The sequence below is a fragment of the Phyllobates terribilis genome, unplaced genomic scaffold (genome assembly GCF_046119375.1).
Source record: "Phyllobates terribilis strain yellow unplaced genomic scaffold, ASM4611937v1 Scaffold_33__1_contigs__length_13283291, whole genome shotgun sequence".
NCBI classification, from domain to species: Eukaryota; Metazoa; Chordata; class Amphibia; order Anura; family Dendrobatidae; genus Phyllobates; species Phyllobates terribilis.
This window is the reverse complement of record NW_027362793.1, coordinates 3,789,299-3,933,477: the sequence shown is the minus strand read 5'-3', so window position 1 is coordinate 3,933,477 and position 144,179 is coordinate 3,789,299.

The following is a 144,179-nucleotide window of genomic DNA, read 5'->3' as shown; positions in this document are numbered from 1 at the left end:
GCAAGAAGGCACTTATGTGTCTTGCGCATCTCTGAGCCCCAAAATTATTTTCCGGGCTAGATGCAGCTAAAAATTATTTTTAATTTTAAATCTGGTGGAGCTTATTATAGATGGCCTAATAGGATCAGTGCTGCACACTGCTACAAAGCCCAAATTATTTTCCAGTCAAGATACAGATAAACATGATTAGTAATTTGAAAGCTTAAAACGTTTGGTAGGGTGATTTTAAACAATCATCAAGCTTTTACTCTCCCCAGGATGACACAGGGGTAGAAAAGTCGTTTCGGATCCATGATTTGTTCATCTTTATGAACGTGAGTCTGTCTACATTATCAGTGGAGAGCCGCGTGCGCTTATCTGTCAGCACACCACCAGCAGCGCTGAACACACGTTCAGACAGAACGCTGGCTGCGGGGCATGACAAGATCTCCAAGGCGTAAGTGGCTAGCTCCGGCCATTTATCCAGATTGGAAGCCCAAAAAGAGCAAGGGTCCAGTGACACAGTCGTGGCTTCAATGTTTACTTGGAGATACTCCTGTACCATCGTCTCTAGGCGTTGACTATGTGTCAGACTTCTTGTCTCCTGTGGCCTTGCAAAGGATGGGCTAAAAAAGTGGTGAAATGATTCCGCAAAATTGATGTTACCACCAGATACTGTGGTTCTGTTACGGTTTGAGTGCTGAACACTTGACGGTCCCACGGTTGGCAAGTTGGAACTGTGAGATTCACTACGTGCACCACTGGAATTTTGTGGAAAAGCACATGTAAGATTCTGCAACAGTCTCTGCTGATACTCCTGCATGCGTGCATCCCTTTCTATGGCAGGAATAATTTCTGCAAATTTACTTTTGTACCGGGGATCTAACAGTGTGGCAACCCAGTAGTCAGGATTATTTCTAATTCTCACAATTCGAGGGTCATGTTGCAGGTAGTGCAGCAAGAAGGCACTCATGTGTGTTGCGCATCCAGGAGCACCAAGTCCCTGTTGTGTTGGTGGCGAGGTAACAATCATGCTTCCTTCCTCTGTCCTCTCCCCCCAACCTCGCACAACAGAAATGTGATCAAGGTCTCCCTCATCTGATGAGTCTTCCATCAGTTCGTCCTCCACTGCTTCCTGGGCTCCTGCACCTTCCTCACTAGTTTGGCTGCCCTTCCGCATACAACTCCTCCTCCTCTACTTCCTCCACCTCCTCTTGTGCCACCACCTGACTCCGAATTCTGTTTAACATGTGCTCCAGCATGTAAATCACCGGAATAGTCATGCTGATAATGGCATCGTCAGCACTAAACATCTTCGTCGCCATTTCAAAACTGTGCAGAAGGGTGCATAGGTCCCTGATCTGAGATCACTCCTCCAGCGTGATTTCCCCCACCTCTGAATCTCGTTGGCCCAGGCTATACGTCAGAACGTATTGCACCAGGGCATGTCGGTGCTGCCACAGTTGCTGCAACATGTGCAGAGTTGAATTCCACCGGGTAGGCACATCGCATTTTAGCCGGTGAAGTGGCAGGCCCAACGACTTCTGTAGAGATGTAAGTCGCTGAGCTGCGGGATGCGAACGGCGAAAGTGAGCACATAGCGACCGTGCCCTCTGCAGAAGGCCATCTAGTCTGGGATAGTGGGCTAAAAATTGCTGGACAACCAGGTTCAACACGTGAGCCATACAAGGCACGTGTGTGACATTGCCCCGGCGAAGGGCCGCACCCAGGTTTGCAGCATTGTCGCACACGGCCTTCCCTGGTTTCAGGTCCAGTGGAGACAACCATTCATGAAATTGGTTCTCCAGAGCTGACCACAACTCCTCAGCTGTGTAACTCACATTTCCCAGACATTTCAATGTAAAAACCGCCTGATGACGTTGAGCCCTACTGCCAGCATAGTAAGGAGGTGTGCAGGATCCCTTCTGCGCAGTTAGAAAGCTTGTGGCATGACCAGACAGGCTTTGGGTGCAGGTGGAAGACCGAGAGGAGGTTGAGGAGGCAGAAGCAGTGGAGGAACTTTGACATAAAGCGGATTGACGCACAACTCGTGGGGACGGCAAGACTTGGACAGCAGCCCCTTGTCCTGCTGTCACCATAGTTACCCAGTGCCCAGTCAGCGACATGTAACGCCCCTGTCCATGCCTACTCGTCCAAGTGTCTGTGGTGAAATGCACCCTGTCACACACAGAGTTTCTCAAAGAAGCGGTGATGTTGTGTGCGACATGCTGGTGGAGCGCAGGCACACCTTTCTTTGAGAAGTAGTGCCAACTGGGCATCTGGTACTGGGGCACTGCGACGGACATAAGGTCTCGAAAATCCTCTGTGTCCACCAGGCGGAAAGGCAGCATTTCTGTAGCCAAGAGCTTGCAGATGGTGAAATTCAACCTCTTAGCTTTCTCATGTCTAGGAGGAAATGGTCTTTTACTTGTCCACATCTGAGGTACCGAGGGCTGGCTATTGTGCTTAGACGGGGTTGATAAGGGTGTCCCCGGCAAACTGCCGGTCTGTGAGGAAGATGCAGGCGGACATGTTAGGTTGCCTTGATCCAAAGGTGGTGCTATCGATGTCGGACAGCGCTCAACACCAGCTGCTGTTACCACCTCCAAAGAAAATGATGACCTGCCAATCACGCTGGCTGTTGCGGGTAAAGAGGTGGCAGGTCTGCGCCCCAAAACAGGTGTGACTGCTGTCCCCCCAGTCACAGAGGATGAAGAGGCCGCGGATGCACAAGATATGGCAGACGGTGGTTGGCCCGGCCGGCTAGGCCGCATTGTAGCACACTGAGCTTCCCACTTCAACTTATGCTTCATGTCCATGTGCCGGTTCATGCATGAAGTACTCAAACTATGTATTTTTTGGCCTCTACTTAGCTTTTGCTGACAAATGTTACCCGTAACACGAGTTGGGTCATCTTTATCGATCTGAAAAAATGTCCAGGCTATGCAAGGCTTAGCACCCATGCGACCTGAAGAGCCACCACGACTTGTGGTGAGAGGCAGAGTTGTGTTTGAGGATGCAGTTGTTGACGTGCTTCCAGTACTACGTCTCTGTCCAGGAAGGCGCAACCTGACCTCGTAGTCACTAGCATCTTCCTCCACCTCCTCTGCTGACCTCATCTCTTGGCTGACTGTGGGTTGACAGTAAGTGGGATCTCCAACCTCATCATCATCACCCTGTGCGTTATCACACCCGTCGTCCTCAGAGCCAACCTGACAAAAAACTAAAGTTGTCGCTCCAATCAGGTATTTGAGTCTTATCATCGTCTTCCTCATTGTCTCCACCAACAGGAGTTACAGTTTGGGAATGAGGGTCTACATTATGGTCAAAACCTTCTGCGTCTGGTCCTGGATCCGACTCATAAAGATTCTGGGCATCAGTGCAGATCATTTCCTCGTCTGGATTCACAGAAGCGCTGGAGTCGACCTCTGATTCCCAGGCTATAGTATGAGTAAACAGCTCTGCAGACTCAACCATCTGTTCTACCTCATACTCAGACGGGCAGCTGGAGATTTGGGAGCTGTGAGGAAGCAAGTGCGATTTGGGTGACACCTTTGAGGACTGGAGTATTTGTGATGTTGAAGTTGATGTGGAGGAGAGCCCACTTAAAGGAGCACTTGATATCCGTTGAAGCACCTGCTGTTTTTGTGCTTCATCTGGAATTTGTAGCGATTGGCGTGGCCGTAAGAAAGGGATCTTATCACATTGTCCGCTAAAAGAAGTAGACATTTTAGTTTGGCTGGAAGATGGTCTTTCTTCTGCAGATGTTACTGTTGCTTTAACACCTACCCCACGGACACAAGCTTTTTTCCCCTTCCCAACACGCCTATTCCCCTTTCCACCAGCAGCAGGCCTTTTTCCACTCATTTTGGTGGTTAACTAATTCACAACTCTGGAGTTGTTTGCACAAAAAAACAATGGATGGTAACCGAGCAGAGCTGAGTGGCCAAACTGTGGTATTAGGCCAAAACTATTGGCTGGGTTAGATGCAGAAAAAAATATATTCAGTTTGCAACCTGATGGAGGTCAGTATAGATGGACTAATACAACAAGTCCCACACACAGGTAGAAGCCCAAATATTTTTTCAGAGGTAGATGCAGAAAAAAATATATTCAGTTTGCAACCTGATGGAGGTCAGTATAGATGGACTAATACAACAAGTCCCACACACAGCTAGAAGCCCAAATATTTTTTCAGAGGTACTGTAGATGCAGATACAAATTATTTTTAATTTGCAACCTGATGGAGGTCAGTATAGATGGACTAATACAACAAGTCCCACACACAGCTAGAAGCCCAAATATTTTTTCAGAGGTACTGTAGATGCAGATAAAAATTATTTTTAATTTGCAACCTGATGGAGGTCAGTATAGATGGACTAATAGAGAAAGTGCGACACACTGCTAGAAGGCCAAATATTTTTTCAGAGCTAGATGCAGAAAAAAATTATATTCAGTTTGCAACCTGATGGAGGTCAGTATAGATGGATTAATAGAACAAGACCCACACACAGCTAGAAGCCCAATATTTTTTCAGAGGTAGATGCAGAAAAAAATATATTCAGTTTGCAACCTGATGGAGGTCCGTATAGATGGACTAATACAACAAGTCCCACACACAGCTAGAAGCCCAAATATTTTTTCAGAGGTACTGTAGATGCAGATACAAATTATTTTTAATTTGCAACCTGATGGAGGTCAGTATAGATGGACTAATAGAGAAAGTCCGACACACTGCTAGAAGGCCAAATATTTTTTCAGAGCTAGATGCAGAAAAAAATTATATTCAGTGTAGTGCCGGCGTCCCTGCCCTCTGCTAGGCAGGGACGCTGTTCCCCTCACCTCTCTGCTCCGTGCCCGGCGTCCTCCTCCCGCTCTGCTGGCAGCGCGCACTCCTTCCCGGCCACTGTGCTTAGGGCGCGCGCGCTCTCCCTCCCTCTTAAAGGGGCCGCGCGCCGTCCTAAGGAGTCCCCGGCCAATGGCCGGAGGACTTCACCATATATAAGGCACCTCCTCCAAAATGGAGGTGCCCGAGCAATGTTGTTGCACTGTTCACTACTCTGCTTCAGCCCTCAGGTCCCGTTGCCAGTTACCTGCCAGATACCTGCCAGATTCCTGCCAGCTTGCTGTCTTATTCCTGCCTGATTATCTGCTACCTGCCTGCTAGTCTGAGGTCCGACGGTCTGCCTTACTACTCCTGTCAGTCTGTCTAAGGACCAGCCTGTCCGCTCACCTGGGAGCGCACTTCAGCCATCTGCCTGCTTGCCTGAGGTCCGACGGTCTGCCTTCCAACTCCTGTCAGTCTGTCTATGGACCAGCTTGCCTGCTCACCTGGGAGCACACATCTGCTACCTGCCTGCTAGCCTACCTGGAGGCTCTGCCGTCACGTGCTGTGACCACCTGCCTGTCCAGTGACTCCTGCCCGCTCACCTGGGAGCGCTCATCTGCTGCCTGTCTGCTAGCCTACCTGGAGGCTCTGCCGTCACGTGCTGTGACCACCCGCCTGTCCAGAGACTTCTGCCCGCTCACCTGGGAGCGCTCATCTGCCGCCTGTCTGTTGGTCTTCCTGGAGGCTCCGCCGTCACATGCTGTGACCACCCGTTCATCCAGAGACTCTCGCCTGCTCACCTGGGAGCTCACGTCTATCATCAGCCGCCACAGGTCGTACCAACCTTTTACCCAGAGACTGCCCTGGTCACTTGCCGTGACCATCTGCCCGTTCATCCAGAGACTGCCCCGGTCACTTGCCGTGACCATCTGCCCGTTCATTCAGAGACTGCCCCGGTCACTTGCCGTGACCATCTGCCCGTTCATTCAGAGACTGCCCCGGTCACTTGCCGTGACCATCTGCCCGTTCATCCAGAGACTGCCCCGGTCACTTGCCGTGACCTCCAGCCCGTTCACTCAGAGACTGTCCCGGTCACCTGCTGTGACTCCCTGCCCGTCTTCCCTGGTCGCCACCCGCTCCCTTACAAGGACAGCCCCCTTGTATAGTAGCTCAGAGGTTCCACCTCCCAGACCCGTTACAGTTTGCTCGGGCCATGGAACCCGGTGGCACCCAAGCTGTCTCGCTTTCGGACCTACGTCATGAACTGTCCCGTCAGAGGTCCCAACAGGAGTCCATCCTGAGTCATCTGCGGAATGTCAACTCTTTCCTGGACACTCTGACTGCTCTACCAGCAACCACCACTAGTGTCATGACTCGCAGCCCGGCAGCGCCGCTGCCCACCGATACCATGGCATCCTGTCCCGGACCCCGGCTTTCTACACCTCCACGCTTCGGAGGCGACCCCGCTCAAGCTAGGGGCTTCATAAACCAGTGCACCCTGCACTTCGAACTATTGTCCCACCAGTTTAACTCCGACCGGGCCAAAATTGCCTTCATCAGGTCCCATCTCACCGGGGAGGCCCTGGCCTGGCTAAATCCTCTATGGGAGAGAGGAGACCCCCTGGTGTCCGACTTGCCTGCCTTTCTCACGGCTTTCCGGAAAGTCTTCGACGAACCCGGACGGAAGGCCTCATCCGCATCATCTCTGCTGCGCCTCCGTCAGGGAAATCTCACCGTGGGCCAATATGCCATATGGTTCCGTACCCTTGCCTCGGAGCTGGCCTGGGATAATGACGCTCTGGTATCCGTCTTCTGGGAGGGTCTGTCCGGCTGTATTAAAGATGAACTTGCCGGTCGGGACATTCCTACCACTCTCGATGACCTAATAACTCTTGCCACCCGGATTGACCTACGGTTCCAGGAGCGTTCCAAAGAGGTCACCCGTGACAGGAGGTTTCCACGTCTAGCTCCTACTCTTCAGAAACCCGTCACTCCCTCCGTCTCTCCCCAGGTACACTCTCCTGAGCCTACGCAGGTCGACCAGACCAAGATGGTCAAAACCCGTCAGGACTTACGCCGTGCCGAGGGGAGCTGCTTCTACTGTGGCAGTAAAGAGCACCGGATCCGTACCTGTCCGGAGAGGTCGGGAAATGCCTGTGTCTAGGTTCGCTCAGAGAGGTCGACCTAGACAAGAATAAATCCTCTCCGTCTCTGCTGTTGTCAGTCTCAATTATCTGCGGGGAGAATCGTTATTTCGAACTAGCCCAACTTGACTCTGGAGCGGCCGGGAATCTTATTTCACAGGCCCTGGTAGAAAAATACCGCATTCCCACCAAACCTCTGGCTATACCATTATCTGTCGCTGCTGTGGATGGGGGCCTCTTACCACGTCCCATCCAACTCATCACCGAATCCGTAACTCTGCAGGTGGGAATGCTGCATTCTGAGAGCATCTCTTTTCATGTTCTGCCTGGACTCTCTCACGCCCTCTTACTAGGTCTACCTTGGCTCCAGAGACATGCACCCGTGCTTGACTGGCAGACCGGAGAAGTCCTTCGCTGGGGACAGGACTGTCATAAGACTTGTTTGGTTCCTGTTCATCCCGCCCGTCCTTCTCCTACCCCAGCTAATCTACCTGGACTTCCGATTCCTTATTGGTCTTATGCTGATGTCTTTAATAAAAAGGAAGCAGAGACACTACCTCCTCATAGACCATACGACTGCCCTATCGACCTGTTACCTGGTACTACTCCTCCCCGTGGGCGTATTTATCCATTATCCGCTGCTGAGACCCGGTCGATGTCCGAATATATTGAGGAGAATCTGGCCAGGGGATTCATCCGGAAATCTACCTCCCCGGCGGGAGCAGGCTTCTTTTTCGTCAAAAAGAAGGACGGCTCTCTCCGTCCCTGTATAGACTATAGAGGCCTTAACCAGATCACGGTGAAGAATAAGTACCCCCTTCCGCTCATTTCGGAGTTATTTGATCGTCTGAGGGGGGCTAGAATCTTCACCAAACTGGACCTTCGTGGGGCGTACAACCTGGTTCGTATCCGTCAGGGGGATGAATGGAAGACGGCATTCAACACCCGGGACGGCCACTATGAATATCTGGTAATGCCCTTTGGTCTCTGTAACGCTCCTGCCGTCTTTCAAGAATTGGTCAATGACATCTTCCGGGACCTTCTCTACTCCTGCGTAGTGGTGTACCTGGACGACATCTTGGTCTTCTCTCCGGATCTCCAGACTCACCGGAGGGACGTTCGTCAGGTCCTGCTCAGGCTTAGGCAGAATCACCTCTTCGCTAAATACGAGAAGTGCCTCTTTGAGCAGACCTCGCTTCCGTTTTTGGGCTACATTATTTCTCAGACCGGCCTACGAATGGATCCAGAGAAACTGTCTGCCATCGAGAAATGGCCTCGACCGGAGGGGTTGAAGGCCATTCAGCGATTCCTGGTCTTCGCTAACTACTACCGCCTCTTCATACCACACTTCTCTTCCCGGACTGCCCCAATTTCCGCGCTCACCCGTAAGGGTACTAATCCCAAAGAGTGGCCGCCCGAAGCAGAGGAGGCCTTTCTTTCCCTAAAACAGGCCTTCTCTTCCGCCCCGGTGCTGCACCGCGCGGACGGCAACAAGCAGTTCTTCCTGGAAGTTGACGCCTCCTCCTCTGGAGCCGGAGCGGTACTTACTCAAAAATCATCTTCCGGGAGAATGGTAACTTGTGGCTTCTTCTCCAAACTCTTCTCCTCTTCTGAGCGCAACTATTCCATAGGAGACCGAGAGTTATTGGCCATCAAGCTGGCGTTGGAGGAGTGGCGTTACCTACTCGAGGGGGCTCTTCACCCGGTAATAATTTACACTGACCACAAGAACTTGGCTTACCTCCAGCATGCCCAGAGACTTAACCCGCGCCAAGCCCGGTGGTCCTTGTTTTTTGCTCGCTTTGATTTTGTTCTTCATTTTCGCCCGGCTGACAAAAACGTCAAAGCAGACGCCTTGTCCCCATCCTTTCTGGTGTCCGATCTCGAGGAAGAACCTAAACATATCATCGATCCCGCCAGAGTAATGCAGGTGGCTCCCGTGAGTCTAAATCGTCTCCCTCCCGGTAAGACGTTTGTTTCAGTACCTGATCGGAAGAAGATCCTACACTGGGGCCATTCGTCTAAACTAGCTGGCCACGCCGGTCAGAAAAAGACCCTCCAGCTTATTGCCCGGCACTACTGGTGGCCTACCCTGCACAAGGACGTAATAGACTTTGTTTCTGCCTGTGTGTCCTGCGCCCGCAACAAAGTCCCGAGACACCTGCCAGCCGGTCGCCTCCTTCCGCTTCCTGTGCCTGCTGCCCCCTGGCAGCATATTGCTATGGACTTCATAACTGATCTCCCCGTCTCCGCCGGTTGTACGGTCATTTGGGTGGTCGCGGATCACTTTTCCAAGATGGCTCACTTTATTCCCCTGCCAGCCCTCCCGTCGGCACCCGAGCTGGCTAAAGACTTTATCCGCCACATCTTCCGTCTTCATGGCCTGCCCCTCCACATCGTGTCGGATCGTGGGGTACAGTTCACCTCACGTTTCTGGAGAGCCACTTGTAAACTGCTAGACGTCACCCTGGACTTCTCTTCCGCTTACCACCCACAGTCCAATGGTCAAGTGGAGCGGATCAATCAGAACCTGACCAGTTACCTCCGGCACTTCGTTAATGCCCATCATTCAGACTGGGTGGATCTCCTACCATGGGCCGAGTTCTCTTATAACAATCACGAGAGCGAATCCTCCTACAAATCCCCGTTTTTTGTAGTCTTCGGTCAGCATCCTCGGATTCCTTTTCCTGTCTCCACCTCTGTGGACAACCCGGCTGCGGAATCTCTCGTTAGCAAATTTTCCTCCATTTGGGAGAGTACCCGATCCGCACTCCTTCAGTCGTCCGAACGGATGAAAAGACACGCTGACAAAAAACGCCTGGATCCTCCACAATTTCGTCCTGGAGATAAAGTCTGGCTCTCATCTAAATATGTCCGACTCAAGATACCTTCTTACAAGTTAGGGCCTCGGTTCATCGGTCCTCTGGAGGTCATCAGTCAGATCAACCCGGTGGCCTATAAATTGAAACTCCCGGCCAACTTACGGATCCCTAACTCCTTCCATGTATCTCTCCTCAAACCTGTGGTACTTAACTCTTTTTCCAAGCCTACAGGTACGCCTCCTGCTCCGGTTTCTGCTGAGGACGAGTTTGAGGTAGAGAACATTCTTGCCACCAAAAGGGTAAGAGGAAAGACCTTTTTTCTAGTAGATTGGAAGGGGTTTGGTCCTGAGGAGAGAACGTGGGAGCCCCGGGAGAACATCCATGCCCCTCTTATCCTAGCTAAATTTCTGTCTGGCCTAAAAAAGGGGGGGCCTAAAGGGGGGGGTACTGTAGCGCCGGCGACCCTGCCCTCTGCTAGGCAGGGACGCTGTTCCCCTCACCTCTCTGCTCCGTGCCCGGCGTCCTCCTCCTGCTCTGCTGGCAGCGCGCGCTCCTTCCCGGCCAGTGTGCTTAGGGCGCGCGTGCTCTCCCTCCCTCTTAAAGGGGCCGCGCGCCGTCCTAAGGAGTCCCCGGCCAATGGCCGGAGGACTTCACCATATATAAGGCACCTCCTCCAAAATGGAGGTGCCCGAGCAATGTTGTTGCACTGTTCACTACTCTGCTTCAGCCCTCAGGTCCCGTTGCCAGTTACCTGCCAGATACCTGCCAGATTCCTGCCAGCTTGCTGTCTTATTCCTGCCTGATTATCTGCTACCTGCCTGCTAGTCTGAGGTCCGACGGTCTGCCTTACTACTCCTGTCAGTCTGTCTAAGGACCAGCCTGTCCGCTCACCTGGGAGCGCACTTCAGCCATCTGCCTGCTTGCCTGAGGTCCGACGGTCTGCCTTCCAACTCCTGTCAGTCTGTCTATGGACCAGCTTGCCTGCTCACCTGGGAGCACACATCTGCTACCTGCCTGCTAGCCTACCTGGAGGCTCCGCCGTCACGTGCTGTGACCACCTGCCTGTCCAGTGACTCCTGCCCGCTCACCTGGGAGCGCTCATCTGCTGCCTGTCTGCTAGCCTACCTGGAGGCTCTGCCGTCATGTGCTGTGACCACCCGCCTGTCCAGAGACTTCTGCCCGCTCACCTGGGAGCGCTCATCTGCCGCCTGTCTGTTGGTCTTCCTGGAGGCTCCGCCGTCACATGCTGTGACCACCCGTTCATCCAGAGACTCTCGCCTGCTCACCTGGGAGCTCACGTCTATCATCAGCCGCCACAGGTTGTACCAACCCTTTACCCAGAGACTGCCCCGGTCACTTGCCGTGACCATCTGCCCGTTCATCCAGAGACTGCCCCGGTCACTTGCCGTGACCATCTGCCCGTTCATTCAGAGACTGCCCCGGTCAATTGCCGTGACCATCTGCCCGTTCATTCAGAGACTGCCCCGGTCACTTGCCGTGACCATCTGCCCGTTCATCCAGAGACTGCCCCGGTCACTTGCCGTGACCTCCAGCCCGTTCACTCAGAGACTGTCCCGGTCACCTGCTGTGACTCCCTGCCCGTCTTCCCTGGTCGCCACCCGCTCCCTTACAAGGACAGCCCCCTTGTATAGTAGCTCAGAGGTTCCGCCTCCCAGACCCGTTACATTCAGTTTGCAACCTGATGGAGGTCAGTATAGATGGATTAATAGAACAAGACCCACACACAGCTAGAAGCCCAAATATTTTTTCAGAGGTAGATGCAGAAAAAAATATATTCAGTTTGCAACCTGATGGAGGTCAGTATAGGTGGACTAATACATCAAGTCCCACACACAGCTAGAAGCCCAAATATTTTTTCAGAGGTAGATGCAGACAAAAATTAGTTTTAATTTGCAACCTGATGAAGGTCAGTATAGATGGACTAATAGAATGATGCTATGCCCAAAAGATTTTACTTCACTAGGTGCAGTAAAAAAATTGGTATTCTATACACAGGTGGTATATCTTGCAGCACAGATAGGCTACTCCACTGACTAACACACTCTGCAATAGGCCAAAAAGGATTAGCTTTGCTAGATTCAGCCAAATGCTGTGAAAAAAACTTGCACAGCACTGGCACAGACCTGCCTGGCAAAAACTGATAGGAACTGATGTAACCTAGTCCTGAAAAGGACTCCAATTACAATTAGTCTTTACTCCCACAACCTATCTATTTAAGAGCACAGACCTCCCTGATAAAAGTCGTAGGAAATGCTGTAACCTAGTCCTTAAAAGGACTGCAATCACAACTATTCCCTACTCCCAAGCTATCTGTATATTTGTGCGAAAATTGGCTTGAAATTAACAAGGTATAGTGCACACAGCAACAGCGGTGCCGTCTAACACGCAGCTGCAGCAGTGAGAAAATGGTGGCGACGGGGAAAATGGCTTGGTCTTATAGGGCAAGGACATGTGACATACACTGCCAATGACACATGCCCTTGCTTGTGTGAAAAAAAGCACTTCGCTACGTGTGTGCGCTGCTGATAGGCTGACAGATTGCACCTCCCCACTGCAAATGCGGGAAAGAGAAAAAAAAATGGAGATCTTCATTGTTCCTGCAGAGATCCATCCCCTGCCCCTCCCCCCGCCCCGCTGTACACTCAAACTGCGTATTAACATTAATTTTCATCATTACTGAGAAAAAATCCAGTTATGATTTTGGTGCACGAACAGTTATCGAACATAACCTCGAACAGCCGAATTTTTATCAAATTGTTCGTGTTCGTCGAACAGCTCGAACACCGCCCAAAACAGCTCGAATTTGAGATTGGCGAACAGTTTGAGTAGAACAACGCTCATCTCTAATCAACACGGCAGAAAATTCCATATGGAGATATAATTATAACTTCACACACAAATTCAACCCTTTGCTCACTAGTAAATTGAAAAGTCTAAAAATCTTAAGATTTTATTTGATTATCACAGCTTTTAAAATACTTTTACTATTTTGTTTTATATAATTTTATTACAGAGACTTGAAACAGTATGACTTTTTGATAAAGTTATATTTTAGCTGATAAAAAAGAATGTGAATGATCTGTTACAGAAAGTTCAGCCTTTATCAAAAGTATTGATTTGTGTCTGGTAAAGAATGAGAAGGAAGCATCACGATCCGCTGCCCCTACAATCAGCTGATTCATAAGGTTATTTTGAGCTGGATCCCATCAGCCTGATACTATAATGCCCTATACATTAATCTATAGTCACCTCTGACATGAAAAAATAATTTCTACATATCTTAGAGGTTATCAAATGTTTTAAAAAAGTTATCAGTTTTAGGCTGCAATCTTCATGCATTCATTTATTTTTTTTTGCCTCTGATGTGAAGCTTGCAACCTCATCCTAGTTTCACACTCTTGTGGATGTGACCCTTCCACTAATACACGCTGGGTGTGATGTCTCTGTGTCCAGGATTCTCCTATCTTCCCTAGCTCTAAACACCTTTATTTCTGGAACATTTTTTCATCTGCAGCTCATTTGGGTTCTCTCTTCTCTGTAAGCTCATAAACAGACTGTGTGATTCTCCCTCTTCCCCTTCAACATGTTTGTCTACAGCTTATTATATCTGCCCTCCTTAAAAAAACCTCTGATCTGCCATGTACATCTTCCTGATATTTCTGACAATGACGTAAGAGAGTAGAAGAGCAAAGAGATACAGCTGTGTGCTATCAAATCTACATGAGAAGCAACAGCACAGCCAGCTATGTGAAGGAGTTACACTGTCTCTCATGCAGTGAAACAACAGCACATTTATAATTAAGTCTATTTTATCTTTATGTGAATTCCAGTAACTAACAATAATATAAACATGTTTCCCACATCATCTCATTAATTTCTACCACTTTGCCAAATGTGTTTCTGTCACTATCAGATACCACAACACAAGTGAGAAGACTGCCTAATCCTGTTCAGTCTGAATGCTTAACCAGTAATTAAGAAAAGCATAGACTCTTCCACAATCTTCTAACTGCAGTACTGATACATTTCTATATTTTTTATCTGATCAAAAAATCGAACAAAATATGAGTATGATAGTACAAATTTTAAAAGGTTATGTTATTCACTCTCTAGAGAAGCGTTCAGGATTGTTTTAGTTACGTAAATGTGTTGGGGACATGATTTTTTTTACACTCAATAATTCATAAGTATTACAGGTTATCCTCTCTCCTCACAAACTGCACAGATCTCCTGTTCTTGAAATGTCTAGTGATGTAGAACCATGTAATCAGCCCAGTCCACCAAGCTCCTCCAACTGAGAAACACTGCACCTATTAAAACAGTTCTTCAAGTGGAGAAGACTGATGGAAAGGTCCGGTCTTAGGCTTATTCATCAACAGCCATTTTGATTACAGGAGAGCTGTGCAAAATGATTAATCTATAAATGGCAGAGGGAAATTGCATGAATGGATTTTTTCTATACATTAAACCAATAATAAGGTAACACAAATGTAACGTTTATGTACTTTTTGATCAAAATAGAACTTCAAAAATCTCATATCGCAAAAAACAAGACCTCATAAAATGTATGGTTGTTTCAATTATAATAAATGGGCAAAATACAATTGGTCGATCATCTTAACAAGTGATTCATGGAAATGTAATTTTGTATCTTCATGTGTCATGTGTATGCGCAGATGGTATATACGCTTGTGTGCATGTTTGTACTATGTATATGCATGTGTAATGTTTAATGTGTGCCAAATGCAAACAATGTCCCCAACACAGGAATTACATTTTTGCTTTCGTACAAAGATTATCCAACCAAAGTGCATTTGCTCTGATAAAACAGCTTGCCAAAAAAATAAAGTCGTCAATGACTGTAACTAGATGACTGGATCAGAAGGAGTAACTAAGGATTACTTGAGAGGACCACATGATTGCCTATTTTTTGTTTTTCTCATTTCTGAATATTTGATTTTTTATCATGTAGAAATAAAAAATGCATTTAGTCAAACTTGAATTTTTGCTCAACATAAGGCTGGATAGTTGGGGTCATACTGTGAGACACTTTTTTATTGGTGTGAATCAGTTTTTAGGTGCAAAATATTTGTCGGAAAAAGTAAGTTAACAGTAGATATAAAAGAATAAAAGGAATCTAACTCCTATCAAGATGCCAAATCTATCACCCAGTGTGCGCCACTGTAATAAATGTGGAGTTGGGGTTGTCTTAATATTAGATGGCAAAGTAAAGATAGGTCTTTGTGTTTTGTTCTAGAAAGATTAAAAAATACTAATGAAGAATGAGACTTCTATTAGATATTTTTACATTTTACCATTTTCTGGAGAAATAAGGAATAAACCATTAATTTCCACGTTCTTTTTCTTGGTATATTTGGTTGAAGTTCTCATCAATTTCTCCGTTATCACAGTCATATGTCTGGAAGTTCAATTACATAAACCAATGTATCTCTTTATCAGTAATTTATCCATTGTAGACATATTTTTTACATCGGTCACGGTTCCTAAATTACTGCACATGTTATTGTCCGGGAATCACATTGTTTCAGTCTCATAATGTTACGCTCAGTTCTACTTTTTTTCAGCTGTGGGGACAGCAGAGGAAATTCTCCTCTTCATTATGGCTTATGACCGATATGTTGCTATCTGCCTCCCCTTACATTATCATCAAATCTTAAGTCAGAGAAATTGCCTCCTGATAACTATTGGGATTTGGGCAGGCGCCTTCATAAACTCTTTGATGTTTTTAATATCAGCTATGAACATGTCCTCCTGTCACTCCAACGTCATCCACCAGTTCTTCTGTGATGTTAAGTCTCTAACAAAGACCACCTGTACAGGCACATTAATGTTTTTTGTAGTAACCGGTATTGAAATTTTGATCTTTGCATTTATTCCTTTTCTGTGTACTATTATTTCTTATCTTAATATTTTCTCTGTCATCTTCAAGATGACATCAAAAGACAAAAGGATAAAAGCCTTCTCCACCTGCTCATCCCACATTGCTGTCGTCTCCATTTACTATGGGGCAGTCTTAATAGGGTATCTGATACCACCTTACTCTGATGTTTTAGATTCTGTCTTCAGTATATTATATACAAATATTGTCCCCACGATAAATCCCATCATATACAGTCTACAGAATTCCAATATTCAATTGGCATTCCTGAGGTTAGTGAGGGGAATATGTTTCTTTAAGAGAAATTAAAAACATCCATGAAAACTGGTAACTGAGGTGGAATTGAAACACAAACACAAAAATCGACAAAATAAAACAGATGGGAAGAAGTATTTTGACAATTATTATTATTATTTATTGATATAGCAGCATTAACTACATGACAATTAGATAATACTACTCTGTACGGTTGACTTTCAATTTTCTTTTATTCCTTAACCTCTTCATGACCTAGTTGGGAATGACTTTCTGACCTTGGACATATGGATACGTCATGGAGACTTTGCGCTCATCAGAACTGGGTGTTCGGCTGATATGACAACTGACACCCGACTCTCCCCACCAGTAGTGGTGCCCGCACTTCTCCCGGAAGTTTAACCCCTTAAATGCTGAGATTGATCTCTATTGAAGTGTTTAAAGGGAAAGGAGAGGGCTCCCTGTCCCCTCCGATCAGAGCCCCAGCGATGTCATCGCAGGACCCTATCATTGCTGTTGTGACCTGAGGTCAGCATGATGACATCCTGGACATCAGGCTAGCAAGCTTGTTAGACCATGCTCAGTGCATGATCTAACAAGCTTGTGTGTCAGTGCAGCATGGACAGTTTACAAAGCATTGTCAAGCTTGTGCATTGCAATGCATAATAACAGTAATCAGGTTGATAAAAGTGAAAGTCCCATGAAGAGACTAAGTAAATATTAAAAAATATTTTAAAAAATCACAAAATAATAAAACTATATACACTGCTCAAAAAAATAAAGGGAACACTTAAACAACAGAATATAGCTCCAAGTAAATCAAATTTCTGTGAAATCAAACTGTCCAATTAGGAAGCAACACTGATTGACAATCAATTTCACATGCTGTTGTGGAAATGGAATAGACAATAGATGGAAATTATTGATAATTATCAAGACACCCTCAATAAAAGAGTGGTTCTGCAGGTGGAGACCACAGACCACATCTCAGTACCATTGCTTTCTGGATGATGTTCGGGTCACTTTTGAATGTTGGTTGTGCTTTCACACTCGTGGTAGCATGAGACCGACTCTGCAATGCACAGAAGTTGCTCACGTAGTGCAGCTCATCCAGGATGGCATATCAATGCGAGCTGTGGCAAGAAGGTTTGCTGTGTCTGTCAACGTAGTGTCCAGAAGCTGGAGGCGCTACCAGGAGATGGGTCAGTACACCAGGAGACGTGGGGGGGCCATAGGAGGAAACAACCCAGCAGCAGGACAGCTACCTCTGCAATTGTGCAAGGAGGAACAGGAGGAGCACTACCAGAACCCAGCAAAATGACCTCCAGCAGACCACAAATGTGCATGTGTCTGCACAACCGGTTTGAAACCGACTCCATGAGGGTTGTATGAGGGCCCAACGTCCACAGATGGGGGTTGTGCTCACAGCCCAACACCGTGCATGACGCTGGGCATTTGCCACAGAACACCAGGATTGGCAAAGTCACCACTAGTGCCCTGTACTCTTCACAGATGAAATCAGGTTCACACTGAGCACATGTAGAGTCACCGGTGTCAGCCACAGATCTGCCTGCTCTTTTAGAGCTGTCCACAACTCTTCAGTGTTGTGCGGTTTGTCACCTAAGCATCTTAGCTTCAGCACAACCTGTTGCCACTTGGCCGAGGCAGTGCTGCAATGCTTCCAGCTTGTGACTGATGTGGTCATTTCAGAGATGGAGGCTGAAGAGGAGGAGGAGATGCGGGAGCTGTAGAATGTGGGGGCAACCCTGGTTGACCCAGGGCCCACAAACCTTGGCTTCAGGAGGACGCGTTCGGTCCCAAGGTCCGACTGAGTCCCGGCTTCCACTATGTTAACCCAGTGTGCCGTCAGCGAGCTGTACCTTTCCTGCCCACAAGCACTTGTCAACCTGTCCTTGGTTAGGTGGACTTTCCCAGTAACTGCGTTGTTGATAGCATGGCTAATGTTGTGGGACGTGCTCGTGTAATGTGGGGACAGCATACCGGGATAAATAGTGGCGGCTGGGGACCGAGTACAGAGGGAAAGCCGCAGCCATCAGGTTGCGGAAAGCTTCTTTCTCCACCAGCCTAAAACGCAACATTTCGAGCGCAAGCATTCGCGAATTGTGTGAATTTAGTAGTGTGGCCTGTAGGGTGTTGGCTGCGTATTTGCGCTTGCATTCCAAGGACTGGGGTATGGACAACTGAACTCTGCGCTGGGACAAGGACGTGGACATGCTTGCTGATGGTGCTAGTTGAGAGTGTGCAATGACATGTGCAGGACAGGAGGCATCTTGGCATGCGACATGGACAGGGGATTGGCATGCATGAACAACAGTGGAAGAAGCAGTGGTGTCACCCACAGACACTGTTTCTGGACCCTGGGATTCGGCCCACTTGATCGGGTGCTTTGCTGCCATGTGCCTGATCATGCTGGTGGTGGTCAGGCAGCTAGTTTTGCTACCCCTGCTGATGTGGGCCTGGCAGTAGGTGCAAATGGCCTTTTTGGGGTTATCTATAGAGTCTTTAAAAAATAACCCGAATCGAGAAGACCTAACAGTTGTACTGGCAACTTCCGTTGTGTTGGCGTTACGAGGAATGCTTTCCCGCCTTTTGTCTGCGGCCACAACACTGCTTCTTCCTGCATTTTGTGGTGCTACACCTCCCTCCCCTTGTGTGCTGCTGTCCTCGCTCTGCGTGTCCCCCTGCCAAGTTGGGTCAGTTACTATATCATCCACCATCTCGTCTTCCACTTCCGCACCCTGGTCATCCTCCAGTCATTCTGGCAATTGTGTCACATGATCATCATCATCCACCTCTTGCGACAGTAATTGCACTTTCCCACCGTTGCCTTTGAGTGACCATGGCTGCTCCAATATTTGGTCATCGCTGCACTCATTCTCCTCTTGACTCGCTTGAAGCTGGCCGGGTGAGAGGCCTGAATCTACAAATGGAAAAGTGAACAACTTTTTTGAGTGTCAAAGTGTGGGATCAGTTGTCTCCGGGCACTCGGCGTGGTGGGAGAAAGGAGGATCAGGGTGAGGAATATGTGGTACAGACTCACGGCTACTGAGACTTGACCGTGTGGAAAACAGGGTGGTGGTGGAGGCAAAGTCCCTAGAAGCATTATCTGCTATCCAACCAACAAGCTTTTGACACTGCTCTGGGTTCAACAGTGGAGTATTGCGCTCCCCTAGTAATCCGGACAAGAAGGTCGAGCGACAAGATGTGGGTGTTTGTTGTACCACAATTTCATCTTGCCCACTGCCACATCCTTGGCCTCTGCATGCACCATCACCATAACGTCCACTTCCCCGTTCCTTGCCACACACCTTGCCCATTTTAAATGGAGGACAATATTTTTCACGTTCGCGAGAAATGGCTCATTTTGGAACACAGTTATATGTGATACGTCTGACAGAGGACCACAATTTTTAATTGCAGGCCTATAATTTACTAATATTATTCTACACAGAGACCTAGCGTGAATAGCTTGACCGACACACTGCAACAAAATGAAAATGGAAGAAATGGCTGATTTTGGAACACTTATAGGTGATATGTTTGACAGAGAACCATGGTTTTAAATAGCAGGCCTTTAATTTACTAATTCACAGACACCTAGTGTGAATAGCTTGACTGACAGCTATATATGGGAGTGGAGTGGGAATCCTCAATCACCCCCTCACATGCCACCCAACTAGAGGTTGGCGTCCTCGACACAACTTCCCAGCTGAAATCGTCCTGCACATAATGTTGTGGGGGTATGCCTGCGGTAACCCGAGTGGTTCTTCACAGGACTGAAGTTGTTGACTCTTCCGGTGCACTCTCACTGGAGACAGCCACAGGTTGGACTGGGGCAGTCATCTCTCCCTGTATATCGTCTCTGGAGAAACCACAGGTTGTGAAATTGTCTGCCTGGGGGAAATTATTTCAACAGATGGGCCCTCATTCTGTAGGAGAGCAGGTACATCCCACCAATCATTATCTATGGGCTGGTCCGCTCTCCCTGATTCAGGTTCAGTTGCCGACCCAATGATCGTGGGTTCTTCAAACTTACATCGTCAAAGCATGTTGCGATGGAGATTCCTATTTGGCCTCTCAGCCCCCACCGGTTCTACCTCATACTCGAGGATATCGGGGTCCACCCTCCTTTTCACCACATACTTTACTGCCTGCCACTGGTCATCTAACTTCCCAGACCGCTTATTGACCCAGACTAGCACTCTTTCCCCTAGAGCAAACACTTCCCTCTGCACCGGTCTCTGGTCATGATGTGTCAGCTGTCTCAAACAATCACCCACCACTCTGTGCACCATTCTCAAATGCCACCGATGCTCATGGGCCCACGCGGTAGTGGCCCAAGGAGGATCAGCCATTGGATCAGGCATGTGTAGGTCTTCAATTTCCCTACCTTTCCTCCTGAACATCAGCATGTGGGGCGAGTACCCAGTCATGCTGTGCACCTGATTATTGGAGGTCCACATCAGTTCAGGCAGGTACTCTGGCCAGCGCGCTTTTTGATCATTCTCCAGAGTTCGCAGCATTTGCAGGAAGGTGCGGTTGAAACGTTCACACGCACCATTGCCTTGCGGATGATAGGGCGTCATCCTAGACTGCTCAATACCATACAGGTGATAAAGTTCCTTCATTATTGCACCCTGGAAGCACACTCCCTGATCGGAATGAATCCGCCGTGGACACCCAAACACTTTAATGAAGTGACGACATACCGCCGCAGCGGCTGATTCTGCGGTCTGGTCTCTGGTAGGTAACGCCACTGCATATTTAGTGAAATTATCAGTCATCACCAAACAATACAAGTGTCCCGAACTGGAGTACCCTATTTGCACATAGTCTATCATGAGCATCTCCAGCGGAGCAGATATCCGGATGGTCTGAACAGAAGCTCGCTGTTCCAGACTCTGGCTCAATCAACATGCTCGGCATTTTTGGCACTCTTCAATTACCATCTTTTCCACATCTGGGCAGTAAATTATTCTCCGCAACCACTGATAAGTCTTTTCGCTCCCGGAATGAGTCCCTCTCTCATGGGCCTCACGAGCAGCTAATGACATGGGAATCACAACTTGATGGCGGTGCTGCAACTCCGACGGTAAGTAAATCTCACGACACAAAAGGCCCTGAATCACACTGTGTTTATCCCATTGAAGGAACAGTTTTTCCCCCTCTGAGATCGGCTGTGCCCGCTCCTCTGGCCGAGGCCAAATATTGGCCTGGACCCGGTGTTTTACCCGCTGTACATCTGTGTTGTCTTTCAGGGCCCGTTCCCAATCCTCAGGAGCTTTTCCAAGCACTGTGGGCATCCCAGAGGCCACGCCACTTGAATGCACCATGCTCTGGAAGACAGGCAGCTGAGCTAGGTCGGGGGTCTCAACGTCCTCAAGTTCCTCATTGATACACCTAGCCGGCGGTCCCATCGGAACCTGGGATAATGCGTCTGCGTTTTCATTTTCCCTTCCTGACTTGAACTTGATACTGTAGTTAAACAGAGACAGCGCTCCATCCACCTCTGTTCTAGTGCTACTAGTTTGGCATTTTTCAAGTGGGCCAATGGATTATTGTAAGACACTTCAGCCTCTGTAAGGTACTCTGCAAATTGGACGGTAATAGCCCAACCCAAAGCCAGTAGCTCTAGCCTGAATGAACTTTAGTTGCGGGATTACGCTCTGTTTCTCTTAGGGAACGGCTTCCATAGGTGACCACTCTCTCTCAGCCATCCTGCACCTGCTCCTAGACCATACAGGCTTCCGTATGTGTAGAGCAGGAACAGAATATCAAACCGGGTGTAAGCCAGAATTTGAGAGCTGGTTAGGGAAGCTTTCACTTCCTCAAAGGCCTTCTGCTGTTGAAGAACCCACTGAATGGGACAATTCTTGAGTCCTTGAGATGTGCCTCTCAGCAGCTCATTCAATGGACCAACCAGGTGGGCGAACTTTGGAACAAACCGCCAGTCCCAAAAAGGCTATCATCTCTCATAACATTCTCGGCTGAGGCTACTTCCCGATGACCTCCACCTTATTGGCAGCTGGCTGCACTCCTTCGGGAGTGACCACATGACTCAGGTATTCTATACGGTCTTGGAACAATTGGAATTTCTTAGGCTTGATCTTCACTCCATGGTCTCGAAGTCGCTGAAGAACTTGTTGCAATTTCTGCAGATGATCCTCAAATGATATCCCGAACACCACCACATCATCTAGGTAGATCAACATGGACTCGAAGTTCAGGTCACCCAGGCAATGTTCCATTAGCCGCTGAAATGTACCAGGTGCATTTGAACGACCAAACAGCATTCTATTGAACTCATAGAGTCCCATCGGGAGGATGAATGCCGTCTTCGCCTTGTCCTTCTCTGCTACTGGAACTTTCCAGTATCCACTGGCCAAATCCAGGGTGGAGAAGTACTTAGCCCAACCCAGAGCAGGCAGTGATTCTTCGATCCGGGGGAGAGGATAGGCGTCCCGTGTGTGAGCATTTAATTTTCTGTAATCGACACAGAAGTGGAGGGACCCATCCTTCTTACGTATCAATACCACTGGTGCCGTCCAAGGTCTCTCTCGTATGACTTGGTTGTCCAACATGCTGACCACCATTTCCTTTATTTCTTGGCACACTTTTGGAGGAATCTGACAGTAGCATTCCCAGATTGGAGGAGTATTCTCTGTTGGAATCCCATGCTAGATAATAGAGGAGCATCCAAAATCTTCCCCATGATGAGAGAAGGCCTCCTGAAATTCCCATAGGGTATCTTCCAGAAGCCTCTGCTGAACAGGGGTCAGTATCTTCCGATCCACCCCCATCCGATCCATTATGATTTGGCCATTCCACTCAGCAGTCTGGTTTTCTTTCCTGGCCACTTCAACAGCATAATAGGTCCAGGCTGAATTCTGATTTGGCTGGAGGTTGAATCCTATTCTTCAAAGTATCTTTCCATTAGGCACATAGACTTCAGCCAGCAGCGTACCCCCGGGTACAGTGACTTCGCTATCCAGCACGTTAATGCAATGGATGGGCACACAGCCATCTTTCACAGTTGCTAACACACGAGCTACTAAAGGTCTTGTCAGGGACTCTTCCTCATATACCGGCTCAATCAGCACCTTCATTCCATTCAGCCTCCGATATTCTCCCACAGGTAACATCAGCAGTTGTTCTCTCTGTGGTGTGATCTCCACTGGAATTCAAGAGGGTACTCTGACCAAACCCATGGGACAACCGAATGAGGTACACTTCTGAAAGCTACAACTTCTCACCACCTGCTGCAGGACCTTCTGGGTTGGCCGGTGGGTTGTCGTGCATTGCCAGTATCGCGGACCTTTCTTAGCGAACAGACTGTGATCCAGATCCCGTAATATGTTCATTCCCAAGGTAGTGTCCATTCCCCTCCTTGGGGGGTGATCCACGAGAACCACGCCTTTTGTGCTGATGTCTTGACCACATAGCTTCACTGTCATCCAAATGATTCCCTTCACAAGCAGCTGGCCATTGTTTGCTGCTGCAAGACGAATAATGCTCCTATCTTTGAGTTCCATCATATGACCGAAAAAACTCTTGAAGACATCTAGGGGCATAATGGTGCATTCAGACCTGGTGTCCACCAAACATCTCACTTTCTGTCCTTCAAAATCAGCCTCTAGCACTGGACTGCATGAATACAAATCATGTTCTCCCCATTGTGAGCTTTGCAAATCGGAGGCCGCTGCAGGGCACCCAGCTACTGTAGCGGTTGGTAGTTTAAAGCTGGTGCCGTCATCTTGAGGCCAATCCCGACATCGCAGTCCCTTGCAAGGTGGCCAAATCATCGACAATTTCTGCAGAAGGGCCTCCTGAGTCTCTGAGCACCAGACGTGTTTCCTCCGTTTGGCCTCTGCACCCAAGCTGGGACAGATGGAGGAGCTCGGGGAGCTGCAGGTGTCTCCAGAAGTTGGGCCGACCTCAATGGCATCTGGATACTTGTAGCCAAAGATCTTTTATTTCTGCCTGCAGAGCTTGAACCACATCCTTCAGAGTCTTCAGAGTTCGTCCAGATGCCCATCACTTGAGCGCTTCTCACTACTCTCTTGACCACAGGCGCGGACTCCTTCTCCCTCTCTATTGCGGCAAGGTAAACATTGTAAAACATCAGATCAGCCAACATTCGGGTCATCTTTTGCAACTTATCCCTTAGGAATTTATTGGCTAACCCAACAATGAACTGATCCTGCAACATTCTATCCACCTTTTGGAAAGCTCCCATAGTCTTGGGAATCCGCCGCTGTACCAACGTTTCTTGCAAGGCATTCAAATCAGCCTTCACCTCTGTTAAACAGGCCTACTTCACAACCCTCATATCTTCCTTATCCTACAACCTCAAACAATTATTCAACACTTTTAACTCTCTCCTCCACCCTCCACTCCCCCCTCTGACCTCCGCCATCTCTGCTGAGGAGTTTGCCACACACTTCAAAAACAAGATTGACCAAACAAGGCAAAGTCTTTACTGTCCAACCACTACAACCCTTTTGTTTCCCAGACCATAGCTCTTCCCCCATAACCTCCCTTTCCAACATCATGGAAGGAGATCTTACTCATCTCCTCTCCAAATCACACCTCACCACTTGTGCACTTGACCCCATCCCATCCCACCTCCTCCCCAAACTCATCCCCACACTCATCCCATCCCTAACCCATCTCTTCAACCTATCACTAACTTCTGTTACCTTCCCCGCTGCCTTCAAACATGCCACAATCAAATCATCATCATGCCCATCCTCAAAAAGCCATCCCTCGACCCAATCGCCTTGTCCAGCTACCGCCCCATATCGCTGCTCCCATTTGCCTCCAAACTCCATGAGCAACACGTTCACACTGAACTTTCCTCTCACTTCTCATCTAACTCTCTCTTAGGCAACTGATAATCTGGCTTCTGTCCCCACCATTCCACCGAATCTGCCCTTACCAAAATTACTAATGACTTACTTACAGCCAAAGCTAACAGACAATAATCTGTACTCCTTCTTCTTCACCTGTCCTCTGCATTTGACAGAGTTGACCACTGCCTCCTACGACAGATCATCTCTTCCTTTGGCATCAAAGACCTTGCCCTATCTTGGATCTCCTCATACCTTTCTAACTGCACATTTAGCGTTTCCCACTCCCACACTACCTCCTCATCCTGTCCCCTCTCTGTTGGAGTCCCTCAAGGCTCTGTCCTAGGACCCCTACTCTTCTCAATCTATACCTTTGGCCTGGGACAGATCATAAAATCACATGGCTTCCAGTACCATCTGTACGCTGATGACACCCAGATCTACCTCTCTCGCCCAGATGTCACCTCTCTGCTGTCCAGAATCCCAGCATGTCTATCAGCCATATCCTCCTTCTTCTCCTCTCGCTTCCTCAAGGTCAATGTGGACAAAACTGAACTCATCATCTTTCCCCTATCTCGCATATCTTCTCCACCTGATATATCCATCACAATAAATGACATCACACTTTCCGCTGTGCGGGAAATCCGCTGCCTCGGAGTAACCCTTGACTATGCCCTGTCCTTCAGACCCCACACCCAAGCTCTCGCCACCTCCTGTCGCCTCCAGATTCCGTCCTTTCCTCAACCCTCAACCCTTTCCTCAACCCTCAATCTACTAAACTGCTTGTGCATGCCCTCATCATCTCCCACCTTGACTACTGCAACATCCTCCTCTGTAGCCTACTTGCAAACAATCTCGCACCCTTCCAGTCCATCCTTAACTCTGCTGCATGACTAGTTCATCTCTCGCCTTGCTACTTCACTGCTACCCACCTTTGCAAATGCCTTCACTGGCTCACAATTGCCCAGCGTATCTAGTTAAAACTACTAACACTGACCTACAAGCCATCCATAACCTTTCTCCTCCATACATCTCTGAACTAATCTCCCAATATATTACCTTACATAAGCTTAGGTCCTCCCAAGACCTCCTTCACTCCTCCACACTTATTTGTTCCTCACCCAATCGCCTCCAAGGTTTCTCCCGAATATTCCCCATCCTATGGAATTCTGTGCCTAAATTCATCCGAATAGCTTCCACATTTGGATCTTTCAGACGGAAGGTGGCAGTAGTATGAATGTGCAAACCGCTGACATCTAAAGGCCAAAACCCAAATAAAATCTCATATGTTTATACATGTAATACATATCTGCTAAATACCAATAACATCTTTTATGTTTACACAGGTAATCATATTTACTAAAACAGCTTTAGATAGGAGTGGAGTGGGAATCTTCAATCACCCCCTCACATGATCATGCAGCCCTCACTTCAAATTTTTTGAGGGTCATCATGCGGCCCTCGCTTCAAATTTATTTGAGGGTTATCAGGTGGCCCTCGCTCAGGATCTTTAGAACAGGGGCCCCCAACCTGTAGCTCGAGAACCACATGTGGTTCGCAGGCCGGTGATGTGTAGCTCAAGACTGTCTGACAGCTTGGAGCATTAGCACAAGGTGTAGCAAACAGCTATAAAGAGTATATCTCTAGATGGTGACTTTTGTGTTTAGCCATGCACAGAAGAGGAGATCTGAATGGGGGTAGGATACGAAACCCTGGAGCTTGGCATACTGCCTTGGCATGGTTTCAGTGGAAAAGCTTTGGCTGCCATAAAAGTAATGTAAACTCTGGGTGTCACTACTGTGAGTGGGGCAGGAGCTGGATGTGGATCTTGACACTCCCCTCAGAGATGAATGTGGCTCTCAAGGTCAGAAAGGTTGGGAACCTCTGCTAAAGAAGGACTGTAATAAACCCTGCCTTATGCCTTTAATCCAAAACTATCACTCTTTCGCCAGGTGTCCCTCCTCCCAATGCAGGTAACAGTGGTTTTACTACAGAAATCCATAAGGACTGTAGTTTTAATATTAAACCGAGTCCAATCATATTGATTTTAGTTCCAAACTTTTGAAAAGTTTTTTTCACTTCAACAAACTGTGATAATTAATTATATACACACCTTTTGGCTATTAGTATAATGCACCCTTGTGTTGGTTAGAATTTTCAGCTACAGTCTCATGTAATTGGGGTGTGGCATTTACAATTCAATATCACTGTTCAACTTAGTCATGAAAATATGGACAAAAAATATTTATTGTACAAACTATTGCTGTATTTCAGCTCAATTCAACAAGCAAGTTGTAATACTTAAGAGAGAGTAGGGGCAATTCAGCCGGACCACTGAGCACAATACAACCATCGCACTCATCCAAAACTCCCCTTGTCCTTCTGGGCAATAGATGCCAACAAGGCTTTGTAGAATGTGGGGCTGAAAGATGGACCATTCAGTTAGGGAGAAATGTGTGCGAGCAAGGCAAGTGTCAAGAGAAGAACATAAGAGAAAAGATGTGTGTAACAACAGTCTGCTTAGTTACAGGTGGAGCAGCGTAAGAAGAGAAATGTGTGTGAGAGCAGACAAGGTACTGAGAGGAGGAACAGTATAAGAAGGGAGAAGTGTGTGAGAAAAGACAAGGTACTGAGAGGAGGAACAGTATAAGAAGGGAGAAGCGTGTGAGAGAAGACAAGGTACTGAGCTGAGAGGAGGAACAGTATAAGAAGGGAGAAGTGTGTGAGAGAAGACAAGGTACTGAGAGGAGGAACAGTATAAGAAGGGAGAAGTGTGTGAGAGCAGACAAGGTACTGAGAGGAGGAACAGTATAAGAAGGGAGAAGTGTGTGAGAGAAGACAAGGTACTGAGAGGAGGAACAGTATAAGAAGGGAGAAGTGTGTGAGAGAAGACAAGGTACTGAGAGGAGGATCAGTATAAGAAGGGAGAAGTGTATGCAAGCAGTATACTTGATCATAGGAGAAGCGGTATAAAAACATATAAAAGACTAGAAAATCAGCCTAAGAAAATGTGTCTGACCGCATAAGGCCATGTTCACACATTCAGTATTTGCTCAGTATTTTACATCTGTATTTGGAATCCAATACCAGGAAAGGAACAATCAGAGGAAAAGTATAATAGAAACACGTCACCACATCTGTATTTATCAACCACTCCTGGTTTTGGCTTACAAATACTGATGTAAAATACTTACCAGACACTGAACGTGTGAACGTGGCCTAAGAGATAGTGACAAGAGGAAGAGCAAAAGTGTGTGTGACCGTAGCTGGAATGGCAACTCACTTGGACTTCTTGATAGTCGCAAGTATTTTAGGACCTTGCTCCAAGTCAGCACAGCAGATAAACCAGTCTTTGACCAGTGTTTCAGAGCTGATTAACCATGCCCTTTTGTATAAGCCCTACCCCTCAGAAGACCTCTGACTACAACTCTCAAATTAAAACGTTACCCAATGGAAGATCTCTCAGGTTGACATCTCTGTCTTCTTATGCTTTTAATTTCATACAGATGTATAAAAAGGTTTTAAATGTATTAAAAAGTAATCTAGCAAAAAAGCAAAAACAATCTCCTGTGTTCATAGAAGATTCTTTTCTTTGCGATCCCTGAGACCCAAAACTAAAAGTCAATTTCAAATATTTTATTTCTAGAATGTAAAATAATATTGTAGAAAATACAGTAGATCTTAGTAAAATATTATGTCAGGACCCAAGAGACACAGTGATGTGATCCTTAATATCTTTTATACTCTTTAGTAATTATGAATTCATGATTATTAGTGTTGAGCGAGCACTAAAATGCTTGGGTGCTCGACGCTCTGGCCGAGTTCACCGTGATACTCGGGTGCTCGACCCGAGCAACGAGCCCAATGTTAGTCTATGGGAGACCCGAGCATTTTTCAGGCGGCTCACCCCGGCAGTCTGTAGAAAGCCTAAAAAGTGCCCAAAACGATAGTGACAGTGCTCAAATGACATGGGGAAAGCATGGGGATTGCCCCAGGAAGCATTTATGACCCCCAGGTCACTGCTGTCAACAATGTGGTCAGAGGTATTAAGCCACTTTTATGGGCTCACAATAAAATGTTCAAAAATGAAACTGAAACGGTTTTCCTGTGAAATATGTTAAGGAACTTCCTTTCCAGGGTAACGACTTGTGTATAAGATAAAATAAATAAGCAAAAACAAAAATACTACTTCAGATCTTGGGCTATGTTCACATGTAGCATTTGTTATGCATTTTTGCACTTTTGTATTGCTTTCAACCGTGACAAATGCATTCACTGGGAAATGTCATTTTAACATTTTACAACCTTATCTGGCCATTTGCTGTGTGACACATGCATACAGTGCTGAAAAGACATGGGAACAGCATGGGGAAGACCATTGGAAGCATCTCTGACACCCAGGTCACTGCCTAAAAGTGTGCCCATCAGAAGTGATCCTTGCCGCAACAGAAGATGCAGACTTGCAACTATCTCCGTGCAAGTCCTTGTCCCAGGGCAGTGTTCAATTGTACCTCTCCTATTCCTTGCAATGCAAGCGCAAGTATGCAGCCTGCCACCCACCCACCCCCAGGCTGCAATACCATACTGCTTGCTTACTTTCACTTGAAATTGGGCCTTTTAGGCTTGTGGAGTCGGTTATGGCCGCCACGTCATGGCTGCGTTGGCGGCCTGGTATCCATACTCGGTCCCCAGCATCCCCATGGCCGGGTGCCCACACATGGTCCCCAGCTGCCTGGGGGTGGCCGGGTGTCCATAAACGGTCCCCAGCCGCCCCTATTTGTCCCGGTGCACCTTATACACAAGCATGCATACCAAAACATTACCTGCTCCCTCCCCAGTGCATTTAGTGGGATGGACAGCCGAACCACAAACATGTGGACAAGTGAATGTGGCCTGGGATGGTCCATCTCACTGATGCCTTCACACTGGGTTAATATTGTGTAAGCCGGGACACAGTTGGACACTGGGATGCAACACGTCCTCCAGACATAGAGGATTGCGGGTCCTGTGTCAATCAGGCTTCAACACAAAGTTCAAAAGGTGGACAGCAGCAGTGGTCGGCCTCCTACACAATGAGTAAATTATTCATGATCATGAGGCCATCCATCTCCTTAGCTTTCTGTTTCTTGGAATGCAAGAGCATGTATGTAGTAGAGGCTAGGCCTAAGGTGGTCAGCGTTTTGGCGCATATCCTACTTCCTCCGAGAATTGCTGGATGTTTTCCTGCTACTTTCCCAGTTCTATGACTCCCGTTAAAACAAAGCTTCAGGTGAAGAATGATGGATGAGGTGGTGGCAAAGGAGAAAGAGCAGGAGGAACAGGGAACATTCACATCAATATCAGGCCAGTCAACCACACATGTCTTGTAGGATATGTTTCTGTACCAAAAGGAGCAGTTTGGCTACACAGTTATAGGGTATGCAGTGAGTGCAATGCCTACCAAATATTTCGAGGCACTCCAATGCCCCTTGGAAGTGACATGGAGGTCAGAGGGCCTTAACTAAACCATTTTTTCCATTTATAGCAACTGGGTCTCCTGTACACTGTTGGCCTAAGCAGTGAATGGAAGGCTTTCCAAAAATTATGAGGAACTGCAATGTCCCTTGAAACAGACGTCGATTACAGCGTACTAAAAACCTTCTACCCATTATTGGGGAGTGGGTCTCACTTAGTGTTCGCCTATGCATTGAAAAGCAATAGCTGACTAAAATTAGGAGGAAATGCAATGCCTGTTGGAAGAGTCATGGAGGTTAGCGGTAATCAAAAACAACATTTCAATGCCCCTTGGAAGAGCTGTGGAGTTCAGAGTGGTTTAACAAGACGGTTTTTATGTCCCTCGGAAGAGACGTGGAGTTCAGAGTGGTTTAACAAGACGTGTTTAAATGCCCCTTGGAAGAGACGTGGAGTTAAGAATGGTTTAACAAGATGGATTTAATACCCCTTGGAAGAGACGTGGAGGTCAGAGTGGTTTAACAAGAGGGTTTTAATGCCCCTTGGAAGAGACGTGGAGGTCACAGTAGCTTAACAAGACGGCTTTATTGCCACTTGGAAGAGACATGGAGTTCAGAGTGGTTTAAGAAGATGGCTTTAATGCCCCTTGGAAGAGACGTGGAGGTCACAGTAGCTTAACAAGACGGTTTTAATGCCCCTTGGAAGAGACGTGGAGTTCAGTGTGGTTTAACAAGATGGTTTTAATGCCCATTGGAAGAGACGTGGAGTTCAGTGTGGTTTAACAAGAAGGTTTTAATGCCCATTGGAAGAGACGTGGTGGTCACAGTATCTTAACAAGACATTTTTAATGCCCCTTGGAAGAGACGTGGAGTTCAGAGTGGTTTAACAAGATGGTTTTAATGCCCCTTGTAAGAGACGTGGAGTTCACAGTGGTTTAACAAGAGAGTTTTAATGCCCCTTGGAAGAGACTTGGAGGTCACAGTAGCTTAACAAGACGGTTTTAATACCCCTTGGAAGAGACGTGGAGATCAGAGTAGTTTAACAAGACGGTTTTAAAGCCCCTTGGAAGAGATGTGGAGGTCACAGCAGCTTAACAAGACAGTTTAATGCCCCTTGGAAGATGTTAGAACTAGAGATGAGCGTTGTTCTACTCGAACTGTTCGCCAATCTCAAATTCGAGCTGTTTTGGGCGGTGTTCGAGCCGTTCGGCGAACACGAACAATTTGAGAAAAATTCGGCTGTTCGAGGTTATGTTCGATAACTGTTCGTGCACCAAAATCATAACTGGATTTTTTCTCAGTAATGATGAAAATTAATGTTAATACGCAGTTTGAGTGTACAGCGGGGTGGGGGGAGGGGCAGGGGATGGATCTCTGCAGGAACAATGAAGATCTCCATTTTTTTTTCTCTTTCCCGCATTTACAGTGGGGAGGTGCAATCTGTCAGCCTATCAGCAGCGCACACACGGAGCGAAGTGCTTTTTTTCACACAAGCAAGGGCATGTGTCATTGGCAGTGTATGTCACATGTCCTTGCCCTATAAGACCAAGCCATTTTCCCCGTCGCCACCATTTTCTCACTGCTGCAGCTGCGTGTTAGACGGCACCGCTGCTGCTGTGTGCGCTATACCTTGTTAATTTCAAGCCAATTTTCGCACAAAATATACAGATAGCTTGGGAGTAGGGTATAGTTGTGATTGCAGTCCTTTTAAGGACTAGGTTACAGCATTTCCTACGACTTTTATCAGGCAGGTCTGTGCTCTTAAATAGATAGGTTGTGGGAGTAAAGACTAATTGTAATTGGAGTCCTTTTCAGGACTAGGTTACATCAGTTCCTATCAGTTTTTGCCAGGCAGGTCTGTGCCAGTGCTGTGCAAGTTTTTTTCACAGCATTTGGCTGAATCTAGCAAAGCTAATCCTTTTTGGCCTATTGCAGAGTGTGTTAGTCAGTGGAGTAGCCTATCTGTGTTGCAAGATATACCACCTGTGTATAGAATACCAATTTTTTTACTGCACCTAGTGAAGTAAAATCTTTTGGGCATAGCATCATTCTATTAGTCCATCTATACTGACCTCCATCAGGTTGCAAACTGAATCTAATTTTTTTCTGCATCTAGCTCTGAAAAAATATTTGGCCTTCTAGCAGTGTGTCGGACTTTCTCTATTAGTCCATCTATACTGACCTCCATCAGGTTGCAAATTCAAAATAATTTTTATCTGCATCTACAGTACCTCTGAAAAAATATTTGGGCTTCTAGCTGTGTGTGGGACTTGTTGTATTAGTCCATCTATACTGACCTCCATCAGGTTGCAAACTGAATATATTTTTTTCTGCATCTACCTCTGAAAAAATATTGGGCTTCTAGCTGTGTGTGGGACTTGTTGTATTAGTCCATCTATACTGACCTCCATCAGGTTGCAAACTGAATATAATTTTTTCTGCATCTAGCTCTGAAAAAATATTTGGCCTTCTAGTAGTGTGTCGGACTTTCTCTATTAGTCCATCTATACTGACCTCCATCAGGTTGCAAATTAAAAATAATTTTTATCTGCATCTACAGTACCTCTGAAAAAATATTTGGCCTTCTAGCAGTGTGTCGGACTTTCTCTATTAGTCCATCTATACTGACCTCCATCAGGTTGCAAATTCAAAATAATTTTTATCTGCATCTACAGTACCTCTGAAAAAATATTTGGGCTTCTAGCTGTGTGTGGGACTTGTTGTATTAGTCCATCTATACTGACCTTCATCAGGATGCAAACTGAATATATTTTTTTCTGCATCTACCTCTGAAAAAATATTGGGCTTCTAGCTGTGTGTGGGACTTGTTGTATTAGTCCATCTATACTGACCTCCATCAGGTTGCAAGCTGAATATATTTTTTTCTGCATCTACCTCTGAAAAAATATTGGGCTTCTAGCTGTGTGTGGGACTTGTTGTATTAGTCCATCTATACTGACCTCCATCAGGTTGCAAACTGAATATATTTTTTTCTGCATCTACCTCTGAAAAAATATTGGGCTTCTAGCTGTGTGTGGGTCTTGTTCTATTAATCCATCTATACAGACCTCCATCAGGTTGCAAACTGAATCTAATTTTTTTCTGCATCTAGCTCTGAAAAAATATTTGGCCTTCTAGCAGTGTGTCGGACTTTCTCTATTAGTCCATCTATACTGACCTCCATCAGGTTGCAAATTAAAAATAATTTTTATCTGCATCTACAGTACCTCTGAAAAAATATTTGGGCTTCTAGCTGTGTGTGGGACTTGTTGTATTAGTCCATCTATACTGACCTCCATCAGGTTGCAAACTGAATATATTTTTTTCTGCATCTACCTCTGAAAAAATATTGGGCTTCTAGCTGTGTGTGGGACTTGTTGTATTAGTCCATCTATACTGACCTCCATCAGGTTGCAAATTGAATATAATTTTTTTCTGCATCTAACCCAGCCAATAGTTTTGGCCTAATACCACAGTTTGGCCACTCAGCTCTGCTCGGTTACCATCCATTGTTTTTTTGTGCAAACAACTCCAGAGTTGTGAATTAGTTAATAGTGTTGAGCCACCCCCGTAGTGTTCGAGTTCGGTTCGGTTCGTCGAACACCCGTGTGTTCGCCGAACTGTTCGTCGAACTGTTCGTCGAACACCTTCGAACACCGTTAAAACCAATGGCAGGCAAACAAAAACACATAGAAACACATAGAAAACACCTTCAAAGGTGTCCAAAAGCTGACAAACTGCTCAGAAGACACAACTAACACATGGAAAAGTGACAAGTACATATAGTCATGCGAAAAGAAAAGAGGTGGAGGAGTAAAAGGAGGGGGAGACACAGATATAGGCATGTCATGCCCTTCTAAAATCCAAAAAGTGAGAAGCCGAGACGGCCAGTCCGCTCCTGCCCGTGCCACCTCCGTGTCGCCGGGTTTGTGCCAGAGCCGCGGTGAACCCTGACGGCCAGCCCCCCTCTCCCAATACTGGTGCCTGTCCGCTGGTGGGTCGAGAGAGCCCCCCTGTGGTGGAGGCAGCTCTAAGCTTTTTAATTTAAATTGTCCCTCTAATTTGAATGAATACACTTTAAATCCATTTACAAGGATCTATTGGAGGGCAAGTCTCATGCCAGCAGCCGCGTAATTCCAGCTCCAGTAGCGTCCACTAAAGCTGCTGCAGTTAAAAAGCTTTTATAGGGATCGAGCTCGGCTGTCCACCGCAAGGCATCCTAGTGCCAGTCCCAGCCCCTATGCCTTGGGGTGCCTCCTGATGCTCTTCACTAAGTATCCCGTGGTCCCGAAGCATTTCCTTTGAAAAAATTAAGTGTCCAAACTACAGGTGGTGTAGCTTGCTTAACAGCCGGGATAATCCGCTGACTAGCAGACACTGCTACTAGGCACAAAGTATTTCCTGGGCTAGATGCAGTTAAAAATTTGTAAGTAGATACTCTCGTTGGATGCTGAGAAAGCATTCCATAGAGTCTCCTGGCACGCCATATATGTGTTATGTTCTGCTACCAAAGCTAAGGAAAGAGAGGAGATCTGTCCCTACGATAGAACTCAGCTGAATCCCTACGATGTAACAGGGAACCTGATCCTGCGATCAGACCTGCTAAAGTCCTAAGCTAGTCTGTACGAAGACCTATAGATGTGGGGGAGGAATCCCTACAAGTACTAAGGACTGGGAGGAATATGGGACACCTCCTAACAGAAATAGTAGCAGACAGACGAACAAACAAAATATAAAGAACATAGAGGTCAGTAAACCAAGCAAACTAACAGAGCAAGACACAGAGCACAGGCTAGCTAGAAAGTAGATATACAATGAAGTCCAGCAAAGCCAGAAGGGCGGAGCAGGATTAAATAGGCCAACAAGGTCATGTGACCAGCAAAGGTAAAAAAACCTAACAGCAAGGTTCTAACAGTACCCCCCCTTCTAAGAGGATCCTCCGGATCCCCTAGGACCAGGCTTATCAGGAAATCTCCTGTGAAACGCTCTGATAAGTCTGGACGCGGAAACATCATCTGACCTCACCCAAGAGTTACCCTCGGGTCCGAAACCTTTCCAGGCCACAAGATACTGCAAACTACCTCTATACCGTCTAGAGTCAAGGATGCGAGAAATTTCATATTCCCCGTCCTCCACCACCGGAGGAACAGAGGCAGAGGCGTCACCATCCGACACAACAGCTTTTTTTAACAGAGAGACATGAAAGACCGGATTAATTCTCCAGGAGGTAGGAACCTCCAACCTAACAGCAGATTGGTTGACAACCTGAAGCACCTTAAAGGGCCCTACAAACTTGGGACCCAATTTCTTAGAAGGAATCCTCAACCGCAGATTCCTAGAGGACAACCAAACCATGTCACCAACAGCGAACAAAACCTCCTGTCGTTTCCTATCAAAGTAGTCTTTAGATTTTCTGTTGGCCTCCTGAAGATTACCACGCACATCCGTCCAAACTCTTTCCAAATCACCGGAAAAATTCTCCTCCTCAGGCACGGCAGATCCCAACTTGGAGAACGACCCAAACGACGGATGTCTCCCAGAACAACAAAAAAAAGGCGAACAACCAGCAGAAGCAGATGTATGATTGTTCAGAGCAAATTCGGCAAGTGGCAGAAACTCAGACCACCCCTCTTGATTGTCTGCCACAAAACAACGCAAGAACTGCTCAACATCCTGGTTTTTCCTTTCTGTCTGGCCATTAGATTCAGGATGATATCCGGACGAAAACGACAAATGAATTCCCAACCTGTCACAAAAGGCACGCCAAAAACGAGCCACGAACTGAGGACCCCTATCAGAAACAATGTCAGTAGGAACGCCATGAAGTCTGACAATTTCCTTGACAAAGGCCTTAGCGAGAGTTTTAGCGCAGGGCAGTTTGATGAAGGGAACCAAGTGACACATCTTACTAAAACGGTCCACGACCACCCAGATGACAGTAAAACCCTCAGAGGGGGGAAGGTCAGTTATAAAGTCCATAGCCAAATGTGTCCAAGGAGCACTGGGGACCTCCAAAGGACAAAGCAACCCCGCAGCAGGAGTATGTGAGGACTTAGATCTAGCACATACAGTACATTGGCGTACCCACTTAATGACTTCCTTCTGCCATCCAGGCCACCAAAAACTGCGACCCACCAGTCTCTTGGTCTCAGAGATTCCGGGATGACCTGCCAACCGAGATTCGTGACACTCAACAAACAAATCTCTCCTAAAGGTCCCAGGCACAAACAACCTCCCATGAGGAGTGTTAGATGGGGCATTCTCCTGAGCTTTAAGAATCTCATCTTCCAAAACGGAGTCTAAAGCAGCTATCACAACACCTTCTTGTAAAATGTTTTCCTCTTTCTCAGCACCGACTATGGGAGAAAAACTGCGAGACAAGGCATCCGCCTTAACATTCTTAGTACCAGGGATGTAAGTAATGGAGAAATTAAACCGCGAGAAAAACAGTGCCCACCTAGCCTGACGGGCATTCAGGCGCTTGGCAGCGTCAAGATATATCAGATTTTTAGGATCCGTAAGAACCTGAACGGGAAATTCCGCACCTTCCAAGAAGTGGCGCCAGTGTTCAAATGCGAGTTTAATAGCCAATAATTCCCGATTACCAATATCGTAATTCAATTCAGTCTCAGCTGATGCGACACGGTCAGGATCATCATATAATAGTCCTAAAGCAGAAAAAAAACTATCCACTGATCTGAAGCATGTATCACTAGGTTGCAAAGAAAAGGCCCACTCCTGAGGCTCTTTGCGCAAAAGTGACATTATGAACCCTACGCGCTGGGATTCATCCCCAGAGGACTTGGGTCTCAAACGAAAATACAATAAGCAAGCATTTTTAAATGAAAAAAATTCTCGATGTTCACCAAAAAATAAATCCGGCAAACATACCTTAGGCTCCAAGAAATGTGCTCCAGAACAGTTACTCACGTGCTGACGGAGCTCGGCCACTTCCAGAGAGAGTCCCTGCAGGCGATGAGCCAAATCCTGAACCGACATCATGATGGAACAGAAAAATCTTTCCTTAGAGAATTTGCTGGCTGGACTTACTGTTATGTTCTGCTACCAAAGCTAAGGAAAGAGAGGAGATCTGTCCCTACGATAGAACTCAGCTGAATCCCTACGATGTAACAGGGAACCTGATCCTGCGATCAGACCTGCTAAAGTCCTAAGCTAGTCTGTACGAAGACCTATAGATGTGGGGGAGGAATCCCTACAAGTACTAAGGACTGGGAGGAATATGGGACACCTCCTAACAGAAATAGTAGCAGACAGACGAACAAACAAAATATAAAGAACATAGAGGTCAGTAAACCAAGCAAACTAACAGAGCAAGACACAGAGCACAGGCTAGCTAGAAAGTAGATATACAATGAAGTCCAGCAAAGCCAGAAGGGCGGAGCAGGATTAAATAGGCCAACAAGGTCATGTGACCAGCAAAGGAAAAAAAACCTAACAGCAAGGTTCTAACAATATAATTCTCTTAAAAAGCTTGGGGTAGGGGTCTAGGGGACCCTTTTATAGCCAAAATCACGGCCCTGTATCACAATACGTCACCTAGGCTGAAGATAAATGGAACTGTAGCACCGAGGGCTCGGTTGCTACAGACGTATTGCACCTCACCCAGAGGTGTGATATCTCACTCTCAGATAAGGATGGAGTGTGGATCAGGACCCGACACCTGCATGCATTACACCACATTGCCGTGGGGCAGGGCGACCAATATGCCCCTGAGATGGGCACGACAGTCCCTGTCCCTGGCTGGAGTGGGGGGAGGGAACACTGAGGAAGGGGAACCCTGCAGTGCAGGAGCAGGGAGGAAGCAGTTCCTGGGTGCATTGAGAAGGGAGTATAAAAGGTGGGCACCATCTTAGTTCAGTGCAGAGAAGTCTGAGCAGAAGTGGCAGGGAGCAGGGGCTCTGCATGAGCTCTGCTCCGGAGGCGGGCCTAGTAACAGAGGCCCAGGCCTGCAAGAGGGAGAAGGAAGGAAGAGGAGCGGAGAAGGCTCCAGGAACGAGGAATGAAGGGATCCCAGGGGTGCGGACGGGCGAGTCGCCACCGCACGCCCGAATCCACCTGCGTGGAGGGGTCAGGCCAAAGGGGGAGACCGGTCCCCGAACTAGTGGAGGCAGGAAACGACCCTCAGCTAGAAACCGGAGGCTCTGACATTTTATGTGGCGCAGCCCCTTGCTCCACCCGCTAGGAAGGCACCACATAGGGTCAGGGAAACTGGCGCCAAGTTTACCAAGAGGAGGCCCGAGGCAGCCGGACAGAAGTGTTGGTAAGAAAGGCCAGACAAAGGACACACAAAGGGGGTCCTGTGAAGCGCTCCAAAGTTATCTGGGAGTTGTCTGAGCCCCTCACCTGGTGAGCACAGTACGACGTGGGCAGCCGTTTCCTGCAGACGTGGTCTGGATAATAAGAACTGTGAGTAAAGGCCCTGAACTGCATCACTGACTCCGTGTCGTTACTGCTGCTGCCCTGCACCATCACCCCCATCCTCCGCATACACTGCCCTGAGGCTATACTCCTCCCGTGGGGAGTTATGCTACGCTCTGCTGCACCCACAACACCAGCCTTAGCGGTCTGCCCTGTAGCGGCGGTTCACTCTGACCGCAATCCACGGGTGGCGTAGTCGGACATTTAAACATCAAAACCACATAAATAGTTCCGCCACTGGTTTGACCGCCCTGAGCCACGGAACCGGATCGCCGCCACGAAGACTACAACCACCAGCATCCACCAAAAAGGGTCCGGCTCCGGGTGTCCCAAGGCCCAGGGGGTGCGTCAGAACATTTTCATCACCTTTCACAATCACCAATGGGACAAGGCAGGGATGTCCTCTGTCCCCTCTCTTATACATCCTAGTGACGGAGCACCTGCTCTCATCAATTCGCCATAACCCCAATATTAGGTGGATTGAGGTGGGAGGCACCGAGTACAAGTGCTCTCTATTTGCTGATGATGTCCTAGTATATATCACTCAATCACATATATCCATCCCTGCTGTTATGGCTGAAATAGATCACTTTGTTACATGGTAAAATTTTAAAATCAATGCAGCGAAGTCTGAGGCCCTCGATGTCTCCCTCCCTAAATCCATATAGGATTCCATCCAGTCCAACTTTCCCTTTGCCTGGCCCTCACAGGGTATCAAATACTTAGGAATTCCTATTCATAGAGACCTCTCCCATCTATGTTATCTTAATTTTGGGCCCTTTATTGAACAATTCCATACAGACCACGGTTGGCAAGTTAGAACTGTAAGATTCACTACGTAAACCACTGGTGTTTTGTGGAAAAGCACATGTACACCGCGTTCCAAATTATTATGCAAAAAGTGTTTAGGAGTGATAAGGGAAGAATTTGTTTGTTTGTCAGTTAAACTCATTGATGGTGATGTGTGTCAGGGCTCTTTATATCACTGTAAGCAATTGCAGACACCTGTGCTAATTAGTTTGGCAGGTGTGTCCAATGAAAGGCAAGACTACTTAAGAAGGCTCTCTCACATTATTAAGCAGCCTACATTTTCTGCCAAAATGGGAAAGAAAAAGGATGTGTCGGCTGCTGAGAAGCAACAAATTGTGGAGTGTTTAGGTCAAGGCATGACTACAATCAACATTGTGCGATGATCAGGATGAAGTGTCTTGGCAATCAAGAAGTATGTAGCTGATTCACAGTACACACGTGTGCGTGCTGATAAGGTCAAATTGAGGACTCTTTCCTACAGGCAATTACGTCAGGTTGAAAGAGCAGCGGCAAAAAAGCCTTGTCATAGCAGCAGACAAGTTTTTGAAGCTGCTTGTGCCTCCAACGTCCCCCGAACAACAAGATGCAGGGTCCTTCAGAGGTTTGCAGCTGTGCATACGCCATCCTGTCGACCTCCTCTATCCACTTCACACAAGCAGAAACGGCTCCAGTGGGCCAAACATTACATGAAGACTGATTTCAAAACTGTTTTGTTCACGGATGAGTGCCGTGCAGCGCTCGATGGTCCAGATGAATGGAGTGGAGGATGGCTGGTTGATGGACACCCCACGCAAACACGGCTACAGCGCCAACAAGGAGGAGGTGGAGTAATGTTTTGGGCTGGAATCATGGGGAGAGAGATTGTCGGCCCCTTTAGGATCCCTGAAGGCGCTAAAGATGAACTCCATAATGTATGTGGATTTTCTCAAACAGCACTTCCTGCCATGGTTCAAGAAGAAGAACCGTGTATTTCACAGCAAGATCATTTTTCTGCATGATAATGCACCATCTCATGCTGCACATAAAACATCTGCATCTCTGGCTGATATGGGCATAAAAGGGGACAAACTTATGGTGTGACCCCCATGCTCCCCTGACCTCTACCCCATTCAGAACCTTTGGAGCATCATTAAAAGGAGTGTCTATGATGGCGGGAGGCAGTTCACATCTAAGCAACAGCTCTGGAAGGGTATTCTGTCCTCATGCAAAACAATTGAAGCAGAAACCATCCAAAACCTGACAAATTCAATGGACGAGAGAGTTCAGAAGCTCCTTTCGAACAAGGGGTCCTATGTGAAAATGTAACATCACCTAGAATAAAGTTTTGAGTTGAAAACTGTTTGATTTCAGTTTCTAACAACCTGCTAATGCTTATAATTTCAAAAATGACCATTTTTTTGGTCTTTATTAAAATGAAAAGGTTGATCGAAAAGTTTGGGGGATCTAAGAGTGTGGCAACCCAGTAGTCATGATTACTTCGAATTCTGACAATATGAGGGTCATGCTGCAGGTAGTGCAGCAAGAAGGCACTTATGTGTCTTGCGCATCTCGGAGCCCCAAAATTATTTTCCGGGCTAGATGCAGCTAAAAATTATTTTTAATTTTAAATCTGGTGAAGCTTATTATAGATGGCCTAATAGGATCAGTGCTGCACACTGCTACAAAGCCCAAATTATTTTCCAGTCAAGATACAGATAAACATGATTAGTAATTTGAAAGCTTAAAACGGTTGGTAGGGTGATTTTAACCAATCATCAAGCTTTTACTCTCCCCAGGATGACACAGGGGTAGAAAAGTCGTTTCGGATCCATGATTTGTTCATCTTTATGAACGTGAGTCTGTCTACATTATCAGTGGAGAGCCGCGTGCGCTTATCTGTCAGCACACCACCAGCAGCGCTGAACACACGTTCAGACAGAACGCTGGCTGCGGGGCATGACAAGATCTCCAAGGCGTAAGTGGCTAGCTCCGGCCATTTATCCAGATTGGAAGCCCAAAAAGAGCAAGGGTCCAGTGACACAGTCGTGGCTTCAATGTTTACTTGGAGATACTCCTGTACCATCGTCTCTAGGCGTTGACTATGTGTCAGACTTCTTGTCTCCTGTGGCCTTGCAAAGGATGGGCTAAAAAAGTGGTGAAATGATTCCGCAAAATTGATGTTACCAGCAGATACTGTGGTTCTGTTACGGTTTGAGTGCTGAACACTTGACGGTCCCACGGTTGGCAAGTTGGAACTGTGAGATTCACTACGTGCACCACTGGTATTTTGTGGAAAAGCACATGTAAGATTCTGCAACAGTCTCTGCTGATACTCCTGCATGCGTGCATCCCTTTCTATGGCAGGAATAATTTCTGCAAATTTACTTTTGTACCGGGGATCTAACAGTGTGGCAACCCAGTAGTCAGGATTATTTCTAATTCTCACAATTCGAGGGTCATGTTGCAGGTAGTGCAGCAAGAAGGCACTCATGTGTGTTGCGCATCCAGGAGCACCAAGTCCCTGTTGTGTTGGTGGCGAGGTAACAATTAGAGATGAGCGGTGTTCGACTAGAACTGTTCGCCAATCTCAAATTCGAGCTGTTTTGGGCGGTGTTCGAGTTGTTCCACGAACCCGAACGATTTGCAAAAAATTCGGCTGTTCGAGGTTATGTTCGATAACTGTTCGTGCACCAAAAGCGTGTCCTGCATGTCTGGCGCTATTTAAAGCACCAATCATGCAGGGATTGTCTGCCACTCACTGTAATGCCACAGCCATGGTGGTTGTGGCATTACAGTGGTTGCCAAATCGATGGGAACAGTGCCAACAGTGAAACATGAAAAGCCGGCAATTCAGCAGCGGCATACACCTGTACCCGACAATTTAGAACCGAAAGAATAGGGCATCACACATAGATTAGATAGATAGAAACATGTCAGCCACATATATACGAAGTACAGTGAAAGTGTTGCTTACTGTACTTGTCATTTAGCGTAAAGGATTTATCAAAAAAAATAATAGTGTTTTCATGCACCGTCTCTTTAAAAAAGCCGGCCGGCAATTCAGCAGCGGTACCCGACAATTTATAACAGACAGAATAGAGCTTCACACATAGATTAGATAGATAGAAACATGTCAGTCACATATATATGAAGTACAGTGATAGTGTTGGTTACTGTACTTGTCATTTAGTATTAAAATAAAGGATTTATTATTAAAAAAATTGGCGTGGGGTTCCCCTTAATTTTAGGCTCTAGCGGAGGTTAAGCAGACGGCTGGGGCAGATGTTTGAAGCCTGGGAAGGGGGTAATACCCACGGAGCTTCCCAGGCTACTAATATCAGCCCCCAGCTGAATACATAGCCTTTACTAGCTATTAAAATGGGGGACACCCCAAAAAAAATGACGTGGGGTCCCCCGTAATTTAATAGCTAGCAAAGGCTAGGCAGACAGCTGGGGGCTGATATTAATAGCCCAGGAAGGGAGCCATGAATATTGGCCCCCTCCCAGGCTAGAAACACCAGCCGTCAGCCGCCCCAGAAATGGCGCATTCATAGGATGCGCCAATTCTGGCACTTAGCCTCGCTCTTCCACGCTGCCCTGGTGCGGTGGCAGGGGGTAATAGGGTTGGGGTTGATGTCAGCTTATAATGCCAGCTGACATCAAGCCCAGGTTAGTAATGGAGAGGCGTCTATAAGACACCCCCATTACTAACCCCATAGTCAAAGTTAAAAAAAACACAAACACCCAGAATAAAGTCCTTTAATTGAAATAAAGACACAATCCTTTATTGTTCTAAATTAAACCATACTTACTGTCACGCCCATTCCAGCTGAAGCCAACGATCTCCTGCAATAAAAGAAAAATAATAAAGCAACCTCATCCTTACCTTTCCATGGTTCCCACGACAGCTTCAGCTCTGCTACATCGAGATGACAGGCTGGACCGCAGCAGAACGCTGCCATCCAGCCTCTCATCCCGCAGACATTGAGAAGCGCAGGCATGCTTGCGCTGCTCAGCGTCTCTCTGAGACGACATCCAGATGAGCCGAGTTCATGTCCAATGAACTCGGCTCACCTCATGCACGTCACTGACAGCGTGGGAACATTCTCACGCTGAAGCGGTGAGTGCAGGAGAATTCTCCCACGCTGTCAGTGACGTGCATAAGGTGAGCTCATGTCCAATGAACTCAGCTCACCTCCTGCACTTCACTGACAGCGTGGGAGAATTCTCCTGCACTCAGCGCTTCAGCGTGAGAATTCTCCCACGCTGAAGCGCTGAGTGCAGGAGAATTTTCCCACGCTGTCAGTGACGTGCATAAGGTGAGCTCATGTCCAATGAACTCAGCTCACCTCCTGCACGTCACTGACAGCGTGGGAGAATTCTCCTGCACTCAGCGCTTCAGTGTGAGAATTCTCCCACGCTGAAGCGCTGAGTGCAGGAGAATTTTCCCACGCTGTCAGTGACGTGCATGAGGTGAGCCGAGTTCATTGGACATTAACTCGGCTCATCTGGATGCCCTCACAGAGAGACACTGTGGAGCGCAAGCAAGCCTGCGCTTCTCAGTGTCTGCGGGATGAGAGGCTGGATGGCAGCGTTCTGCTGCGGTCCAGCCTGTCATCTCGATGTAGCAGAGCTGAAGCTGTCATGGGAACCATGGAAAGGTAAGGATGATGTTGCTTTATTATTTTTCTTTTATTTCAGGAGATCGTTGGCTTCAGCTGGAATGGGCGTGATGGTAAGTATGGTTTAATTTAGAACAATAAAGAATTGTGTGTTTATTTCAATTAAAGGACTTTATTCTGGGTGTTGTGTTTTTTTTTAAATACTTTACTAGAAATTCATGGTGGTCATGTCTAATATTGGCGTGACCCCATGAATTTCGGGCTTAGGGCCAGCTGATAATGCCAAGCTGGCCCTAACCCCTTTATTACCCAGTGAGCCACCGCACCAGGGCCCTGGATGAGTTGGGTACAGCGCCAGAAGATGGCGCTTCTATGAACGCGCCATTTTCCGGGGTGGCTGCGGACTGCAATTTGTAGCGGGGGGGGGCCCAGAAAGCTTGGGCCTCCCTGCGCTGCAGATTCCAGCCCCCAGCTGCCTAGTTGTACCTGGCTGGACACAAAAATAGGGCGAAGCCCCACGTACTTTTTTTTTAATTATTTCATGAATTTCATGAAATAATTAAGAAAAAAAGTCCTTCCCTATATTGTTGTGTCCGGCCAGGTACAAATAGGCAGCTGGTGGTTGGGGGCAGCCCGTTCCTGCCTGCTGTACCTGGCTGGACACAAATATAGTGCGAAGCCCCACGTCAATTTTTTTTAAATTATTTCATGAATTTCCTGAAATAATTAAAAAAAATTGAAGTGGGGCTTCGCACTATATTTGTGTCCAGCCAGGTACAGCAGGCAGGAACGGGCTGCCCCCATCCACCAGCTGCCTATTTGTACCTGGCCGGACACAACAATATAGGGAAGCCCTTTTTTTCTTAATTATTTCATGAATTTCATGAAATAATTAAAAAAAATTGAAGTGGGGCTTCGCACTATATTTGTGTCCAGCCAGGTACAGCAGGCAGGAACGGGCTGCCCCCAACCACCAGCTGCCTATTTGTACCTGGCCGGACACAACAATATAGGGAAGGCCTTTTTTTCTTAATTATTTCATGAAATTCATGAAATAATTAAAAAAAAAGTACGTGGGGCTTCGCCCTATTTTTGTGTCCAGCCAGGTACAACTAGGCAGCTGGGGGCTGGAATCTGCAGCGCAGGGAGGCCCAAGCTTTCTGGGCCCCCCCCCCGCTACAAATTGCAGTCCGCAGCCACCCCGGAAAATGGCGCGTTCATAGAAGTGCCATCTTCTGGCGCTGTACCCAACTCATCCAGGGCCCTGGTGCGGTGGCTCACTGGGTAATAAAGGGGTTAGGGCCAGCTTGGTATTATCAGCTGGCCCCAAGCCCAAAATTCATGGGGTCACGCCAGTATTAGACATGACCGCCATGAATTTCTAGTAAAGTATTTAAAAAAAACACAACACCCAGAATAAAGTCCTTTAATTGAAATAAAGACACAATTCTTTATTGTTCTAAATTAAACCATACTTACCATCACACCCATTCCAGCTGAAGCCAACGATCTCCTGCAATAAAAGAAAAATAATAAACCAACCTCATCCTTACCTTTCCATGGTTCCCACGACAGCTTCAGCTCTGCTACATCGAGATGACTGGCTGGACCGCAGCAGAACGCTGCCATCCAGTCTGTCATCCCGCAGACACTGAGAAGCGCAGGCATGCTTGCGCTCCTCACTGTCTCGCTGTGACGGCATCCAGATGAGCCGAGGTCATGTCCAATGAACTCGGCTCACCTCATGCACGTCACTGACAGCGTGGGAAAATTCTCACGCTGAAGTGCTGAGTGCAGGAGAATTCTCCCACGCTGTCAGTGATGTGCATGAGGTGAGCTCATGTCCAATGAACTCAGCTCACCTCCTGCACGTCACTGACAGCGTGGGAAAATTCTCCTGCAATCAGCGCTTCAGCGTGAGAATTTTCCCACGCTGTCAGTGACGTGCATGAGGTGAGCCGAGTTCATTGGACATGAACTCGGCTCATCTGGATGTCGTCACAGAGAGACGCTGAGCAGCGCAAGCAAGCCTGCGCTTCTCAGTGTCTGCGGGATGACAGGCTGGATGGCAGCGTTCTGCTGCGGTCCAGCCTGTCATCTCGATGTAGCAGAGCTGAAGCTGTAGTGGGAACCATGGAAAGGTAAGGATGAGGTTGCTTTATTATTTTTCTTTTATTGCAGGAGATCGTTGGCTTCAGCTGGAATGGGCGTGATGGTAGGTATGGTTTAATTTAGAACAATAAAGGATTGTGTCTTTATTTCAATTAAAGGACTTTATTCTGGGTGTTTGTGTTTTTTTTAACTTTGACTATGGGGTTAGTAATGGGGGTGTCTTATAGACGCCTCTCCATTACTAACCTGGGCTTGATGTCAGCTGGCATTATAAGCTGACATCAACCCCAACCCTATTACCCCCTGCCACCGCACCAGGGCAGCGTGGAAGAGCGAGGCTAAGTGCCAGAATTGGCGCATCCTATGAATGCGCCATTTCTGGGGCGGCTGACGGCTGGTGTTTCTAGCCTGGGAGGGGGCCAATATTCATGGCTCCCTTCCTGGGCTATTAATATCAGCCCTCAGCTGTCTGCCTAGCCTTTGCTAGCTATTAAATTAGGGGGGACCCCACGTCATTTTTTTTGGGGGGTTCCCCCATTTTAATAGCTAGTAAAGGCTAGGTATTCAGCTGGGGGCTGATATTAGTAGCCTGGGAAGCTCCGTGGGTATTACCCCCTTCCCAGGCTTCAAACATCTGCCCCAGCCGTCTGCTTAACCTCCGCTAGAGCCTAAAATTAAGGGGAACCCCACGCCAATTTTTTTAATAATAAATCCTTTATTTTAATACTAAATGACAAGTACAGTAACCAACACTATCACTGTACTTCATATATATGTGACTGACATGTTTCTATCTATCTAATCTATGTGTGATGCTCTATCTTTCTGTTCTAAATTGTCGGGTACCGCTGCTGAATTGCCGGCCGGCTTTTTTAAAGAGACAGTGCATGAAAACACTATTATTTTTTTAAATAAATCCTTTACACTAAATGACAAGTACAGTAAGCAACACTATCACTGTACTTATTATATATGTGACTGACATGTTTCTATCTATCTAATCTATGTGTGAAGCTCTATTCTTTCTGTTCTAAATTGTCGGGTACAGATGCTGAATTGCCGGCCGGCTTTTTTAAAGAGACGGTGCATGAAAACACTAATATTTTTTTTAATAAATCCTTTACACTAAATGACAAATGCAGTAACCAACACTGTCACTGTGCTTCTTATATGTGTGACTGACATGTTTCTATCTATCTAATCTATGTGTGATGCTCTATTCCTTCTTGTCTAAATTGTCGGGTACCGGTGTATGCCGCTGCTGAATTTGCCGGCCGGCTTTTTTAAACAGAGTGTCTTCTGAGCAGTTTGTCAGCTCTTGGACACCTTTGCAGGTGTTTTCTATGTGTTTCTATGTGTTTTTGTTTGCCTGCCATTGGTTTTAACGGTGTTCGACGGTGTTCTAAGGTGTTCGACGAACAGTTCGACGAACAGTTCCTCGAACATCCCGGTGTTCGACGAACCGAACCGAACCCGAACACTACGGGGGTGGCTCAACACTAGTAACAATCATGCTTCCTTCCTCTGTCCTCTCCCTCCAACCTCGCACAACAGAAATGTGATCAAGGTCTCCCTCATCTGATGAGTCTTCCATCAGTTCGTCCTCCACTTCTTCCTGGGCTCCTGCACCTTCCTCACTAGTTTGGCTGCTACCATGCGCCCTGGTAAAATCATCTCCCCCACCCTCACATGCCTGCCGCCCTGGTGCTGCCGACCGTCTGGACCTTGCAGATGTTAGCCCTTCCGCATACAACTCCTCCTCCTCTACTTCCTCCACCTCCTCTTGTGCCACCACCTGACTCCGAATTCTGTTTAACATGTGCTCCAGCATGTAAATCACCGGAATAGTCATGCTGATAATGGCATCGTCAGCACTAAACATCTTCGTCGCCATTTCAAAACTGTGCAGAAGGGTGCATAGGTCCCTGATCTGAGACCACTCCTCCAGCGTGATTTGCCCCACCTCTGAATCTCGTTGGCCCAGGCTATACGTCAGAACGTATTGCACCAGGGCTTGTCGGTGCTGCCACAGTCGCTGCAACATGTGCAGAGTTGAATTCCACCGGGTAGGCACATCGCATTTTAGCCGGTGAAGTGGCAGGCCCAACGACTTCTGTAGAGATGTAAGTCGCTGAGCTGCGGGATGCGAACGGCGGAAGTGAGCACACAGCGACCGTGCCCTCTGCAGAAGGCCATCTAGTCTGGGATAGTGGGCTAAAAATTGCTGGACAACCAGGTTCAACACGTGAGCCATACAAGGCACGTGTGTGACATTGCCCCGGCGAAGGGCCGCACCCAGGTTTGCAGCATTGTCGCACACGGCCTTCCCTGGTTTCAGGTCCAGTGGAGACAACCATTCATGAAATTGGTTCTCCAGAGCTGACCACAACTCCTCAGCTGTGTGACTCACATTTCCCAGACATTTCAATGTAAAAACCGCCTGATGACGTTGAGCCCTACTGCCAGCATAGTAAGGAGGTGTGCAGGATCCCTTCTGCGCAGTTAGAAAGCTTGTGGCATGACCAGACAGGCTTTGGGTGCAGGTGGAAGACCGAGAGGAGGTTGAGGAGGCAGAAGCAGTGGAGGAAAAATGACATAAAGAGGATTGACGCACAACTCGTGGGGACGGCAAGACTTGGACAGCAGCCACTTGTCCTGCTGTCACCATAGTTACCCAGTGCCCAGTCAGCGACATGTAACGCCCCTGTCCATGCCTACTCGTCCAAGTGTCTGTGGTGAAATGCACCCTGTCACACACAGAGTTTCTCAAAGAAGCGGTGATGTTGTGTGCGACATGCTGGTGGAGCGCAGGCACACCTTTCTTTGAGAAGTAGTGCCGACTGGGCATCTGGTACTGGGGCACTGCGACGGACATAAGGTCTCGAAAATCCTCTGTGTCCACCAGGCGGAAAGGCAGCATTTCTGTAGCCAAGAGCTTGCAGATGGTGAAATTCAACCTCTTAGCTTTCTCATGGCTAGGAGGAAATGGTCTTTTACTTGTCCACATCTGAGGGACCGAGGGCTGGCTATTGTGCTTAGACGGGGTTGATAAGGGTGTCCCCGGCAAACTGCCGGTCTGTGAGGAAGATGCAGGCGGACATGTTAGGTTGCCTTGATCCAAAGGTGGTGCTATCGATGTCGGACAGCGCTCAAGACCAGCTGGTGTTACCACCTCCAAAGAAAATGATGACCTGCCAATCACGCTGGCTGTTGCGGGTAAAGAGGTGGCAGGTCTGCGCCCCAAAACAGGTGTGACTGCTGTCCCCCCAGTCACAGAGGATGAAGAGGCCGCGGATGCACAAGATATGGCAGACGGTGGTTGGCCCGGCCGGCTAGACCGCATTGTAGCACACTGAGCTTCCCACTGCAACTTATGCTTCATGTCCATGTGCCGGTTCATGCATGAAGTACTCAAACTATGTATTTTTTGGCCTCTACTTAGCTTTTGCTGACAAATGTTACAGATAACACGAGTTGGGTCATCTTTATCGATCTGAAAAAATGCCCAGGCTATGCAAGGCTTAGCACCCATGCGACCTGAAGAGCCACCACGACTTGTGGTGAGAGGCAGAGTTGTGTTTGAGGATGCAGTTGTTGACGTGCTTCCAGTACTACGTCTCTGTCCAGGAAGGCGCAACCTGACCTCGTCGTCACTAGCATCTTCCTCCACCTCCTCTGCTGACCTCATCTCTTGGCTGACTGTGGGTTGACAGTAAGTGGGATCTCCGACCTCATCATCATCACCCTGTGCGTTATCACACCCGTTGTCCTCAGAGCCAACCTGTTCCTGCCCTGACAAAAAACTAAAGTTGTCGCTCCAATCAGGTATTTGAGTCTTATCATCGTCTTCCTCATTGTCTCCACCAACAGGAGTTACAGTTTGGGAATGAGGGTCTACATTATGGTCAGAACCTTCTGCGTCTGGTCCTGGATCCGACTCATAAAGATTCTGGGCATCAGTGCAGATCATTTCCTCGTCTGGATTCACAGAAGCGCTGGAGTCGACCTCTGATTCCCAGGCTATAGTATGAGTAAACAGCTCTGCAGACTCAACCATCTGTTCTACCTCATACTCAGACGGGCAGCTGGAGATTTGGGAGCTGTGAGGAAGCAAGTGCGATTTGGGTGACACCTTTGAGGACTGGAGTATTTGTGATGTTGAAGTTGATGTGGAGGAGAGCCCACTTAAAGGAGCACTTGATATCCGTTGAAGCACCTGCTGTTTTTGTGCCTCATCTGGAATTTGTAGCGATTGGCGTGGCCGTAAGAAAGGGATCTTATCACATTGTCCGCTAAAAGAAGTAGACATTTTAGTTTGGCTGGAAGATGGTCTTTCTTCTGCACCTACCCCACGGACACAACCTTTTTTCCCCTTCCCAACACGCCTATTCCCCTTTCCACCAGCAGCAGGCCTTTTTCCACTCATTTTGGTGGTTAACTAATTCACAACTCTGGAGTTGTTTGCACAAAAAAACAATGGATGGTAACCGAGCAGAGCTGAGTGGCCAAACTGTGGTATTAGGCCAAAACTATTGGCTGGGTTAGATGCAGAAAAAAATTATTTTTAATTTGCAACCTGATGGAGGTCAGTATAGATGGACTAATAGACCAAGTCCCACACACTGCTAGAAGCCCAAATATTTTTTCAGAGCTAGATGCAGAAAAAAATTATTTTTAATTTGCAACCTGATGGAGGTCAGTACAGATGGACTAATAGACCAAGTCCCACACACTGCTAGAAGCCCAAATATTTTTTCAGAGCTAGATGCAGAAAAAATTTTTTTTAATTTGCAACCTGATGGAGGTCAGTATAGATGGACTAATAGAACAAGTCCCACACGCTGCTAGAAGCCCAAATATTTTTTCAGAGATAAATGAAGAAAAAAAATATTTTTAATTTGCAACCTGATGGAGGTCAGTATAGATGGACTAATAGACCAAGTCCCACACACTGCTAGAAGCCCAAATATTTTTTCAGAGCTAGATGCGGAAAAAAATTATTTTTAATTTGCAACCTGATGGAGGTCAGTATAGATGGACTAATAGACCAAGTCCCACACACCGCTAGAAGCCCAAATATTTTTTCAGAGCTAGAAGCAGAAAAAAATTATATTCAATTTGCAACCTGCTGGAGGTCAGTATAGAAGGACTAATAGAACAAGTCCCACACACTGCTAGAAGCCCAAATATTTTTTCAGAGCTAAATGAAGAAAAAAATTATTTTTAATTTGCAACCTGATGGAGGTCAGTATAGATGGACTAATAGACCAAGTCCCACACACTGCTAGAAGCCCAAATATTTTTTCAGAGCTAGATGCAGAAAAAAATTATATTCAGTTTGCAACCTGATGGAGGTCAGTATAGATGGACTAATAGAATGATGCTATGCCCAAAAGATTTTACTTCACTAGGTGCAGTAAAAAAATTGGTATTCTATACACAGGTGGTATATCTTGCAACACAGATAGGCTACTCCACTGACTAACACACTCTGCAATAGGCCAAAAAGGATTAGCTTTGCTAGATTCAGCCAAATGCTGTGAAAAAAACTTGCACAGCACTGGCACAGACCTGCCTGGCAAAAACTGATAGGAACTGATGTAACCTAGTCCTGAAAAGGACTCCAATTAAAATTAGTCTTTACTCCCACAATCTATCTATTTAAGAGCACAGACCTGCCTGATAAAAGTCGTAGGAAATGCTGTAACCTAGTCCTTAAAAGGACTGCAATCACAACTATTCCCTACTCCCAAGCTATCTGTATATTTGTGCGAAAATTGGCTTGAAATTAACAAGGTATAGCGCACACAGCAACAGCGGTGCCGTCTAACACGCAGCTGCAGCAGTGAGAAAATGGTGGCGACGGGGAAAATGGCTTGGTCTTATAGGGCAAGGACATGTGACATACACTGCCAATCACACATGCCCTTGCTTGTGTGAAAAAAAGCACTTCGCTCCGTGTGTGCGCTGCTGATAGGCTGACAGATTGCACCTCCCCACTGCAAATGCGGGAAAGAGAAAAAAAAATGGAGATCTTCATTGTTCCTGCAGAGATCCATCCCCTGCCCCTCCCCCCGCCCCGCTGTACACTCAAACTGCGTATTAACATTAATTTTCATCATTACTGAGAAAAAATCCAGTTATGATTTTGGTGCACGAACAGATATCGAACATAACCTCGAACAGCCGAATTTTTCTCAAATTGTTCGTGTTCGCCGACCGGCTCGAACACCGCCCAAAACAGCTCGAATTTGAGATTGGCGAACAGTTCGAGTAGAACAACGCTCATCTCTATTAGTTAACCACCAAAATGAGTGGAAAAAGGCCTGCTGCTGGTGGAAAGGGGAATAGGCGTGTTGGGAAGGGGAAAAAAGGTTGTGTCCGTGGGGTAGGTGTTAAAGCAACAGTAACATCTGCAGAAGAAAGACCATCTTCCAGCCAAACTAAAATGTCTACTTCTTTTAGCGGACAATGTGATAAGATCCCTTTCTTACGGCCACGCCAATCGCTACAAATTCCAGATGAGGCACAAAAACAGCAGGTGCTTCAACGGATATCAAGTGCTCCTTTAAGTGGGCTCTCCTCCACATCAACTTCAACATCACAAATACTCCAGTCCTCAAAGGTGTCACCCAAATCGCACTTGCTTCCTCACAGCTCCCAAATCTCCAGCTGCCCGTCTGAGTATGAGGTAGAACAGATGGTTGAGTCTGCAGAGCTGTTTACTCATACTATAGCCTGGGAATCAGAGGTCGACTCCAGCGCTTCTGTGAATCCAGACGAGGAAATGATCTGCACTGATGCCCAGAATCTTTATGAGTCGGATCCAGGACCAGACGCAGAAGGTTCTGACCATAATGTAGACCCTCATTCCCAAACTGTAACTCCTGTTGGTGGAGACAATGAGGAAGACGATGATAAGACTCAAATACCTGATTGGAGCGACAACTTTAGTTTTTTGTCAGGGCAGGAACAGGTTGGCTCTGAGGACAACGGGTGTGATAACGCACAGGGTGATGATGATGAGGTCGGAGATCCCACTTACTGTCAACCCACAGTCAGCCAAGAGATGAGGTCAGCAGAGGAGGTGGAGGAAGATGCTAGTGACGACGAGGTCAGGTTGCGCCTTCCTGGACAGAGACGTAGTACTGGAAGCACGTCAACAACTGCATCCTCAAACACAACTCTGCCTCTCACCACAAGTCGTGGTGGCTCTTCAGGTCGCATGGGTGCTAAGCCTTGCATAGCCTGGGCATTTTTTCAGATCGATAAAGATGACCCAACTCGTGTTATCTGTAACATTTGTCAGCAAAAGCTAAGTAGAGGCCATAAAATACATAGTTTGAGTACTTCATGCATGAACCGGCACATGGACATGAAGCATAAGTTGCAGTGGGAAGCTCAGTGTGCTACAATGCAGCCTAGCCGGCCGGGCCAACCACCGTCTGCCATATCTTGTGCATCCGCGGCCTCTTCATCCTCTGTGACTGGGGGGACAGCAGTCACACCTGTTTTGGGGCACAGACCTGCCACCTCTTTACCCGCAACAGCCAGCGTGATTGGCAGGTCATCATTTTCTTTGGAGGTGGTAACACCAGCTGGTGTTGAGCGCTGTCCGACATCGATAGCACCACCTTTGGATCAAGGCAACCTAACATGTCCGCCTGCATCTTCCTCACAGACCGGCAGTTTGCCGGGGACACCCTTATCAACCCCGTCTAAGCACAATAGCCAGCCCTCGGTCCCTCAGATGTGGACAAGTAAAAGACCATTTCCTCCTAGCCATGAGAAAGCTAAGAGGTTGAATTTCACCATCTGCAAGCTCTTGGCTACAGAAATGCTGCCTTTCCGCCTGGTGGACACAGAGGATTTTCGAGACCTTATGTTCGTCGCAGTGCCCCAGTACCAGATGCCCAGTCGGCACTACTTCTCAAAGAAAGGTGTGCCTGCGCTCCACCAGCATGTCGCACACAACATCACCGCTTCTTTGAGAAACTCTGTGTGTGACAGGGTGCATTTCACCACAGACACTTGGACGAGTAGGCATGGACAGGGGCGTTACATGTCGCTGACTGGGCACTGGGTAACTATGGTGACAGCAGGACAAGGGGCTGCTGTCCAAGTCTTGCCGTCCCCACGAGTTGTGCGTCAATCCTCTTTATGTCAAAGTTCCTCCACTGCTTCTGCCTCCTCAACCTCCTCTCGGTCTTCCACCTGCACCCAGAGCCTGTCTGGTCATGCCACAAGCTTTCTAACTGCGCAGAAGGGATCCTGCACACCTCCTTACTATGCTGGCAGTAGGGCTCAACGTCATCAGGCGGTTTTTACTTTGAAATGTCTGGGAAATGTGAGTCACACAGCTGAGGAGTTGTGGTCAGCTCTGGAGAACCAATTTCATGAATGGTTGTCTCCACTGGAACCAGGGAATTCCGTGTGCGACAATGCTGCAAACCTGGGTGCGGCCCTTCGCCGGGGCAATGTCACACACGTGCCTTGTATGGCTCACGTGTTGAACCTGATTGTCCAGCAATTTTTAGCCCACTATCCCAGACTAGATGGCCTTCTGCAGAGGGCACGGTCGCTGTGTGCTCACTTCCGCCGTTCGCATCCCGCAGCTCAGCGACTTACATCTCTACAGAAGTCGTTGGGCCTGCCACTTCACCGGCTAAAATGCGATGTGCCTACCCGGTAGAATTCAACTCTGCACATGTTGCAGCGACTGTGGCAGCACCGACAAGCCCTGGTGCAATACGTTCTGACGTATAGCCTGGGCCAACGAGATTCAGAGGTGGGGCAAATCACGCTGGAGGAGTGGTCTCAGATCAGGGACCTATGCACCCTTCTGCACAGTTTTGAAATGGCGACGAAGATGTTTAGTGCTGACGATGCCATTATCAGCATGACTATTCCGGTGATTTACATGCTGGAGCACATGTTAAACAGAATTCGGAGTCAGGTGGTGGCACAAGAGGAGGTGGAGGAAGTAGAGGAGGAGGAGTTGTATGCGGAAGGGCTAACATCTGCAAGGTCCAGACGGTCGGCAGCACCAAGGCGGCAGGCATGTGAGGGTGGGGGAGATGGTTTTACCAGGGCGCATGGTAGCAGCCAAACTAGTGAGGAAGGTGCAGGAGCCCAGGAAGAAGTGGAGGACGAACTGATGGAAGACTCATCAGATGAGGGAGACCTTGATCACATTTCTGTTGTGCGAGGTTGGGGGGAGAGGACAGAGGAAGGAAGCATGATTGTTACCTCGCCACCAACACAACAGGGACTTGGTGCTCTTGGATGCGCAACACACATGAGTGCCTTCTTGCTGCACTACCTGCAACATGACCCTCGAATTGTGAGAATTAGAAATAATCCTGACTACTGGGTTGCCACACTGTTAGATCCCCGATACAAAAGTAAATTTGCAGAAATTATTCCTGCCATAGAAAGGGATGCACGCATGCAGGAGTATCAGCAGAGACTGTTGCAGAATCTTACATGTGCTTTTCCACAAAATACCAGTGGTGCACATAGTGAATCTCACAGTTCCAACTTGCCAACCGTGGGACCGTCAAGTGTTCAGCACTCAAACCGTAGCAGAACCACAGTATCTGCTGGTAACATCAATTTTGCGGAATCATTTCACCACTTTTTTAGCCCATCCTTTGCAAGGCCACAGGAGACAAGAAGTCTGACACATAGTCAACGCCTAGAGACGATGGTACAGGAGTATCTCCAAGTAAACATTGAAGCCACGACTGTGTCACTGGACCCTTGCTCTTTTTGGGCTTCCAATCTGGATAAATGGCCGGAGCTAGCCACTTACGCCTTGGAGATCTTGTCATGCCCCGCAGCCAGCGTTCTGTCTGAACGTGTGTTCAGCGCTGCTGGTGGTGTGCTGACAGATAAGCGCACGCGGCTCTCCACTGATAATGTAGACAGACTCACGTTCATAAAGATGAACAAATCATGGATCCGAAACGACTTTTCTACCCCTGTGTCATCCTGGGGAGAGTAAAAGCTTGATGATTGTTTAAAATCACCCAACCAACCGTTTTAAGCTTTCAAATTACTAATCATGTTTATCTGTATCTTGACTGGAAAATAATTTGGGCTTTGTAGCAGTGTGCAGCACTGATCCTATTAGGCCATCTATAATAAGCTCCACCAGATTTAAAATTAAAAATAATTTTTAGCTGCATCTAGCCCGGAAAATAATTTTGGGGCTCCGAGATGCGCAAGACACATAAGTGCCTTCTTGCTGCACTACCTGCAGCATGACCCTCATATTGTCAGAATTCGAAGTAATCATGACTACTGGGTTGCCACACTCTTAGATCCCCCAAACTTTTCGATCAACCTTTTCATTTTAATAAAGAACAAAAAAATGGTCATTTTTGAAATTATAAGCATTAGCAGGTTGTTAGAAACTGAAATCAAACAGTTTTCAACTCAAAACTTTATTCTAGGTGATGTTACATTTTCACATAGGACCCCTTGTTCGAAAGGAGCTTCTGAACTCTCTCGTCCATTGAATTTGTCAGGTTTTGGATGGTTTCTGCTTCAATTGTTTTGCATGAGGACAGAATACCCTCCCAGAGCTGTTGCTTAGATGTGAACTGCCTCCCGCCATCATAGACACTCCTTTTAATGATGCTCCAAAGGTTCTGAATGGGGTAGAGGTCAGGGGAGCATGGGGGTCACACCATAAGTTTGTCCCCTTTTATGCCCATATCAGCCAGAGATGCAGATGTTTTATGTGCAGCATGAGATGGTGCATTATCATGCAGAAAAATGATCTTGCTGTGAAATACACGGTTCTTCATCTTGAACCATGGCAGGAAGTGCTGTTTGAGAAAATCCACATACATTATGGAGTTCATCTTTAGCGCCTTCAGGGATCCTAAAGGGGCAGACAATCTCTCTCCCCATGATTCCAGCCCAAAACATTACTCCACCTCCTCCTTGTTGGCGCTGTAGCCATGTTTGCGTGGGGTGTCCATCAACCAGCCATCCTCCACTCCATCCATCTGGACCATCGAGCGCTGCACGGCACTCATCCGTGAACAAAACAGTTTTGAAATCAGTCTTCATGTAATGTTTGGCCCACTGGAGCCGTTTCTGCTTGTGTGAAGTGGATAGAGGAGGTCGACAGGATGGCGTATGCACAGTTGCAAACCTCTGAAGGACCCTGCATCTTGTTGTTCGGGGGACGTTGGAGGCACCAGCAGCTTCAAAAACTTGTCTGCTGCTATGACAAGGCTTTCTTGCCGCTGCTCTTTTAACCTGACGTAATTGCCTGTAGGAAAGAGTCCTCAATTTGCCCTTATCAGCACGCACACGTGTGTACTGTGAATCAGCTACATACTTCTTGATTGCCAAGACACTTCATCCTGATCATCGCACAATGTTGATTGTAGTCATGCCTTGACCTAAACACTCCACAATTTGTTGCTTCTCAGCAGCCGACACATCCTTTTTCTTTCCCATTTTGGCAGAAAATGTAGGCTGCTTAATAATGTGAGATATCCTTCTTAAGTAGTCTTGCCTTTCATTGGACACACCTGCCAAACTAATTAGCACAGGTGTCTGCAATTGCTTACAGTGATATAAAGAGCCCTGACACACATCACCATCAATGAGTTTAACTGACAAACAAACAAATTCTTCCCTTATCACTCCTAAACACTTTTTGCATAATAATTTGGAACGCAGTGTACATGTGCTTTTCCACAAAACACCAGTGGTTCACGTAGTGAATCTTACAGTTCTAACTTGCCAACCGTGGTCTGTATGTAATTGTTCAATAAAGGGCCCAAAATTAAGATAACATAGATGGGAGAGGTCTCTATGAATAGGAATTCCTAAGTATTTGATACCCTGTGAGGGCCAGGCAAAGGGAAAGTTGGACTGGATGGAATCCTATATGGATTTGGGGAGGGAGACATCGAGGGCCTCAGACTTCGCTGCATTGATTTTAAAATTTTACCATGTAACAAAGTGATCTATTTCAGCCATAACAGCAGGGATGGATATATGTGATTGAGTGATATATACTAGGACATCATCAGCAAATAGAGAGCACTTGTACTCGGTGCCTCCCACCTCAATCCACCTAATATTGGGGTTATGGCGAATTGATGAGAGCAGGTGCTCCGTCACTAGGATGTATAAGAGAGGGGACAGAGGACATCCCTGCCTTGTCCCATTGGTGATTGTGAAAGGTGATGAAAATGTTCTGACGCACCCCCTGGGCCTTGGGACACCCGGAGCCGGACCCTTTTTGGTGGATGCTGGTGGTTGTAGTCTTCGTGGCGGCGACCCGGTTCCGTGGCTCAGGGCGGTCAAACCAGTGGCGGAACTATTTATGTGGTTTTGATGTTTAAATGTCCGACTACGCCACCTGTGTATTGCGGTCAGAGTGAACCGCCGCTACAGGGCAGACCGCTGAGGCTGGTGTTGTGGGTGCAGCAGAGCGTAGCATAACTCCCCACGGGAGGAGTATAGCCTCAGGGCAGTGTATGCGGAGGATGGGGGTGATGGTGCAGGGCAGCAGCAGTAACGACACGGAGTCAGTGATGCAGTCCAGGGCCTTTACTCACAGTTCTTATTATCCAGACCACGTCTGCAGGTAACGGCTGCCCACGTCGTACTGTGCTCACCAGGTGAGGGGCTCAGACAACTCCCAGATAACTTTGGAGCACTTCACAGGACCCCCTTTGTGTGTCCTTTGTCTGGCCTTTCTTACCAACACTTCTGTCCGGCTGCCTCGGGCCTCCTCTTGGTAAACTTGGCGCCAGTTTCCCTGACCCTATGTGGTGCCTTCCTAGCGGGTGTAGCGAGGGGCTGCGCCACATAAAATTTCAGAGCCTCCGGTTTCTAGCTGAGGGTCGTTTCCTGCCTCCACTAGTTCGGGGACCGGTCTCCCCCTTTGGCCTGACCCCTCCACGCAGGTGGATTCGGGCGTGCGGTGGCGACTCGCCCGTCCGCACCCCTGGGATCCCTTCATTCATCGTTCCTGGAGCCTTCTCCGCTCCTCTTCCTTCCTTCTCCCTCTTCCAGGCCTGGGCCTCTGTTACTAGGCCCGCCTCCGGAGCAGAGCTCATGCAGAGCCCCTGCTCCCTGCCACTTCTGCTCAGACTTCTCTGCACTGAACTAAGATGGTGCCCACCTTTTATACTCCCTTCTCAATGCACCCAGGAACTGCTTCCTCCCTGCTCCTGCACTACAGGGTTCCCCTTCCTCAGTGTTCCCTCCCCCCACTCCAGCCAGGGACAGGGACTGTCGTGCCCATCTCAGGGGCATATTGGTAGCCCTGCCCCACGGCAATGTGGTGTAATGCATGCAGGTGTCGGGTCCTGATCCACACTCCATCCTTACCTGAGAGTGAGATATCACACCTCTGGGTGAGGTGCAATACGTCTGTAGCAACCAAGCCCTCAGGGTGCTACAGTTCCATTTATCTTCAGCCTAGGTGACGTATTGCGATACAGGGCTGTGATTTTGGCTATAAAAGGGTCCCCTAGACCCCTACCCCAAGCTTTTTAAGAGAATCATATATGGCGTGCCAGGAGACTCTATGGAATGCTTTCTCAGCATCCAACGAGAGTATCTAATTACAAATTTTTAACTGCATCTAGCCCAGGAAATACTTTGTGCCTAGTAGCAGTGTCTGCTAGTCAGCGGATTATCCCGGCTGTTAAGCAAGCTACACCACCTGTAGTTTAGACACTTAATTTTTTCAAAGGAAATGCTTCGGGACCATGGGATACTTAGTGAAGAGCATCAGGAGGCACCCCAAGGCATAGGGGCTGGGACTGGCACTAGGATGCCTTGCGGTGGACAGCCGAGCTCGATCCTTATAAAAGCTTTTTAACTGCAGCAGCTTTAGTGTACGCTACTGGAGCTGGAATTACCGCGGCTGCTGGCATGAGACTTGCCCTCCAATAGATCCTTGTAAATGGATTTAAAGTGTATTCATTCAAATTAGAGAGACAATTTAAATTAAAAAGCTTAGAGCTGCCTCCACCACAGGGGGGCTCGCTCGACCCACCAGCGGACAGGCACCAGTATTGGGAGAGGGGGGCTGGCCGTCAGGGTTCACCGCGGCTCTGGCACAAACCCGGCGACACGGAGGTGGCACGGGCAGGAGCGGACTGGCCGTGTCGGCTTCTCACTTTTTGGATTTTAGAAGGGCATGACATGCCTATATCTGTGTCTCCCCCTCCTTTTACTCCTCCACCTCTTTTATTTTCGCATGACTATATGTACTTGTCACTTTTCCATGTGTTAGTTATGTCTTCTGAGCAGTTTGTCAGCTTTTGGACACCTTTGAAGGTGTTTTCTATGTGTTTCTATGTGTTTTTGTTTGCCTGCCATTGGTTTTAACGGTGTTCGAAGGTGTTCGACGAACAGTTCGACGAACAGTTCGGCGAACACACGGGTGTTCGACGAACCGAACTCGAACACTACGGGGGTGACTCAACACTAGTTAGAACCCTTCTGTTTGTTTTTTCCATCTTGTGTTTTGCGGTCACGTGACCATCTGCCTATATATTCCAGCTCCCCCCTTGTTTCTGTGCTGGACTTCAGCGTTTGACTGATTCTCTAGCCTGGTGCTTTGGTGCCTTTCTCTGTCAAGTTTGCTTGGTCCTCTGGGACCTCTAGTACGTTTTTGTCAGTTTGTCTTTTTGTGTTCTGCAACAACTTCTCTGTTTAGGAGGTGTCTCATTTTTTTCCCAGTCCTTATTTCTCTTAAGGACTCCTTCCATTATGCTATAGGTCTTCGTTCAGACTAGCCGAGGACTAAGGCGGGTCTGTTCACTAGGAACAGGCAGCCTGCTACATCGTAGGGATTCAGCTTAGTCTTACTATAGGGACAGCTTTCCCCTATCTTTCCTTAGTACTAGTTTTGAGCCACCCCCGTAGTGTTCAAGTTCGGTTCGGTTCGTCGAACACCCGTATGTTCGCCGAACTGTTCGTCGAACACCTTCGAACACCTTTAAAACCAATGGCAGTCAAACAAAAACACATAGAAACTGACAAACTGCTCAGAAGACACAACTAACACATGGAAAAGTGGAAAAGTGACAAGTACATATAGTCATGCGAAAAGAAAAGAGGTGGAGGAGTAAAAGGAGGGGGAGACACAGATATAGGCATGTCATGCCCTTCTAAAATCAAGAAACGCTGGAGTAAAAATGTAAAATCAGCCTACCAACACCCTGACGTCGTGACAAGAAAATTAAAAAAAGAAATATCTTTAGGTAGAATGGCGGTTCCATTCAGATCACTTTCCTTACAAGTCATAGTGGTATCCCCATTGTGAGTTGTGCCAAAAACGGAACTCAGTACATTCGGACTAATCCACCATTTGTCATATCCAAGGGGCAGGTCAGTAAACGACAACATCGACGCGGAACCAAGTACAGTAGTATATACTCTACATCCTTTGACAAGGCAATCAGGCGGATCAAGAATTTGGGAAGGGTCACCCTAATGGCCAAAACAGACATTGATGCGGCGTTCCGGTTACTTACTACCTGTGCCTCTGAATAGTGTCCACCTATAGGGCTGTGTCTGGGTAGAAGCATACTATATAGATCGCTGTTTGCCCATGGGGTGCTCCAGATCCTGCTCACTATTTGAGGTGTTTAGTTGCTTCCTCGAATGGGTTGTAATGGACGTTTCTAAGGGGGCACATATTATCTATTACCTCCACAACTTCTTATGCCTGGGCCCAAAAGATTCGCCACAGTGTGAATACACACGGTAGTCCACCTGTGAGAAGGAGAGAGCAGGAGGGAGAGCGGACACCACAGAGCCGAGGGGTTAGATGGAGAACGGAAGAAGGAAAGAGGGCGAGGGAGGTAAGGGAGTACAGTGGAAGGCGGACCTGAGCTCCTCCACATTCCTGCTGGGTGGGAAACAGCCCTGGGAAGAAAAGCCGCTTGCGCATCCCTTCGAGGTTACGGGCGCGAGCGGGCAGGGGTACTACGCTGGAGTGCGAAGCCGACACGGCCAGTCTGTTCCTGCCCGTGCGACCTCCGTGTCGCCGGGTTTGTGCCAGAGCCGCGGTGGACCTTGACGGTCAGCCCCCCTCTCCCAATACTGCTGCCTGTCCGCTGGTGGGTCGAGCCCCCCCCGCGGTGGGGGGGAGTAATATCTGCAGAATAAAGACCATCTTCCAACCAAACTAAGATGTCTACTTCTTTTCGTGGAAAATGTGATACGATCCCATTCTTACAGACACGCCCATTGCTACAAATTCTTGATGAGGCACAAAAACAGCAGGTTCTTCAACGGATATTAAGTGCTCCTTCAAGTGGGCTCTCCTCCACCTCAACTTCAGCATCACAAATACTCCAGTCCTCAGAGGTGTCACCCCAATCGCACTTGCATCCTCACAGCTCCCAAGTCTCCAGCTGCCCGTCTGAGTATGGGGTAACACAGATGGTTGAGTCTGCACAGCTGTTTACTCATACTATAGCCTGGGAAACGGAGGTCTGCTCCAGAGCTTCTGTTAATCCAGACGAGGAAATGATCTGCACTGATGCCCAGAATCTTTATGAGTCGGATCCAGGACCAGATAAAGAAGGTTCTGAGCATAATGTAGACCCTCATTCCCAAACTGTAACTCCTGTTGGTGGAGACAATGATGAAGACGATGATGAGACTCAAATACATGATTGAAGCGACATCTTGACTTTTCGGTCAGGGCAGGAAGAGGTTGGCTCTGAGGACGACGAGTGTGAGAACACACAGGGTGATGATGATGATGTTGGAGATCCCACTTACTGTCAACCCACAGTCAGCCAGTCAATGAGGTCAGCAGAGGAGGTGGAGGAGGATGTGACTAGTCCAGGGGATGGGGATAACTCGGTACCCGGGCCTTTTCCCTGCCTTTGGGATGTCGCGGTGGTCGGCTCCCAGGCCTATACCCTGGGGTCACTTTTTAAAAGGGTGGAAAATTATTAATTTTATAAGAGTTCGTGACGCCACCTGTGGTATCTGGTGAGAAGCACCAGCGCTGCAGCAGTCCACTGAGGCTGGTGATAAGGCAGCTCGATGGTATAGCTCCCCACAGGTGGAGCTAGGCCTCAGAAAATCATATTCAGCGGGATTGCAGGACAGGCGAGACCCAGCTGGGTCAGAGCAAGAATGGGAACGGACACGGTAGTCACTTCAGTACCTTTTACTGGTGGAAATTCAGGCACATCCCGGAGCACTGTAGAGTGAAGGGTTCATATCAGGGTCCTCCCCAATGAGCGGGTGTAGAGCCTCCTGTTTCTTGCCTCTGCGTAGTAAGTTTCTGACCTGCCAGGAGCTAGGCCTAACTTTGTCTCTGTAATGCGCTGGCTGACCTTGTGTTAGGGCCTTGCCTTGGAGTTCACACTCCCAGTATGTGGGGCCTAAGTGTCTCCTGGCTCTGTTACGTATCAGCACCTTAGCGATCCTGGGACTTGTAGTTCTCCAGGGATTCCGGTTATGCCTTACTGGGTCATAGAGATCCCAGTAAGCTCAGATCTGGTGTCCGGGGTGAGCTGGTTAAGCTCCTCTGCCCCCTATGTACTAACTCTCCACTCGCCTTTGGCCTACTCGGGCCCTCACTAGGCTATACACACTAACGGCAGCTTGCCGCGCCTCACCGATCTTATGGCGCCGGCACACCTTAAGCTTTAACTGGGCTCCCTGAATCTAGGTAGCAGGAGCCTCGTGCTCCACTGATGAACTATTAACTGAGTTCTCTAGACTAGATTGAGCTCCACTGCATACTGACCTCTCTTAGGCTTCTCTACTGCAGGAACTCTTCAGAGGAACTGAACTGCCTAGCTCCACCTTCCCTATTTATATCCCTAACGGGCTCCATCTGCTGGTCTGAGGTGGAAGGTGGAGATATGTGAATGTTTTTGGGGGCCTCTTGTGGAGGATTCCATCAATGCACTCTTCTAGGATCTGTGATACCAAGCGCAGTGGGGCGTCACAGATGCTATTGACGACGAGGTTAGGTTGCGCCTTCCATGACAGAGACGGAGTACTGGAAGCACATCAGCAACTGCATCAACAACTACAACTCTTCTTCTGACCACAAGTCGTGGTGGCTCTTCAGGTTGCATGGGCTCTAAGCCTTGCATAGCCTGGGATTCTTTATCAGATCGATAAGGATGACCCAACTTGTGTTATCTGTAATATTCGTCACCAAAAGCGATGTAGAGGCCAAAAAATCCATAGTTTGAGTACTTCATGCATGAATCGTCACATGGATATGAAGCATAAGTTGCAGTGGGAAGCTCACTGTGCTACAATGCGGCCTAGCGGGCTGGGCCAACCACCGTCTGCCCCATCTTGTGCATCCGCGGCCTCTTCATCCTCTGTGACTGGGGGGGACAGCAGTCACACATGTTTTTGGACGCAGACCTGCCAGCTCTTTACGCGCAACAGCCAGTGTGATTGGTAGGTCATCATTTCATTTGGAAGTGGAAACACCAGCTGGTGTTGAGCCCTCTCCGACATCGAGAGCACCACCTTTGGATCAAGGCAACCTAACTTTTCCGCATGCATCTTCCTCACAAACCGGCAGTTTGCCGGTAACATGATATTCAATCCCGTATAAGCACAACAGCCAGCCCTCGGTCCCTCAGATGTGGACAAGTAAAAGACCATTTCCTCCTAGCCATGACAAAGCTAAGAGGTTGAATTTCACCATCTGCAAGCTGTTGGCTACAGATATGCTGCCTTTCCGCCACGAGACCTTATGTTCGTCGCAGTGCCCCAGTACCAGATGCCCAGTCGGCACTACATCTCAAAGAAAGGTGTGCCTGCGCTCATCCAGCATGTCGCACACAACATCACCGCTTCTTTGAGAAACTCTGTGTGTGACAGGGTGCATTTCACCACAGACACTTGGACGAGTAGGCATGGACAGGGGCGTTACATGTCGCTGACTGGGCACTGGGTAACTATGGTGACAGCAGGACAAGGGGCTGCTGTCCAAGTCTTGACGTCCCCACGAGTTGTGCGTCAGTCCTCTTTATCTAGAAGTTCCTCCACTGCTTCTGCCTCCTCAACCTCCTATCTGTCCTCCGCCTGCACCCAAAGCCTGTCTGGTAATGCCACCCACTTTCTAACTGCGCAGAAGGAATCCTGCACACCTCCTTACTATGCTGGCTGCAGGGCTCAATGGCATCAGGCTGTGTTTACTTTGCAATGTCTGGGAAATGTGAGTCACCCAGCTGAGGAGTTGTGGTCAGCTCTGGAGACCAAGTTTCATGAATGGTTGTCTCCACTGGACCTGCAACCAGAGAAGGCCGTGTGCGAAAATGCTGCAAACCTGGGTGCGGCCCTTCACCAGGGCAATGTTACACAAGGGCCTTGTATGGCTCACGTGTTGAACCTGGTTGTTCAGCAATTTTTAGCCCACTATCCCGGACTAGATGGCCTTCTGCAGAGGGCACATTCGCTGTGTGCTCACTTCCGCGTTCGCATCCCGCAGCTCAACGACTTACATCTCTACAGAAGTCGTTGGGCCTGCCAGTTCACCGGCTGAAATGCGATGTGCCGACATGGTGGAATTCAACTCTGCACATTTTGCAGCGACTGTGGCAGCACCGACAAGCCCTGGTGCCATACATTCTGATGCATAGCCAGGGCCAACGAGATCCAGAGGTGGGGCAAATCACGTTGCAGGAGTGTTCTCAGATCAGGGACCTATGAAGTTGACGCGCCCCCTGGGCGTGGGGTACCCGGAGCCGGGCCGGTAGACGCTTGGGGTTGTAGTCACTGTGGCGGTGACCCGGTTCGTGACCCAGGGCGGTCAATCCAAGGGTAATTTGTATATATGAGTTTTATAATGTCCGACTACGCCACCTGTGGAGTGCGGCCAAAGGGACCGCCGCTGCGGAACAGTCCTCTGAAGCTGGTGGTTTTTCAGCAATGATATTATTACTCCCCACAGGAAGATTGTAGCTTCAGGGCAGTCTGGGTGGATGATGGTGGTTGTAGTGCAGGGAGTCAGTAATGAACACAGAGTCCGTGTGATGCAGTCCCAAGATCTTTACTCACAGTTGTTGCAGTCCAAATTACAGGTACCAGAGCAATCTCCCCCGTCGTGCTTTGCGTACTCAGTGAGGGGCTCAGTCCACCCCCAGATAGCTCCGGAGTACTTAGCAGGACCCCCTTCTGTGTGTCCTTTCTCTGGCCTTCTCCCTGCACCTCACACCCAGTGACACTTCTATCCGGTATCCTCGGGCCTTGGCGGGCGAGGTGTGTTCCGTCCCCTGGATCCTATGTGGCTACCTTCTTAGTGAGACTGGTGTGGACTTTGGCCTGCAGTACATGAAATGCTGCAGCCTCCGGTTTCTAGTTGAGTCTTGCTGTTTCTCCGCTAGTTGAGGGACCGGTTCCCCTTATCTGGCCTGACCCCTCTACCTCCTGGTAGCAGCGGGCGTACGGGTGGCATTCTGCACGGCCCGTACCCCTAGGGTCCCTTCGGATCCTGGAGCCTTCCTGCTACCACTCCTCTCTTCTCTCCTTCAGTCCTGTGCCTAGGCCCACCTCCAGAGCAGAGCTCATGCAGAGCCTCTACTCCTGTCACTTCTCCTCCTCTGACTGGCTTGCTCTTTCTAAGATGGCTTCCTATTTATACTCTCCCTGTCATGTGCTCCCCTAAGCTGCTTTCTCCACCCACACCCACTACATAGGACCCCCCCGCCAGCTAGGGACCTGGGACTGTGCTCTTCCTTAGGAGCAATCTCGCCCTACCCCCACTGCGGGTATGTGTTGGATGCAGGTGTTAGGGTCCCGAGCCATACTCCTTACTTACCTGAGGGTGAGATACCACACCTCTGGGTGAGATGCAGTACCTCTGTGGTGACTGAACCCTCATGGGTGCTACACACCCTTCTGCACAGTTTTGAAATGGCGACAAAGATGTTTAGTGCTGACGATGCCATTATCAGCATGACTATTCCGGTGATTTACATGCTGGAGCACACGTTAAACAGAATTCAGAGTCAGGTGGTGGGACAAGAGGAGGTGGAGGAAGTAGAGCAGGAGTCGTATGCGGAAGGGATAACATCTCCAAGGTCCAGACAGTCGGCAGCACCAAGGCGGCAAGCATGGGAGGGTGGGGGAGAGGGATTAACCCAGGCGCATGGTAGCAGTCAAACTGTTGAGGAAGGTGCAGGAGCCGAGGAAGAAGTGGAGGACGAACTGGCGATGGGCTTGTAAGACTCATCAGATGAGGGAGACCTTGATCACATTTCTGTTGTGTAAGGTTGGGGGGAGCGGGCAGAGGAAGGAAGCATGATTCTTACCTCGCTACCAACACAAGGACTTGGTCCTCCTGGATGCGCAAGACACATGAGTGCCTTCTTGCTGCACTACCTGCAACATGACCCTTGGATTGTCAGAATTCGAAGTAATCCTGACTACTGGGTTGCCACACTCTTAGATCCCCGATACAAAAGTAAATTTGCCGAAATAATTCCTGCCATAAAAAGGGATTCACGCATGCAGGAGTATCAGCAGAGGCTGTTGCAGAATCTGACATGTGCTTTTCCACAAAACACCAGTGGTGCACGTAGTGAATCTCACAGTTCTAACTTGCAAACCATGGGACTGTCGAGTGTTCAGCACTCAAACCGTAACAGTAACACAGTATCTGCTGGTAACAGCAATTTTGTGGAATCGTTTCACCACTTTTTTAGACCATCCTTTGCAAGGCCACAGGAGACAAGAAGTCTGACACATAGTCAACTCCTAGAGAGGATGGTACAGGAGTATCACCAAGTGAACATCGAAGCAATGACTGTGTCACTGGACCCTTGCTCATTTTGGGATTCCAATCTGGAAAAATGTCCGGAGCTCACCACTCATGCCTTGGAGATCTTGTCATGCCCTGCAGCCAGCGTTCTCTCTGAATGTGTGTTCAGCGCTGCTGGTGGTGTGTTGACAGATAAGCGCACTCGGCTGTCCACTAAGAATGTAGACAGACTCACGTTCATAAAAATAAACAAATAATGGATCCGCAAGGACTTTTCTACCACTGTGTCATCCTGGGGAGACTGAAAGCTTGAGGATTTGGTAAAATCACCTCACCAACCGTTTTAAGCAACTCTGGGGCAATTGATGCCACTTAAGTGGTGTCTGTGCCTCAATTTTTGGAAAAAATGGAGACTCTTTTTGGAGTCCCCTTGCTGTGTTTTACGTGATGTTGGCATCGTCAATTCCAGGTGTGTTGGGTCACCCCCCCCCTTTTAACTGTAAGAAATTACGTACACTATGGCTTGGGGTAACACAGATGGTTGAGTCTGAAGAGCTGTTTACTCAGAGGTCTGCTCCAAAGCTTCAGTGTCTGCTAGTCAGCGCAGAATTTTTAACTGCATTAAGCCTAGGCAATACTTTGGGCGTAGTAGCCCAGCTGCGATGCAAGCTGCACCACCTGTGTATCTAATAAGAATTTTTAAATTCATCTAGCCTAGGCAGACTGTGGGGACCCCCAACCAAACCGAGACTATCAGCCCCCCTACCGCCCCCCTTTCCTGGACAATACAATAATGTAACTCTTACAACTGGATGGGTGAGGATCGGTCACAGCTTTATTAACTCTTTATACTCATTCCATTAGAAAGGCATTTTATTTCTAAAAAATTCAGCTTGTTGCAGCATGCCCTGGGTCTCCACACCGGCAAGTTGGCCAACAAGTGTTACTCTCCAACATGTCCTTTCTATTTCCAGGCCACGGAGGATCCTGCGTACTCGTATGCAGGACTCTGACCCCCATCCATCACTCTTAACGCTTGTTGCACTCCGTCGTGGAGTCCTGGCAGGAATATGTCCAGTCCAATATCCAGTAAGTGAACACCGTCGGGCCGTATGAGGCCTGCTTTATCTCCTTCCAGTTGTCGGTGTTGTATCACTACACCGCCTCTCTCTCTTCTAAATTTTGCCATCCGTATATTTATTACCCGCCTTGTCCGTTCGATGACCGTGATGTCTCGCGCACCTTGCCATACCGCTCTCGGCACAATCTCTGACCATACTATAGTTAGTTTTGTGAAAAATTCTCTGAAGCGCTCAGTGTCTAGTTTCATTATTGCCATTAGTTATGCGCTCTTGTGATGACCTAGGTCATTTCCCCCGGCCTGTATAACTAAGATGACAAGACCTCTTGCCTCTCTCCCTACCTTGATTACCTCCATTAGTACCTGTGGCCATAGCAGGCCTCTAATACCTCTCCAGTTGAAATATGTGTTATGAAACTTTCATTTCCTCCCACCTGGGCGGACTATCGCCCTTTTTTCTGCCCAATATATATACGAGTGGCCTATCACCCACACTGTTGGCTTAGCGTCACCTGTAAAAGAAACAAACCATGTTAGGATAACAAGTCCAGTCTTATGTATCTCGCCAAACACGTGGATCGCCATCTCCCTATCCTCTGAACTTCCGTTTCTGACAGTCCTGCTCTTGCTGCTTCCGTGGCCGCGCCTATGCGGAATGAGTGTGTCCCATAATCTTTGGGGTCGTTCCCTGCCGATGTTGTGCATTTATTAAATATAGCTTGGATCTGGTATCTTGATAATGGCATTCCATCAATGTGTGATAGGAAGAAATTACTTTGTGATCTGATGGTCATATATGTTTTTACTATTGTTACCCAACTCAGTGTACCGTTTGTGGGTTGTAGAAGTACCCAAGTGACCCTGCCCACTGGAAACGTTTTCGATTGGCGTATGCGTACACGTATTGCATTTTTGGCTATGACTACGTCCTGGTGAAATAAGCCTCCACTGGTAGTAATTTTGGATTGAGGGGCTAATTCGCTTATGCATAGCGCCCCGAAGAAGGCAATCGCAAATGCAGTAGACAGTAGTGTTGCTTCAAATTGTGAGTGTCATGTTAATGGTGTTAGGGATATGATGTGAGAAATCAGATTTAGTGACATGGGACGGCACGTCTACACTCCTGACTTGGCTGACCCTTTTTCCACCCTTTTATGGATTGTCTGATGATGAATCTCTTTGTCACATCTCCCCAATTCAGTAGTTGGAAGTGAAATGCTACTCCAGTCAGACACAGTTGCGCTGACGCCCCTGATTTGCCCACCATCATTAGCTGGTGGGGAAATTCTATGGTGACTTGTAATCTGGCTTGTTCACATTGGTCAACCCGTCTGCCTGTTACTATTCGTGTCCACTCTTCCCATGCCTTACCGTATGCTTGCCATGTCGACGGGGCAACTGAGGCTCTGATTAATGGCATCAACTATTCGCCACTAGATCCCATAGGGATGGGTGGGCGTTGGGGAGGAGCTCTGCTACCACTATTGGGAAGAAAAATTATTTTCCGGGCTAGATGCAGCTAAAAATTATTATTAATTTCAAAGCTGGTGGAGCTTGGTATATATGGCCTAATACGATGAGTACCACACACTACTACTATGCCCAAAATTATTTTCCAGGCAAGATGCAGCTAAAAATTATTATTAATTTCCAAACTGGTAGAGCTTGGTATAGATGGCCTATTACAATGAGTACCATACATTGCTACTATGCCCAAAATTATTTTCCAGGCAATATGCAGCTAAAAATTATTAGTAATTTGAAAGCTGGTGGAGCTTAGTATAGATGTCCTAATAGAATGAGTACCACACACTGCTACTATGCCCAAAATTATTTTCCGAGCTAGATGAAGATAAAAATTATTAGTAATTTGCAAGCTGGTGGAGCTTAGTATAGCAGGACTATTAGAATGAGTACCACACACTGCTACAAGCCCAAAATTATTTTTCGAGCTAGATGCAGATAAAAATTATTAGTAATTTCAAAGCTGGTGGAGCTTGGTATAGATGGCCTAATACAATGAGTACCACACATTGCTACTATGCCCAAAATTATTTTCCAGGCAAGATGCAGCTAAAAATTATTAGGCATTTGAAAGCTGGTGGAGCTTAGTATAGATGGCCTAATAGAATGAGTACCACACACTGCTAATATGTCCAAAATTATTTTACAGGCAAGATGCAGCATAAAATTATTATTAATTTCAAAGCTGGTGGAGCTTGGTATAGATGGCCTAATACAATGAGTACCACACACTAAGAATATGCCCAAAATTACTTTCCAGGCAAGATGCACCTAAAAATTATTAGTAATTTGAAAGCTGGTGGAGCTTGGTATAGATAGCCTAATACAATGAGTACCACACACTGCTACTATGCCCAAAATTATTTTCCAGGCAAGATGCAACTAAAAATTATTAGTAATTTGAAAGCTGGTGGAGCTTAGTACAGATGGCCTAATAGAATGAGTACCACACACTGCTAATATGCCCAAAATTATTTTACAGGCAAGATGCAGCTAAAAATTATTATTAATTTCAAAACTGGTGGAGCTTGGTATAGATAGCCTAATAGAATGAGTACCACACACTACTACTATGCCCAAAATTATTTTCCAGTCAAGATGCAGCTAAAAATTATTAGGCATTTGAAAACTGGTGGAGCTTGGTATAGATGGCCTAATACAATGAGTACCACACACTGCTACTATGCCCAAAATTAGTTTCCAGGCAAGATGCAGCTAAAAATTATTAGTAATTTGAAAGCGGGTGGAGCTTAGTATAGATGTCCTAATAGAATGAGTACCACACACTGCTACTATGCCCAAAATTATTTTCTGAGCTAGATGAAGATAAAAATTATTAGTAATTTGCAAGCTGGTGGAGCTTAGTATAGCAGGACTATTAGAATGAGTACCACACACTGCTACAAGCCCAAAATTATTTTCCGAGCTAGATGCAGATAAAAATTATTAGTAATTTCAAAGCTGGTGGAGCTTGGTATAGATGGCCTAATACAATGAGTACCACACATTGCTACTATGCCCAAAATTATTTTCCAGGCAAGATGCAGCTAAAAATTATTAGGCATTTGATAGCTGGTGGAGCTTAGTATAGATGGCCTAATAGAATGATGCTATGCCCGAAAGATTTTACTTGGCTAGGTGCAGTAAAAAAAATTGTATTCTATACACAGGTGGTGTAGCTTGCAACACAGATACGCTACTCCACTGACTAACATACACTGCAAGAGGCCAAAAAGGATTTGCTTAGCTAGATTTAGCCAATTGCGGTGAAAAACACTTGCACAGCACTAAAACAGACCTGCCTGGCAAAAAGTCCTAGGAAATGTTGTAACAAAAGGACTGCAATCACAACTATTCCCTACTCCAAAGCAATCTGTATATTTCTGAGAAAATTTGCTTGAATTTAACACTGAAAGTATAGCGCACACAGCAACAGCGGTGCCGTCTAACACGCAGCTGCAGCATTGAGAAAATGGTGGCGACGGGGAAAATGGCTGGGTCTTATAGGGCAAGGATATATGACATACACAGGCAATGACACATGCCCTTGCTTGTGTAAAAAAAGCACTTCACTCCGTGTGTGCGCTGCTGATAGGCTGACAGATTGCACCTCCCCACTGTAAATGCGGGAAAGAGAAAAAAAAATGGAGATCTTCATTATTTATGCAGAGATCCATCCCCTGCCCCTCCCCCCACCCCGCTGTAAACTCAAACTGTGTATTAACATTGATTATCAGCACTACTGTGAAAATATCCAGTTATGATTTTGGTGCACGAACAGTTATCGAACATAACCTCGAACAGCCGGATTTTTTTCAAATCGTTCGTGTTCGCCGAACGTCTCGAACACCGCCCAAAACAGCTCGAATTTGAGATTGGTGTACAGTTGGAGTCGAACACCGCTCATCTCTACTTAGTACATGTTGCAGGTCATAACAGTAAGTCCAGCCCAAAAAACTAAAAGGAAAGAAATTTGGAGATCAGTATGGTTTCCGTCCAGGATTTGGCTCAACGCCTGCAGGGATTGTCTCTGGAGGTGGCCGAGCTTCAGCAACACGTGAGTAGCTGTTTTGGAGCGCATTTTGTCGCACCCAAGGTATGACTGCCTGATGTTTTTTATGGTAAACAGCAAGATTTTTTTTCCTTTAAAAATGCTTGTTTGTTATATTTTCGTTTGAGACCAAGGTCCTCTGGGAATGAATCACAGCGCATTGGTTTTATTATATCACTTTTGCAAAATGAACCACAGGGGTGGGCCTTTTCTCTCCAGCCTAATGATCCATGTTTAAGGTATGTTGAACAATTGTTTTCTGCTATGGGGCTATTATATGACGATCCTGATTGAAATTCTCTGCTGAATCAGAACTGAAACGTTTGAATCAGGGGTCAGATGAAGTTGAAAATTATTGCACATTCTTCAGGAGATGGGCTTCAACAGTTAAGTGGAATGATCCTGCGCTGAGATGTTTATTTCTTGCTGGTCTGAGTGAAAGGGTTAAGGATTTGCTAATGGCATTCCCTGCACCTAAGACTCTGCAGGATGCTACACAGTTAGCCGATCGTATAGACAGGAGACTGAGGTGCAGGCTTAATGAGGTAAAGACTCCTGTAATTTCAGGTTCTAGTCCCCAGAAAATCTGCTCTGATGGCGGAGTACCGATGGAGGTTGGGGGGATGTCACTCCACTCTCAGGAAAGAGACCGGAGGTTTATCGAGGGATTGTGTCTTTATTGTGGTAAAGCTGACCATTTGATTAAGTATTGTGAGCGTCATTTAAGTAAGGAAAAAAAAAAGTCAGTTACGACCGTATAGCTTGTTTATGCTCTGCAGCGTAATCTCTGCAGATTGAATTTCAGGTATTTGCGGATTTTGGTTCAACACTTAATGTGATTGATAAAGGGTTTTTGGAAAACCTTAAATTGAAATCAAAACCTTTGTCATCACCTATTTCTGTGATTGCAATTGATAACTCTCCTTTGAAATGTATTACTCACAAGACTGCTGCATTTCCCCTCACTATCAATGGAGTTCACCAAGAAATTTTGGTCTTGGTAGTTTTAGATAATTTACCCTCTCCAGTTGTTCTAGGATTGTCTTGGTTAAAACTGCACAATCCTTTATTGGACTGGTCTACTAATGTGATTAAGTCTTGGAGTCCGAATTGCTATGATAAATGTTGTAATTGTTGCATTGCGGCTGTGGAAAAAGGGGAATTACCGGTACCTATTCAAGATTTTTGGGGGGTTTTTTCGGAGGAGGAGTCACAAGTTTTACCTCCTCATAGGGATAATGATTGTGCCATTGAGCTTGTTCTGGGTGCTACTCTTCCCAAAAGTCGCTTGTTAAATCTGACTATCCCTGAAAGAAAGGCCTTGGAGGAGTACATACAGACTAGCCTGGCAGCTGGTCACATTAGACCTTCTAAGTCGCCTGTGGCAGTTGGATTCTACTTTGTTAAAAAAAAGGATGGCGGTTTACATCCATGTCTGGATTTTCGTGAAATTAATAAGATTACCGTATGCAATTCCTACCTATTGCCGTTAATTCCTGACTTGTTTAACCAGTTAGTGGGAGCCAAGTGGTTCTCCAAAACTGATCTCCGGGGGGCATGCAATTTGTTACGAGTGAAAGAGGGTGATGAATGGAAAACTGATTTTAACACTCCGGTAGGTCATTTTGAGAATCTGGTGATGCCTTTTGGTCTTACCAATGCACCTGCATTTTTTCAGTACCTTATTAATGACATCCTGAGGCCTTTGATTGGTAAGAATGTGGTTGTGTATGTGGATGACATTTTGATTTATTCACCAGATCTAGAGTCCCATTGGCAGAGTGTACGTGAAGCTTTGCAGTTATTGAGTGATAATTTACTCTTTGCTAAGCTGGAGAAATGTGAGTTCGCTGTGCAGAAAATTTGTTTTTTGGGCTACATTGTCTCCAGCGAGGGATTTGAGATGGACCATGTGAAGGTTCAGGCTGTGCAGGAATGGACTAGGCCAGAGATTTTTGGGTTTTGCCAATTATTACAGGAAATTCATTAAGAATTTTTCTGTAACTGTTAAACCTCTAACCGATCTCACCAGGAAAGGTGTGAATACGGCCCAGTGAACTACTGAGGCCATTGAAGCGTTTGAGTATCTCAAAGAGAGGTTCAGTTCTGCCCCTATCCTTATGCAGCCTGATGAGACCAAGCCTTTTTTGGTCGAAGTCGATGCTTCATCGGTGGGGGTCGGAGCAGTTTTGTCTCAGGAGAACAAGGGTGGAGTACATCCTTGTGCCTTCTTTTTGAAAAAATTTTCGGAACCCGAACTGAATTATGATGTTGGAAATTGGGAGTTGCTGGCTATTAAACTTGCGTTTGAACATTGGCGTCATTTTTTGGAAGGCGCTAGATTTCCTATTCAGGTTTTCACAGATCATAGGAATTTGATCTATTTGGATGCTGCCAAGCGCTTGAATGCCCGTCAAGCTGGATGGGCATTTTTTTTTTTCTCGGTTTCATTTTTCTGTTACCTATATCCCTGGTACTAAGAATGTTAAAGCCGATGCTTTATCTCACAGCTTCTCTCCTACGGTCGATGCCGAGGAGGAGGAGAGCATTTTGCAGAAAGGAGTTGTAGTGGCGGCTTTGCACTCCATTTTGGAGAATGGGATTCTGAATGCTCAAGATGATGCTCCATCTAACACTCCCCATGGGAAGTTGTTCGTGCCTAGAGCCTTTAGGAGAGATTTGTTTGTGGAGTGTCATGAGTCTCGGTTGGCAGGTCATCCAGGAGTTAGTTGCAGATTTTGGTGGCCTGGATGGCAGAAGGAAGTCATCAAGTGGGTGCGTCAGTGTACTGTGTGTGCTAGGTCAAAGGCTTCACATACTCCTGCTGCGGGGTTGCTTTACCCTCTGGAGGTTCCTAGTGCGCCTTGGATGCATCTCACTATGGATTTTATTACTGATCTTCCTGTGTCCGAGGGTTTTACTGTTATCTGGGTGGTCGTGGACCGTTTTAGTAAGATGTGTCATTTGGTTCCATTCATTAAGTTGCCATGCGCCAAGTCGCTCGCTAAGGCGCTTGTAAAGGAGATTTTCAAGCCCCATGGCGTTCCCACGGATATTGTTTCTGATAGAGGACCTCAGTTTGTGGCTCGCTTTTGGCGTGCTTTTTGTGACATGTTTGTCCATTTGTCATTTTCGTCTGGTTATCATCCGGAGTCGAATGGACAGACTGAACGAAAGAACCAGAATGTTGAGCAGTTTTTGCGTTGTTTAGTGGTGGACAATCAAGAGGTGTGGTCTGAGTTTCTGCCTGTCGCAGAATTTGCTCTTAACAATCATACATCCTCCTCTGCTTGGTGTTCTCCTTTTTTTTTTTGTACTGGGAGACATCCGTCTTTTCGTTCGTTCTCCAAATTGGGGTCGGTGGTGCCGGAGGAGGAGAATTTTTCTGCTGATTTGGAGAGAGTTTGGACTAATGTACATTGCAACCTTCAAGAAGCTAACAAGAAGTCCAAGAAGTATTTTGACAGGAAACGTAAGGAGGTTTTGTTTACTGTGGGTGACATGGTTTGGTCGTCCTCGAAGGACCTGCGGTTGAGCATTCCCTCTAAAAAACTTGGTCCTAAGTTTGTGGGTCCATTTAAAGTGCTTCAGGTTGTTAACCTGTCTGCTGTTAGGTTGGATGTCCCTACTTCCTGGAAGATTAATCCTGTGTTTCATGTTTCCTTGTTTAAAAAGGCTGATGTATCTGATAGGGATGCCGCTGACACAGTTCCTTCTGTGGTGGAAGACGGTGAATATGAAATTTCTCGTGTCTTGAATTCTTGATGGCATAGAGGGAGATTACAGTATCTTTTCTCCTGGAAAGGTTTCGGTCCCGAAGACAACTCCTGGGTAAGGACGGATGAAGTCCCAGCTCCTTGGCTGGATAAAGCATTCCACAGGAGATTTCCGGATAGGCCTGGGCCTGGAGGATCCTGAGGATCCTCAAAAAAGAGGAAGTACTGTTAGAACCCTCCTGTTTGTTCTTTCCATCTTGTGTTTTGCGGTCACGTGACCATCTGCCTTTATATTTCAGCTCCTCCCTTGTGGATGTGCTGGACTTCAATGTTTGACTGTTTCTCTAGCCTGGTGCTTCGGTGCCTTTCTCTGTCAAGTTTACTTGGTCCTCTGGGACCTCTAGTACATTTTTGTCAGTTTGACTTTTTGTGCTCTGCAACAACTTCTCTGTTTAGGAGGTATCCCATTTTTGTCCCAGTCCTTAGTTCATTTAGGGACCCCTCCCTTAAATCTATAGGTCTTCTTTCATACTAGCCGAGGACTAAGGCGAGTCTGTTCACTAGGAATAGGCAGCCTGCTACATCGTAGGGATTCAGCTTAGTCTTACTGTAGGGACAGCTTTCCCCTATCTTTCCTTAGCACATGTTGCAGATCATAACAGAAGAGACGTGGAGTTCAGAGTGGATTAACAAGACCGTTTTAATGGCCCTTGGAATAGACGTGGAGGTCACAATAGCTTAACAAGACGGTTTTAATGCACTTTGGAAGAGACGTGGAGTTCAGAGTGGTTTAACAAGATGGTTTTAATGCCCCTTGGAAGAGACGTGGAGGTCCCAGTGGAAAAAAAAGACAATATCAATGACTCTTGGAAGAGACGTGGAGGTCACAGTACCTTAACAAGACGGTTTTAATGCCCCTAGGAAGAGATGTGGAGGTCACAGTGGAATAAAAATACATTATCAATCCCCCTTGGAAGAGACGTGGAGGTCACAGTAGCTTAACAAGACGATTTTAATGCCCCTTACAAGAGCCATGCAGTACAGCACATTAAAAAAATTATTCCCATTTTTGAGGAGTGAGTCTCCCATAGTATTTGCCTATGCCTTCAAAGCAAAAGCTGCCAAAAATTAGGACGGAGGAACTTGCAATTAGTGTTGAGCCACACCCGTAGTGTTCAAGTTCGGTTCAGTTCATCGAACACCCGTATGTTTGCCGAACTGTTCATCGAACTGTTCGTCGAACACCTTCGAACACCATTAAAACCAATGGCAGGCAAACAAAAACAAAGAGAAACACATAGAAAATACATAGAAAACACTTCAAAGGTGTCCAAAAGCTGACAAACTGCTCAGAAGACACAACTAATACATGGAAAAGTGACAAGTACATATAGTCATGCGAAAAGAAAAGAGGTGGAGGAGTAAAAGGAGGGGGAGACACAGATATAGGCATGTCATGCCCTTCTAAAACCAAAAAGTGCAAAGCCGACACGGCCAGTCCGTTCCTGCCCGTGCGACCTCCGTGTCGCCGGGTTTGTGCCAGAGCCGCGGTGGACCCTGACGGGCAGCCCCACTCTCCCAATACTGGTGCCTGTCCACTGGTGGGTCGAGCGAGCCCCCCTGCGGTGGAGGCAGGTCTAATATTTGAATGAGTGCACTTTAAATCCTTTTACAATAATCTATTGGAGGGCAAGTCTCATGCCAGCAGCCGCGGTAATTCCAGCTCCAGTAGCGTCCACTAAAGCTGCTGCAGTTAAAAAGCTTTTATAAGGATCGAGCTTGGCGGTCCACCACAAGGCATCCTAACGCCAGTCCCAGCCCCTGTGCCTTGGGGTGCCTCCCCGATGCTCTTCACTGAGTGTCCCGGGGGCCCGAACCATTTCCTTTGAAAAAATTAAGTGTCCAAACTACAGGTGGTGTAGCTTGCTTAACAGCTGGGATAATCCGCTGACTAGCAGACACTGCTACTAGGCACAAAGTATTTCCTGGGCTAGATACAGTTAAAAATTTGTAATTAGATACTCTCGTTGGATGCTGAGAAAGCATTCCATAGAGTCTCCTGGTATGCCATATATTATTCTCTTAAAAAGCTTGGGGTAGGGGTCTAGGCGACCCTTTTATAGGCAAAATCAAGGCCCTGTATCGCAATACGTCACCTAGGCTGAAGATAAATGGAACATTTTCATCACCTTTCATAATCACCAATGGGACAAGGCAGGGATGTCCTCTGTCCCCTCTCTTATACATCCTAGTGATGGAGCACCTGCTCTCATCAATTCGCCATAACCCCAATATTAGGTGGATTGAGGTGGGAGGCACCGAGTACAAGTGCTCTGCATTTGCTGATGATGACCTAGTATATATCACTCAATCACATATATCCATCCCTGCTGTTATGGCTGAAATAGATCACTTTGTTACATGGTCAAATTTTAAAATCAATGCAGCGAAATCTGAGGCCCTCGATGTTTCCCTCCCCAAATCCATACAGGATTCCATAAAGTCCAACTTTCCCTTTGCCTGGCCCTCACAGGGTATCAAATACTTAGGAATTCATATTCATAGAGACCTCTCCAGTCTATGTTATCTTTATTTTGGGCCCTTTATTGAACAACTCCATACAGACCACGGTTGGCAAGTTAGAACTGTAAGATTCACTACGTGAACCACTGTTGTTTTGTGGAAAAGCACATGTACACTGTGTTCCAAATTATTATGCAAAAAGTGTTTAGGAGTGATAAAGTAAGAATTTTTTTGTTTGTCAGTTAAAATCATTGATGGTGATGAGTGTCAGGGCTCTTTATATCACTGTAAGCAATTGCAGACACCTGTGCTAATTAGTTAGGCAGGTGTGTCCAATGAAAGGCAAGACTACTTAAGAAGGCTGTCCAACATTATTAAGCAGCTTACATTTTCTGCCAAAATGGGAAAGAAAAAGGATGTGTCGGCTGCTGAGAAGCAACAAATTGTGGAGTGTTTAGGTCAAGGCTTGAATACAATCAACATTGCCAAGACACTTCATCCTGATCATCGCACAATCAAGAAGTATGTAGCTGATTCACAGTACACTTGTGTGCGTGCTGATAAGGGAAAATTGAGGACTCTTTCCTACAGGCAATTATGTCAGGTTAAAAGAGCAGCGGCAAAAAAGCCTTGTCAGAGCAGCAGACAAGTTTTTGAAGCTGCTGGTGCCTCCAACGTCCCCCGATCAACAAGATGCAGGGTCCTTTGATGGACATCCCATGCAAACACGGCTACGGCGCCAACAAGGAGGAGGCAGAGTAATGTTTTGGGCTGGAATCATGGGGAGAGAGATTGTCGGCCCCTTTAGGATCCCTGAAGGGGTAAAGATGAGCTCCATAATGTATGTGGAGTTTCTCAAACAGCACTTCCTGCCATGGTTCAAGAAGAAGAACCGTGTATTCCGCAGCAAGATCATTTTCATGCATGACAATGCACCGTCTCATGCTGCACATAACACATCTGCATCTCTGGCTGATATGGGCATAAAAGCGGACAAACTTATGGTGTGACCCCCATGCTCCCCTGACCTCAACCCCATTGAGAACCTCTGGAGCATCATCAAAAGGAGTGTCTATGATGGCGGGAGGCAGATCACATCTAAGCAACAGCTCTGGGAGGGTATTCTGTCCTCATGCAAAACAATTGAAGCAGAAACCATCCAAAACCTGACAAATTCAATGGACGAGAGAGTTCAGAAGCTCCTTTCGAACAAGGGGTCCTATGTGCAAATGTAACATCACCTACAATAAAGTTTTGAGTTGAAAACTGTTTGATTTCAGTTTCTAATAACCTGCTAATGATTATAATTTCAAAAATGACCATTTTTTTGTTCTTTATTAAAATGAAAAGGTTGATCGAAGAGTGTGGGGGATCTAAGAGTGTGGCAACCCAGTAGTTTGGATTATTTCGAATTCTGACAATATGAGGGTCATGTTGCAGGTAGTGCAGCAAGAAGGCACTCATATGTCTTGCGCATCTAGGAGACCCAATATTATTTTCCGGGCTAGATGCAGCTAAAAATAATTAATAATTTGAAAGCTGGTGGAGCTTAGTATAGATGGCCTAATAGAATCAGTACTGCAAACTGCTACAAGGCCCAAATTATTTTCAAGCCAAGATACAGATAAACATGATTAGTAAATTGAAATCTGGTGGGGTTTACTATAGATGACCTAATAGAATCAGTACTGCAAACTGCTACAAGGCCCAATTTATTTTCCTGCCAAGATACAGATAAACATGATTGAAAATTTTAAATCTGGTGGAGTTTAGTATAGATGGCCTAATAGAATCAGTACTGCACACTGCTACAAGGCCCAAATTATTTTCCAGCCAAGATACAGATAAACATGATTAGTAATTTTAAAGCTTAAAATGGTTGGTGAGGTGATTTTAACAAATCATCAAGCTTTTACTCTCCCCAGGATGATACAGTGGTAGAAAAGTCGTTTCGGATCCATGATTTGTTCATCTTTATGAACGTAAGTCTGTCTACATTATCAGTGTAGAGCAGCGTGTGCTTATCTGTCAGCACACCACCAGCAGCGCTGAACACACATTCAGACAGAACGCTGGCTGCGGGGCATGACAAGATCTCCAAGGCGTAAGTGGTGAGCTCCGGCCATTTATCCAGATTGGAAGCCCAAAAAGAGCAAGGGTCCAGTGACACAGTCATGGCTTCAATGTTTACTTGGAGATACTCCTGTACCATCGTCTCTAGGCATTGACTATGTGTCAGACTTCTTGTCTCCTGTGGCCTTGCAAAGGATGGGCTGAAAAAGTGGTGAAATGATTCCTCAAAATTGATGTTACCAGCAGATACTGTGGTTCTGTTACGGTTTGAGTGCGGAACACTCGACGGTCCCACGGTTGGCAAGTTGGAACTGTGAGATTCACTATGTGCACCACTAGTGTTTTGTGCAAAAGCACATGTAAGATACTGCAACAGTCTCTGCTGATTCTCCTGCATGCGTGCATCTCTTTCTATTGCAGGAATAATTTCTGCAAATATACTTTTGTACCGGGGATCTAATAGTGTGGCAACCCAGTAGTCAGGATAATTTCTAATTCTCACAATTCGAGGGTCATGTTGCAGTTAGAGCAGCAAGAAGGCACTCATGTGTCTTGCGCATCCAGGAGCACCAAGTCCCTTGTTGTGTTGGTGGCGAGGTAACAATCATGCTTCCTTCCTCTGCCCTCTCCCCCCAACCTCGCACAACATAAATGTGATCAAGGTCTCCCTCATCTGATGAGTCTTCCATCAGTTCGTCCTCCACTTCTTCCTGGGCTCCTGCACCTTCCTCACTAGTTTGGCTGCTAACATGCGCCCTGGTAAAACCATCTCCCCCACCCTCACATGCCTGCCGCCTTGGTGCTGCCGACCGTCGGGACCTTGCAGATGTTAGCCCTTCCGCATACAACTCCTCTTCCTCTACTTCCTCCACCTCCTCTTGTGCCACCACCTGACTCCGAATTCTGTTTAACATGTGCTCCAGCATGTAAATCACCGGAATAGTCATGCTGATAATCGCATCGTCAGCACTAAACATCTTTGTCGACATTTCAAAACTGTGCAGAAGGGTGCATAGGTCCCTGATCTGAGACCACTCCTCCAGCGTGATTTGCCACACCTCTGGATCTCGTTGGCCCAGGCTAAACGTCACAAAGTATTGCACCAGGGCTTGTCGGTGCTGCCACAGACTCTGCAACATGTGCAGAGTTGAATTCCACCGGGTAGGCACATCGCATTTTAGCCGGTGAAGTGGCAGGCCCAACGACTTCTGTAGAGATGTAAGTCGCTGAGCTGAGGGATGCGAACGGCGGAAGTGAGCACACAGCGATTATGCACTCTGCAGAGGGCTATCTAGTCCGGGATAGTGGGCTAAAAATTCCTGGAAAACAAGCTTCAACACGTGAGCCATACAAGGCACGTGTGTGACATTGCCCCGGCGAAGGGCCGCACCCAGGTTTGCAGCATTGTCGCACACGGCCTTCCCTGGTTTCAGGTCCAGTGGAGACAACCATTCATGAAACTGCTTCTCCAGAGCTGACCACAACTCCTCAGCTGTGAAACTCACATTTCCCAGACATTTCAAAGTAAAAACCGACTGATGACGTTGAGCCCTACTGCCAGCAAAGTAAGGAGGTGTGCAGGATCCCTTCTGCGCATTTAGAAAGCTTGTGGCATTACCAGACAGGCTTTGGGTGCAGGTGGAGGACCGAGATGAGGTTGAGGAGGCAGAAGCAGTGGAGGAACTCTGAGATAAAGAGGATTGAAGCACAACTCGTGGGGACAGCAATATTTGGACAGCAGCCCCTTGTCCTGCTGTCACCATAGTTACCCAGTGCAAAGTCAGCGACATGTAACGCCCCTGTTCATGCCTACTCGTCCAAGTGTCTGTGGTGAAATGCACCCTGTCACACACAGAGTTTCTCAAAGAAGCGGTGATGTTGTGTGCGACATGCTGGTGGAGCGCAGGCACACCTTTCTTTGAGAAGTAGTGCCGACTGGGCATCTGGTACTGGGGCACTGTGACGGACATAAGGTCTTGAAAATCCTCTGTGTACACCAGGCAGAAAGGCAGAATTTCTGTTGCCAAGAGCTTGCAGATGGTGAAATTCAACCTCTTAGCTTTCTCATGGCTAGGAGGAAATGGTCTTTTACTTGTCCACATTGGAGGGGCCGAGGGCTGGCTGTTGTGCTTAGACGGGGTTGAGAAGGGTGTCCCCGGCAAACTGCCGGTCTGTGAGGAAGATGCAGGCGGACATGTTAGGTTGCCTTGATCCAAAGGTGGTGCTATCGATGTCGGACAGCGCTCAACACCAGCTGGTGTTACCACCTCTAAAGAAAATGATGACCTGCCAATCACGCTGGCTGTTGCGGGTAAAGAGGTGGCAGGTCTGCGCCCCAAAACAGGTGTGACTGCTGTCCCCCCAGTCACAGAGGATGAAGAGGCCGCGGATGCACAAGATATGGCAGACGGTGGTCGGCCCGGCCGGCTAGGCCGCATTGTAGCACACTGAGCTTCCCACTGCAACTTATGCTTCATGTCCATGTGCAGGTTCATGCATGAAGTACTCAAACTATGTATTTTTTGGCCTCTACTTAGCTTTTGCTGACAAATGTTACAGATAACACGAGTTGGGTCATCTTTATCGATCTGAAAAAATGCCCAGGCTATGCAAGGCTTAGCACCCATGCGACCTGAAGAGCCACCACGACTTGTGGTGAGAGGCAGAGTTGTGTTTGAGGATGCAGTTGTTGACGTGCTTCCAGTACTACGTTTCTGTCCAGGAAGGCGCAACCTGACCTCGTCGTCACTAGCATGTTCCTCCACCTCCTCTGCTGACCTCATCTCTTGGCTGACTGTGGGTTGACAGTAAGTGGGATCTCCAACCTCATCATCATCACCCTGTGCGTTATCACACCCGTCGTCCTCAGAGCCAACCTGTTCCTGCCCTGACAAAAAACTAAAGTTGTCGCTCCAATCAGGTATTTGAGTCTTATCATCGTCTTCCTCATTGTCTCCACCAACAGGAGTTACAGTTTGGGAATGAGGGTCTACATTATGGTCAGAACCTTCTGCGTCTGGTCCTGGATCCGACTCATAAAGATTCTGGGCATCAGTGCAGATCATTTCCTCGTCTGGATTCACAGAAGCGCTGGAGTCGACCTCTGATTCCCAGGCTATAGTATGAGTAAACAGCTCTGCAGACTCAACCATCTGTTCTACCTCATACTCAGACGGGCAGCTGGAGATTTGGGAGCTGTGAGGAAGCAAGTGCGATTGGGGTGACACCTTTGAGGACTGGAGTATTTGTGATGTTGAAGTTGATGTGGAGGAGAGCCCACTTGAAGGAGCACTTGATATCCGTTGAAGCACCTGCTGTTTTTGTGCCTCATCTGGAATTTGTAGCGATTGGCGTGGCCGTAAGAAAGGGATCTTATCACATTGTCCGCTAAAAGAAGTAGACATTTTAGTTTGGCTGGAAGATGGTCTTTCTTCTGCAGATGTTACTGTTGCTTTAACACCTACCCCACGGACACAACCTTTTTTCCCCTTCCCAACACGGATATTCCCCTTTCCACCAGCAGCAGGCCCTTTTCCACTCATTTTGGTGGTTAACTAATTCACAACTCTGGAGTTGTTTGCACAAAAAAACAATGGATGGGAACCGAGCAGAGCTGAGTGGCTAAACTGTGGTATTAGGCCAAAACTATTGGCTGGGTTAGATGCAGAAAAAAATTATATTCAATTTGCAACCTGATGGAGGTCTGTATAGATGGACTAATAGAACAAGTCCCACACACAGCTAGAAGGCCAAATATTTTTTCAGAGGTAGATGCAGAAAAAAATTATATTCAGTTTGCAACCTTAAGGAGGTCAGTATAGATGGACTAATAGAACAAGTCCCACACACAGCTAGAAGCCCAATATTTTTTCAGAGGTAGATGCAGAAAAAAATATATTCAGTTTGCAACCTGATGGAGGTCTGTATAGATGGACTAATAGAACAAGTCCCACACACAGCTAGAAGCCCAATATTTTTTCAGAGGTAGATGCAGAAAAAAATATATGCAGTTTGCAACCTGATGGAGGTCAGTATAGATGGACTAGAACAACAACAAGTCCCACACACAGCTAGAAGCCCAATATTTTTTCAGAGCTAGATGCAGAAAAAAATTATATTCAATTTGCAACCTGATGGAGGTCAGTAAAGATGGACTAATAGAACAAGTCCCACACTCAGCTAGAAGGCCAAATATTTTTTCAGAGGTAGATGCAGAAAAAAATTATATTCAGTTTGCAACCTTATGGAGGTCAGTATAGATGGACTAATAGAACAAGTCCCACACACAGCTAGAAGGCCAAATATTTTTTCAGAGGTAGATGCAGAAAAAAATTATATTCAGTTTGCAACCTTATGGAGGTCAGTATAGATGGACTAATAGAACAAGTCCCACACACAGCTAGAAGGCCAAATATTTTTTCAGAGGTAGATGCAGAAAAAAATATATTCAGTTTGCAACCTGATAGAGGTCTGTTTAGATGGATTAATAGAACAAGTCCCACACACAGCTAGAAGCCCAATATTTTTTCAGAGGTAGATGAAGAAAAAAATATATGCAGTTTGCAACCTGATGGAGGTCAGTATAGATGGACTAGTACAAAAAGTCCCACACACAGCTAGAAGCCCAATATTTTTTCAGAGCTAGATGCAGAAAAAAATTATATTCAATTTGCAACCTGATGGAGGTCAGTATAGATGGACTAATAGAATGATGCTATGCCCAAAAGATTTTACTTCACTAGGTGCAGTAAAAAAATTGGTATTCTATACACAGGTGGTATATCTTGCAACACAGATAGGGTACTCCACTGACTAACACACTCTGCAATAGGCCAAAAAGGGTTAGCTTTGCTAGATTCAGCCAAATGCTGTGAAAAAAACTTGCACAGCACTGGCACAGACCTGCCTGGCAAAAACTGATAGGAACTGATGTAACCTAGTCCTGAAAAGGACTCCAATTACAATTAGTCTTTACTCCCACAATCTATCTATTAAAGAGCACAGACTTGCCTGATAAAAGTCGTATGAAATGCTGTAACCTAGTCCTTAAAAGGACTGCAATCTCAACTATTCCCTACTCCCAAGCTATCTGTAGATTTGTGCGAAAATTGGCTTGAAAATTAACAAGGTACAGCGCACACAGCAACAGCGGTGCCATCTAACACGCAGCTGCAGCAGTGAGAAAATGGTGGCGACGGGGAAAATTACTTGGTCTTATAGGGCAAGGACATGTGACATACACTGCCAATTACACATGCCCTTGCTTGTGTGAAAAAAAGCACTTCGCTCCGTGTGTGCGCTGCTGATAGGCTGACAGATTGCACCTCCCCACTGCAAATGCGGGAAAGAGAAAAAAAATGGAGATCTTCATTGTTCCTGCAGAGATCCATCCCCTGCCCCTCCCCCCACCCCGCTGTACACTCAAACTGCGTATTAACATTAATTTTCATCATTACTGAGAAAAAATCCAGTTATGATTTTGGTGCACGAACAGTTATCGAACATAACCTCGAACAGCCGAATTTTTCTCAAATTGTTTGTGTTCGCCGAACGGCTCGAACACCGCCCAAAACAGCTCGAATTTGAGATTGGCGAACAGTTCGAGTAGAGCAACGCTCATCTCTAGTTAGTATAGATGGACTAATAGAACAAGTCCCACACACTGCTACAAGCCCAAGCCCAAATATATTTTCAGAGCTCGATGCAGATAAAAATTATTTTGAATTTGCAGCCTGGTGGACGTTAGTATAGATGGACTAATAGAATAAGTCCCACACACTGCTACAAGTCCGAGGCCAAATATTTTTTCAGAGCTGGATGCAGATAAAAATTATTTTGAATTTGCAACCTGGTGGAGGTTAGTATAGATGAACTAATAGAACAAGTCCCACACACTGCTACATGCCCAAGCCCAAATATTTTTTCAGAGCTAGATGCAGATGAAACTTATTTTGAATTTGCAACCTGGTGGAGGTTAGTATAGATGGACTAATAGAACAAGTCCCACACACTGCTACAAGCCCAAGCCCAAATATGTTTTCAGAGCTAGATGCAGATAAAAATTATTTTGAATTTGCAACCTGGTGGAGGTTAGTATTAGAGATGAGCGTTGTTCTACTCGAACTGTTCGCCAATCTCAAATTCGAGCTGTTTTGGGCGGTGTTCGAGCCGTTCGGCGAACACGAACAATTTGAGAAAAATTCGGCTGTTCGAGGTTATGTTCGATAACTGTTCGTGCACCAAAATCATAACTGGATTTTTTCTCAGTAATGATGAAAATTAATGTTAATACGCAGTTTGAGTGTACAGCGGGGTGGGGGGAGGGGCAGGGGATGGATCTCTGCACGAACAATGAAGATCTCCATTTTTTTTTCTCTTTCCCGCATTTGCAGTGGGGAGGTGCAATCTGTCAGCCTATCAGCAGCGCACACACGGAGCGAAGTGCTTTTTTTCACACAAGCAAGGGCATGTGTCATTGGCAGTGTATGTCACATGTCCTTGCCCTATAAGACCAAGCCATTTTCCCCGTCGCCACCATTTTCTCCCTGCTGCAGCTGCGTGTTAGACGGCACCGCTGTTGCTGTGTGCGCTATACCTTGTTAATTTCAAGCCAATTTTCGCACAAATATACAGATAGCTTGGGAGTAGGGAATAGTTGTGATTGCAGTCCTTTTAAGGACTAGGTTACAGCATTTCCTACGACTTTTATCAGGGAGGTCTGTGCTCTTAAATAGATAGGTTGTGGGAGTAAAGACTAATTGTAATTGGAGTCCTTTTCAGGACTAGGTTACATGAGTTCCTATCAGTTTTTGCCAGGCAGGTCTGTGCCAGTGCTGTGCAAGTTTTTTTCACAGCATTTGGCTGAATCTAGCAAAGCTAATCCTTTTTGGCCTATTGCAGAGTGTGTTAGTCAGTGGAGTAGCCTATCTGTGTTGCAAGATATAACACCTGTGTATAGAATACCAATTTTTTTACTGCACCTAGTGAAGTAAAATCTTTTGGGCATAGCATCATTCTATTAGTCCATCTATACTGACCTTTATCAGGTTGCAAACTGAATATAATTTTTTTCTGCATCTAGCTCTGAAAAAATATTTGGGCTTCTAGCAGTGTGTGGGACTTGGTCTATTAGTCCATCTATACTGACCTCCATCAGGTTGCAAATTAAAAATAATTTTTTTCTTCATTTAGCTCTGAAAAAATATTTGGGCTTCTAGCAGTGTGTGGGACTTGTTCTATTAGTCCTTCTATACTGACCTCCAGCAGGTTGCAAATTGAATATAATTTTTTTCTGCATCTACAGTACCTCTGAAAAAATATTTGGGCTTCTAGCTGTGTGTGGGACTATTTGTATTAGTCCATCTATACTGACCTCCATCAGGTTGCAAACTGAATATATTTTTTTCTGCATCTACCTCAGAAAAAATATTTGGCCTTCTAGTAGTGTGTCGGACTTTCTCTATTAGTCCATCTATACTGACCTCCATCAGGTTGCAAATTAAAACTAATTTTTATCTGCATCTACAGTACCTCTGAAAAAATATTTGGGCTTCTAGCTGTGTGTGGGACTATTTGTATTAGTCCATCTATACTGACCTCCATCAGGTTGCAAATTCAAAATAATTTTTTTCTGCATCTAACCCAGCCAATAGTTTTGGCCTAATACCACAGTTTGACCACTCAGCTCTGCTCGGTTACCATCCATTGTTTTTTTGTGCAAACAACTCCAGAGTTGTGAATTAGTTAACCACCAAAATGAGTGGAAAAAGGCCTGCTGCTGGTGGCAAGGGGAATAGGCGTGTTGGGAAGGGGAAAAAAGGTTGTGTCCGTGGGGTAGGTGTTAAAGCAACAGTAACATCTGCAGAAGAAAGACCATCTTCCAGCCAAACTAAAATGTCTACTTCTTTTAGCGGACAATGTGATAAGATCCCTTTCTTACGGCCACGCCAATCGCTACAAATTCCAGATGAGGCACAAAAACAGCAGGTGCTTCAACGGATATCAAGTGCTCCTTTAAGTGGGCTCTCCTCCACATCAACTTCAACATCACAAATACTCCAGTCCTCAAAGGTGTCACCCAAATCGCACTTGCTTCCTCACAGCTCCCAAATCTCCAGCTGCCCGTCTGAGTATGAGGTAGAACAGATGGTTGAGTCTGCAGAGCTGTTTACTCATACTATAGCCTGGGAATCAGAGGTCGACTCCAGCGCTTCTGTGAATCCAGACGAGGAAATGATCTGCACTGATGCCCAGAATCTTTATGAGTCGGATCCAGGACCAGACGCAGAAGGTTCTGACCATAATGTAGACCCTCATTCCCAAACTGTAACTCCTGTTGGTGGAGACAATGAGGAAGACGATGATAAGACTCAAATACCTGATTGGAGCGACAACTTTAGTTTTTTGTCAGGGCAGGAACAGGTTGGCTCTGAGGATGACAGGTGTGATAACGCACAGGGTGATGATGATGAGGTCGGAGATCCCACTTACTGTCAACCCACAGTCAGCCAAGAGATGAGGTCAGCAGAGGAGGTGGAGGAAGATGCTAGTGACGACGAGGTCAGGTTGCGCCTTCCTGGACAGAGACGTAGTACTGGAAGCACGTCAACAACTGCATCCTCAAACACAACTCTGCCTCTCACCACAAGTCGTGGTGGCTCTTCAGGTCGCATGGGTGCTAAGCCTTGCATAGCCTGGGCATTTTTTCAGATCGATAAAGATGACCCAACTCGTGTTATCTGTAACATTTGTCAGCAAAAGCTAAGTAGAGGCCAAAAAATACATAGTTTGAGTACTTCATGCATGAACCTGCACATGGACATGAAGCATAAGTTGCAGTGGGAAGCTCAGTGTGCTACAATGCGGCCTAGCCGGCCGGGCCAATCACCGTCTGCCATATCTTGTGCATCCGCGGCCTCTTCATCCTCTGTGACTGGGGGGACAGCAGTCACACCTGTTTTGGGGCGCAGACCTGCCACCTCTTTACCCGCAACAGCCAGCGTGATTGGCAGGTCATCATTTTCTTTGGAGGTGGTAACACCGGCTGGTGTTGAGCGCTGTCCGACATCGATAGCACCACCTTTGGATCAAGGCAACCTAACATGTCCGCCTGCATCTTCCTCACAGACCGGCAGTTTGCCGGGGACACCCTTATCAACCCCGTCTAAGCACAATAGCCAGCCCTCGGTCCCTCAGATGTGGACAAGTAAAAGACCATTTCCTCCTAGCCATGAGAAAGCTAAGAGGTTGAATTTCACCATCTGCAAGCTCTTGGCTGCAGAAATGCTGCCTTTCCACCTGGTGGACACAGAGGATTTTCGAGACCTTATGTCCGTCGCAGTGCCCCAGTACCAGATGCCCAGTCGGCACTACTTCTCAAAGAAAGGTGTGCCTGCGCTCCACCAGCATGTCGCACACAACATCACCGCTTCTTTGAGAAACTCTGTGTGTGACAGGGTGCATTTCACCACAGACACTTGGACGAGTAGGCATGGACAGGGGCGTTACATGTCGCTGACTGGGCACTGGGTAACTATGGTGACAGCAGGACAAGGGGCTGCTGTCCAAGTCTTGCCGTCCCCACGAGTTGTGCGTCAATCCTCTTTATGTCAAAGTTCCTCCACTGCTTCTGCCTCCTCAACCTCCTCTCGGTCTTCCACCTGCACCCAAAGCCTGTCTGGTCATGCCACAAGCTTTCTAACTGCGCAGAAGGGATCCTGCACACCTCCTTGCTATGCTGGCAGTAGGGCTCAACGTCATCAGGCGGTTTTTACATTGAAATGTCTGGGAAATGTGAGTCACACAGCTGAGGAGTTGTGGTCAGCTCTGGAGAACCAATTTCATGAATGGTTGTCTCCACTGGACCTGAAACCAGGGAAGGCCGTGTGCGACAATGCTGCAAACCTGGGTGCGGCCGTTCGCCGGGGCAATGTCACACACGTGCCTTGTATGGCTCACGTGTTGAACCTGGTTGTCCAGCAATTTTTAGCCCACTATCCCAGACTAGATGGCCTTCTGCAGAGGGCACGGTCGCTGTGTGCTCACTTCCGCCGTTCGCATCCCGCAGCTCAGCGACTTACATCTCTACAGAAGTCGTTGGGCCTGCCACTTCACCGGCTAAAATGCGATGTGCCTACCCGGTGGAATTCAACTCTGCACATGTTGCAGCGACTGTGGTAGCACCGACAAGCCCTGGTGCAATACGTTCTGACGTATAGCCTGGGCCAACGAGATTCAGAGGTGGGGCAAATCACGCTGGAGGAGTGGTCTCAGATCAGGGACCTATGCACCCTTCTGCACAGTTTTGAAATGGCGACGAAGATGTTTAGTGCTGACGATGCCATTATCAGCATGACTATTCCGGTGATTTACATGCTGGAGCACATGTTAAACAGAATTCGGAGTCAGGTGGTGGCACAAGAGGAGGTGGAGGAAGTAGAGGAGGAGGAGTTGTATGCGGAAGGGCTAACATCTGCAAGGTCCAGACGGTCGGCAGCACCAAGGCGGCAGGCATGTGAGGGTGGGGGAGATGGTTTTACCAGGGCGCATGGTAGCAGCCAAACTAGTGAGGAAGGTGCAGGAGCCCAGGAAGAAGTGGAGGACGATCTGATGGAAGACTCATCAGATGAGGGAGACCTTGATCACATTTCTGTTGTGCGAGGTTGGGGGGAGAGGACAGAGGAAGGAAGCATGATTGTTACCTCGCCACCAACACAACAGGGACTTGGTGCTCCTGGATGCGCAACACACATGAGTGCCTTCTTGCTGCACTACCTGCAACATGACCCTCGAATTGTGAGAATTAGAAATAATCCTGACTACTGGGTTGCCACACTGTTAGATCCCCGGTACAAAAGTAAATTTGCAGAAATTATTCCTGCCATAGAAAGGGATGCACGCATGCAGGAGTATCAGCAGAGACTGTTGCAGAATCTTACATGTGCTTTTCCACAAAATACCAGTGGTGCACGTAGTGAATCTCACAGTTCCAACTTGCCAACCGTGGGACCGTCAAGTGTTCAGCACTCAAACCGTAACAGAACCACAGTATCTGCTGGTAACATCAATTTTGCGGAATCATTTCACCACTTTTTTAGCCCATCCTTTGCAAGGCCACAGGAGACAAGAAGTCTGACACATAGTCAACGCCTAGAGACGATGGTACAGGAGTATCTCCAAGTAAACATTGAAGCCACGACTGTGTCACTGGACCCTTGCTCTTTTTGGGCTTCCAATCTGGATAAATGGCCGGAGCTAGCCACTTACGCCTTGGAGATCTTGTCATGCCCCGCAGCCAGCGTTCTGTCTGAACGTGTGTTCAGCGCTGCTGGTGGTGTGCTGACAGATAAGCGCACGCGGCTCTCCACTGATAATGTAGACAGACTCACGTTCATAAAGATGAACAAATCATGGATCCGAAACGACTTTTCTACCCCTGTGTCATCCTGGGGAGAGTAAAAGCTTGATGATTGGTTAAAATCACCCTACCAACCGTTTTAAGCTTTCAAATTACTAATCATGTTTATCTGTATCTTGACTGGAAAATAATTTGGGCTTTGTAGCAGTGTGCAGCACTGATCCTATTAGGCCATCTATACTAAAGCTTCACCAGATTTAAAATTAAAAATAATTTTTAGCTGCATCTAGCCCGGAAAATAATTTTGGGGCTCCGAGATGCGCAAGACACATAAGTGTCTTCTTGCTGCACTACCTGCAGCATGACCCTCATATTGTCAGAATTCGAAGTAATCATGACTACTGGGTTGCCACACTCTTAGATCCCCCAAACTTTTCGATCAACCTTTTCATTTTAATAAAGACCAAAAAAATGGTCATTTTTGAAATTATAAGCATTAGCAGGTTGTTAGAAACTGAAATCATACAGTTTTCAACTCAAAACTTTATTCTAGGTGATGTTACATTTTCACATAGGACCCCTTGTTCGAAAAGAGCTTCTGAACTCTCTCGTCCATTGAATTTGTCAGGTTTTGGATGGTTTCTGCTTCAATTGTTTTGCATGAGGACAGAATACCCTCCCAGAGCTGTTGCTTAGATGTGACCTGCCTCCCGCCATCATAGACACTCCTTTTAATGATGCTCCAAAGGTTCTGAATGGGGTAGAGGTCAGGGGAGCATGGGGGTCACACCATAAGTTTGTCCCCTTTTATGCCCATATCAGCCAGAGATGCAGATGTTTTATGTGCAGCATGAGATGGTGCATTATCATGCAGAAAAATGATCTTGCTGTGAAATACACGGTTCTTCTTCTTGAACCATGGCAGGAAGTGCTGTTTGAGAAAATCCACATACATTATGGAGTTCATCTTTAGCGCCTTCAGGGATCCTAAAGGGGCCGACAATCTCTCTCCCCATGATTCCAGCCCAAAACATTACTCCACCTCCTCCTTGTTGGCGCTGTAGCCGTGTTTGCGTGGGGTGTCCATCAACCAGCCATCCTCCACTCCATCCATCTGGACCATCGAGCGCTGCACGGCACTCATCCGTGAACAAAACAGTTTTGAAATCAGTCTTCATGTAATGTTTGGCCCACTGGAGCCGTTTCTGCTTGTGTGACGTGGATAGAGGAGGTCGACAGGATGGCGTATGCACAGCTGCAAACCTCTGAAGGACCCTGCATCTTGTTGTTCGGGGGACGTTGGAGGCACAAGCAGCTTCAAAAACTTGTCTGCTGCTATGACAAGGCTTTTTGGCCGCTGCTCTTTCAACCTGACGTAATTGCCTGTAGGAAAGAGTCCTCAATTTGCCCTTATCAGCACGCACACGTGTGTACTGTGAATCAGCTACATACTTCTTGATTGCCAAGACACTTCATCCTGATCATCGCACAATGTTGATTGTAGTCATGCCTTGACCTAAACACTCCACAATTTGTTGCTTCTCAGCAGCCGACACATCCTTTTTCTTTCCCATTTTGGCAGAAAATGTAGGCTGCTTAATAATGTGAGAGAGCCTTCTTAAGTAGTCTTGCCTTTCATTGGACACACCTGCCAAACTAATTAGCACAGGTGTCTGCAATTGCTTACAGTGATATAAAGAGCCCTGACACACATCACCATCAATGAGTTTAACTGACAAACAAACAAATTCTTCCCTTATCACTCCTAAACACTTTTTGCATAATAATTTGGAACGCAGTGTACATGTGCTTTTCCACAAAACACCAGCGGTTCACGTAGTGAATCTTACAGTTCTAACTTGCCAACCGTGGTCTGTATGGGGTTGTTCAATAAAGGGCCCAAAATTAAGATAACATAGATGGGAGAGGTCTCTATGAATAGGAATTCCTAAGTATTTGATAACCTGTGAGGGACAGGCAAAGGGAAAGTTGGACTGGATGGAATCCTATATGGATTTGGGGAGGGAGACATCGAGGGCCTCAGACTTCGCTGCATTGATTTTAAAATTTGACCATGTAACAAAGTGATCTATTTCAGCCATAACAGCAGGGATGGATATATGTGATTGAGTGATATATACTAGGACATCATCAGCAAATAGAGAGCACTTGTACTCGGTGCCTCCCACCTCAATCCACCTAATATTGGGGTTATGGCGAATTGATGAGAGCAGGTGCTCCATCACTAGGATGTATAAGAGAGGGGACAGAGGACATCCCTGCCTTGTCCCATTGGTGATTGTGAAAGGTGATGAAAATGCTCTGACCCACCCCCTGGGCCTTGGGACACCCGGAGCCGGACCCTTTTTGGTGGATGCTGGTGGTTGTAGTCTTCGTGGCGGCGACCCGGTTCCGTGGCTCAGGGCGGTCAAACCAGTGGCGGAACTATTTATGTGGTTTTGATGTTTAAATGTCCGACTACGCCACCCGTGGATTGCGGTCAGAGTGAACCGCTGCTACAGGGCAGACCGCTGAGGCTGGTGTTGTGGGTGCAGAAGAGCGTAGCATAACTCCCCACGGGAGGAGTATAGCCTCAGGGCAGTGTATGCGGAGGATGGGGGTGATGGTGCAGGGCAGCAGCAGTAACGACACGGAGTCAGTGATGCAGTTCAGGGCCTTTACTCACAGTACTTATTATCCAGACCACGTCTGCAGGTAACGGCTGCCCACGTCGTACTGTGCTCACCAGGTGAGGGGCTCAGACAACTCCCAGATAACTTTGGAGCACTTCACAGGACCCCCTTTGTGTGTCCTTTGTCTGGCCTTTCTTACCAACACTTCTGTCCGGCTGCCTCGGGCCTCCTCTTGGTAAACTTGGCGCCAGTTTCCCTGACCCTATGTGGTGCCTTCCTAGTGGGTGTAGCGAGGGGCTGCGCCACATAAAATGTCAGAGCCTCCGGTTTCTAGCTGAGGGTCGTTTCCTGCCTCCACTAGTTCGGGGACCGGTCTCCCCCTTTGGCCTGACACCTCCACGCAGGTGGATTCGGGCGTGCGGTGGCGACTCGCCCGTCCGCACCCCTGGGATCCCTTCATTCCTCGTTCCTGGAGCCTTCTCCGCTCCTCTTCCTTCCTTCTCCCTCTTGCAGGCCTGGGCCTCTGTTACTAGGCCCGCCTCCGGAGCAGAGCTCATGCAGAGCCCCTGCTCCCTGCCACTTCTGCTCAGACTTCTCTGCACTGAACTAAGATGGTGCCCACCTTTTATACTCCCTTCTCAATGCACCCAGGAACTGCTTCCTCCCTGCTCCTGCACTACAGGGTTCCCCTTCCTCAGTGTTCCCTCCCCCCACTCCAGCCAGGGACAGGGACTGTCGTGCCCATCTCAGGGGCATATTGGTCACCCTGCCCCACGGCAATGTGGTGTAATGCATGCAGGTGTCGGGTCCTGATCCACACTCCATCCTTACCTGAGAGTGAGATATCACACCTCTGGGTGAGGTGCAATACGTCTGTAGCAACCGAGCCCTCAGGGTGCTACAGTTCCATTTATCTTCAGCCTAGGTGACGTATTGCGATACAGGGCCGTGATTTTGGCTATAAAAGGGTCCCCTAGACCCCTACCCCAAGCTTTTTAAGAGAATCATATATGGCGTGCCAGGAGACTCTATGGAATGCTTTCTCAGCATCCAACGAGAGTATCTAATTACAAATTTTTAACTGCATCTAGCCCAGGAAATACTTTGTGCCTAGTAGCAGTGTCTGCTAGTCAGCGGATTATCCCGGCTGTTAAGCAAGCTGCACCACCTGTAGTTTAGACACTTAATTTTTTCAAAGGAAATGCTTCGGGACCATGGGATACTTAGTGAAGAGCATCAGGAGGCACCCCAAGGCATAGGGGCTGGGACTGGCAGTAGGATGCCTTGCGGTGGACAGCCGAGCTCGATCCTTATAAAAGCTTTTTAACTGCAGCAGCTTTAGTGGACGCTACTGGAGCTGGAATTACCGCGGCTGCTGGCATGAGACTTGCCCTCCAATAGATCCTTGTAAATGGATTTAAAGTGTATTCATTCAAATTAGAGAGACAATTTAAATTAAAAAGCTTAGAGCTGCCTCCACCACAGGGGGGCTCGCTCGACCCACCAGCGGACAGGCACCAGTATTGGGAGAGGGGGGCTGGCCGTCAGGGTTCACCGCGGCTCTGGCACAAACCCGGCGACACGGAGGTGGCACGGGCAGGAGCGGACTGGCCGTGTCGGCTTCTCACTTTTTGGATTTTAGAAGGGCATGACATGCCTATATCTGTGTCTCCCCCTCCTTTTACTCCTCCACCTCTTTTATTTTCGCATGACTATATGTACTTGTCACTTTTCCATGTGTTAGTTATGTCTTCTGAGCAGTTTGTCAGCTTTTGGACACCTTTGAAGGTGTTTTCTATGTGTTTCTATGTGTTTTTGTTTGCCTGCCATTGGTTTTAACGGTGTTCGAAGGTATTCGACGAACAGTTCGACGAACAGTTCGGCGAACACACGGGTGTTCGACGAACCGAACCGAACTCGAACACTACGGGGGTGGCTCAACACTAGTTAGTATAGATGGACTAATAGAACAAGTGCCACACACTGCTACAAACCCAAGCCCAAATATTTTTTCAGAGCTAGATGCAGATGAAAATTATTTTGAATTTGCAACCTGGTGGAGGTATTTTTTCAGAGCTAGATGCAGATAAAAATTGTTTTGAATTTGCAACCTGGTGGAGGTTAGTATAGATGGACTAATAGAACAAGTCCCACACAATGCTAAAAGCCGAAGCCCAAATATGTTTTCAGAGCTAGATGCAGATAAAAATTATTTTGAATTTGCAACCTGGTGGAGGTTAGTATAGATGGACTAATAGAACAAGTCCCACACACTGCTACAAACCCAAGCCCAAATATTTTTTCAGAGCTAGATGCAGATGAAAATTATTTTGAATTTGCAACCTGGTGGAGGTTAGTATGGATGGACTAATAGAACAAGTCCCACACACTGCTACAAGCCCAAGCCCAAATATTTTTTCAGAGCTAGATGCAGATAAAAATTATTTTGAATTTGCAACCTGGTGGAGGTTAGTATAGTTGGACTAATAGAGCAAGTCCCACACATTGCTGCAAGCCCAAGTCCAAATATTTCTTCAGAGCTAGATGCAGAAAAAAATTATATTCAATTTGCAACCTGATGGAGGTCAGTATAGATGGACTAATAGAACAAGTCCCACACACAGCTAGAAGGCCAAATATTTTTTCAGAGGTAGATGCAGAAAAAAATTATATTCAGTTTGCAACCTTATGGAGGTCAGTATAGATGGACTAATAGAACAAGTCCCACACACAGCTAGAAGGCCAAATATTTTTTCAGAGGTAGATGCAGAAAAAAATTATATTCAGTTTGCAACCTTATGGAGGTCAGTATAGATGGACTAATAGAACAAGTCCCACACACAGCTAGAAGGCCAAATATTTTTTCAGAGGTAGATGCAGGAAAAAATATATTCAGTTTGCAACCTGATGGAGGTCTGTATAGATGGATTAATAGAACAAGTCCCACACACAGCTAGAAGCCCAATATTTTTTCAGAGGTAGATGAAGAAAAAAATATATGCAGTTTGCAACCTGATGGTCGTCAGTATAGATGGACTAGTACAACAAGTCCCACACACAGCTAGAAGCCCAATATTTTTTCAGAGCTAGATGCAGAAAAAAATTATATTCAATTTGCAACCTGATGGAGGTCAGTATAGATGGACTAATAGAATGATGCTATGCCCAAAAGATTTTACTTCACTAGGTGCAGTAAAAAAATTGGTATTCTATACACAGGTGGTATATCTTGCAACACAGATAGGCTACTCCACTGACTAACACACTCTGCAATAGGCCAAAAAGGATTAGCTTTGCTAGATTCAGCCAAATGCTGTGAAAAAAACTTGCACAGCACTGGCACAGACCTGCCTGGCAAAAACTGATAGGAACTGATGTAACCTAGTCCTGAAAAGGACTCCAATTACAATTAGTCTTTACTTCCACAATCTATCTATTAAAGAGCACAGACCTGCCTGATAAAAGTCGTAGGAAATGCTGTAACCTAGTCCTTAAAAGGACTGCAATCACAACTATTCCCTACTCCCAAGCTATCTGTAGATTTGTGCGAAAATTGGCTTGAAATTAACAAGGTACAGCGCACACAGCAACGGCGGTGCCGTCTAACACGCAGCTGCAGCAGTGAGAAAATGGTGGCGACGAGGAAAATGGCTTGGTCTTATAGGGCAAGGACATGTGACATACACTGCCGATGACACATGCCCTTGCTTTTGTGAAACAAAGCACTTCGCTCCGTGTGTGCGCTGCTGATAGGCTGACAGATTGCACCTCCCCACTGAAAATGCGGGAAAGAGAAAAAAAATGGAGATCTTCATTGTTCCTGCAGAGATCCATCCCCTGCCCCTCCCCCCACCCCGCTGTACACTCAAACTGTGTATTAACATTAATTTTCATCATTACTGAGAAAAAATCCAGTTATGATTTTGGTGCACGAACAGTTATCGAACATAACCTCGAACAGCCGAATTTTTCTCAAATTGTTCGTGTTCGCCGAACGGCTCGAACACCGCCCAAAACAGCTCGAATTTGAGATTGGCGAACAGTTCGAGTAGAACAACGCTCATCTCTAGTTAGTATAGATGGACTAATAGAACAAGTCCCACACACTGCTACAAGCCCAAGCCCAAATATATTTTCAGAGCTCGATGCAGATAAAAATTATTTTGAATTTGCAACCTGGTGGACGTTAGTATAGATGGACTAATAGAACAAGTCCACAAGTCCCACACACTGCTACAAGTCCGAGGCCAAATATTTTTTCAGAGCTGGATGCAGATAAAAATTATTTTGAATTTGCAACCTGGTGGACGTTAGTATAGATGAACTAATAGAACAAGTCCCACACACTGCTACATGCCCAAGCCCAAATATTTTTTCAGAGCTATATGCAGATGAAACTTATTTTGAATTTGCAACCTGGTGGAGGTTAGTATAGATGGACTAATAGAACCAGTGCCACACACTGCTACAAACCCAAGCCCAAATATTTTTCAGAGCTAGATGCAGATGAAAATTATTTTTGAATTTGCAACCTGGTGGAGGTATTTTTTCAGAGCTAGATGCAGATAAAAATTGTTTTGAATTTGCAACCTGGTGGAGGTTAGTATAGATGGACTAATAGAACAAGTCCCACACACTGCTACAAGCCGAAGCCCAAATATGTTTTCAGAGCTAGATGCAGATAAAAATTATTTTGAATTTGCAACCTGGTGGAGGTTAGTATAAATGGACTAATAGAACAAGACCCACACACTGCTACAAACCCAAGCCCAAATATGTTTTCAGAGCTAGATGCAGATAAAAATTATTTTGAATTTGCAACCTGGTGGAGGTTAGTATGGATGGACTAATGGAACAAGTCCCACACACTGCTACAAGCCCAAGCCCAAATATTTTTTCAGAGCTAGATGCAGATAAAAATTATTTTGAATTTGTAACCTGGTGGAGGTTAGTATAGATGGACTAATAGATCAAGTTCCACACACTGCTACAAGCCCAAGCCCAAATATTTTTTCAGAGCTAGATGCAGATAAAAATTATTTTGAATTTGCAACGTGGTGGAGGTTAGTATAGATGGTCTAATAGAACAAGTCCCACACACTGCTACAAGCCCAAGCCCAAATATTTTTTCAGAGCTAGATGCAGATAAAAATTATTTTGAATTTGCAACCTGGTGGAGGTTTGTATAGATGGACTAATAGAACAAGTCCCACACACTGCTACAAGCCCAAGCCCAACTATTTTTTCAGAGCTAGATGCAGATAAAAATCATTTTGAATTTGCAACCTGGTAGAGGTTAGTATAGATGGACTAATAGAACAAGTCCCACACACTGCTACAAGCCCAAATATATTTTCAGAGCTGGATGCAGATAAAAATTATTTTGAATTTTCAACCTGGTGGAGGTTAGTATAGATGGACTAATAGAACAAGTCCCACACACTGCTACAAGCCCAAGCCCAAATATTTTTTCAGAGCTAGATGCAGATAAAAATTATATTGAATTTGCAACCTGGTGGAGGTTAGTATAGATGGACTAATAGAACAAGTCCCACACACTGCTACAAGCCCAAGCCCAAATATTTTTTCAGAGCTAGATGAAGATAAAAATTATTTTGAATTTGCAACCTGGTGGAGGTTAGTATAGATGGACTAATAGAACAAGTCCCACACACTGCTACAAGCCCAAGCCCAAATATTTTTTCAGAGCTAGATGCTGGTCAAAATTATTTTGAATTTGCAACCTGGTGGAGGTTAGTATAGATGGACTAATAGAACAAGTCCCACACACTGCTACAAGCCCAAGCACAAATATGTTTTCAGAGCTAGATGCAGATAAAAATTATTTTGAATTTGCAACCTGGTGGAGGTTAGTATAGATGGACTAATAGAACAAGACCCACACACTGCTACAAGCCAAAGCCCAAATATTTTTTCAGAGCTGGATGCAGATAAAAATTATTTTGAATTTGTAACCTGGTGGAGGTTAGTATAGATGGACTAATAGAACAAGTTCCACACACTGCTACAAGCCCAAGGCCAGATATTTTTTCAGAGCTAGATGCAGATAAAAATTATTTTGAATGTGCAACATGGTGGAGGTTAGTATAGATGGTCTAATAGAACAAGTCCCACACTGCTACAAGCCCAAGCCCAGATATTTTTTCAGAGCTGGATGCAGATAAAAATTATTTTGAATTTGCTACCTGGTGGAGGTTAGTATAGATGGACTAATAGAACAAGTCCCACACACTGCTACAAGTCCAAGCCCAAATATTTTTTCAGAGCTAGATGCAGGTAAAAATTATTTTGAATTTGCAACCTGGTGGAGGTTAGTATAGATGGACTAATAGAACAAGTCCCACACACTGCTACAAGCCCAAGCCCAAATATGTTTTCAGAGCTAGATGCAGATAAAAATTATTTTGAATTTGCAACCTGGTGGAGGTTAGTATAGATGGACTAATAGAACAAGACCCACACACTGCTACAAGCCAAAGCCCAAATATTTTTTCAGAGCTGGATGCAGATAAAAATTATTTTGAATTTGTAACCTGGTGGAGGTTAGTATAGATGGATTAATAGAACAAGTTCCACACACTGCTACAAGCCCAAGCCCAATTATTTTTTCAGAGCTAGATGCAGATAAAAATTATTTTGAATTTGCAACCTGGTGGAGGTTAGTATAGATGGTCTAATAGAACAAGTCCCACACACTGCTACAAGCCCAAGCCCAAATATTTTTTCAGAGCTAGATGCAGATAAAAATTATTTTGAATTTGCAACCTGGTGGAGGTTTGTATAGATGGACGAATAGAACAAGTCCCACACACTGCTACAAGCCCAAGCCCAAATATTTTTTCAGAGCTAGATGCAGATAAAAATCATTTTGAATTTGCAACCTGGTAGAGGTTAGTATAGATGGACTAATAGAACAAGTCCCACACACTGCTACAAGCCCAAATATATTTTCAGAGCTGGATGCATATAAAAATTATTTTGAATTTTCAACCTGGTGGAGGTTAGTATAGATGGACTAATAGAACAAGTCCCACACACTGCTACAAGCCCAAGCTCAAATATTTTTTCAGAGCTATATGAAGATAAAAATTATTTTGAATTTGCAACCTGGTGGAGGTTAGTATAGATGGACTAATAGAACAAGTCCCTCACACTGCTACAAGCCCAAGCCCAAATATTTTTTCAGAGCTAGATGCAAATAAAAATTATTTTGAATTTGCAAACTGGTGGAGGTTAGTATAGATGGACTAATAGAACAAGTCCCACACACTGCTACAAGCCCAAGTCCAAATATTTTTTTCAGAGTTAGATGCAAATAAAAATTATTTTGAATTTGCTACCTGGTGGAGGTTAGTATAGATGGACTAATAGAACAAGTCCCACACACTGCTACAAGCCCAAGCCCAAATATTTTTTCAGAGCTAGATGCAGATAAAAATCATTTTGAATTTGCAACCTGGTAGAGGTTAGTATAGATGGACTAATAGAACAAGTCCCACACACTGCTACAAGCCCAAATATTTTTTCAGAGCTTGATGCAGATAAAAATTATTTTGAATTTTCAACCTGGTGGAGGTTAGTATAGATGGACTAATAGAACAAGTCCCACACACTGCTACAAGACCAAGCCCAAATATTTTTTCAGAGCTATATGCAGATAAAAATTATTTTGAATTTGCAACCTGGTGGAGGTTAGTGTAAATGGACTAATAGAGAAAGTCCCACACACTGCTACAAGCCCAAGCCCAAATATTTTTTCAGAGCTAGATGCAAATAAAAATTATTTAGAATTTTCAACCTGGTGGAAGTTAGTATAGATGAACTAATAGAAAAAGTCCCACACACTGCTACAATCCCAAGCCCAAATATTTTTTCAGAGCTAGATGCAGATAAAAATTATTTTGAATTTGCAACCTGGTGGAGGTTAGTATAGATGGTCTAATAGAACAAGTCCCACACACTGCTACAACCCCAAGCCAAAATATTTTTTCAGCGCTAGATGCAGATAAAAATTATTTTGAATTTGCCACCTGGTGGAGATTAGTATAGATGGACTAATAGAAGAAGTCCCACACACTGCTACAAGCCCAAGCCCAAATATTTTTTCAGAGCTAGATCCAGATAAAAATTATTTTGAATTTGCAACCTGGTGGAGGTTAGTATAGATTGGCTAATAGAACAAGTCCCACACACTGCTACAAGCCCAAATATTTTTTCAGAGCTGGATGCAGATAAAAATTATTTAGAATTTTCAACCTGGTGGAGGTTAGTATAGATGGACTAATAGAACAAGTCCCACACACTGCTACAAGCCCAAGCTCAAATATTTTTTCAGAGCTAGATGAAGATAAAAATTATTTTGAATTTGCAACCTGGTGGAGGTTAGTATAGATGGACTAATAGAACAAGTCCCACACACTGCTACAAGCCCAAGCCCAAATATTATTTCAGAGCTATATGCAGATAAAAATTATTTTGAATTTGCAACCTGGTGGAGGTTAATATAGATGGACTAATAGAACAAGTCCCACACACTGCTACATGCCCAAGTCCAAATATTTTTTCAGAGTTAGATGCAGATAAAAATTATTTTGAATTTGCTACCTGGTGGAGGTTAGTATAGATGGACTAATAGAACAAGTCCCACACATTGCTACATGCCCAAGCCCGAATATTTTTTCAGAGCTAGATGCAGATAAAAATTATTTTGAATTTGCAACCTGGTGGAGGTTAGTATAGATGGACTAATAGAACAAGTCCCACAGACTGCTACAAACCCAAGCCCAAATATTTATTCAGAGCTAGATGCAGATAAAAATTATTTTGAATTTTCAACCTGGTGGAGATTAGTATAGATGGACTAATAGAACAAGTCCCACACACTGCTACAAGCCCAAGCCCAAATATTTTTTCAGAGCTAGATGCTGGTAAAAATTATTTTGAATTTGCAACCTGGTGGAGGTTAGTATAGATGTACTAATAGAACAAGTCCCACACACTGCTACAAGCCCAAGCCCAAATATGTTTTCAGAGCTAGATGCAGATAAAAATTATTTTGAATTTGCAACCTGGTGGAGGTTAGTATAGATGGACTAATAGAACAAGACCCACACACTGCTACAAGCCAAAGCCCAAATATTTTTTCAGAGCTGGATGCAGATAAAAATTATTTTGAATTTGCAACCTCGTGGAGGTTAGTATAGATGGACTAATAGAACAAGTCCCACACACTGCTACAAGTCCAAGCCCAAATATTTTTTCAGAGCTAGATGCAGATAAAAATCATTTTGAATTTGCAACCTGGTAGAGGTTAGTATAGATGGACTAATAGAACAAGTCCCACACACTGCTACAAGCCCAAATATTTTTTCAGAGCTGGATGCAGATAAAAATTATTTTGAATTTTCAACCCGGTGGAGGTTAGTATAGATGGACTAATAGAACAAGTCCCACACACTGCTACAAGCCGAAGCCCAAATATTTTTTCAGAGCTATATGCAGATAAAAATTATTTTGAATTTGCAACCTGGTGGAGGTTAGTATAAATGGACTAATAGAGAAAGTCCCACACACTGCTACAAGCCCAAGCCCAAATATTTTTTCAGAGCTAGATGCAAATAATAATTATTTAGAATTTTCAACCTGGTGGAGGTTAGTATAGATGGACTAATAGAACAAGTCCCACACACTGCTACAAGCCCAAGCCCAAATATTTTTTCAGAGCTAGATGCAGATAAAAATCATTTTGAATTTGCAACCTGGTAGAGGTTAGTATAGATGGACTAATAGAACAAGTCCCACACACTGCTACAAGCCCAAATATATTTTCAGAGCTGGATGCATATAAAAATTATTTTGAATTTTCAACCTGGTGGAGGTTAGTATAGATGGACTAATAGAACAAGTCCCACACACTGCTACAAGCCCAAGCTCAAATATTTTTTCAGAGCTATATGAAGATAAAAATTATTTTGAATTTGCAACCTGGTGGAGGTTAGTATAGATGGACTAATAGAACAAGTCCCTCACACTGCTACAAGCCCAAGCCCAAATATTTTTTCAGAGCTAGATGCAAATAAAAATTATTTTGAATTTGCAAACTGGTGGAGGTTAGTATAGATGGACTAATAGAACAAGTCCCACACACTGCTACAAGCCCAAGTCCAAATATTTTTTTCAGAGTTAGATGCAAATAAAAATTATTTTGAATTTGCTACCTGGTGGAGGTTAGTATAGATGGACTAATAGAACAAGTCCCACACACTGCTACAAGCCCAAGCCCAAATATTTTTTCAGAGCTAGATGCAGATAAAAATCATTTTGAATTTGCAACCTGGTAGAGGTTAGTATAGATGGACTAATAGAACAAGTCCCACACACTGCTACAAGCCCAAATATTTTTTCAGAGCTGGATGCAGATAAAAATTATTTTGAATTTTCAACCTGGTGGAGGTTAGTATAGATGGACTAATAGAACAAGTCCCACACACTGCTACAAGCCCAAGCCCAAATATTTTTTCAGAGCTATATGCAGATAAAAATTATTTTGAATTTGCAACCTGGTGGAGGTTAGTATAAATGGACTAATAGAGAAAGTCCCACACACTGCTACAAGCCCAAGCCCAAATATTTTTTCAGAGCTAGATGCAAATAAAAATTATTTAGAATTTTCAACCTGGTGGAAGTTAGTATAGATGAACTAATAGAAAAAGTCCCACACACTGCTACAATCCCAAGCCCAAATATTTTTTCAGAGCTAGATGCAGATAAAAATTATTTTGAATTTGCCACCTGGTGGAGATTAGTATAGATGGACTAATAGAAGAAGTCCCACACACTGCTACAAGCCCAAGCCCAAATATTTTTTCAGAGCTAGATCCAGATAAAAATTATTTTGAATTTGCAACCTGGTGGAGGTTAGTATAGATTGGCTAATAGAACAAGTCCCACACACTGCTACAAGCCCAAATATTTTTTCAGAGCTGGATGCAGATAAAAATTATTTAGAATTTTCAACCTGGTGGAGGTTAGTATAGATGGACTAATAGAACAAGTCCCACACACTGCTACAAGCCCAAGCTCAAATATTTTTTCAGAGCTAGATGAAGATAAAAATTATTTTGAATTTGCAACCTGGTGGAGGTTAGTATAGATGGACTAATAGAACAAGTCCCACACACTGCTACAAGCCCAAGCCCAAATATTATTTCAGAGCTATATGCAGATAAAAATTATTTTGAATTTGCAACCTGGTGGAGGTTAATATAGATGGACTAATAGAACAAGTCCCACACACTGCTACATGCCCAAGTCCAAATATTTTTTCAGAGTTAGATGCAGATAAAAATTATTTTGAATTTGCTACCTGGTGGAGGTTAGTATAGATGGACTAATAGAACAAGTCCCACACATTGCTACATGCCCAAGCCCGAATATTTTTTCAGAGCTAGATGCAGATAAAAATTATTTTGAATTTGCAACCTGGTGGAGGTTAGTATAGATGGACTAATAGAACAAGTCCCACAGACTGCTACAAACCCAAGCCCAAATATTTATTCAGAGCTAGATGCAGATAAAAATTATTTTGAATTTTCAACCTGGTGGAGATTAGTATAGATGGACTAATAGAACAAGTCCCACACACTGCTACAAGCCCAAGCCCAACTATTTTTTCAGAGCTAGATGCTGGTAAAAATTATTTTGAATTTGCAACCTGGTGGAGGTTAGTATAGATGTACTAATAGAACAAGTCCCACACACTGCTACAAGCCCAAGCCCAAATATGTTTTCAGAGCTAGATGCAGATAAAAATTATTTTGAATTGGCAACCTGGTGGAGGTTAGTATAGATGGACTAATAGAACAAGACCCACACACTGCTACAAGCCAAAGCCCAAATATTTTTTCAGAGCTGGATGCAGATAAAAATTATTTTGAATTTGCAACCTCGTGGAGGTTAGTATAGATGGACTAATAGAACAAGTCCCACACACTGCTACAAGTCCAAGCCCAAATATTTTTTCAGAGCTAGATGCAGATAAAAATCATTTTGAATTTGCAACCTGGTAGAGGTTAGTATAGATGGACTAATAGAACAAGTCCCACACACTGCAACAAGCCCAAATATTTTTTCAGAGCTGGATGCAGATAAAAATTATTTTGAATTTTCAACCCGGTGGAGGTTAGTATAGATGGACTAATAGAACAAGTCCCACACACTGCTACAAGCCGAAGCCCAAATATTTTTTCAGAGCTATATGCAGATAAAAATTATTTTGAATTTGCAACCTGGTGGAGGTTAGTATAAATGGACTAATAGAGAAAGTCCCACACACTGCTACAAGCCCAAGCCCAAATATTTTTTCAGAGCTAGATGCAAATAAAAATTATTTAGAATTTTCAACCTGGTGGAGGTTAGTATAGATGGACTAATAGAACAAGTCCCACACACTGCTACAAACCCAAGCCCAAATATTTATTCAGAGCTAGATGCAGATAAAAATTATTTTGAATTTTCAACCTGGTGGAGGTTAGTATAGATGAACTAATAGAACAAGTCCCACATACTGCTACAAGCCCAAGCCCAAATATTTTTTCAGAGCTAGATGCTGGTAAAAATTATTTTGAATTTGCAACCTGGTGGAGGTTAGTATAGATGGACTAATAGAACAAGTCCCACACACTGCTACAAGCCCAAGCCCAAATATGTTTTCAGAGCTAGATGCAGATAAAAATTATTTTGAATTTGCAACCTGGTGGAGGTTAGTATAGATGGACTAATAGAACAAGACCCACACACAGCTACAAGCCAAAGCCCAAATATTTTTTCAGAGCTGGATGCAGATAAAAATTATTTTGAATTTGCAACCTGGTGGAGGTTAGTATAGATGGACTAATAGAACAAGTTCCACACACTGCTACAAGCCCAAGCCCAAATATTTTTTCAGAGCTAGATGCAGATAAAAATTATTTTGAATTTGCAACCTGGTGGAGGTTAGTATAGATAGACTAATAGAACAAGTCCCACACACTGCTACAAGCCCAAGCCCAAATATTTTTTCAGAGCTAGATGCAGATAAAAATCATTTTGAATTTGCAACCTGGTAGAGGTTAGTATAGATGGACTAATAGAACAAGTCCCACACACAGCTACAAGCCCAAATATTTTTTCAGAGCTGGATGCAGATAAAAATTATTTTGAATTTTCAACCTGGTGGAGGTTAGTATAGATGGACTAATAGAACAAGACCCACACACTGCTACAAGCCAAAGCCCAAATATTTTTTCAGAGCTGGATGCAGATAAAAATTATTTTGAATTTGCAACCTCGTGGAGGTTAGTATAGATGGACTAATAGAACAAGTCCCACACACTGCTACAAGTCCAAGCCCAAATATTTTTTCAGAGCTAGATGCAGATAAAAATCATTTTGAATTTGCAACCTGGTAGAGGTTAGTATAGATGGACTAATAGAACAAGTCCCACACACTGCTACAAGCCCAAATATTTTTTCAGAGCTGGATGCAGATAAAAATTATTTTGAATTTTCAACCCGGTGGAGGTTAGTATAGATGGACTAATAGAACAAGTCCCACACACTGCTACAAGCCGAAGCCCAAATATTTTTTCAGAGCTATATGCAGATAAAAATTATTTTGAATTTGCAACCTGGTGGAGGTTAGTATAAATGGACTAATAGAGAAAGTCCCACACACTGCTACAAGCCCAAGCCCAAATATTTTTTCAGAGCTAGATGCAAATAAAAATTATTTAGAATTTTCAACCTGGTGGAGGTTAGTATAGATGGACTAATAGAACAAGTCCCACACACTGCTACAAACCCAAGCCCAAATATTTATTCAGAGCTAGATGCAGATAAAAATTATTTTGAATTTTCCACCTGGTGGAGGTTAGTATAGATGAACTAATAGAACAAGTCCCACATACTGCTACAAGCCCAAGCCCAAATATTTTTTCAGAGCTAGATGCTGGTAAAAATTATTTTGAATTTGCAACCTGGTGGAGGTTAGTATAGATGGACTAATAGAACAAGTCCCACACACTGCTACAAGCCCAAGCCCAAATATGTTTTCAGAGCTAGATGCAGATAAAAATTATTTTGAATTTGCAACCTGGTGGAGGTTAGTATAGATGGACTAATAGAACAAGACCCACACACAGCTACAAGCCAAAGCCCAAATATTTTTTCAGAGCTGGATGCAGATAAAAATTATTTTGAATTTGCAACCTGGTGGAGGTTAGTATAGATGGACTAATAGAACAAGTTCCACACACTGCTACAAGCCCAAGCCCAAATATTTTTTCAGAGCTAGATGCAGATAAAAATTATTTTGAATTTGCAACCTGGTGGAGGTTAGTATAGATAGACTAATAGAACAAGTCCCACACACTGCTACAAGCCCAAGCCCAAATATTTTTTCAGAGCTAGATGCAGATAAAAATCATTTTGAATTTGCAACCTGGTAGAGGTTAGTATAGATGGACTAATAGAACAAGTCCCACACACAGCTACAAGCCCAAATATTTTTTCAGAGCTGGATACAGATAAAAATTATTTTGAATTTTCAACCTGGTGGAGGTTAGTATAGATGGACTAATAGAACAAGTCCCACACACTGCTACAAGTCCAAGCCCAAATATTTTTTCAGAGCTAGATGCAGGTAAAAATTATTTTGAATTTGCAACCTGGTGGAGGTTAGTATAGATGGACTAATAGAACAAGTCCCACACACTGCTACAAGCCCAAGCCCAAATATGTTTTCAGAGCTAGATGCAGATAAAAATTATTTTGAATTTGCAACCTGGTGGAGGTTAGTATAGATGGACTAATAGAACAAGACCCACACACTGCTACAAGCCAAAGCCCAAATATTTTTTCAGAGCTGGATGCAGATAAAAATTATTTTGAATTTGTAACCTGGTGGAGGTTAGTATAGATGGACTAATAGAACAAGTTCCACACACTGCTACAAGCCCAAGCCCAATTATTTTTTCAGAGCTAGATGCAGATAAAAATTATTTTGAATATGCAACCTGGTGGAGGTTAGTATAGATGGTCTAATAGAACAAGTCCCACACACTGCTACAAGCCCAAGCCCAAATATTTTTTCAGAGCTAGATGCAGATAAAAATTATTTTGAATTTGCAACCTGGTGGAGGTTTGTATAGATGGACTAATAGAACAAGTCCCACACACTGCTACAAGCCCAAGCCCAAATATTTTTTCAGAGCTAGATGCAGATAAAAATCATTTTGAATTTGCAACCTGGTAGAGGTTAGTATAGATGGACTAATAGAACAAGTCCCACACACTGCTACAAGCCCAAATATATTTTCAGAGCTGGATGCAGATAAAAATTATTTTGAATTTTCAACCTGGTGGAGGTTAGTATAGATGGACTAATAGAACAAGTCCCACACACTGCTACAAGCCCAAGCTCAAATATTTTTTCAGAGCTAGATGCAGATAAAAATTATTTTGAATTTGCAACCTGGTGGAGGTTAGTATAGATGGACTAATAGAACAAGTCCCACACACTGCTACAAGCCCAAGTCCAAATATTTTTTCAAAGTTAGATGCAGATAAAAATTATTTTGAATTTGCTACCTGGTGGAGGTTAGTATTGATGGACTAATAGAACAAGTCCCACACACTGCTACAAGCCCAAGCTCAAATATTTTTTCAGAGCTAGATGCAGATAAAAATTATTTTGAAATTGCAACCTGGTGGAGGTTAGTATAGATGGTCTAATAGAACAAGTCCCACACACTGCTACAAGCCCAAGCCCAAATATTTTTTCAGAGCTAGATGCAGATAAAAATTATTTTGAATTTGCAACCTGGTGGAGGTTAGAATAGATGGACTAATAGAACAAGTCCCACACACTGCTACAAGCCCAAGCTCAAATATTTTTTCAGAGCTAGATGCAGATAAAAATTATTTTGAAATTGCAACCTGGTGGAGGTTAGTATAGATGGTCTAATAGAACAAGTCCCACACACTGCTACAAGCCCAAGCCCAAATATTTTTTCAGAGCTAGATGCAGATAAAAATTATTTTGAATTTGCAACCTGGTGGAGGTTAGAATAGATGGACTAATAGAACAAGTCCCACACACTGCTACAAGCCCAAGCCCAAATATTTTTTCAGAGCTAGATGCAGGTAAAAATTATTTTGAATTTGCAACCTGGTGGAGGTTAGTATAGATGGACTAATAGAACAAGTCCCAAACACTGCTACAAGCCCAAGCCCAAATATGTTTTCAGAGCTAGATGCAGATAAAAATTATTTTGAATTTGCAACCTGGTGGAGGTTAGTATAGATGGACTAATAGAACAAGACCCACACACTGCTACAAGCCAAAGCCCAAATATTTTTTCAAAGCTGGATGCAGATAAAAATTATTTTGAATTTGTAACCTGGTGGAGGTTAGTATAGATGGACTAATAGAACAAGTTCCACACACTGCTACAAGCCCAAGCCCAATTATTTTTTCAGAGCTAGATGCAGATAAAAATTATTTTGAATTTGCAACCTGTTCGAGGTTAGTATAGATGGTCTAATAGAACAAGACCCACACACTGCTACAAGCCCAAGCCCAAATATTTTTTCAGAGCTAGATGCAAATAAAAATTATTTAGAATTTTCAACCTGGTGGAGGTTAGTATAAATGGACTAATAGAACAAGTCCCACACACTGCTACAAGCCAAAGCTCAAATATTTTTTCAGAGCTAGATGAAGATAAAAATTATTTTGAATTTGCAACCTGGTGGAGGTTAGTATAGATGGACTAATAGAAGAAGTCCCACACACTGCTACAAGCCCAAGTCCAAATATTTTTTCAGAGTTAAATGCAGATAAAAATTATTTTGAATTTGCTACCTGGTGGAGGTTAGTATAGATGGACTAATAGATCAATTCCCACACACTGCTACAAGCCCAAGCCCAAATATTTTTTCAGAGCTAGATGCAGATAAAAATAAATTTGAATTTGCAATCTGGTGGAGGTTAGTATAGATGGACTAATAGAACAAGTCCCACACACTGCTACAAACCCTAGCCCAAATATTTATTCAGAGCTAGATGCAGAAAAAAATTATTTTGAATTTTCAACCTGGTGGAGGTTAGTATAGATGAACTAATAGAACCAGTCCCACACACTGCTACAAGCCCAAGCCCGAATATTTTTTCAGAGCTAGATGCTTGTAAAAATTATTTTGAATTTGCAACCTGGTGGAGGTTAGTATAGATGGACTAATAGAACAAGTCCTACACACTGCTACAAGCCCAAGCCCAAATATGTTTTCAGAGCTAGATGCAGATAAAAAATTTTTTGAATTTGCAACCTGGTGGAGGTTATTATAGATGGACTAATAGAACAAGACCCACACACTGCTACAAGCCAAAGCCCAAATATATTTTCAGAGCTGGATGCAGATAAAAATTATTTTGAATTTGTAACCTGGTGGAGGTTAGTATAGATAGACTAATAGAACAAGTTCCACACACTGCTACAAGCCCAAGCCCAAATATTTTTTCAGAGCTAGATGCAGATAAAAATTATTTTGAATTTGCAACATGGTGGAGGTTAGTATAGATCGTCTAATATAACAAGTCCCACACACTGCTACAAGCCCAAGCCCAAATATTTTTTCAGAGCTAGATGCAGATAAAAATTATTTTGAATTTGCAACCTGGTGGAGGTTAGTATAGATGGACTAATAGAACAAGTCCCACACACTGCTACAAGCCCAAGCCCAAATATTTTTTCAGAGCTAGATGCAGATAAAAATCATTTTGAATTTCCAACCTGGTAGAGGTTAGTATAGATGGACTAATAGAACAAGTCCCACACACAGCTACAAGCCCAAATATTTTTTCAGAGCTGGATGCAGATAAAAATTATTTTGAATTTTCAACCTGGTAGAGGTTAGTATAGATGGACTAATAGAACAAGTCCCACACACTGCTACAAGTCAAAGCCCAAATATTTTTTCAGAGCTAGATGCAGGTAAAAATTATTTTGAATTTGCAACCTGGTGGAGGTTAGTATAGATGGACTAATAGAACAAGTCCCACACACTGCTACAAGCCCAAGCCCAAATATGTTTTCAGAGCTAGATGCAGATAAAAATTATTTTGAATTTGCAACCTGGTGGAGGTTAGTATAGATGGACTAATAGAACAAGACCCACACACTGCTACAAGCCCAAGCCCAAATATGTTTTCAGAGCTAGATGCAGATAAAAATTATTTTGAATTTGCAACCTGGTGGAGGTTAGTATAGATGGACTAATAGAACAAGACCCACACACTGCTACAAGCCAAAGCCCAAATATTTTTTCAGAGCTATATGCAGATAAAAATTATTTTGAATTTGCAACCTGGTGGAGGTTAATATAGATGGACTAATAGAACAAGTCCCACACACTGCTACATGCATAAGTCCAAATATTTTTTCAGAGTTAGATGCAGATAAAAATTATTTTGAATTTGCTACCTGGTGGAGGTTAGTATAGATGGACTAATAGAACAAGTCCCACACATTGCTACATGCCCAAGCCCGAATATTTTTTCAGAGCTAGATGCAGATAAAAATTATTTTGAATTTGCAACCTGGTGGAGGTTAGTATAGATGGACTAATAGAACAAGTCCCACAGACTGCTACAAACCCAAGCCCAAATATTTATTCAGAGCTAGATGCAGATAAAAATTATTTTGAATTTTCAACCTGGTGGAGATTAGTATAGATGGACTAATAGAACAAGTCCCACACACTGCTACAAGCCCAAGCCCAACTATTTTTTCAGAGCTAGATGCTGGTAAAAATTATTTTGAATTTGCAACCTGGTGGAGGTTAGTATAGATGTACTAATAGAACAAGTCCCACACACTGCTACAAGCCCAAGCCCAAATATGTTTTCAGAGCTAGATGCAGATAAAAATTATTTTGAATTTGCATCCTGGTGGAGGTTAGTATAGATGGACTAATAGAACAAGACCCACACACTGCTACAAGCCAAAGCCCAAATATTTTTTCAGAGCTGGATGCAGATAAAAATTATTTTGAATTTGCAACCTCGTGGAGGTTAGTATAGATGGACTAATAGAACAAGTCCCACACACTGCTACAAGTCCAAGCCCAAATATTTTTTCAGAGCTAGATGCAGATAAAAATCATTTTGAATTTGCAACCTGGTAGAGGTTAGTATAGATGGACTAATAGAACAAGTCCCACACACTGCTACAAGCCCAAATATTTTTTCAGAGCTGGATGCAGATAAAAATTATTTTGAATTTTCAACCCGGTGGAGGTTAGTATAGATGGACTAATAGAACAAGTCCCACACACTGCTACAAGCCGAAGCCCAAATATTTTTTCAGAGCTATATGCAGATAAAAATTATTTTGAATTTGCAACCTGGTGGAGGTTAGTATAAATGGACTAATAGAGAAAGTCCCACACACTGCTACAAGCCCAAGCCCAAATATTTTTTCAGAGCTAGATGCAAATAAAAATTATTTAGAATTTTCAACCTGGTGGAGGTTAGTATAGATGGACTAATAGAACAAGTCCCACACACTGCTACAAACCCAAGCCCAAATATTTATTCAGAGCTAGATGCAGATAAAAATTATTTTGAATTTTCAACCTGGTGGAGGTTAGTATAGATGGACTTATAGAACAAGTCCCACACACTGCTACAAGCCCAAGCCCAAATATTTTTCAGAGCTAGATGCTGGTAAAAATTATTTTGAATTTGCAACCTGGTGGAGGTTAGTATAGATGGACTAATAGAACAAGTCCCTCACACTGCTGCAAGCCCAAGCCCAAATATTTATTCAGAGCTAGATGCAGATAAAAATTATTTTGAATTTGCAACCTGGTGGAGGTTAGTATAGATGGACTAATAGAACAAGTCCCACACACTGCTACAAACCCAAGTCCAAATATTTTTTCAGAGTTAGATGCAGATAAAAATTATTTTGAATTTGCAACCTGGTGGAGGTTAGTATAGATGAACTAATAGAACAAGTCCCACATACTGCTACAAGCCCAAGCCCAAATATTTTTTCAGAGCTAGATGCTGGTAAAAATTATTTTGAATTTGCAACCTGGTGGAGGTTAGTATAGATGGACTAATAGAACAAGTCCCACACACTGCTACAAGCCCAAGCCCAAATATGTTTTCAGAGCTAGATGCAGATAAAAATTATTTTGAATTTGCAACCTGGTGGAGGTTAGTATAGATGGACTAATAGAACAAGACCCACACACAGCTACAAGCCAAAGCCCAAATATTTTTTCAGAGCTGGATGCAGATAAAAATTATTTTGAATTTGCAACCTGGTGGAGGTTAGTATAGATAGACTAATAGAACAAGTCCCACACACTGCTACAAGCCCAAGCCCAAATATTTTTTCAGAGCTAGATGCAGATAAAAATCATTTTGAATTTGCAACCTGGTAGAGGTTAGTATAGATGGACGAATAGAACAAGTCCCACACACAGCTACAAGCCCAAATATTTTTTCAGAGCTGGATGCAGATAAAAATTATTTTGAATTTTCAACCTGGTGGAGGTTAGTATAGATGGACTAATAGAACAAGTTCCACACACTGCTACAAGCCCAAGCCCAATTATTTTTTCAGAGCTAGATGCAGATAAAAATTATTTTGAATATGCAACCTGGTGGAGGTTAGTATAGATGGTCTAATAGAACAAGTCCCACACACTGCTACAAGCCCAAGCCCAAATATTTTTTCAGAGCTAGATGCAGATAAAAATTATTTTGAATTTGCAACCTGGTGGAGGTTTGTATAGATGGACTAATAGAACAAGTCCCACACACTGCTACAAGCCCAAGCCCAAATATTTTTTCAGAGCTAGATGCAGATAAAAATCATTTTGAATTTGCAACCTGGTAGAGGTTAGTATAGATGGACTAATAGAACAAGTCCCACACACTGCTACAAGCCCAAATATATTTTCAGAGCTGGATGCAGATAAAAATTATTTTGAATTTTCAACCTGGTGGAGGTTAGTATAGATGGACTAATAGAACAAGTCCCACACACTGCTACAAGCCCAAGCTCAAATATTTTTTCAGAGCTAGATGCAGATAAAAATTATTTTGAATTTGCAACCTGGTGGAGGTTAGTATAGATGGACTAATAGAACAAGTCCCACACACTGCTACAAGCCCAAGTCCAAATATTTTTTCAAAGTTAGATGCAGATAAAAATTATTTTGAATTTGCTACCTGGTGGAGGTTAGTATTGATGGACTAATAGAACAAGTCCCACACACTGCTACAAGCCCAAGCTCAAATATTTTTTCAGAGCTAGATGCAGATAAAAATTATTTTGAAATTGCAACCTGGTGGAGGTTAGTATAGATGGTCTAATAGAACAAGTCCCACACACTGCTACAAGCCCAAGCCCAAATATTTTTTCAGAGCTAGATGCAGATAAAAATTATTTTGAATTTGCAACCTGGTGGAGGTTAGAATAGATGGACTAATAGAACAAGTCCCACACACTGCTACAAGCCCAAGCTCAAATATTTTTTCAGAGCTAGATGCAGATAAAAATTATTTTGAAATTGCAACCTGGTGGAGGTTAGTATAGATGGTCTAATAGAACAAGTCCCACACACTGCTACAAGCCCAAGCCCAAATATTTTTTCAGAGCTAGATGCAGATAAAAATTATTTTGAATTTGCAACCTGGTGGAGGTTAGAATAGATGGACTAATAGAACAAGTCCCACACACTGCTACAAGCCCAAGCCCAAATATTTTTTCAGAGCTAGATGCAGGTAAAAATTATTTTGAATTTGCAACCTGGTGGAGGTTAGTATAGATGGACTAATAGAACAAGTCCCAAACACTGCTACAAGCCCAAGCCCAAATATGTTTTCAGAGCTAGATGCAGATAAAAATTATTTTGAATTTGCAACCTGGTGGAGGTTAGTATAGATGGACTAATAGAACAAGACCCACACACTGCTACAAGCCAAAGCCCAAATATTTTTTCAAAGCTGGATGCAGATAAAAATTATTTTGAATTTGTAACCTGGTGGAGGTTAGTATAGATGGACTAATAGAACAAGTTCCACACACTGCTACAAGCCCAAGCCCAATTATTTTTTCAGAGCTAGATGCAGATAAAAATTATTTTGAATTTGCAACCTGTTCGAGGTTAGTATAGATGGTCTAATAGAACAAGACCCACACACTGCTACAAGCCCAAGCCCAAATATTTTTTCAGAGCTAGATGCAAATAAAAATTATTTAGAATTTTCAACCTGGTGGAGGTTAGTATAAATGGACTAATAGAACAAGTCCCACACACTGCTACAAGCCAAAGCTCAAATATTTTTTCAGAGCTAGATGAAGATAAAAATTATTTTGAATTTGCAACCTGGTGGAGGTTAGTATAGATGGACTAATAGAAGAAGTCCCACACACTGCTACAAGCCCAAGTCCAAATATTTTTTCAGAGTTAAATGCAGATAAAAATTATTTTGAATTTGCTACCTGGTGGAGGTTAGTATAGATGGACTAATAGATCAATTCCCACACACTGCTACAAGCCCAAGCCCAAATATTTTTTCAGAGCTAGATGCAGATAAAAATAAATTTGAATTTGCAATCTGGTGGAGGTTAGTATAGATGGACTAATAGAACAAGTCCCACACACTGCTACAAACCCTAGCCCAAATATTTATTCAGAGCTAGATGCAGAAAAAAATTATTTTGAATTTTCAACCTGGTGGAGGTTAGTATAGATGAACTAATAGAACCAGTCCCACACACTGCTACAAGCCCAAGCCCGAATATTTTTTCAGAGCTAGATGCTTGTAAAAATTATTTTGAATTTGCAACCTGGTGGAGGTTAGTATAGATGGACTAATAGAACAAGTCCTACACACTGCTACAAGCCCAAGCCCAAATATGTTTTCAGAGCTAGATGCAGATAAAAAATTTTTTGAATTTGCAACCTGGTGGAGGTTATTATAGATGGACTAATAGAACAAGACCCACACACTGCTACAAGCCAAAGCCCAAATATATTTTCAGAGCTGGATGCAGATAAAAATTATTTTGAATTTGTAACCTGGTGGAGGTTAGTATAGATAGACTAATAGAACAAGTTCCACACACTGCTACAAGCCCAAGCCCAAATATTTTTTCAGAGCTAGATGCAGATAAAAATTATTTTGAATTTGCAACATGGTGGAGGTTAGTATAGATCGTCTAATATAACAAGTCCCACACACTGCTACAAGCCCAAGCCCAAATATTTTTTCAGAGCTAGATGCAGATAAAAATTATTTTGAATTTGCAACCTGGTGGAGGTTAGTATAGATGGACTAATAGAACAAGTCCCACACACTGCTACAAGCCCAAGCCCAAATATTTTTTCAGAGCTAGATGCAGATAAAAATCATTTTGAATTTCCAACCTGGTAGAGGTTAGTATAGATGGACTAATAGAACAAGTCCCACACACAGCTACAAGCCCAAATATTTTTTCAGAGCTGGATGCAGATAAAAATTATTTTGAATTTTCAACCTGGTAGAGGTTAGTATAGATGGACTAATAGAACAAGTCCCACACACTGCTACAAGTCAAAGCCCAAATATTTTTTCAGAGCTAGATGCAGGTAAAAATTATTTTGAATTTGCAACCTGGTGGAGGTTAGTATAGATGGACTAATAGAACAAGTCCCACACACTGCTACAAGCCCAAGCCCAAATATGTTTTCAGAGCTAGATGCAGATAAAAATTATTTTGAATTTGCAACCTGGTGGAGGTTAGTATAGATGGACTAATAGAACAAGACCCACACACTGCTACAAGCCCAAGCCCAAATATGTTTTCAGAGCTAGATGCAGATAAAAATTATTTTGAATTTGCAACCTGGTGGAGGTTAGTATAGATGGACTAATAGAACAAGACCCACACACTGCTACAAGCCAAAGCCCAAATATTTTTTCAGAGCTATATGCAGATAAAAATTATTTTGAATTTGCAACCTGGTGGAGGTTAATATAGATGGACTAATAGAACAAGTCCCACACACTGCTACATGCATAAGTCCAAATATTTTTTCAGAGTTAGATGCAGATAAAAATTATTTTGAATTTGCTACCTGGTGGAGGTTAGTATAGATGGACTAATAGAACAAGTCCCACACATTGCTACATGCCCAAGCCCGAATATTTTTTCAGAGCTAGATGCAGATAAAAATTATTTTGAATTTGCAACCTGGTGGAGGTTAGTATAGATGGACTAATAGAACAAGTCCCACAGACTGCTACAAACCCAAGCCCAAATATTTATTCAGAGCTAGATGCAGATAAAAATTATTTTGAATTTTCAACCTGGTGGAGATTAGTATAGATGGACTAATAGAACAAGTCCCACACACTGCTACAAGCCCAAGCCCAACTATTTTTTCAGAGCTAGATGCTGGTAAAAATTATTTTGAATTTGCAACCTGGTGGAGGTTAGTATAGATGTACTAATAGAACAAGTCCCACACACTGCTACAAGCCCAAGCCCAAATATGTTTTCAGAGCTAGATGCAGATAAAAATTATTTTGAATTTGCATCCTGGTGGAGGTTAGTATAGATGGACTAATAGAACAAGACCCACACACTGCTACAAGCCAAAGCCCAAATATTTTTTCAGAGCTGGATGCAGATAAAAATTATTTTGAATTTGCAACCTCGTGGAGGTTAGTATAGATGGACTAATAGAACAAGTCCCACACACTGCTACAAGTCCAAGCCCAAATATTTTTTCAGAGCTAGATGCAGATAAAAATCATTTTGAATTTGCAACCTGGTAGAGGTTAGTATAGATGGACTAATAGAACAAGTCCCACACACTGCTACAAGCCCAAATATTTTTTCAGAGCTGGATGCAGATAAAAATTATTTTGAATTTTCAACCCGGTGGAGGTTAGTATAGATGGACTAATAGAACAAGTCCCACACACTGCTACAAGCCGAAGCCCAAATATTTTTTCAGAGCTATATGCAGATAAAAATTATTTTGAATTTGCAACCTGGTGGAGGTTAGTATAAATGGACTAATAGAGAAAGTCCCACACACTGCTACAAGCCCAAGCCCAAATATTTTTTCAGAGCTAGATGCAAATAAAAATTATTTAGAATTTTCAACCTGGTGGAGGTTAGTATAGATGGACTAATAGAACAAGTCCCACACACTGCTACAAACCCAAGCCCAAATATTTATTCAGAGCTAGATGCAGATAAAAATTATTTTGAATTTTCAACCTGGTGGAGGTTAGTATAGATGGACTTATAGAACAAGTCCCACACACTGCTACAAGCCCAAGCCCAAATATTTTTCAGAGCTAGATGCTGGTAAAAATTATTTTGAATTTGCAACCTGGTGGAGGTTAGTATAGATGGACTAATAGAACAAGTCCCTCACACTGCTGCAAGCCCAAGCCCAAATATTTATTCAGAGCTAGATGCAGATAAAAATTATTTTGAATTTGCAACCTGGTGGAGGTTAGTATAGATGGACTAATAGAACAAGTCCCACACACTGCTACAAACCCAAGTCCAAATATTTTTTCAGAGTTAGATGCAGATAAAAATTATTTTGAATTTGCAACCTGGTGGAGGTTAGTATAGATGAACTAATAGAACAAGTCCCACATACTGCTACAAGCCCAAGCCCAAATATTTTTTCAGAGCTAGATGCTGGTAAAAATTATTTTGAATTTGCAACCTGGTGGAGGTTAGTATAGATGGACTAATAGAACAAGTCCCACACACTGCTACAAGCCCAAGCCCAAATATGTTTTCAGAGCTAGATGCAGATAAAAATTATTTTGAATTTGCAACCTGGTGGAGGTTAGTATAGATGGACTAATAGAACAAGACCCACACACAGCTACAAGCCAAAGCCCAAATATTTTTTCAGAGCTGGATGCAGATAAAAATTATTTTGAATTTGCAACCTGGTGGAGGTTAGTATAGATAGACTAATAGAACAAGTCCCACACACTGCTACAAGCCCAAGCCCAAATATTTTTTCAGAGCTAGATGCAGATAAAAATCATTTTGAATTTGCAACCTGGTAGAGGTTAGTATAGATGGACGAATAGAACAAGTCCCACACACAGCTACAAGCCCAAATATTTTTTCAGAGCTGGATGCAGATAAAAATTATTTTGAATTTTCAACCTGGTGGAGGTTAGTATAGATGGACTAATAGAACAAGTCCCACACACTGCTACAAGTCCAAGCCCAAATATTTTTTCAGAGCTAGATGCAGGTAAAAATTATTTTGAATTTGCAACCTGGTGGAGGTTAGTATAGATGGACTAATAGAACAAGTCCCACACACTGCTACAAGCCCAAGCCCAAATATGTTTTCAGAGCTAGATGCAGATAAAAATTATTTTGAATTTGCAACCTGGTGGAGGTTAGTATAGATGGACTAATAGAACAAGACCCACACACTGCTACAAGCCAAAGCCCAAATATTTTTTCAGAGCTGGATGCAGATAAAAATTATTTTGAATTTGTAACCTGGTGGAGGTTAGTATAGATGGACTAATAGAACAAGTTCCACACACTGCTACAAGCCCAAGCCCAATTATTTTTTCAGAGCTAGATGCAGATAAAAATTATTTTGAATATGCAACCTGGTGGAGGTTAGTATAGATGGTCTAATAGAACAAGTCCCACACACTGCTACAAGCCCAAGCCCAAATATTTTTTCAGAGCTAGATGCAGATAAAAATTATTTTGAATTTGCAACCTGGTGGAGGTTTGTATAGATGGACTAATAGAACAAGTCCCACACACTGCTACAAGCCCAAGCCCAAATATTTTTTCAGAGCTAGATGCAGATAAAAATCATTTTGAATTTGCAACCTGGTAGAGGTTAGTATAGATGGACTAATAGAACAAGTCCCACACACTGCTACAAGCCCAAATATATTTTCAGAGCTGGATGCAGATAAAAATTATTTTGAATTTTCAACCTGGTGGAGGTTAGTATAGATGGACTAATAGAACAAGTCCCACACACTGCTACAAGCCCAAGCTCAAATATTTTTTCAGAGCTAGATGCAGATAAAAATTATTTTGAATTTGCAACCTGGTGGAGGTTAGTATAGATGGACTAATAGAACAAGTCCCACACACTGCTACAAGCCCAAGTCCAAATATTTTTTCAAAGTTAGATGCAGATAAAAATTATTTTGAATTTGCTACCTGGTGGAGGTTAGTATTGATGGACTAATAGAACAAGTCCCACACACTGCTACAAGCCCAAGCTCAAATATTTTTTCAGAGCTAGATGCAGATAAAAATTATTTTGAAATTGCAACCTGGTGGAGGTTAGTATAGATGGTCTAATAGAACAAGTCCCACACACTGCTACAAGCCCAAGCCCAAATATTTTTTCAGAGCTAGATGCAGATAAAAATTATTTTGAATTTGCAACCTGGTGGAGGTTAGAATAGATGGACTAATAGAACAAGTCCCACACACTGCTACAAGCCCAAGCCCAACTATTTTTTCAGAGCTAGATGCAGATAAAAATCATTTTGAATTTGCAACCTGGTAGAGGTTAGTATAGATGGACTAACAGAACAAGTCCCACACACTGCTACAAGCCCAAATATTTTTTCAGAGCTGGATGCAGATAAAAATTATTTTGAATTTTCAACCTGGTGGAGGTAAGTATAGATGGACTAATAGAACAAGTCCCACACACTGCTACAAGCCCAAGCCCAAATATTTTTTCAGAGCTAGATGCAGGTAAAAATTATTTTGAATTTGCAACCTGGTGGAGGTTAGTATAGATGGACTAATAGAACAAGTCCCAAACACTGCTACAAGCCCAAGCCCAAATATGTTTTCAGAGCTAGATGCAGATAAAAATTATTTTGAATTTGCAACCTGGTGGAGGTTAGTATAGATGGACTAATAGAACAAGACCCACACACTGCTACAAGCCAAAGCCCAAATATTTTTTCAAAGCTGGATGCAGATAAAAATTATTTTGAATTTGTAACCTGGTGGAGGTTAGTATAGATGGACTAATAGAACAAGTTCCACACACTGCTACAAGCCCAAGCCCAATTATTTTTTCAGAGCTAGATGCAGATAAAAATTATTTTGAATTTGCAACCTGTTCGAGGTTAGTATAGATGGTCTAATAGAACAAGACCCACACACTGCTACAAGCCCAAGCCCAAATATTTTTTCAGAGCTAGATGCAAATAAAAATTATTTAGAATTTTCAACCTGGTGGAGGTTAGTATAAATGGACTAATAGAACAAGTCCCACACACTGCTACAAGCCAAAGCTCAAATATTTTTTCAGAGCTAGATGAAGATAAAAATTATTTTGAATTTGCAACCTGGTGGAGGTTAGTATAGATGGACTAATAGAAGAAGTCCCACACACTGCTACAAGCCCAAGTCCAAATATTTTTTCAGAGTTAAATGCAGATAAAAATTATTTTGAATTTGCTACCTGGTGGAGGTTAGTATAGATGGACTAATAGATCAATTCCCACACACTGCTACAAGCCCAAGCCCAAATATTTTTTCAGAGCTAGATGCAGATAAAAATAATTTTGAATTTGCAATCTGGTGGAGGTTAGTATAGATGGACTAATAGAACAAGTCCCACACACTGCTACAAACCCTAGCCCAAATATTTATTCAGAGCTAGATGCAGAAAAAAATTATTTTGAATTTTCAACCTGGTGGAGGTTAGTATAGATGAACTAATAGAACCAGTCCCACACACTGCTACAAGCCCAAGCCCAAATATTTTTTCAGAGCTAGATGCTTGTAAAAATTATTTTGAATTTGCAACCTGGTGGAGGTTATTATAGATGGACTAATAGAACAAGACCCACACACTGCTACAAGCCAAAGCCCAAATATATTTTCAGAGCTGGATGCAGATAAAAATTATTTTGAATTTGTAACCTGGTGGAGGTTAGTATAGATGGACTAATAGAACAAGTTCCACACACTGCTACAAGCCCAAGCCCAAATATTTTTTCAGAGCTAGATGCAGATAAAAATTATTTTGAATTTGCAACATGGTGGAGGTTAGTATAGATCGTCTAATATAACAAGTCCCACACACTGCTACAAGCCCAAGCCCAAATATTTTTTCAGAGCTAGATGCAGATAAAAATTATTTTGAATTTGCAACCTGGTGGAGGTTAGTATAGATGGACTAATAGAACAAGTCCCACACACTGCTACAAGCCCAAGCCCAAATATTTTTTCAGAGCTAGATGCAGATAAAAATCATTTTGAATTTCCAACCTGGTAGAGGTTAGTATAGATGGACTAATAGAACAAGTCCCACACACAGCTACAAGCCCAAATATTTTTTCAGAGCTGGATGCAGATAAAAATTATTTTGAATTTTCAACCTGGTAGAGGTTAGTATAGATGGACTAATAGAACAAGTCCCACACACTGCTACAAGTCAAAGCCCAAATATTTTTTCAGAGCTAGATGCAGGTAAAAATTATTTTGAATTTGCAACCTGGTGGAGGTTAGTATAGATGGACTAATAGAACAAGTCCCACACACTGCTACAAGCCCAAGCCCAAATATTTTTTCAGAGCTAGATGCAGATAAAAATTATTTTGAATTTGCAACCTGGTGGAGGTTAGTATAGATGGACTAATAGAACAAGTCCCACACACTGCTACAAGCCCAAGTCCAAATATTTTTTCAGAGTTAGATGCAGATAAAAATCATTTTGAATTTGCAACCTGGAAGAGGTTAGTATAGATGGACTATTAGAACAAGTCCCATACACTGCTACAAGCCCAAATATTTTTTCAGAGCTGGATGCAGATAAAAATTATTTTGAATTTTCAACCTGGTGGAGGTTAGTATAGATGGACCAATAGAACAAGTCCCACACACTGCTACAAGCCCAAGCTCAAATATTTTTTCAGAGCTAGATGCAGATAAAAATTATATTGAATTTGCAACCTGGTGGAGGTTAGTATAGATGGACTAATAGAACAAGTCCCACACACTGCTACAAGCCCAAGCCCAAATATTTTTTCAGAGCTATATGCAGATAAAAATTATTTTGAATTTGCAACCTGGTGGAGGTTAGTATAGATGGACTAATAGAACAAGTCCCTCACACTGCTACAAGCCCAAGCCCAAATATTTTTTCAGAGCTAGATGCAAATAAAAATTATTTAGAATTTTCAACCTGGTGGAGGTTAGTATAGATGGACTAATAGAACAAGTCCCACACACTGCTACAAGCCCAAGCTCAAATATTTTTTCAGAGCTAGATGAAGATAAAAATTATTTTGAATTTGCAACCTGGTGGAGGTTAGTATAGATGGACTAATAGAACAAGTCCCACACACTGCTACAAGCCCAAGCCCAAATATTATTTCAGAGCTATATGCAGATAAAAATTATTTTGAATTTGCAACCTGGTGGAGGTTAGTATAGATGGACTAATAGAACAAGTCCCTCACACTGCTGCAAGCCCAAGCCCAAATATTTTTTCAGAGCTAGATGCAGATAAAAATTATTTTGAATTTGCAACCTGGTGGAGGTTAGTATAGATGGACTAATAGAACAAGTCCCACACACTGCTACAAGCCCAAGTCCAAATATTTTTTCAGAGTTAGATGCAGATAAAAATTATTTTGAATTTGCTACCTGGTGGTGGTTAGTATAGATGGACTAATAGAACAAGTCCCACACACTGCTACAAGCCCAAGCTCAAATATTTTTTCAGAGCTAGATGCAGATAAAAATTATTTTGAATTTGCAACCTGGTGGAGGTTAGTATAGATGGTCTAATAGAACAAGTCCCACACACTGCTACAAGCCCAAGCCCAAATATTTTTTCAGAGCTAGATGCTGGTAAAAATCATTTTGAATTTGCAACCTGGTGGAGGTTAGTATAGATGGACTAATAGAACAAGTCCCACACACTGCTCCAAGCCCAAGCCCAAATATGTTTTCAGAGCTAGATGCAGATAAAAATTATTTTGAATTTGCAACCTGGTGGAGGTTAGTATAGATGGACTAATAGAACAAGACCCACACACTGCTACAAGCCAAAGCCCAAATATTTTTTCAGAGCTGGATGCAGATAAAAATTATTTTGAATTTGTAACCTGGTGGAGGTTAGTATAGATGGACTAATAGAACAAGTTCCACACACTGCTACAAGCCCAAGCCCAAATATTTTTTCAGAGCTAGATGCAGATAAAAATTATTTTGAATTTGCAACATGGTGGAGGTTAGTATAGATGGTCTAATAGAACAAGTCCCACACACTGCTACAAGCCCAAGCCCAAATATTTTTTCAGAGCTAGATGCAGATAAAAATTATTTTAAATTTGCAACCTGGTGGAGGTTAGTATAGATGGACTAATAGAACAAGTCCCACACACTGCTACAAGCCCAAGCCCAAATATTTTTCAGAGCTAGATGCAGATAAAAATCATTTTGAATTTGCAACCTGGTAGAGGTTAGTATAGATGGACTAATAGAACAAGTCCCACACACAGCTACAAGCCCAAATATTTTATCAGAGCTGGATGCAGATAAAAATTATTTTGAATTTTCAACCTGGTAGAGGTTAGTATAGATGGACTAATAGAACAAGTCCCACACACTGCTACAAGTCAAAGCCCAAATATTTTTTCAGAGCTAGATGCAGGTAAAAATTATTTTGAATTTGCAACCTGGTGGAGGTTAGTATAGATGGACTAATAGAACAAGTCCCACACACTGCTACAAGCCCAAGCCCAAATATGTTTTCAGAGCTAGATGCAGATAAAAATTATTTTGACTTTGCAACCTGGTGGAGGTTAGTATAGATGGACTAATAGAACAAGACCCAGACACTGCTACAAGCCAAAGCCCAAATATTTTTTCAGAGCTGGATGCAGATAAAAATTATTTTGAATTTGTAACCTGGTGGAGGTTAGTATAGATGGACTAATAGAACAAGTTCCACACACTGCTACAAGCCCAAGCCAAATTATTTTTTCAGAGCTAGATGCAGATAAAAATTATTTTGAATTTGCAACCTGGTGGAGGTTAGTATAGATGGTCTAATAGAACAAGTCCCACACACTGCTACAAGCCCAAGCCCAAATATTTTTTCAGAGCTAGATGCAGATAAAAATTATTTTGAATTTGCAACCTGGTGGAGGTTTGTATAGATGGACTAATAGAACAAGTCCCACACACTGCTACAAGCCCAAGCCCAAATATTTTTTCAGAGCTAGATGCAGATAAAAATCATTTTGAATTTGCAACCTGGTAGAGGTTAGTATAGATGGACTAATAGAACAAGTCCCACACACTGCTACAAGCCCAAATATATTTTCAGAGCTGGATGCAGATAAAAATTATTTTGAATTTTCAACCTGGTGGAGGTTAGTATAGATGGACTAATAGAACAAGTCCCACACACTGCTACAAGCCCAAGCTCAAATATTTTTTCAGAGCTAGACGCAGATAAAAATTATATTGAATTTGCAACCTGGTGGAGGTTAGTATAGATGGACTAATAGAACAAGTCCCACACACTGCTACAAGCCCAAGCTCAAATATTTTTTCAGAGCTAGATGAAGATAAAAATTATTTTGAATTTGCAACCTGGTGGAGGTTAGTATAGATGGACTAATAGAAAAACTCCCACACACTGCTACTAGCCCAAGCCCAAATATTATTTCAGAGCTATATGCAGATAAAAATTATTTTGAATTTGCAACCTGGTGGAGGTTAGTATAGATGGACTAATAGAACAAGTCCCTCACACTGCTGCAAGCCCAAGCCCAAATATTTTTTCAGAGCTAGATGCAGATAAAAATTATTTTGAATTTGCAACCTGGTGGAGGTTAGTATAGATGGACTAATAGAACAAGTCCCACACACTGCTACAAGCCCAAGTCCAAATATTTTTTCAGAGTTAGATGCAGATAAAAATTATTTTGAATTTGCTACCTAGTGGAGGTTAGTATAGATGGACTAATAGAACAAGTCCCACACACTGCTACAAGCCCAAGCTCAAATATTTTTTCAGAGCTAGATGCAGATAAAAATTATTTTGAATTTGCAACCTGGTGGAGGTTAGTATAGATGGTCTAATAGAACAAGTCCCACACACTGCTACAAGCCCAAGCCCAAATATTTTTTCAGAGCTAGATGCAGATAAAAATTATTTTGAATTTGCAACCTGGTGGAGGTTAGTATAGATGGACTAATAGAACAAGTCCCACACACTGCTACAAGCCCAAGCCCAAATATTTTTTCAGAGCTAGATGCAGATAAAAATCAATTTGAATTTGCAACCTGGTAGAGGTTAGTATAGATGGACTAATAGAACAAGTCCCACACACTGCTACAAGCCCAAATATTTTTTCAGAGCTGGATGCAGACAAAAATTATTTTGAATTTTCAACCTGGTGGAGGTAAGTATAGATGGACTAATAGAACAAGTCCCACACACTGCTACAAGCCCAAGCCCAAATATTTTTTCAGAGCTAGATGCAGGTAAAAATTATTTTGAATTTGCAACCTGGTGGAGGTTAGTATAGATGGACTAATAGAACAAGTCCCACACACTGCTACAAGCCCAAGCCCAAATATGTTTTCAGAGCTAGATGCAGATAAAAATTATTTTGAATTTGCAACCTGGTGGAGGTTAGTATAGATGGACTAATAGAACAAGACCCACACACTGCTACAAGCCAAAGCCCAAATATTTTTTCAAAGCTGGATGCAGATAAAAATTATTTTGAATTTGTAACCTGGTGGAGGTTAGTATAGATGGACTAATAGAACAAGTTCCACACACTGTTACAAGCCCAAGCCCAATTATTTTTTCAGAGCTAGATGCAGATAAAAATTATTTTGAATTTGCAACCTGTTCGAGGTTAGTATAGATGGTCTAATAGAACAAGACCCACACACTGCTACAAGCCCAAATATTTTTTCAGAGCTAGATGCAAATAAAAATTATTTAGAATTTTCAACCTGGTGGAGGTTAGTATAAATGGACTAATAGAACAAGTCCCACACACTGCTACAAGCCAAAGCTCAAATATTTTTTCAGAGCTAGATGAAGATAAAAATTATTTTGAATTTGCAACCTGGTGGAGGTTAGTATAGATGGACTAATACAACAAGTCCCACACACTGCTACAAGCCCAAGTCCAAATATTTTTTCAGAGTTAGATGCAGATAAAAATTATTTTGAATTTGCTACCTGGTGGAGGTTAGTATAGATGGACTAATAGAACAATTCCCACACACTGCTACAAGCCCAAGCCCAAATATTTTTTCAAAGCTAGATGCAGATAAAAATTATTTTGAATTTGCAACCTGGTGGAGGTTAGTATAGATGGACTAATAGAACAAGTCCCACACACTGCTACAAACCCTAGCCCAAATATTTATTCAGAGCTAGATGCAGAAAAAAATTATTTTGAATTTTCAACCTGGTGGAGGTTAGTATAGATGAACTAATAGAACAAGTCCCACACACTGCTACAAGCCCAAGCCCAAATATTTTTTCAGAGCGAGATGCTGGTAAAAATCATTTTGAGTTTGCAACCTGGTGGAGGTTAGTATAGATGGACTAATAGAACAAGTCCCACACACTGCTCCAAGCCCAAGCCCAAATATGTTTTCAGAGCTAGATGCAGATAAAAATTATTTTGAATTTGCAACCTGGTGGAGGTTAGTATAGATGGACTAATAGAACAAGACCCACACACTGCTACAAGCCAAAGCCCAAATATTTTTTCAGAGCTGGATGCAGATAAAAATTATTTTGAATTTGTAACCTGGTGGAGGTTAGTATAGATGGACTAATAGAACAAGTTACACACACTGCTACAAGCCCAAGCCCAAATATTTTTTCAGAGCTAGATGCAGATAAAAATTATTTTGAATTTGCAACATGGTGGAGGTTAGTATAGATGGTCTAATAGAACAAGTCCCACACACTGCTACAAGCCCAAGCCCAAATATTTTTTCAGAGCTAGATGCAGATAAAAATTATTTTGAATTTGCAACCTGGTGGAGGTTAGTATAGATGGACTAATAGAACAAGTCCCACACACTGCTACAAGCCCAAGCCCAAATATTTTTTCAGAGCTAGATGCAGATAAAAATCATTTTGAATTTGCAACCTGGTAGAGGTTAGTATAGATGGACTAATAGAACAAGTCCCACACACAGCTACAAGCCCAAATATTTTATCAGAGCTGGATGCAGATAAAAATTATTTTGAATTTTCAACCTGGTAGAGGTTAGTATAGATGGACTAATAGAACAAGTCCCACACACTGCTACAAGTCAAAGCCCAAATATTTTTTCAGAGCTAGGTGCAGGTAAAAATTATTTTGAATTTGCAACCTGGTGGAGGTTAGTATAGATGGACTAATAGAACAAGTCCCACACACTGCTACAAGCCCAAGCCCAAATATGTTTTCAGAGCTAGATGCAGAAAAAAATTATTTTGACTTTGCAACCTGGTGGAGGTTAGTATAGATGGACTAATAGAACAAGACCCACACACTGCTACAAGCCAAAGCCCAAATATTTTTTCAGAACTGGATGCAGATAAAAATTATTTTGAATTTGTAACCTGGTGGAGGTTAGTATAGATGGACTAATAGAACAAGTTCCACACACTGCTACAAACCCAAGCCAAATTATTTTTTCAGAGCTAGATGCAGATAAAAATTATTTTGAATTTGCAACCTGGTGGAGGTTAGTATAGATGGTCTAATAGAACAAGTCCCACACACTGCTACAAGCCCAAGCCCAAATATTTTTTCAGAGCTAGATGCAGATAAAAATTATTTTGAATTTGCAACCTGGTGGAGGTTTGTATAGATGGACTAATAGAACAAGTCCCACACACTGCTACAAGCCCAAGCCCAAATATTTTTTCAGAGCTAGATGCAGATAAAAATCATTTTGAATTTGCAACCTGGTAGAGGTTAGTATAGATGGACTAATAGAACAAGTCCCACACACTGCTACAAGCCCAAATATATTTTCAGAGCTGGATGCAGATAAAAATTATTTTGAATTTTCAACCTGGTGGAGGTTAGTATAGATGGACTAATAGAACAAGTCCCACACACTGCTACAAACCCAAGCTCAAATATTTTTTCAGAGCTAGATGCAGATAAAAATTATATTGAATTTGCAACCTGGTGGAGGTTAGTATAGATGGACTAATAGAACAAGTCCCACACACTGCTACAAGCCCAAGCCCAAATATTTTTTCAGAGCTATATGAAGATAAAAATTATTTTGAATTTGCAACCTGGTGGAGGTTAGTATAGATGGACTAATAGAACAAGTCCCTCACACTGTTACAAGCCCAAGCCCAAATATTTTTTCAGAGCTAGATGCAAATAAAAATTATTTTGAATTTGCAAACTGGTGGAGGTTAGTATAGATGGACTAATAGAACAAATCCCACACACTGCTACAAGCCCAAGCCCAAATATTTTTTCAGAGCTAGATGCAGGTAAAAATTATTTTGAATTTGCAACCTGGTGGAGGTTAGTATAGATGGACTAATAGAACAAGTCCCACACACTGCTACAAGCCAAAGCCCAAATATGTTTTCAGAGCTAGATGCAGATAAAAATTATTTTGAATTTGCAACCTGGTGGAGGTTAGTATAGATGGACTAATAGAACAAGACCCACACACTGCTACAAGCCCAAGCCCAAATATTTTTTCAGAGCTAGATGCAGATAAAAATCATTTTGAATTTGCAACCTGGAAGAGGTTAGTATAGATGGACTATTAGAACAAGTCCCATACACTGCTACAAGCCCAAATATTTTTTCAGAGCTGGATGCAGATAAAAATTATTTTGAATTTTCAACCTGGTGGAGGTTAGTATAGATGGACCAATAGAACAAGTCCCACACACTGCTACAAGCCCAAGCTCAAATATTTTTTCAGAGCTAGATGCAGATAAAAATTATATTGAATTTGCAACCTGGTGGAGGTTAGTATAGATGGACTAATAGAACAAGTCCCACACACTGCTACAAGCCCAAGCCCAAATATTTTTTCAGAGCTATATGCAGATAAAAATTATTTTGAATTTGCAACCTGGTGGAGGTTAGTATAGATGGACTAATAGAACAAGTCCCTCACACTGCTACAAGCCCAAGCCCAAATATTTTTTCAGAGCTAGATGCAAATAAAAATTATTTAGAATTTTCAACCTGGTGGAGGTTAGTATAGATGGACTAATAGAACAAGTCCCACACACTGCTACAAGCCCAAGCTCAAATATTTTTTCAGAGCTAGATGAAGATAAAAATTATTTTGAATTTGCAACCTGGTGGAGGTTAGTATAGATGGACTAATAGAACAAGTCCCACACACTGCTACAAGCCCAAGCCCAAATATTATTTCAGAGCTATATGCAGATAAAAATTATTTTGAATTTGCAACCTGGTGGAGGTTAGTATAGATGGACTAATAGAACAAGTCCCTCACACTGCTGCAAGCCCAAGCCCAAATATTTTTTCAGAGCTAGATGCAGATAAAAATTATTTTGAATTTGCAACCTGGTGGAGGTTAGTATAGATGGACTAATAGAACAAGTCCCACACACTGCTACAAGCCCAAGTCCAAATATTTTTTCAGAGTTAGATGCAGATAAAAATTATTTTGAATTTGCTACCTGGTGGTGGTTAGTATAGATGGACTAATAGAACAAGTCCCACACACTGCTACAAGCCCAAGCTCAAATATTTTTTCAGAGCTAGATGCAGATAAAAATTATTTTGAATTTGCAACCTGGTGGAGGTTAGTATAGATGGTCTAATAGAACAAGTCCCACACACTGCTACAAGCCCAAGCCCAAATATTTTTTCAGAGCTAGATGCTGGTAAAAATCATTTTGAATTTGCAACCTGGTGGAGGTTAGTATAGATGGACTAATAGAACAAGTCCCACACACTGCTCCAAGCCCAAGCCCAAATATGTTTTCAGAGCTAGATGCAGATAAAAATTATTTTGAATTTGCAACCTGGTGGAGGTTAGTATAGATGGACTAATAGAACAAGACCCACACACTGCTACAAGCCAAAGCCCAAATATTTTTTCAGAGCTGGATGCAGATAAAAATTATTTTGAATTTGTAACCTGGTGGAGGTTAGTATAGATGGACTAATAGAACAAGTTCCACACACTGCTACAAGCCCAAGCCCAAATATTTTTTCAGAGCTAGATGCAGATAAAAATTATTTTGAATTTGCAACATGGTGGAGGTTAGTATAGATGGTCTAATAGAACAAGTCCCACACACTGCTACAAGCCCAAGCCCAAATATTTTTTCAGAGCTAGATGCAGATAAAAATTATTTTGAATTTGCAACCTGGTGGAGGTTAGTATAGATGGACTAATAGAACAAGTCCCACACACTGCTACAAGCCCAAGCCCAAATATTTTTCAGAGCTAGATGCAGATAAAAATCATTTTGAATTTGCAACCTGGTAGAGGTTAGTATAGATGGACTAATAGAACAAGTCCCACACACAGCTACAAGCCCAAATATTTTATCAGAGCTGGATGCAGATAAAAATTATTTTGAATTTTCAACCTGGTAGAGGTTAGTATAGATGGACTAATAGAACAAGTCCCACACACTGCTACAAGTCAAAGCCCAAATATTTTTTCAGAGCTAGATGCAGGTAAAAATTATTTTGAATTTGCAACCTGGTGGAGGTTAGTATAGATGGACTAATAGAACAAGTCCCACACACTGCTACAAGCCCAAGCCCAAATATGTTTTCAGAGCTAGATGCAGATAAAAATTATTTTGACTTTGCAACCTGGTGGAGGTTAGTATAGATGGACTAATAGAACAAGACCCACACACTGCTACAAGCCAAAGCCCAAATATTTTTTCAGAGCTGGATGCAGATAAAAATTATTTTGAATTTGTAACCTGGTGGAGGTTAGTATAGATGGACTAATAGAACAAGTTCCACACACTGCTACAAGCCCAAGCCAAATTATTTTTTCAGAGCTAGATGCAGATAAAAATTATTTTGAATTTGCAACCTGGTGGAGGTTAGTATAGATGGTCTAATAGAACAAGTCCCACACACTGCTACAAGCCCAAGCCCAAATATTTTTTCAGAGCTAGATGCAGATAAAAATTATTTTGAATTTGCAACCTGGTGGAGGTTTGTATAGATGGACTAATAGAACAAGTCCCACACAGTGCTACAAGCCCAAGCCCAAATATTTTTTCAGAGCTAGATGCAGATAAAAATCATTTTGAATTTGCAACCTGGTAGAGGTTAGTATAGATGGACTAATAGAACAAGTCCCACACACTGCTACAAGCCCAAATATATTTTCAGAGCTGGATGCAGATAAAAATTATTTTGAATTTTCAACCTGGTGGAGGTTAGTATAGATGGACTAATAGAACAAGTCCCACACACTGCTACAAGCCCAAGCTCAAATATTTTTTCAGAGCTAGACGCAGATAAAAATTATATTGAATTTGCAACCTGGTGGAGGTTAGTATAGATGGACTAATAGAACAAGTCCCACACACTGCTACAAGCCCAAGCTCAAATATTTTTTCAGAGCTAGATGAAGATAAAAATTATTTTGAATTTGCAACCTGGTGGAGGTTAGTATAGATGGACTAATAGAAAAACTCCCACACACTGCTACAAGCCCAAGCCCAAATATTATTTCAGAGCTATATGCAGATAAAAATTATTTTGAATTTGCAACCTGGTGGAGGTTAGTATAGATGGACTAATAGAACAAGTCCCTCACACTGCTGCAAGCCCAAGCCCAAATATTTTTTCAGAGCTAGATGCAGATAAAAATTATTTTGAATTTGCAACCTGGTGGAGGTTAGTATAGATGGACTAATAGAACAAGTCCCACACACTGCTACAAGCCCAAGTCCAAATATTTTTTCAGAGTTAGATGCAGATAAAAATTATTTTGAATTTGCTACCTGGTGGAGGTTAGTATAGATGGACTAATAGAACAAGTCCCACACACTGCTACAAGCCCAAGCTCAAATATTTTTTCAGAGCTAGATGCAGATAAAAATTATTTTGAATTTGCAACCTGGTGGAGGTTAGTATAGAAGGTCTAATAGAACAAGTCCCACACACTGCTACAAGCCCAAGCCCAAATATTTTTTCAGAGCTAGATGCAGATAAAAATTATTTTGAATTTGCAACCTGGTGGAGGTTAGTATAGATGGACTAATAGAACAAGTCCCACACACTGCTACAAGCCCAAGCCCAAATATTTTTTCAGAGCTAGATGCAGATAAAAATCAATTTGAATTTGCAACCTGGTAGAGGTTAGTATAGATGGACTAATAGAACAAGTCCCACACACTGCTACAAGCCCAAATATTTTTTCAGAGCTGGATGCAGACAAAAATTATTTTGAATTTTCAACCTGGTGGAGGTAAGTATAGATGGACTAATAGAACAAGTCCCACACACTGCTACAAGCCCAAGCCCAAATATTTTTTCAGAGCTAGATGCAGGTAAAAATTATTTTGAATTTGCAACCTGGTGGAGGTTAGTATAGATGGACTAATAGAACAAGTCCCACACACTGCTACAAGCCCAAGCCCAAATATGTTTTCAGAGCTAGATGCAGATAAAAATTATTTTGAATTTGCAACCTGGTGGAGGTTAGTATAGATGGACTAATAGAACAAGACCCACACACTGCTACAAGCCAAAGCCCAAATATTTTTTCAAAGCTGGATGCAGATAAAAATTATTTTGAATTTGTAACCTGGTGGAGGTTAGTATAGATGGACTAATAGAACAAGTTCCACACACTGCTACAAGCCCAAGCCCAATTATTTTTTCAGAGCTAGATGCAGATAAAAATTATTTTGAATTTGCAACCTGTTCGAGGTTAGTATAGATGGTCTAATAGAACAAGACCCACACACTGCTACAAGCCCAAATATTTTTTCAGAGCTAGATGCAAATAAAAATTATTTAGAATTTTCAACCTGGTGGAGGTTAGTATAAATGGACTAATAGAACAAGTCCCACACACTGCTACAAGCCAAAGCTCAAATATTTTTTCAGAGCTAGATGAAGATAAAAATTATTTTGAATTTGCAACCTGGTGGAGGTTAGTATAGATGGACTAATACAACAAGTCCCACACACTGCTACAAGCCCAAGTCCAAATATTTTTTCAGAGTTAGATGCAGATAAAAATTATTTTGAATTTGCTACCTGGTGGAGGTTAGTATAGATGGACTAATAGAACAATTCCCACACACTGCTACAAGCCCAAGCCCAAATATTTTTTCAAAGCTAGATGCAGATAAAAATTATTTTGAATTTGCAACCTGGTGGAGGTTAGTATAGATGGACTAATAGAACAAGTCCCACACACTGCTACAAACCCTAGCCCAAATATTTATTCAGAGCTAGATGCAGAAAAAAATTATTTTGAATTTTCAACCTGGTGGAGGTTAGTATAGATGAACTAATAGAACAAGTCCCACACACTGCTACAAGCCCAAGCCCAAATATTTTTTCAGAGCGAGATGCTGGTAAAAATCATTTTGAGTTTGCAACCTGGTGGAGGTTAGTATAGATGGACTAATAGAACAAGTCCCACACACTGCTCCAAGCCCAAGCCCAAATATGTTTTCAGAGCTAGATGCAGATAAAAATTATTTTGAATTTGCAACCTGGTGGAGGTTAGTATAGATGGACTAATAGAACAAGACCCACACACTGCTACAAGCCAAAGCCCAAATATTTTTTCAGAGCTGGATGCAGATAAAAATTATTTTGAATTTGTAACCTGGTGGAGGTTAGTATAGATGGACTAATAGAACAAGTTACACACACTGCTACAAGCCCAAGCCCAAATATTTTTTCAGAGCTAGATGCAGATAAAAATTATTTTGAATTTGCAACATGGTGGAGGTTAGTATAGATGGTCTAATAGAACAAGTCCCACACACTGCTACAAGCCCAAGCCCAAATATTTTTTCAGAGCTAGATGCAGATAAAAATTATTTTGAATTTGCAACCTGGTGGAGGTTAGTATAGATGGACTAATAGAACAAGTCCCACACACTGCTACAAGCCCAAGCCCAAATATTTTTTCAGAGCTAGATGCAGATAAAAATCATTTTGAATTTGCAACCTGGTAGAGGTTAGTATAGATGGACTAATAGAACAAGTCCCACACACAGCTACAAGCCCAAATATTTTATCAGAGCTGGATGCAGATAAAAATTATTTTGAATTTTCAACCTGGTAGAGGTTAGTATAGATGGACTAATAGAACAAGTCCCACACACTGCTACAAGTCAAAGCCCAAATATTTTTTCAGAGCTAGGTGCAGGTAAAAATTATTTTGAATTTGCAACCTGGTGGAGGTTAGTATAGATGGACTAATAGAACAAGTCCCACACACTGCTACAAGCCCAAGCCCAAATATGTTTTCAGAGCTAGATGCAGAAAAAAATTATTTTGACTTTGCAACCTGGTGGAGGTTAGTATAGATGGACTAATAGAACAAGACCCACACACTGCTACAAGCCAAAGCCCAAATATTTTTTCAGAACTGGATGCAGATAAAAATTATTTTGAATTTGTAACCTGGTGGAGGTTAGTATAGATGGACTAATAGAACAAGTTCCACACACTGCTACAAGCCCAAGCCAAATTATTTTTTCAGAGCTAGATGCAGATAAAAATTATTTTGAATTTGCAACCTGGTGGAGGTTAGTATAGATGGTCTAATAGAACAAGTCCCACACACTGCTACAAGCCCAAGCCCAAATATTTTTTCAGAGCTAGATGCAGATAAAAATCATTTTGAATTTGCAACCTGGTAGAGGTTAGTATAGATGGACTAATAGAACAAGTCCCACACACTGCTACAAGCCCAAATATATTTTCAGAGCTGGATGCAGATAAAAATTATTTTGAATTTTCAACCTGGTGGAGGTTAGTATAGATGGACTAATAGAACAAGTCCCACACACTGCTACAAACCCAAGCTCAAATATTTTTTCAGAGCTAGATGCAGATAAAAATTATATTGAATTTGCAACCTGGTGGAGGTTAGTATAGATGGACTAATAGAACAAGTCCCACACACTGCTACAAGCCCAAGCCCAAATATTTTTTCAGAGCTATATGAAGATAAAAATTATTTTGAATTTGCAACCTGGTGGAGGTTAGTATAGATGGACTAATAGAACAAGTCCCTCACACTGTTACAAGCCCAAGCCCAAATATTTTTTCAGAGCTAGATGCAAATAAAAATTATTTTGAATTTGCAAACTGGTGGAGGTTAGTATAGATGGACTAATAGAACAAATCCCACACACTGCTACAAGCCCAAGTCCAAATATTTTTTTCAGAGTTAGATGCAGATAAAAATTATTTTGAATTTGCTACCTGGTGGAGGTTAGTATAGATGGACTAATAGAACAAGTCCCACACACTGCTACAAGCCCAAGTCCAAATATTTTTTCAGAGCTAGATGCAGATAAAAATCATTTTGAATTTGCAACCTGGTAGAGGTTAGTATAGATGGACTAATAGAACAAGTCCCACACACTGCTACAAGCCCAAATATTTTTTCAGAGCTGGATGCAGATAAAAATTATTTTGAATTTTCAACCTGGTGGAGGTAAGTGTAGATGGACTAATAGAACAAGTCCCACACACTGCTACAAGCCCAAGCCCAAATATTTTTTCAGAGCTAGATGCAGGTAAAAATTATTTTGAATTTGCAACCTGGTGGAGGTTAGTATAGATGGACTAATAGAACAAGTCCCACACACTGCTACAAGCCCAAGCCCAAATATGTTTTCAGAGCTAGATGCAGATAAAAATTATTTTGAATTTGCAACCTGGTGGAGGTTAGTATAGATGGACTAATAGAACAAGACCCACACACTGCTACAAGCCAAAGCCCAAATATTTTTTCAAAGCTGGATGCAGATAAAAATTATTTTGAATTTGTAACCTGGTGGAGGTTAGTATAGATGGACTAATAGAACAAGTTCCACACACTGCTACAAGCCCAAGCCCAATTATTTTTTCAGAGCTAGATGCAGATAAAAATTATTTTGAATTTGCAACCTGTTCGAGGTTAGTATAGATGGTCTAATAGAACAAGACCCACACACTGCTAAAAGCCCAAGCCCAAATATTTTTTCAGAGCTAGATGCAAATAAAAATTATTTAGAATTTTCAACCTGGTGGAGGTTAGTATAAATGGACTAATAGAACAAGTCCCACACACTGCTACAAGCCAAAGCTCAAATATTTTTTCAGAGCTAGATGAAGATAAAAATTATTTTGAATTTGCAACCTGGTGGAGGTTAGTATAGATGGACTAATAGAACAAGTCCCACACACTGCTACAAGCCCAAGCCCAAATATTTTTTCAGAGCTAGATGCTGGTAAAAATCATTTTGAATTTGCAACCTGGTGGAGGTTAGTATAGATGGACTAATAGAACAAGTCCCACACACTGCTCCAAGCCCAAGCCCAAATATGTTTTCAGAGCTAGATGCAGATAAAAATTATTTTGAATTTGCAACCTGGTGGAGGTTAGTATAGATGGACTAATAGAACAAGACCCACACACTGCTACAAGCCAAAGCCCAAATATTTTTTCAGAGCTGGATGCAGATAAAAATTATTTTGAATTTGTAACCTGGTGGAGGTTAGTATAGATGGACTAATAGAACAAGTTCCACACACTGCTACAAGCCCAAGCCCAAATATTTTTCAGAGCTAGATGCAGATAAAAATTATTTTGAATTTGCAACATGGTGGAGGTTAGTATAGATGGTCTAATAGAACAAGTCCCACACACTGCTACAAGCCCAAGCCCAAATATTTTTTCAGAGCTAGATGCAGATAAAAATTATTTTGAATTTGCAACCTGGTGGAGGTTAGTATAGATGGACTAATAGAACAAGTCCCACACACTGCTACAAGCCCAAGCCCAAATATTTTTTCAGAGCTAGATGCAGATAAAAATCATTTTGACTTTGCAACCTGGTAGAGGTTAGTATAGATTGACTAATAGAACAAGTCCCACACACAGCTACAAGCCCAAATATTTTTTCAGAGCTGGATGCAGATAAAAATTATTTTGAATTTTCAACCTGGTAGAGGTTAGTATAGATGGACTAATAGAACAAGTCCCACACACTGCTACAAGTCAAAGCCCAAATATTTTTTCAGAGCTAGATGCAGGTAAAAATTATTTTGAATTTGCAACCTGGTGGAGGTTAGTATAGATGGACTAATAGAACAAGTCCCACACACTGCTACAAGCCCAAGCCCAAATATGTTTTCAGAGCTAGATGCAGATAAAAATTATTTTGACTTTGCAACCTGGTGGAGGTTAGTATAGATGGACTAATAGAACAAGACCCACACACTGCTACAAGCCAAAGCCCAAATATTTTTTCAGAGCTGGATGCAGATAAAAATTATTTTGAATTTGTAACCTGGTGGAGGTTAGTATAGATGGACTAATAAAACAAGTTCCACACACTGCTACAAGCCCAAGCCCAATTATTTTTTCAGAGCTAGATGCAGATAAAAATTATTTTGAATTTGCAACCTGGTGGAGGTTAGTATAGATGGTCTAATAGAACAAGTCCCACACACTGCTACAAGCCCAAGCCCAAATATTTTTTCAGAGCTAGATGCAGATAAAAATTATTTTGAATTTGCAACCTGGTGGAGGTTTGTATAGATGGACTAATAGAACAAGTCCCACACACTGCTACAAGCCCAAGCCCAAATATTTTTTCAGAGCTAGATGCAGATAAAAATCATTTTGAATTTGCAACCTGGTAGAGGTTAGTATAGATGGACTAATAGAACAAGTCCCACACACTGCTACAAGCCCAAATATATTTTCAGAGCTGGATGCAGATAAAAATTATTTTGAATTTTCAACCTGGTGGAGGTTAGTATAGATGGACTAATAGAACAAGTCCCACACACTGCTACAAGCCCAAGCTCAAATATTTTTTCAGAGCTAGATGCAGATAAAAATTATATTGAATTTGCAACCTGGTGGAGGTTAGTATAGATGGACTAATAGAACAAGTCCCACACACTGCTACAAGCCCAAGCCCAAATATTTTTTCAGAGCTATATGAAGATAAAAATTATTTTGAATTTGCAACCTGGTGGACGTTAGTATAGATGGACTAATAGAACAAGTCCCTCACACTGCTACAAGCCCAAGCCCAAATATTTTTTCAGAGCTAGATGCAAATAAAAATTATTTTGAATTTGCAAACTGGTGGAGGTTAGTATAGATGGACTAATAGAACAAGTCCCACACACTGCTACAAGCCCAAGTCCAAATATTTTTTTCAGAGTTAGATGCAGATAAAAATTATTTTGAATTTGCTACCTGGTGGAGGTTAGTATAGATGGACTAATAGAACAAGTCCCACACACTGCTACAAGCCCAAGCCCAAATATTTTTTCAGAGCTAGATGCAGATAAAAATCATTTTGAATTTGCAACCTGGTAGAGGTTAGTATAGATGGACTAATAGAACAAGTCCCACACACTGCTACAAGCCCAAATATTTTTTCAGAGCTGGATGCAGATAAAAATTATTTTGAATTTTCAACCTGGTGGAGGTAAGTATAGATGGACTAATAGAACAAGTCCCACACACTGCTACAAGCCCAAGCCCAAATATTTTTTCAGAGCTAGATGCAGGTAAAAATTATTTTGAATTTGCAACCTGGTGGAGGTTAGTATAGATGGACTAATAGAACAAGTCCCACACACTGCTACAAGCCCAAGCCCAAATATGTTTTCAGAGCTAGATGCAGATAAAAATTATTTTGAATTTACAACCTGGTGGAGGTTAGTATAGATGGACTAATAGAACAAGACCCACACACTGCTACAAGCCAAAGCCCAAATATTGTTTCAAAGCTGGATGCAGATAAAAATTATTTTGAATTTGTAACCTGGTGGAGGTTAGTATAGATGGACTAATAGAACAAGTTCCACACACTGCTACAAGCCCAAGCCCAATTATTTTTTCAGAGCTAGATGCAGATAAAAATTATTTTGAATTTGCAACCTGTTCGAGGTTAGTATAGATGGTCTAATAGAACAAGACCCACACACTGCTACAAGCCCAAGCCCAAATATTTTTTCAGAGCTAGATGCAAATAAAAATTATTTAGAATTTTCGACCTGGTGGAGGTTAGTATAAATGGACTAATAGAACAAGTCCCACACACTGCTACAAGCCAAAGCTCAAATATTTTTTCAGAGCTAGATGAAGATAAAAATTATTTTGAATTTGCAACCTGGTGGAGGTTAGTATAGATGGACTAATAGAACAAGTCCCACACACTGCTACAAGCCCAAGTCCAAATATTTTTTCAGAGTTAGATGCAGATAAAAATTATTTTGAATTTGCTACCTGGTGGAGGTTAGTATAGATGGACTAATAGAACAATTCCCACACACTGCTACAAGCCCAAGCCCAAATATTTTTTCAGAGCTAGATGCAAATAAAAATTATTTTGAATTTGCAACCTGGTGGAGGTTAGTATAGATGGACTAATAGAACAAGTCCCACACACTGCTACAAACCCAAGCCCAAATATTTATTCAGAGCTAGATGCAGATAAAAATTATATTGAATTTTCAACCTGGTGGAGGTTAGTATAGATGGACTAATAGAACAAGTCCCACACACTGCTACAAGCCCAAATATATTTTCAGAGCTGGATGCAGATAAAAATTATTTTGAATTTTCAACCTGGTGGAGGTTAGTATAGATGGACTAATAGAACAAGTCCCACACACTGCTACAAGCCCAAGCTCAAATATTTTTTCAGAGCTAGATGCAGATAAAAATTATATTGAATTTGCAACCTGGTGGAGGTTAGTATAGATGGACTAATAGAACAAGTCCCACACACTGCTACAAGCCCAAGCCCAAATATTTTTTCAGAGCTATATGAAGATAAAAATTATTTTGAATTTGCAACCTGGTGGACGTTAGTATAGATGGACTAATAGAACAAGTCCCTCACACTGCTACAAGCCCAAGCCCAAATATTTTTTCAGAGCTAGATGCAAATAAAAATTATTTTGAATTTGCAAACTGGTGGAGGTTAGTATAGATGGACTAATAGAACAAGTCCCACACACTGCTACAAGCCCAAGTCCAAATATTTTTTTCAGAGTTAGATGCAGATAAAAATTATTTTGAATTTGCTACCTGGTGGAGGTTAGTATAGATGGACTAATAGAACAAGTCCCACACACTGCTACAAGCCCAAGCCCAAATATTTTTTCAGAGCTAGATGCAGATAAAAATCATTTTGAATTTGCAACCTGGTAGAGGTTAGTATAGATGGACTAATAGAACAAGTCCCACACACTGCTACAAGCCCAAATATTTTTTCAGAGCTGGATGCAGATAAAAATTATTTTGAATTTTCAACCTGGTGGAGGTAAGTATAGATGGACTAATAGAACAAGTCCCACACACTGCTACAAGCCCAAGCCCAAATATTTTTTCAGAGCTAGATGCAGGTAAAAAT